Raw genomic sequence first — 144,179 nt, 5'->3', positions numbered from 1 at the left:
TGTCCCGTTGACTTTCTGTAGCTCTTCTTCCAGCTCCTGAAATCTTGCTTCTGAAGCCAGGGATCTTGCATTGTATGTAGTCATGGTCAGTTTTAAATGACAACCTAGTCTGTAACTCCGGGGATTCTTAGCACCCTCTGCCTGCATGTGATTCTGAACGTTGCCTTGCCCAGACATAGTTCGGCTTCCGGAGAACGAGAGTCTTGGCTTATTGTGCCCTAGCATGATTGTTTAAACAAGTTGAAGGTATTTGGCAAAAATCACCGTGCCAGAAAGACATGTTGGTGATAGCCCTCCGTGTTCACCTTCCTATCATTAGGGAAACCTGTAAGTTTCACCATGGACAGGAAGTTACCAGTCTGCACCACTAGGAGGTACGGGTAGGACATAAGTGGCTAGCGCGGCCGGTTCCATACGTCGTCGACTAATTCTCAGTGTGCGGGTCTCCTTCTGGTTTATTACTAGACACCATTTCGCATATATATATATATATATATATACAAGGTGCGTCATTTATAATGTCCAACCGTGATAACAGAAAAACTAAAAGAGGGAGGAAAATGAAACTTTGCATGAAGCAACTGTAGGAAGGGGGACACCTAGCCACGTATTGGTTAATATCACCGGATGAAAAGTGTTGCCAACTCAACACAAAGTTGTATTTTTTGAATAGCACTACGTTAAGTTATTACAAATTTTAAGTCTACATACAAATCGAAAACAAACAATACCACTTTTATTGTTCAGTGTTGCAAACTAATTGTGCTATAATATCACAAAAATCCAGAAACTTCCCAATTTCGGAGGTCTCTACAACAGTAATGACGCAAGTGAGACGGATGGTGCGTCGCACATCGAAAGCACCTTAGTGTTTAATACTATGGTCAGCATATGATGTATTTCTATCAAACAGAAGAAAAAAGCTACAAGGAATTCAAAACTTGACTTCTTGCAAAGGGTTTTATTTCGAAAAAGAGCTGAGATAAGTATCACATCTAATTACGTAGATTATTGTAAAAAGATGTAATGATCATAATGCCGTTTATAGCAATTTGATATTTTACACCGTTTAAGAGATGATAATGAATGTTAAAGTTGGCAATACTGCTAAAGGTCGTGATATTAGGAGAATATGTGGTAATCGAAACTACCAAAAACTGTTGGTAAAGTGTAGTGTTGCGAAGGCCTGGAAAAAACCCGGAACTTTTGGGTAAAAAAACAGTTTTTTACCGTTTTTTCCCGAGCTTGGAAAAAAGCGGAAAAAATTGGAGAAGTTGAAATTTTCGAATATTTTACTTCGTTATGCTTTTAAAATGAAAAATATTTTATATTTACTAGTTTACAGTCAAGATCATTGAGTATTTATGTTTCTTGTATTAGAATAGGGAAAATTTGTGTCAACAAATGTACGTGCACTTCTCTTTTAATGTTAACACCATAATAGAATGGAGTTATGGCTACAAAGATACTAAAATAAAATTAAGATAGATGCATTTAAATTATCTTAAATAATCTTATGAAGTTCCCGCTTTATGAGAGGGAAGAATTAAAATAACGGAGCCAGAATCATTAATACCGGTATGTTAAAATGAAATATATATTTTATGGAGATACGTATCTTACTTGTGCTGTGTAAAATTTGCGGAAACTTTGAACCCATTAAAAAAAAGAAACCTTTCAGAAATATCGTCAAAAACCGCAAATACAATTTAAAAATTATTTCTTCGCCTGATGTTAATCTTATTTGCTGTAACGTGTCTGCAGCATATATACAATGTATTTAGCTAGCAGGAAAATTACTTAAAGCAACAGGTTTTAAGTTTACTTTTTAGTTTTTTCATTTCTGGTAAATTCCCTCTTTATTATTTGTATATTTTAGAACAACTCGGAAGGAGAGAATATCTTTTACACATACATATACACCGCATAAGTGTAAATTTGAGCAGCGAGAAATATATTAAAAATTTAGCATGTGAAACTTCCGTTCGTTATTAATAAATACTAGCAAAACAAGCATTCTTCGCACGGGGAGAATACGTTTCATGTTGAACATAAAGGGCACCAAAACTGTCAATAATGTACTGGTACCCCAAAACCAATAATTTGACACTTGTATCAGTCATTTTCAATTACTTTTACGTTACCCTCCTCCTTTAGGAGTATTGATGTTGGCTGAATTTGGATTTAAACGGCGTCGGAAGTGTCACTGTTCATCTCAGCGACCCCGAAATCTATGGATTCGACACTAATATCGGCCATTTTCGGGGCACTCGGTCCAGTGCCCCGAAAATGGCCGATACGCCCTATGACATTTTCCTATCTCAGTTTTTGTTTCATCTTTTTATTCTCAACCGTTTCGGATTTATAAGCACTGGACGTTTTATCTGAAACTCCCTGTATATATAGTGTGGTAGGTAATTCCGCCGACAAACTTTGGGTGGCGATTCCTTATACGAATTGAAAGAAAAAAGTTCTAATAAACATGGACCGAAAAATGCTTCCTTTCAGAGTTATGATCCATTGAAAATTCGAAAAATCATTTTTCAAAACTCTCTAACTTAGAAACTATAGGGTCTATCCCAAGCGGTTTAAGGAATTACACAGGAACTAGTATGTTCTCTATCTAAATATCCATGTTTTACCATCGTCTGTTATCGGTGAAAGGAACTGTAAAAAGGAAGTTGAAGTATAGGAATACTCTTTTAAGTACTACTGGTGCGTTCGTTTCGCTGGTACCGGTGAATTCTGAACCATCGATATTTAGATAGAGCTTATACCAGTTCCTGTGTAATTCCTTAAACCGCTTGGGATAGGTTCTATAGTTTCTAAGTTAGAGAGTTTTGAAAAATGATTTTTAGAATTATCAATGTATCATAACTCTGAAAGGAGGCATTTTCCGGCCCATGTTTATTAGAACTTTTTTCTTTCATTTCGTATAAGGAATCGCCTCCCAAAGTTTGTCGGTGGAGTTACCTACCACCCTCTATAATCATAATTAACCGTTGTCAATACACTGCTGGATGAAGGTCTTTCCAACTCTTTTCCACAACAACCTATCTTCCATTTCCACTTCCACTTCCTCTTCTGAATGGCTTGTGGGAGGTGCATACACTTGAATCACTTGTAGTGTATATCTCTGGGAGAGTTTGACTACAAGCCTTGCTACTCGACTAGATATAGTATCTACCTCAAGAACCTTGTTTTTCAATTTTTCGTTGATAAGAAATCCCACTCTGCCGGTCTTGCCACATTCTGATCCTCTGTAGTAGAATAAGTGTCCGTTCTACAATTCGATTAATTCTTCTCCTTTTCTTCTTACTTCGCTCAATCCGACGATGTCCCGTTGACTTTCTGTAGCTCTTCTTCCAGCTCCTGAAATCTTGCTTCTGAAGCCAGGGATCTTGCATTGTATGTAGTCATGGTCAGTTTTAAATGACAACCTAGTCTGTAACTCCGGGGATTCTTAGCACCCTCTGCCTGCATGTGATTCTGAACGTTGCCTTGCCCAGACATAGTTCGGCTTCCGGAGAACGAGAGTCTTGGCTTATTGTGCCCTAGCATGATTGTTTAAACAAGTTGAAGGTATTTGGCAAAAATCACCGTGCCAGAAAGACATGTTGGTGATAGCCCTCCGTGTTCACCTTCCTATCATTAGGGAAACCTGTAAGTTTCACCATGGACAGGAAGTTACCAGTCTGCACCACTAGGAGGTACGGGTAGGACATAAGTGGCTAGCGCGGCCGGTTCCATACGTCGTCGACTAATTCTCAGTGTGCGGGTCTCCTTCTGGTTTATTACTAGACACCATTTCGCATATATATATATATATATATATAGGGTTATTTAGTGGAATGTGGGCAGTCCGATAATATGGGCAGAGCTAAGCTTTTCATAGTACCACTGGAAGAGGAACTAGGTAGAAACGAAGCCTGGTAGTTGGGAACACTGTGTGGAGTATTGGCACAACGAAGAGACAGCGTCGTGGCGTTCGGCTTCAAGTTCGTGGTATTTTGGAAGAAAAAAGGGAGGCAATCTGCATATTTTCTATTGTATATTTTATTGTTTGTAAAATATAAGGCATAACAAATAAGAGATTCACGCGAAATAAACGTTTGGGTAGAAAAATCTCCTTGGTGAGTGTAATCTGTGAACATTGCATCATAGTTATCCGAAATTGGAGGGAACTCGCACGATGTCTTCTTGCTGCAGTGTTGCAAGTTACTAAATAATATCACTATGGGGAAAATGAGCATATATGTTTTGTATAAAACGGGCAGATGCATTGAACTTAGAATAAGTACATTTTGGAGAAAATCGAATAAAAGGATTTGCATAGTTAAGAAGTTCATCATCATGAAAGAATACAGTCATATTTAAAAATACATATTTCCGAAAAATTATAAATAAATTTACTAATTTATTTTCTTCAATATTGTACTTAAGTAGCATTAGAACTTGACTTCTTTCTATTCGATTCGCTGAGTGGTCACAACACTGGAGAATTAATCCTTTCATACAATCCCTAGCATTAATTTTGTATTAGGTACTAAATGTGAAAATATATAATCTTGAATCGAGCACAGGATCCATAATATTAAAACTGACCATATGCGGTTTAAAAAAATATCGAGTACAATATTGCAGTTAATGCAGCAAACAAGCATGTTTGAGTTGTTGGCACTTGTTCAATAACTCAGCCGGATATGTTTCCCAAACATTGCAACTGTAAGGTACCGAGAAAAGCGAAAACATCAAGTGAGAACTAATTAACATAGCTCATTGCCGCTAGTGTTGATCTCGAGACAAGACGAAACGAGACTTGAACCTCTCTCGTCTTATCTCGTAAAATAGGTGTCTCGTCTCCTCTCCTCTCATCTTGCAAAAACAACTATAAAAGTTTTCGAGAGAAACATGATGAGACGAGACAGGTAGGAAAGGTATCGTCTCGAGTTTCAAAAGTCCTGTTTCTTCTCGTGGCCATTACTAATGGCCACAGCTCTTATAAGCACTGTTGGAAACAAATGGTCTGCAAATGAATACAAGACCAAGATATGTAGTTTGTGAAAAAGGAAGAAGACTACCTACTCTATCAGTCCTAAAGAAAAAAGAGAGGCAGTGACCATATTAGCGTGTTGTAATGCTGCGGGAAATTATCTTCCTCCCTTCGTCTTGTTCAAAGGTAAACGGCAAAGGCAGGAATTCGAAGACCATCTTCCTCCTGGAATTCACATCCTATGACTAATAGCGGATACATAACTTCTGAGGTATTCTTCTCTTTCATCAAACAGTTTGTAGCGGATTTTAGTGTTACTTTAGACAACCCTGCGCTTCTACTTCTGGATGGTCACGACACTCATTGTAGTAATCCTGCAATGCTGACATATTTTAAGGACAATGGGGTGTGCTTGGTGTGTTTTCCTCCTCACACAACTCATTGGCTGCAACCAGCAGACAGGTCTCTCTTCAAACCATTGAAGAAATACTTTTATGGGTTTGCGCAAATGTTTGTGCGTAATCACCAGGGTCGCGCTTTCACCAAACTTGAATTTTGTGACATATTTTCACAAGCATGGCAAAGGTCGGCACATGCAGCCAATGCCACCAATGGATTCCGTACAACAGGGATTTGACCGTTTAACCCACATGCAATTTCAGACAAGGCTTTTCTCGGAGAAGACGTGGAATGTGCTATCCAAGCAGAGTCTTCGGCAAGACGATCTACAAGCTCCAATGCAGAAAGTTCATAACAACCTGATGAAATTCCTGGTCCCTCCGGCATGCAACGATGTCACACGGGCTTACACAGTGAACAGCAATACCTTCCTAGAATAACGCTGCCTTTATCAAGACCATCTGCTACAACCAACGCAGCGAGTACGGCAGCAATTCATCGCAAGAAAGCTTCACAACAATCTGATGAAACTCCTGGTCCTTCCGGCATACAACGATGTAGCAAAGGCTTACAGTGGCAACAGCAACAACAGCCCAATCCCACAACACTTTTTCATCACGTTCGTCAGATTCGTCGGTAAGTTTGGTGGAGGACCAACAGCGAAGTCTACCAGACATTCTTCGTTCTATTTCCCCTGTTCCGAAGATAAAGCTCCCAGCCAGGAGAGTGAACTCTCGATGTCGATGCACCAGAGAATTGACTAGCGACGCGGAATGTTAGAAAGAAAAAAAACGCGAAGAGAAGGCAAGTTTTCAGCCATCTAAACAAAGGAAGAAAGTAACAACGAGCATTTGTGCCGCTGATTTTTATTCTAAAACACATGGAGAAAGGTGGGTTTAGTGTCAGAGGTGTGCTATGTGGTATCATGAGTTGTGCGTGGTACCGGGTCTCGAAGTGAGTTTATCTGCGTTAAATGTAAGATATAATACAGACGTTGCAGTGAAACAATGCTCATTAGAGAACAACTGTACGTGGTGTCTAATGTATCCAAATATGAGCGTAGTTTGAGATCGTGGCTTTAATCTCTTATTATTTCATGTTTTGTAATTCAGTTTTCTTACTTCTTCATATTTTTTGCATTTTCTTTTCGTGAATAATGGATTAAAACGAATTGGTTAAAACAATTATTATTATAACCAAACAATACGCCTGCCCATATTATCCAAACTACCTGCCCATATTACACATATACTTCGGTTAATATGGGCATTTGAAGTAAGGTTAGTATTTAATATTTCCTCGCAAGACCCTTATACATTGGTGAACATAAAATCCATGAAAGGGTGAGCAAGGTATCATTCTATGTTTCTGTAACATTTCTTGTCATATTATCTATTAATGAATATAAGTAATATTACATTTTGTTTTTTTCTGCCCATTTTACCCAAAATTACCCTATCAGAAGTTACTCTTCATCTCAGCGACCCCAAAATCTATGGATTCGACACTAATATTGGTCATTTTCCATCATTTATATATATACATCTCACCTTCCCCTAATTTGCGGGGATGAATTTGGATTTAAATAGCATCGAATGAGTCACTGTTCATCTCAGCTACCCCGAAAATTATGGACTTGGCACTAATGTCGGTCATTTTCAATATGTATTTCCCCTTCCATCCTCCAAGTTGCACCTTCAAAGTGAAATGATAAAAAACATCCTAGGCCCAAAACCCATCTATGTTGAAAATTTTTTCGAGATCGGTCTGGTGGTTCAAAAGTTGTTAAATTACAAATACAGTCACTTTCATTTTTATATAATTTGTCACACTAGAAAACAGGTATTTGTTTACATACAAAATATTATGCATAAAGTTTATAAAAAAGTCCATATTAGAATATTAAATTATAGTAATTATATGTTTTAGTGCATGAGTATTAGTGAAATTTGCATACTGCTGTCTCTTTTAAGAAGTATTTTGGTTAAAATTAACAAAATTTCACCAGATCAAAGAGCACATTAAGAACTCATTTTCATTTAAGAACTTGATACAAAGATTTTTGTTATTTTCCCAATTTTTTTAATTTTTCCGGAAAGAAACCGGAAAAACGGTTTTTTACCAACGGGTTCAAAATTTCCGGAAATTTTACAACACTAGTCAAGTGTCAAAGATACGAAGACAAGCAAAAATCGCTTTAAAAATTTCTCGCAATTACGTCATTTTAAGAAGTATTGCCAACTGTAACATGTATATATGGTAATGTCCAAGAGGTCGGGCGCCCCCAAAATATAACAGTGCAAAAAGGGGGCAATCAATTCAGCAAATAAAAAGAACATTCATTTTTAACAGTTATAAATTCATCAAAATTAACACATAATTACAAGCAAATTATCTCTCATTGCGTTAGAGCATGTACGATTTATTGAAATTTTACATCATATGTCTCTCCGGTCTTCACAAAATAACCAACTTTTTAAACATATAGGGGAGACCGGGGCTGGTTGGCGAACTTTTCATTCTTTATTTTTTAATGAGCAGATTGTGGACTGTATTGCAGTGTAATGGATGTGTACGGACAGACCAATGTTTCCTCTATAAAATTCAACTTTTGTCTTTCTTTTGTTGCTTAGAGTTTTCGAGATATAATTTTTTCTTTCTTTTAAAATGGAGTATGCCAACCGGCCCCTACTAAGGGGCTGGTTGGCTGATATTGTGGGGCTAGTTGGCATACTTTTTAAATATAGCAAAACACAAACAAAAATTGGATTTATTAGAGAGAAACGTTTATTTTTTTAAAATTCTATTATATACCTATATATTGCAATGAAGTAGGCTATTTGAAGTTTGAAATGACTTTTATTCACAACATTTAAAAGAATCAGCATTATGAAATATGAAAACTTCTTTCTTTCATTCCAGCTTGGTTGTCATGACCTTGAAAGCTAGAAGATTATCAAAGCACATCAGTTTTAATATGATTTGGTGTAGGTTAATTCTTCATGTTATTTCAAAATGTAAATGTAATTAAAATGACTGAACTATCAAGAAAGCTAGTTTATTTCCCGCTGTTCACAAAGTAGCTAAGAGAAACTAAGATATGTTTTAGCTTAGTTATTGAGAAATGCAGTTTATTTCCTAATTTCCACAAAGAAAGAAAAATCAATAGCTAGGCCTCTACTTTTGTAACAAAAGAGCACATACAAAATATTCTTGATCATGACAAGGGAACCTTCCGAAAACGATAGTTGCAGTGAAAGATGTGACCTATGCCAAATGAAAGAGCTGTGACAGAGATTAGCATTCCCAAAAAATTAGCTGCCCATAGCAATAGGTTCAAGAAATATAAGGGGTGGATGTTCGGGAAACAGCAAGATTAGACAAGGAAAGAAAAGTGCAAATTCCGCAAAAAAAAAAAAAAAAAAAAGGGGGGGGGCACGCGAAAATACAATGCTGACAAGTGATGTATAGAAAGAGACTTGCCATAATATGGAACAAATGGAGGCCACCAGTGGGGTTAACAGTGTTGCCAACTGCAATTAAAAGTACATGTTTTGCAAAGAGCACTATATGAAGTGAGTGCAATATTCAGTGTCAACCTGTCATGTAGAACATAAGATATGACGTGTATAATCAGTGGTACAATCTAACAAAAGAAAATACAACAAACAGAAGTACGAAAAATACGGAAAAGACGGAGTTGTCCTTAATGCGCCACATTTGATCACGAGCTGTGCATATTAGAATGAACAAAACAAAAAAGCACCAACTATGCAGGAAACCGACTTACCTAGAGTCGAAAAGAAAAACGAGTTCCATAGTTGGCAACACTGGCCATGAAAATTCAGACAATTCTAATATAGTTAGACCACTCGCTTCACAAAAAGAAACTTCCGGCAACAGGCATCACTCGGAATGCATCAATGCTGGAGTGATTGAGGCAATGTGAAGTCGGGGAACATGAAATGGTTGGGTTGAGCCACAACCGATAATAGAAGTAGTGAACATTGTGTCATGGTTGGGTCGTCCCACCAAACTTTGTGACCTGAAAGATTTGCGAAACAAACAAATATGTGACGGATCCAGTTGTGCAGGAATGTACCAATGTCAGGGGGTGATACAAGTGTGTGAGAAGCAAGTGCTCCCAGGATCCCCATCATTGCGCCCCAGGAGCCAACTTCAAACTTTCAAATGGCAACAGGGACCGAGTGGTACCTCTTTCTATAGATCATGGAATATGCAACAACACCTATAGGAAAAATTTGCTATATGAAGCATGGTTTTCAAAATCGCCGCCACAAATATATGTCGTGTCTTAACATGGGATCGAACATTGTGATCTCAAATTGATTTGAGGCGAAAAGAGATGTTGCAAATCCAATTGCAGAGGAATGTACTCATGTCGAGGGCCAAGAAAACTTTGTAAGAAGCAAGTCCCCCAGCGCCCCCATCATAAGGCTCGAGGGGTCAACCGCAACATTTCAAATGGGAACAGGGGGCGGATGATATTTCTTTGGATAGATGGAACACCGCCTATAAGAAACATTTGCTATATGGAGCACGGGTTTCAAAATGGCCGCCAAAAATGCACGTTGTTCTTATTACCGAGCAAATATTTTTGGCGGCCATTTTGAAATCCCATTAGTAAATATTTATGATATGCGTTGTTGCATATTTCAAGATTTATCGAAAGAAATATAACTCGACCGATGGTGCCATTTGAAATTTTGAAGTTGGACCCTGGGATCCTATGATGGAGGACTTGGGGCACTTGCGTCTCACAGAAGTTTGTCGCCTGCTGACATGAGTACATTCCTGCACAACTGGATGTGTCACATTTTTATTCGCTTTGAAACTATTTCAGTCGCAGAGTTAGGTGGGACACTCTGGATATATCATATAGGCGGTGATAGTACTGCAGACAGCAGCACAAGATGTTTCCTACGTCACTACACTTGTGTTGAAAAGAGGATGATGAACAAGTAAGAACGATAAGATCAGTGGGAGGGAGAAGGTGTAGAAAAAAAACAGACAAATGCTAACACAAAAAAGGAAAAGATTGCGCTGCAAACACTCGTAAGTCACTTGCTTTCCTGCAATTGACTAGTCAAGGTGGCTCATAACCTGCTGCTAAAGGTAAGCATTAACCTCTGTACGAATGATCATGCTAGATTAGTAATAAGGGTAGTACAACAAAAACATTTGTGGCGATGAAATACGAGAAAACTGAACTTTGTGTAACATATGCACATAATCAATACAAGGAGTTCAGTAATTTCAATGTCAACGTTTGGGGTTGAAACGAGGAAAGAAAAAAAGAAAAAAAAAAGTAGGTGAATGCATATTATTTAAAGTGGAGTTCTTTCCAAGTTATGGGTGAGGAAAATTGCCGAAAACTCAACTTTGAAGGATAAAAGCGCATAGATTATGCGTGTTTGTAAATTCCACATATCCTACACGGTTGCACAGATTTTGAGCAAACATGACATAAATATACCAGGTAAAAAACACTGTAGGGTTTAGCTCCTATAATTCACCCCGTTTCCCAGGGGTCGAAGTACACACAATGCTTTTTAAATTCCTGGGGGTTTCACGCCAGGAATGGTTTTTATGGAGTAAGTTAAGAATGCCTGAAGTAATTTCAGCCCAACTTTGTATACATATAGTTTACAGTATGGCACGAAATTATGTTAAAGTAGACACCCCTACCACCCCCATACGCGGCGCTAGGACAATGGGAGTATAAAAAGTGCCCAAAATGACCGATGTTAGGTTGAAACCCACTGTTTTTTGTTTCGCCAAATACATTAATGACATTACCAAAATCATTGTCGCCGTAGTAGTAGTAGTAGTAGTAGGCCTAGTATGTAGTACTAGTACTACTACTACTAGTAGTAGTAGTAATTAGTAGTGTGATAATAATAGTAGAAAATAACAGTAGTTCGAAAAAATCAACAAATCTCCCCGTACAATTCGGGGCATTTCAGCTAGTAGTGTACCATCCGGAGTGAATTTCAAAGTTAAGATGATCCCTCCTGGTTGTACGGGTCTGACACAACCACTTGATGTTTGTTTCTAGATTATACAAGAACTTTGTGCGTTACGTTACAGGGCTTGTGTTAAGAGATACTCACTTTAACACTTGGTCCTGCGAGAATTTTCTGAAACTTCAACCCTTAACCCATTACCAGTTTACGGTATGTTTATTCAACCCTTTCATTAAGTTTGCTTTCTACAGGTGTGGATATGTAATAGAAAGACCACCAAAGGTTTTGACACCTCTAGAGTACTGTTTCGAGACATTCACAGGCGATCATTGTACCATGTGTAACGGATTGGCAGCTCACTGTGCTCACTGTGAATGTATCATGTGTTTGGACCATTGTCTCATCGAACAATTGCACGTAAAATGTTGACGAGCATGCAGAAATGATGCGAAGGCTAATGCCTGTTGCCGGAAGTTTCTTTTTGTGAAGCGAGTGGCCTAACTATATTAGAATTGTCTGGATTTTCATGGCCAGTGTTGCCAACTTTGAAACTCGTTTTTCTTTTCGACTCTGGATACGTCGTTTTTCTGCATTGTTGGCGCTTTCTTGTTTTGTTCATTCTAATATGCACAGCTCGTGATCAAATGTGGCGCATTAAGGCCAACTCCGTCTTTTCCGTATTTTTCGTACTTTTATTCGTTCTATTTCTTTTGTTAGATTGTACCACTGATTATACACGTCATATCTTATGTTCTACATGACAGGTTGACACTGACTATTGCACTCACTTCATATAGTGCTCTTTGCAAAACATGTACTTTTCATTGCAGTTGGCAACACTGTTAACCCCACTGGTGGCCTTCATTTGTTCCATATTATGGCAAGTCTCTTTCCATACATCACTTGTCAGCATTGTATTTTGCTGTGCCCCCTTTTTTGAGGAATTTGCACTTTTCTTCCCTTGTCCAACCTTGCTGTTTCCCAAATTTTTACCCCTTATATTTCTTGAGCCTATTGCTATATGCAGCTAATTTTTTGGGAACGCTCATCTCTGTTACAGCTCTTTCAATTGGCATAGGTCACATCTTTCACTGCAACTATTATTTTCGGAAGGTTCCCTTGTGAGAATTAGGCCTATTCAGAAAATTCAGAGTCTGGCATACAGTCTTATCTCGATTTCTAAATTTTGACAGTAATCCAATAGGTGCATGCTATTCTATAACATTGAAGTAAAATATTGGTAGAACTGTAAACTACACAACAATAAAACAAACAATGTAACAATAAAAGTAAAATGAAATAAAATTCCACACAGGGTTGTTTGGCGCACTTGCCAACCAACCCCAAATGCTATACGCCAACTAACCCTAAGCCCATGTTGTGCAACGAAGTCGTAATTACTCAGCAATTGTTTGGCATTTACGTTTTATTGTTTGAATTTCCATAAAAACAAAGTTCAGATCTAACTAATGCTATATTACTTACCTCTGTACTCCAAGTAGTGACGATTCTGTGATATTGTAATGGAGAACTGAAAAAAATACTTCAGACTGACAAAAACATTCTTTATCTAATAGACGCCATAATCCGCAAGTTACAAATTCCATATGAAGGTGGCAACTGCATCCATAGGTCGCTCTTTTAGCAGCAGCAACAGCTCATTATGTTAACTAATGAAGGAGTTATATGCAGTTCGTCAACCAGCCCCGGTCTCCCCCACTAATTAAACATTAATGTTATTGTAAATGGTTACCTCGTTCCAATCCTCAAATATTTGGGCGCTGATTTGATTACTTTCTATTAATTACTCTTAGTTTCTTGCTTGATATTCATAAATACTTTCTTTCTGTATGCTTTTCACTAGATTATCCAGTTATTTGATGATAATACAAAAATAATTGGGTGTTTTCCATTTGTCAGATTTGTCAATTGGAATATTTGTCCATTTTCACGATTGGCGCATTTGGTCATTTTCGCGTTTGGCAGATTTGGTAATTGGCTGATTTGTCCATTCTCACGATTGGCGCATTTGGTCATTTTCGCGTTTGGCAGATTTGTCCATTGGCAGATTTGGTAATTGGCAGGTTTGGTAATTGGCGGATTTGTCCATTGGCAGATTTGTCCATTGGCAGATTTGTCCATCTCGTGATTGGCGAATTTAGTCATTTTTGTGTTTGGCAGATTTGGAAATTGGCGGATTTGGAAATTGGCAGATTTGGTAATTGACAGATTTGTCCATTGGCTGATATGTCCGTTTTCACAATTGGCACATTTGGTCATTTTCGCGTTTGGCGCATTTGGTAATTGGCAGATTTGTCATTTGGCGGATTTTTCCGGGTCCCTAGTCGGCAGCGTACGTACTTTTAATATATGATATACATGGAAAAGTGCTCCTTTTGATTCAATAGTTTGTGTGGAGGGACCGGTTGGACTGAAATGCCGTGTATAATAAATTCAACCTTAGTAACAATCAAAATATGCTATGAAAATAAACGTTCAAAGAAATAAAAAATAAAAAAAACATGGGAATCGAACCCTGGCCTGCTCACTAGTCCCACGTGCTTCCCCTAGACTACTGAATACCTTACTTTTTCAGATATCTACTTATGCTCACCTAGTACCGGTACGTAGGGTGCCACCATCTGTGGAATTATATACCTCTAAAGTCGGAAACACACTTAATTGTTTGCATACTTCCAGAAAACATAGAAACACCAAATTTCGCATACATGTTCATCATGTGATGTGAGTAACGGGAAAATTCCGATATCTTGAAAAAGGCAACATTTTCCATGTGAGTGAAGTGTCGAAATTTTTCGTCGTTTCGAAATGCTGGCTTTTCAGTAGTTGCGCAGATCATAGAAACGTCATATTTTGTCAGACAGTGAAGATAGGAACATAGTTTATGTTAGAAAAAAGAGCATTAAAATTCGTTTTGGTTTGGTGGCGCAAATCGACAAAATGCGAAATTTGTAATTGCTGTGTCTAGGAAGTTGAAATTCCGAGGTGATTTTTATTCTGATGCGTAGTTTGCGAATCCGCCCTTAAACTTGAAAAAAAATAGTCATCTTCGGTGTAAAAATTGCTAGGAATGTTATAAGGGGGCGTCTAATTCTAAACAGCTTGTAGATATGGTGGAATCACGAAATTTCGTTCAAGTGTGTAGGTTACGGCCTAAGTGAGGCGAAAAATCGAACATGTTGGAAAAGTCGTCATCTTCGATTCAATATGGCGGCTCAAAAATTTGTAACCATGAAAATTATAACATGTGCTCACGGTAGGTAAGCCAGGTTTCGCTATGGTATTAAGGACGTAATTCAGTTTAAGTGAAGAAACAAATCATTGGAGAAGTCGCCATCTTGAATGCAAAATTGCTATATTTTTGAATTGCCTTCATTTGGACTCTTATGTGGTATATTGAGGAGAATAAATCAAACAGAATTCAACGTAGTAAGTTAGCTCCGCGGTAAAGCGTCTGCTTTCTATGTTGTATGTCAGGGTTCGATTCCCAGACCAACCTTCTTTTATGTTGCGTTTTTTCTGATCACCGTTGCCTCGTTTTAGCAAAATAGTTTCTGTTGGTATTGCGTGAACAAAATATTTTCGTTATTACAGACATAGACGGAAAGGATATATTTATACGCTAACTGTTGAGATGGTCTCGAAACTAGGCAGTATGTTCATTTGAAGTTTCGAGACGATACTCAACTATTTAAAAAGAAACATATGTAGCTTTAGAGATGGGGCATCACTAGTGTTTCTTTCAGAAACAATTTTCCTGAGGATCACAGTTAGTATTCCCAGTGGCACTGCTGATAATATTCTGTTTATCATTCTATTATACACGTATTATTTGGTCTCCTGCGAGGGCACTCTAAGAGCCCCAAGGAGGCAGTGTACCCCTGAAAACATTTTGGAAAAAAAAATTGAGCATCATTTCCAAGATATAATATCCAGACGAGAAAAAAAATATATTTTGTCTCGCGAGAATAGTGTGTGCTTCAAACCGGAAATAATTGCAAACAATCTCCATTTTATATACTGGTCATTTAGATACATGCGTATGCCAAGTTTGATGTTTATACAACAACTGAGAGAGTATAAGATTATAAATTTTAAGGAAATACACACACACACGCACACACACAGTTATATATATATATATATATATATATATATATATATATATATATATATATATATATATATATATATATATATATACACGCACCTTTTGACAATTGTCCCGTCGGCAGCGTATATAGTTATAATATATGAGATATGTGAAAAGTTGCCCCTTTCTGCTCAGTAGTTTGTGTGCGTGCAGAACCGGTTGGAATGAAATGCGATGTATAATAGGGTGAAGCTTATTGGCAATCATCTATGTTATAAAAATAAACTTTCAAAGAAAGAAAAAGTGAGGAAAAATGTGTGGGAAATCCAACCCAGGTCTCCTGCCCAGTAGGCTCACGTCATTCCCCTACACTACCGAATTCCTTAGATTTTTGATTTCCTACTTCCTGCTCAGATAGTACTGGTACGCGGCAGGCTAGCATCTGTGGAATTATATACCTCTAAAGTCGGAAACACACTTAATTGTTTGCATACTTCCAGAAAACATAGAAACACCAAATTTCGCATACATGTTCATCATGTGATGTGAGTAACGGGAAAATTCCGATATCTTGAAAAAGGCAACATTTTCCATGTGAGTGAAGTGTCGAAATTTTTCGTCGTTTCGAAATGCTGGCTTTTCAGTAGTTGCGCAGATCATAGAAACGTCATATTTTGTCAGACAGTGAAGATAGGAACATAGTTTATGTTAGAAAAAAGAGCATTAAAATTCGTTTTGGTTTGGCGGCGCAAATCGACAAAATGTAAAATTTGTAATTGCTGTGTCTAGGAAGTTGAAATTCCGAGGTGATTTTTATTCTGATGCGTAGTTTGCGAATCCGCCCTTAAACTTGAAAAAAATGGTCATCTTCGGTATAAGAAAGTGCTAGGAATGTTATAAGGGGGCGTCTAATTCTAAACAGCTTGTAGATATGGTGGAATCACGAAATTTCGTTCAAGTGTGTAGATTACAGCCTAAGTGAGGGGGAAAATCGAACATGTTGGAAAAGTCGTCATCTTCGATTCAATATGGCGGCTCAAAAATTTGTAACAATGAAAATTGTAAGTTGTGCTCACGGTAGGTAAGCCAGGTTTCGCTATGTTATTAAGGACGTAATTCAGTTTAAGTGAAGAAACAAATCATTGGAGAAGTCGCTATCTTGAATGCAAAATTGTCATATTTTTTAATTGACTTCGTTTGGCCTCTTATGTGGTATGTTGAGGAGAATAGAACAAACAGAATCAAACGTAGTAAGTTAGCTCCGCGGTAAAGCGTCTGCTTTCTATGTTGTATGTCAGGGTTCGATTCCCAGACCAACCTTCTTTTATGTTGCGTTTTTTCTGATCACCGTTGCTTCGTTTTAGCAAAATAGTTTCTGTTGGTATTGCGTGAACAAAATATTTTCGTTATTACAGACATAGACGGAAAGGATATATTTATACGCTAACTGTTGAGATGGTCTCGAAACTAGGCAGTATGTTCTTGTGAAGTTTCGAGACGATACTCAACTATTTAAAAAGAAACATATGTAGCTTTAGAGATAGGGCATCACCAGTGTTTCTTTCAGAAACAATGTTCCTGAGGATCACAGTTAGTATTCCCAGTGGCACTGCTGATAATATTCTATTTATCATTCTATTATACACGTATTATTTTGTCTCCTGCGGGGGCACTCTAAGAGCCCCAAGGAGGCAGTGTACCCCCCAAAACATTTTGGAAAAAACATTGAGCAGCATTTCCAAGATATAGTATCCAGACGAGAAAAAAAAATATATTTTGTATCGCGAGAATAGTGTGTGCTTCAAACCGGAAATAATTGCAAACAATCTCCCTTTTATATACTAGTCGTTTAGATACATGCGTATACCAAGGTTGATGTTTATACAACAACTGAGAGAGTATAAGATTATAAATTTTAAGGAAATACACACACACACATTTATATATATATATATATATATATATATATATATATATATATATATATATATATATATATATATATATATATATATATATATACGCACCTTTTGACAATTATCCCGTCGGCAGCGTATATAGTTATAATATATGAGATATGTGGAAAGTTGCCCCTTTCTGCTCAGTAGTTTGTGTGCGTGCAGAACCGGTTGGAATGAAATGCGATGTATAATAGAGTGAAGCTTATTGGCAATCATCTATGCTATAAAAATAAACTTTCAAAGAAAGAAAAAGTGAGAAAAAATTTGTGGGGAATCGAACCCAAGTGTCCTGCCCAGTAGGCTCACGTCATTCCCCTATACTACCGAATTCCTTAGATTTTTGGTTTCCTACTTACTGCTCAGATAGTACTGGTACGTGGCAGGCCAGCATCTATGGAATTACACCTCTAAACTCGGAATAGTAATCATGTTGTATATGCGTTTTTTAGTATCATTAGGGAAATGATGTCTTTTATTTGTTTGTAATAAGATATGACAAAGACACCATTCTAATACACTGTTCTATTAAATGTAGAAAGTTGTGTTGTTTAAGATGCTATAACGAAATTTTTGAAAGGCCTCCAATAATATTCATATTCTAAATTACCTAGTAAATAATCGTCTTCATTGAAAATGTAAGAGTAAAGATACAGGAAGACTGTATGTAATTGTCCAGTATAAATAAACATTTCAACAAGTCTTGCTGCCCAATAATTACTTTTGTACCAAAGGACAACATTATAATACAGTGTACTACGTTACTGTGGAAAAACTGGTGTTCAATCAAATGTTATGGACTATTGTTTAAAAAGCCTTAACAAAATTCATATTTGTAAATTACCTACAAATTGTAGTCTTCATTGAAAATACAAGACGAGAGATGCAGGTAGACTGCAAGAAATTGTCCAGTAAATATGAAATATTTCAAAAAGTCTTGCTGCAGGTAATATGTACTAGTATGCTGAAGGATTCCATTATAAGGGACTTTTCTACATTACAGTGCAAAAGTAGTGTTCTCTCAAATGTTACGAACAAATGTTTAAAAAGCCTCCAACAATATTCATATTTGTAAATCACCTACTAATGTTAGTCTTCATTGAAAATACAAGAATAAATATACAGGGAGACTGCAAGAATGTGTGCAGTATATATGAAACTTTTCAAGAAGTCTTGCTGAGGTAATATGTGCAACTATGGCCAAGGTTTCGATTATAATTCACTGTACTACATTATAGTACAAAAGTAGTATTCACTCAAATGCTATGAAAAAAATTAAACACTCTCCAACAATATTCATATTTGTAAATTACCTAGTAAATTGTATTCTCCATTGTAAATACAAGAATAAATGTGCAGGAAGCCTCAAATATTCCCCCACTCTTATATCACAGATATGAATTACTTTTCCTGCAGGTAATATGTACAATTAAAAACAACGACACTATTGTAATACATTGTACTAAATTACACTGCAAAACATAATATTAAAAAAATAATGCTACGAATAAATATTTAAAAGGCTGCAAAAGTTCACATTTGTAAACAGTGAGTGTTATCGGAAAATGCAAGGTTTAATAGGTAGGCTATTGGAAGACAGTGTCCGCTGTTTACGTTTCAGAAAATAAATTCTGTAATTGTCTCTAACATGTATAGATGTGCGCAAAGTGTACAAAATAAGCTATGTATTATCTGTCAGGAAAGTAAATGTACACCTATTTTTCGAGTCTGGCATTCCTGCGCTCCATCCGTGGAGAGTATGAGAATTAAATCAATCTAATGTTTACTGAGGGGCAAAAAGAAAAGTTTAATCTGAATAAGACATTGCAGAAGTGCACAAGCTATGAATACGAATAGTGCATAGTGTAAATAAAGGACGACACCGAAAGAGAAAGCAAGAAACAGCTGTTAAACTTAGAAAAAAGAGTAAAAATTGTTGAAGTGGGAACATAAAACACAAACACAACAAATACGCCGACAACTGAAAGTTCACCATGTCATGATCTTGGTGTAGTAGTTAATGTGATGGCTTACAAATGCGAAGGTCGCCAGTTCGAATCTTGGGTGAGGACATTTTTAAAAAATTTTGTTAATAATACATGCAGCTCATGAGAGATGGTAAAAGAGATCGTATTTAGTTTTTCGTAGCAATTATTATTGGTAATGTTTAGTACTGATAATACTTTTTGTCTTTGCGTATTGCTTTTATTCTTTTCTTCATTTCAAACGAGAAGAATATCCGAACAAATGCCACCAAAATTCCTCATATTTTGAATGTAAACGCCATTTGCAATTAGTAAAGAATAAAAATTGAACGTTCCGATGTAGCTGCAAAAAGTAAAAAGAAAAACATGGAAGTGGGCCATACTCATGGTTATTAAAAATACAATTTCTACATGCCTTACACCTCCCGACCACGTTTCTACGTTAGCAAGTAAGAGGTTTCTGTTTAGGTTAGGCTGGTCAATACGTTTTGCAAAGGGGCCCGGTTTAGCTCTGACGCACCACAGGTGCGAGAAGGGAGAAGGGAGCAAAACACTTTTTCTCTCTCCCTATGTGTGTCTATTTATCTATCTATCTGTATATGTATAACGCTATTTGTCAATGCCATAACCACCCTAATTTTCAGCGGATTGAGACGAAACTTGGCACAAACAATAATTGTTGAAATATCTTGATGAGTTCGTTAACCAGAATAATCAGATGAAAATGTTCAAAAAGGCGGCCCTTCAAACTCTTAAAAAGTTCCAAGGGAACCAAATTTCGCCCATAAATAGGTATTCAGAAAGTTTCAATAACTTTTCCTCTTTTACTGAAATATTTGTGTGCAGAGACTTATTGAAATATTGGACCCGATTAATCGCATAAAGAAGGTTCACGCCCTTTCGCTGCGGTCAGGCTTTTTCTTTTTTCTTTTTTTTTGCAGGAGGGGTTATTTTGGTATCGAAACAAGATGATTGTTAGTGATGATATGAAATTACACATTGAAAGTGAAGTAACTTGTGAAACTGTTATTTGAAAGAATAATATAATAAATGTGCTTTTCTCTAACACAGAGAACTGTAAATCATGTATTTCGAGTTCGGGAGCGTGAATGGCGAGGAGTGTTATTTGATTTGCTTTTTAGTAACACATTGCATTGCAAATAAAGGTAGACAACATTAGTGGTAAGTAAAATAATAATAATAATAATAATAATAATAATAATAATAATAATAATAATAATAATAATAATAATAATAGGTGTTGTCTGAGGCAAGGCAATATCTTCCTCAATTCTTCTTCAAACGTAATGATTATAATGCCATATCTCCCTTACAAACAAAATATTAGCAATTTATATCGAGAGAACGGGAAACTGTTGAGTGATGGGAGCAACGTTGAACAGTATGCACTCATAGTACTCAGAAAAATAAGCGATTTCAATGCAGAATGAACGAAGAGTCATTGTCATGGGGAGTCATGGATCCACGGCAGAGCCCTCTTTAGGCAAAATGTCGATAACTTAGATCGAGAGAACAGGAGGTGATAGTAAGATGGGACCAACGTTGGACACAGTGGACCCATAAGGCGCATGGAAATAGTTAGGGTGCGGGCGCCAGCCAGCCTTACTTATTTCCACATAATAATATAAAATTATATTGTCGAAATACACACACGAGTTAGCTAGTAATATTTCATATTATTATTATTATTATTATTATTATTATTATTATTATTATTATTATTATCGACAGCGTCTTTTCATTACGTGTGCATGTTTGACATAAAGCCAAAGAGAAGATCCATCATTCGTAGAAAGAATAAGAATAGCCGGTTACTTTAACTGTGAACGACGGCGAAAAATACGAAAAGAGTCCATACCTGTAGAGAAAAGAAACAATACTTTCTCTCAAATGGATAGAAAATCAAGCCGAGATAGATTCGAACTCGCATGGACGGCGCGAACAACCAGTTCATTGTCAACATTTTTTTTAACTGACTCACCGAACGTGTTTTAGTAACTTACTTATTGCTAATTTTACTTGCTTCACTCGTTTAACTTGCTTTTTCTAATAACTTATAACGACAGGACACGAACATAGAAACATAAGGAACAGTTAAAAATCATAGATGCTCTCCCGCCGGGAATCGAACCCGGGACACAATACACCAAAGGCGCACGTGCTAGCCACTTTTTTTATTGAACTGTATCAACTAGTACATTGCAAACACTGTCGTTACATTAAATCAAACTAGTATACTATGGAATCTTACAAGATCACTTTGAGGAAATTAGCAAACAAAGATATTTCATTCAGATTGATCATAGGAAAAGTCTTATGAACATATTTTAAGTATAAATAATATTCCTCCACTGTACACTTCGGCGTAGAGGACATAGTATAATAGATAGTATGCCCAATAAGCCAATTAACGGCATTGAGTTTTGTTTTGGGATACCACACATAGTCCGGAAAGGCAAGTATACGGCGGTCAAAATAGTTAGCTGGTTTACGACAGATCACCGCAAGTAATCCACATAAAGAGGTCCAGATGGGAGTTGTATCAGTGCACTCAGACATACGATGCAAAAGAGTATCCAGTCGACCGCAGTGCATACAATTAGGAGATTCAGAACGATGAATAGTATGAAGTCGTTCATTGGTAGGGTGTAAGTCATGAATAAAACACAACCAAACACTACGAATGTCCGAAGATAAAATTTTGTTGTGCACATTTCGCCAGATCGCATGCCAGTCATAGGTGGGAAACTTATGACAAATTCGGGGTACAGAATGACACATAACACTGTTGATTAAAGTGCCATACAACATTTTAGTGGACATGGTGCAAGCCTCGGGTAACGGTGGGGCATATGCCCATGCGGAAATGAGTTCCCGTACATATGCAGGACAATGACGAAAAAAGAGGATGTATGGCGGATTATTTTCAGTTAATGAAACAGTCCAGCACGATATCCATTGCGATGTGTGTGAGTCAGAATCAAGAAATAACTTCAATCCATTACGCATATAAAGAGCTTTGCATTTTTGTCTCACATTAGTAACTTGTAAGCCGCCTGTAAAATATGAGCAATAGGTAACATTTCGTGGGAGTCGAAAATAAAATCCACTCCACAGAAACCAGCCTATGAGAGAGTCAATCTTCCTTGCATAACACTCAGGCAGAGGAAAGATCTGAGCTGCATACCACACTTTAGAAAGAATGTATTAACAAACCAGGTGCGTTGTATCAAATTCAAGCTCCGACCTTTATTGTCTACACTAAGTAGGCGTAAGTTCTGAAGAATCGAGTCCCAAATTATATGTCAGCACGTCAGTTCGAACTGTAAAGGTAATACCAAGTATTTTGACGTGGTCATTTATCAGATACTGGTGGTCAATAGAAAAGTGTGACGTGACCATGGAAGCATTATATAACAATAACGTCGATTTATTCACATTGATTTTTTCACCACTCACCTGCATGAAAGTCTGTAGACACTGTTCAATATGCGCAAACTGTTCATTCGTAGTGAAAAGGAGTGTCACATCATCAGCGAAAGCTTGAACATTGATATCTTGAAAATCATGATTCACTGATGAGGGAAGCGACATTAGATGGTAGAACAGAGGTTCAAGCGCCAAACTAAATAAATATACAGATAAAGCACATCCTTGTCTTACTCCACGACGTATGGAAAAGGGAGCCGTAAGATGACCATTTATTTGTACATGGGAAGTGGCGGAAGAGTACAGCGCACGAATCAAGTCAATAAATGAATCAGGAAACTTGTAGGCTCGTAGAACAGTGTAGAGATAGTCGTGGGATAACAAGTCAAAAGCATTTTGGAAGTCCACTGATAATAAACATGCAGGCATGCGCTTAAATTTAAAATATTCAGTGATGTCACGGATCTTGCTAAGAGCAGGAAACACATTCTTGGTGGGATGAATGGCTGCCTGAAAATTACTAATAATCTCGTGACAAACAAATTTCAAGCGTCGTGCTAAGACTTTAGAGAAAAGTTTCATGTCAGTATTGAGTAACGTTATAGGACGGTAGTTCTGTATGGTCACCGGACAGTTCGTTTCAGGTATGAGGACAATGACACCTTGATTATCAATGAAATTGTGATGCCTTAAGAGCTCATTAAAAAGGTGGCATAACTCCGCTCCAACAATATCCCAATAGGAGACATAGAATTCATAAATTAGTCCATCTGGACCGGGACTCTTGCGGTCTTTACATGTACTCAATGCTTCGCGGACTTCCGTCGGAGTAATGTCCGCCATTAATTGTTGGTGTACGTCGGGAGACAGTTGGGGCATTGTCTCCGGGAAATAGGTCTCTAGTGCCGTAGCATTGATGAAACCAGTTCGATATAAGGAAGAAAAATGTTCATACACATGAGTCTTAAGATCATTAAGATCCGTAACTTCGCCAGCACCATCCATCGTAATAGCTTCAATGTAGTTCTGTTGACGTCGCTTCTGCGATTGAATATAGTGGTAAAAGGAAATGCGTTCAGATTTACAAAATGAGGCAGATGTCGAAGCCGTCTGATATCGTTCAAGAGCTCGAAGTTGTATGCGTGTAATCTGCGCTTTAACCCTATGAATATGACTGAAATTTTGAGGGCTGCTGGGTTGAGACCAGAGATCGTTTAATTTAGCGTAGTAATATTCTAATGTCTGATGAGTCTCGCGCTGAATTTTTTTCCGTACCATTGGAAAAAACGTTTTATGTTGGGTTTAACGTAAGAAGTCCACCATTCAGAAATAGTTGAAAAGTAACGTCGTTGACGTACCCAAAATTGCCAACGTTGACGAAAATCATTCTTAATGGTAGCTGGATGGAGAAGTTGAGCATTTAATTTCCAGTAACTTCTACCATGCGTATGCGAGACACCTGTCGGAATTTTAAGAACACAATAAACCGCTGCATGGTCGCTAAATGAAACTGGACATATGTCCGTTTCAATGATATTTGAACAGTGAGAAGACGTTATGTACCACCTATCTAACCTGGACATCATATGAGTATTCTTAAAAGTAAATTTAGGCACCGTCCAATGATTCCACCACACATCTCGGAGCCGCAACTGTTGGATGGCGGGTAAAAGTGACACTAGGGTTGAAGATGCCAGTGGTATCGATTTTTCGTTCCAGTACATTAAATTCACCAGCCAGAATAATAGGATCACAATTATCTGGTAAAATCTGCACTATTTCCTCGTTATAAAAATGATCACGAGAACGCCTGTTAACTGTTCTAGAAATACCATAAACGTTCACAATATTAAATCCATCACAAAATAAACTGATACCACGGCCAGAGGGAAGTCGCTTAACGCGTTCGACGACAATACCCTTTTTGATTAAAATAGCAGTACCCCGATTGTTCGGTCCGATATTCACAATTGCATTGTACATTGGCAGAAATTCAAAACATTCAAAACGGACCTCTTGCAGAAGAATGATGTCGTAACCACTTTGCATAACAAAAGTTTTTAAACTATTTTGTTTCGCTGGATGGTGAATGCCAGCGATATTTATTGTACATAGACGGCGCACGTTAGGTCTAGTAGGAGACGGAGAACCTGCCATCAAGTTAATAAATGTATAAAATAATAAAGCAATTTGAAAAAATAACACCAAAAACTGGATAAGTTGTGCAAAAATACACCTCACTACAGAGGGGGGAGAGGAGAAATATTGCATCCATCTGAAACTCAATCGCCACCACTCGTCCTGAAGTTTGCAGAGAAAGAAAAATAAAAACATAAATAGAAACAATCCGGTAAACATCACGTGAGAACTGCGATGCAGGGAAAGCAGAAAATAAAATAGATGGCATAAGAACCCAAGGGCACGTGAACGGTGCTGACGAGAAGCTATATACAAGAACTTACGAAGCAGTAGGTTCTATTTCACCACTCTTTTCACGAGACTCGCCTGTAGCAGAGAAGTTGTTACAAACCATGTCAGAGTCAAGGTCACCACCACCGCCGCTATGTGTTTCCGGGTCACTCACACTATCTTGGATTGCTTGGCTAACACTGTCTGTTTTATTTGAGAGCACTTTTCGTTTTTTACGTAACGATCGTCGTAGTTGATTTCCATGAGCACTAGTAAAGGGCAAAGTAGATTCAGATGCATTTTCAAGAGTTGTGGCTGATTTCTTAGTAAGCTGACCATGAGATGTAGACAATGGGACATCATCCTGCGACGTTGCCAGATTGGGCGGGGCAGTTTGTAGCACTGAGTTGGTCGAGGGCCACTGAATCGGGTCAACACAATCTTGTAAGGCCGTAGTACTTGGCTCAGGTTCTGTTATGACATCATGACATAAAGTAGGAAATTCTGTAGGATCCTGCACCAAAGGAGGGGGAGCTCGAGACACATCACGAACACTCGTGGAAACACTGGGCCGTAAAGAAGGAGACAGTGAATTTAACGAGTAATGCGGGGTTTTCGGGAGATTACCAGTGGATAAAGCTATCATACGAAGGTCGTCCTGTTTGTGCTGAGGACGAGGTAACTGACGAGGTGGTACCTTGCATTGGGAAACAAGATGATCCGTACTAAAACAGCGGAAACAAGTATGCAGCTGTCCAGGATACACAATTGAAGCCTTATAACCCATGAAGTGGAGTTTAGAGGGTATATGTTTCCCCAATTCTATATAAACTGCGCGAACACCATTCAACACAGGATATTTTAAGTGAGTGCCCCACTTTTCATGTACTATTTGTTTAATCTCACCATAGTCACGCAAGGTATCACGTACTACATCATCACTAAGTTCACACGGTAATTCAAAAATACGGGGGGGGGGGCCGCGGTGGCTCAGTGGTAGAGCGTTCACCTCTGGTGCTAGGGGTCTCAGGTTCAAACCCTGCTCCCGCCAAGTGAACTTTGTGGTGGACAAACACCGTGTGCGTGGGTTTTCTCGGGGTTCTCCCGTTTGCTCCCACTTTCTTCATTCCACCATTTCATTCATTACTCATTATCACCGTCTCCTTTAGCCTAACCGGCATAAGCGTGGGACGTAAAACTAAAAATTTCATTTTTCAAAAATACGGACTTTAGTATAGTTAGTAGTAGCATCCAATATATTCACCACAGAGGCAACACCAGTCGAATGACGGAAGGGAACAGAGTCTGGCAAAGTACGTAAAGCTTGTTCAAAATGCAGAGCTGTATCCAGTTTTACATATACACAGAAGTCTTCGTTGTGTAATTGAATTGCAATCACTTTGTTCATCAAATCGGAAAAATTTTCACTTAACCATATGTGTATTTCAGCCGGTGACGGTCGTAATTGTCTGAAATTCTTGTCAAACTCAAATTTTAACGTATTTTGTCGAATGGTATTCATAACGTAGTACTACTTAACACAATTTCCAGTAATTAACACCACTATACAGTCCTAATCACAGGACAAAAAAACTAAACAAAAAAAACAAAGGAAACGCAGGATATGCTTTCACGGAGCGCTCGAAAACACCTTCATACACCATGAGAACTCACCGTGAACCTGGCCACTAGACCAGCGGGGAGGGCACTGCTCACTCCCTGTGTCGTTAGGGATTACGACCACTGTATTGCCAGCTATCACTTCTGTGGGTTGTATACTATGATCACGTTTCTTCTTTGCTGAAAGAGTTAAACCTACATTCTATGTAATACATGAGGTATTTAAATCTACATGCTCTTCATATAATGTACTAAAAGGGTCATGCTGGGAATAAGAAAAAGAACATTCCTTGGACAAAACGGAAACTATTGGCATCAGAAATATTTATCTAGGAGGCATCCGCAATAGTATATTTCAGAATAGTTACTGTTTAGTTCAGTAAACGAAGAAAGGGGTATAAAAAAGCAAATATGTCGCGTCAACGAGATCGACCAGAGTTGACAGAGGCGGAAGCAGATGTGTAGTAATACAACAACTTGGTTAAATTGATAGGTGGTTCTTTATTCTGTAGTAGATCGTATCACAACTTTACGGGAGAGCAGAGAAAGACTTACTGACGCTATAATATAGTAAGCTTTAGTAACACGATCATATAGACACAAATGGATGTAACTGTGAGTACTAAAACTTGGATTTAACGAAAGCCGTTTAGATATTCAGTGGTTTGCAGGGTTGTATAAGACACAATACAATTGTTCATACCTCAGCTTCCAGTAGCTAGATACATGCAATTTCTGGTTAGATACTGAAACTGCTGTCAGATTTTAATACATGACGTATTGCAGGATACAAAATGCTTTGCATTACTTGTTTGTTTGTAGACAACAACTAGTTTAGTGTTCTGAAAGGTTGTGTATAAACTAAGGATAGCCAATTCCGGAATTATTACTTTCCGGACTCCCGAAAGTAAAACCGGACAAATTCCGGAATTCGGAAAATTCCGATTTTGGAATAATTCCGGAATTCGGAAAAATCCGGAATTTAGAAATTTCTGATTTAGTTAACATTCCGGAATTTGAAAAATCCGGATTTTTTCGAAATCCGGAGTTTTTCGCAATTCCGGAATTTTCTAAATTCCGGATTCTTCCCGAGTTCCGGAATTCTTCTGAATTAGGGAGTTTAACTGAATTCCATAATTTTCCGAAATCCGGAAAGTGAAAGTTCCGCTTCCGAAAACTTGTGAACCAACGGTTTAGGAACAACTCAAGTTATTAATGTGAATTTTGCCGACATCATAAAAGAAATACGAAAGATATTTTGAATCGAAGAAATATAACATAGAAGTTTGCAATCGGAGACAAAGAAACCTAACGTAACCCGACTAAAAACGAATCGTTTACCGCGTAGCGATCGCGGTTCAGTGATCGAGGTGCTTGTGCGAATGCACGTTGTATTTTTGTTTTACTTTAGGAGTTTTGATGGCAATTGATCAGCGATAACATACGTTTTATTATATTCAGATATTTGAATACTTGGATGTTTCAATACTTGAACTATCAAATCTTCAGGAATAATAATAGTAATAATAATAAACTAATAATAAATATTATTATCTCGTAGAAGATTAAAAGCTAGGAGCTAATTATCGCTCAGGTCATACCATTACAAGCAAAAACGTGACATTTTGAAAGAATATTTCGGTTTGGTTTAATGTTGCTCACGAGAAGAGGAATTTCTCATCTTGTTTCTAAAATAAATGAAATAACATGAGAATTATCATTTTACATGCGAGACAGGTCAAGGCTAACTCAAAATTTTCGTCTCTCTTTGGAGATGAGAACCGAGACGAGACGAAAAGTATCGTAAACATTTCCCGTCTTGTCTCGATTCTCGAAATAGTGTATGTCCATTCTTTGACTAAGAATTGCTCTGTAGACTAAATCTCATAGGCTCTTTCGTTACATTCTATTTCAGAGCTCATTGAATTATGCTCTGTGTAGGTATTTTGTAGCAAAGCTTTCATATTTACCTCTGCATATCCTAAAAATTAGTTTATCATATGCCTTACTGTTGCGTGATATTCAGTTATATTTATTACAGTTATTTTCCTTAAAACATACATTAGAATACTTCCTACATGAAACTTCAATGGAACGTTCTAGTTAAAAATGTTGGTAATTGCAGAGGTGTGTCTTGAAGGTACGGAACCCTTTCCCCGAAATCTCTACTTTTAAGTAAGTTTTACCAAATTTCAGGGCAAGTTTAAAACTTTTATTATTATTATTATTATTATTATTATTATTATTATTATTATTATTATTATTATATCAACACCGCGTACAATCCTTAAAAGATATGCGGTTTGTATCTGAATAGTATAAGCTAAGTGACTGTCGATCTCGGTCGTCGAGAAGTCTTAAGGAGGCAAGGACATCGGTCACGTTCTGGGTTTGAGTTCCGAACGGGCAAGTATTCGGGCTCGAGCCAAAAATTGTTAAAAGTTATAGGCTTCAGCCAAACATGTTCAAAACAGCTGGGACCGGGTTTAGGCCTTTCAACGGCTCGAGCGGCTCGGCTTACAGTTCATTCACTATCGAACCGAACCGAGAAATGAGCCGAGCCAACAGCTCATCCAACCGAGCCGATTTGAGCCATCGGCTTAGTTGAGCTGAGTCGAAACGTACCGATGGACTGGTTTCAACTTAGCTGGCTCGAACCGGTTCACATGAGCCGAGTAGGTGACCCATCCCAACCGAGAAAGCTCGACCCATCGGCTCAATTGGGCCGAGCCGACGGCTCATCCCAACCGAGCTGACTCGAGCTCTTCGCTCAGTTGATACGAGACGAGCCGGTTGATATCACTACCCGAGTTGGTCTTCTGCTTGAGCTCAAGAATTCGGCCGTGCAGGTCTCAGCCTTGATTTTAAGAACTACAGTATATACTTATATTGGTGATTACGACATTTGAGGCTGTCTCGTAATTATAAAAAAAACTCTTGTCTTCTCGTTATCTAGACGATACGAGATACACTAAAATTGCCCCACGAGATGCATTAAAATTACGAGACGAGACGCACCCCTGTCGTGAGCAACACTAAAAGTATTCCACGTTACTGCTTACATTTCTCATGGCTTTCGCTTTCCAGTCTAATCAGGCCATTATTTCAAAACGAGTTAAAATGAGCTGAACGAGCGAGCGAGCCATTATCAAACTCAAATCAACTCGAAACTCGACCTCGAAAACAGCGACTTGGCTCGGAACTCAACTCAAAAAAATTACCTTTGACTCGACTCGAATTGAACTCGAGTCGAGTCGAATTTTGGCTCGACTCGTGCTCATCCCTATTCGTATTTGTATTTTATGTTTCCACTTCAACAATTTCTACCCTTTCTTCTCCGTTTACCTGCTGTTTCTGGATTCCTTTCTCGGTGTCGTCCTTTATTTAGACCATGCACTACTATTATTCCCAGCTTGTGACTCGCTTCAATGTCTTTTTCAGTTTAGGCTTTTCTCCTTACCATGACTAAACATGTGATTGATTTAATTCTCACTTTCCGCGCAGGACCGATGAAAATTTATTATTATTATTATTATTAGTATTACTATTATTATTATACTATTGAACTTGCATGGCGAAATTACTGTATAATACGATATTATTTTTGTAATATTACTCCATTGTATGTTATTTAGTTTATTAATGGGCACTAAATTGTCTCTAGATCAACGAATAAATTAACTACGGCATGCACTTTGGTGGAAATATCATTACAGAAACACTATTGGTTCGTTCCAAACATGATCATGTAATGATATTGGCTGAAGCCTATAACTTTTAACAATTTTTGGCTCGAGCCAGAATACTTGCCCGTTCGGAACTCAAACCCAGAACGTGACCGATGTCCTTGCCTCCTGAAGACTTCTTGACGCCGAGATCGACAGTCAATTAGCTTCTACTATTCAGATACAAACCGTATATCCTTTAAAGATTATACACGGTTTTGATATAATAATAATAATAATAATAATAATAATAATAATAATAATAATAATAATAATAATAATAATAATAATAATAATAATAAAAGTTTTAAACTTGACCTGAAATTTGGCAAAACTTATTTAAAAGTAGAGATTTCGGGGAAAGGGTTCCGTACCTTCAAGACACACCTCTGCAACTACCAACATTTTTAACTAGAACGTTCCATTGAAGTTTCATGTAGGAAGTATTCTAATGTATGTTTTAAGGAAAATAACTGTAATAAATATAACTGAATATCACGCAACAGTAAGGCATATGATAAACTAATTTTTAGGATATGCAGAGGTAAATATGAAAGCTTTGCTACAAAATACCTACACAGAGCATAATTCAATGAGCTCTGAAATAGAATGTAACGAAATAGCCTATGAGATTCAGTCTACAGAGCAATTCTTAGTCAAAGAATGGACATACACTATTTCGAGAATCGAGACAAGACGGGAAATGTTTACGATACTTTTCGTCTCGTCTCGATTCTCATCTCCAAAGAGAGACGAAAATTTTCAGTTAGCCTTGACCCGTCTCGAATTTAACATGCTAATTCTCATGTTATTTTATTTATTTTAGAAACGGGATGAGAAATTCCTCTTCTCGTGAGCAACATTAAACCAAACCGAAATATTGTTTCCAAATGTCACATTTCTGCTTGTAATGGTATGACCTGAGCGATAATTAGCTCCTAGCTTTTAATCTTCTACGAGATAATAATAACTATTATTATTATCAATCGCCATCAAAAATCCTAAAGTTAAAAAAAATACAACGTGCATTCACACAAGCACCTCGACCACTGAACCGCGATCGCTACGTGGTAAACGATTCCTTTTTAGTCTGGTTACGTTAGGTTTCTTTGTCTCCGCTTGCAAACTTGTATGTTATATTTCTTCGATTCAAAATGTCTTTCGTATTTCTTTTATGAAGTCGGCAAAGTTTACATTAATAACTTGAGTTGTTCTTGAACCGTTGGTTCACAAGTTTGTTTTTTTTCCACACGAAACTACAAATATAACAGATTGAATTCTCATACTCTCCATTTCTTTCAAAGCTGTCGCCATTACCCGGTCAAAGACTTATTTCCGCCACGATTCATATTAACCAAAATAAATTTGTTTTTCGGAAGCGGAACTCTCACTTTCCGGATTTCGGAAAATTATGGAATTCAGTTAAACTCCGGAATTCAGAAGAATTTTGGAACTCGGAAAGAGTCCGGAATTTAGAAAATTCCGGAATTGAGAAAAACTCCGGATTTCGAAAAAAATCCGGAGTTTTTCGAATTTTGGAATGTTAACGAAATCAGAAATTTCTAAATTCCGGATTTTTCCGAATTCCGGAATTATTCCAAAATCGGAATTTTCCGAATTCCGGAATTTGTCCGGATTTACTTTCGGGAGTGCGGAAAGTAATAATTCCGGAATTGGCTATCCTTGGTTTATACACAACCTTTCAGAACACTAAGCTAGTAGCTGTCTACAAACAAACAAGTAATGCAGAGCATTTTGTATCTTGCAATACGTCATATATTAAAATCCGACAGCAGTTTCCGTATCTAACCAGAAATTGCATGTATCTAGCTACTGGAAGCTGAGGTATGAACAATTGTATTGTGTCTTATACAACCCTGCAAACCACTGAATATCTAAACGGCTTTCGTTAAATCCAAGTTTTAGTACTCACAGTTACATCCATTTGTGTCTATATGATCGTGTTACTAAAGCTTACTATATTATAGCGTCAGTAAGTCTTTCTCTGCTCTTCCGTAAAGTTGTGATACGATCTACTACAGAATAAAGAACCAATTATCAATTTAACCAAGTTGTTGTATTACTACACATCTGCTTCCGCCTCTGTCAACACTGGTCGATCTCGTTGACGCGACATATTTGCTTTTTTATACCCCTTTCTTCGTTTACTGAACTAAACAGTAACTATTCTGAAATATACTATAGCGGATGCCTCCTAGATAAATATTTCTGATGCCAATAGTTTCCGTTTAGTCCAAGGAATGTTATTTTTCTTATTCCCAGCTTGACCCTTTTATTACATTATATGAAGAGCATGTAGGTCTAAATACCTCATGTATTACATAGAATGTAGGTTTAACTCTTCCAGCAAAGAAGAAACATGTGATCATAGTATACAACCTACGGAAGTGATAGCTGGCAATACAGTGATCGTAATCCCTAACGACACAGAGACTGAGCTATGCCCTCCCTGCTGATCTAGTGTCTAGCACGTGCGCCTTTGGTGTATGTGTCCCGGGTTCGATTCCCGGCGGGAGAGAATCTATGATTTTTAACTGTTCTCGGTGTTTCTGTGTTCGTGTCCCTGGCGTTATAAGTTATTAGAAAAAGTAAGTTAAACGAGTGAAGGAAGTAAAGTTAGCTATAAATAAGTTACTGAAACACGTTCGGTGAGTCAGTTAAAAAAAGTGGACAAAGCACTGGCTTTTCGTGCCGTCCATGCGAATTCGAATCTATCTCGGCTTGATTTTTTATCCATTTGAGAGAAAGTATTGTTCCTTTTCGCTACAGGTAGTTACTCTTTTCGTATTTTTCGCTGTCGCTCACAGTTAAAGTAACTGGCTATTCTTATTCTTTCTACAAATGATGGATCTTCTCTTTGGTTTCATGTCAAACATGCTCACGTAATGAAAAGACGCTGTCGATAATAATAATAATAATAATATGAAATATTAGTAGCTAACTCGTGTGTTTATTTCGACAATATAATTTTTTATTATTATGTGGAAATAAGTAAGGCTCGCTGGCGTCCGCCCCCCGAATTTTTCCGATGCGCCTTATGGGTCCACGGTGTCCAACGTAGGTCCCATCCCACCACCTCTTGTTCTCTGGATATAAGTTATCGACATTTTGTTTAAAGAGGGCTCTGCCGTGGCTCCATGACTCCCCATGACAATGACTCTTCTTTTGTTTTGCATTGAAATCGCTTATTTTTCTGAGTACTATGAGTGCATACTGTCCAACGTTGCGCCCATCACTATACAAATTCCCGTTCTCTCGATATAAATTGCTAATATTTTGTTTGTAAGGGAGATATGGCGTTACAATCATTACGTTTGAAGAAGAATTGAGGAAGATATTGCCTTGCCACAAACAACACTTATTATTATTATTATTATTATTATTATTATTATTATTATTATTATTATTATTATTGTTTTACTTACCACTAATGTTGCCTACCTTTATTTGCATTGCAAAGTGTTACTAAAAAGCAAATTAAATAACACCCATCACCATTCACGCTCCCGAACTCGAAATACATGATTTACAGTTCTCTGTGTTAGAGAAAAGCACATTTATTATATTATTCTTTCAAATACCACGTTTCACAAGTTACTTCACTTTCAATGTGTATTTCCATATCATCACTAATAATCATCTTGTTCCGATAGGAAATAACCCCTCCTGCAAAAAAAAAAAAAAAAGAAAAGAAAAAGCCTGACCGTAGCGAAAGGGCGTGAACCTTCTTTATGCGATTAATCGGGTCCAATATTTCAATAAGTCTCTGCACACAAATATTTCAGTAAAAGAGGAAAAGTTATTGAAACTTTCTGAATACCTATTTATGGGCGAAATTTGGTTCCCTTGGAACTTTTTAAGAGTTTGAAGGGCCGCCATTTTGAACATTTTCATCTGATTATCCTGGTTAACGAACTCATCAAGATATTTCAACAATTATTGTTTGTGCCAAGTTTCGTCTCAATCCGCTGAAAATTAGGGTGGTTATGGCATTGACAAATAGCGTTATATATATACACAGATAGATAGCTAAATAGACACACAGAGGGAGAGAGAAAAATTGTTTTGCTCCCTTCTCGCGTCAGAGCTAAACCGGGCCCCTTTGCAAAACGTATTGACCAGCCTAACCTAAACACAAGCCTCTTACTTGTTAACGTAGAAACGTGGTCGGGAGGTGTAAGGGATGTAGAAATTGTATTTTTAGTAACCATGAGTATGGTCCACTTCCATGTTTTTCTTTTTACTTTTTGCAGCTACTTCGGAATGTTCAATTTTTATTCTTCACTAATCGCAAATGGCGTTTACATTCAAAATAAGAGAAATTTTGGTGGCATTTGTTCTGATATTCTTCTCGTTTGAAATGAAGAAAAGAATAAAAGCAATATGCAAAGACAAAAATTATTATCAGTACATAACATTACCAATAATAATTGCTGCGAAAAACTAAATACGACCTCTTTTACCCTCTCATGAGCTGTATGTATTATCAACAAAAATTTTTAAAAATGCCCTTGACGGGGAATCGAACTGACGACCTTTGTATTTGTCAGCCAGCACCTTAACCACTACACCAAGATCATGACATGGTGAACGTTTAGTTGTCGGCGTATTTGTTGTATTTGTGTTTTATGTTCCCACTTGGACAATTTTTACTCTTTTTTCTAAGTTTAACAGCTGTTTCTCGCTTCTCTTTCGGTGTCGTCCTTTATTTACACTATGCACTTCAGAGGGTATTCATAGCTTGTGCCCCTCTGCAATGTCTTATTCAGATTAAACTTTTCATTTTGCCCCTCAGTAAACATTAGATTGATTTAATTCTCATACTCTCCACGGATGGAGCGCAGGAATGCCAGACTCGAAAAATAGGTGTACATTTAATTTCCTGACAGATAATACATCTAAACCTTGACAAACGCATCGAACTGAAGTGCCCAGAAGGCTCATGAGCCAAGGCACAACAACCCTAAGAAGAAGAAGAAGAAGAAGACTTTGACATAAGGACATCAACACGAGCTTGGGACCGGCTGGTGCAGAGTGCCTTTACCATACTTTTCTATTTGAATATAGGTTGTTAGATGTTGTTCTTTTTCCAAGTGTAATCAGCTGTGTTCAGGAATAGGTGGAGAAACGACATTTTAAGATTCAAATTTTTAATTATTCACTGGTCTAGTGGCTAGCTTTCGTGCCTCCCGTGCAGGAGGTTCCGGGTTTGATTCCCGGTAGAAAAGCATCGAACACATTGCAGTGGTTCAGATTGCACTCTGAAGTGTAGTTGCCGTCGTGTTAGCTTCGCTCCTCATAAAGGCCGTAAATGGTCGTGTAGTTTACTGTCTTAAGTTCAGTAGTTGGGAAAATGGTAGGTATAGAGTTCAGTTTCCTATTTTATATCTATATACAATAACGGTTGTTCACTTACTTTACCGAACATTCGTGTTTTCTTAATTTTCTTTTATAATTTGTTTAATTTTCGTGTTTTATTGCAAAGTCAGTAAATACGTGAGCTGTCATATTGTATTATTGCGCAAATGTCATACCGTCAGAAAGAGTTTCCTTTCATCCCTCTGAAAAATGACAAGAATACAGACGGCTATCAAAATATATGAAGGTAATGTACGTAGACAGTACTCGGGTAAAAGTGCAAATTGAGCAGAACAAGTGATTTCTGTTATCTTTTATTTTTTCCACAATCTTACAAATATAAAATCTCCTGTGTTACTGCACAAAACATCTGAGCGAGCGAAGGGTCTTAGAAGTCTCGCAGGGCTCGTTTAGATATGCTTCCCATAGATGTTCTGCTAATCTGCCAAAGGGCACTATTGCCCACTGCTCGAAATACCAGTATTTGTTGAAATATATTGGTTTTATTAGTTTTCTTCTTAAGTTTAAGTGCCGCAGATGGCGCCCCGAAATATAAAGTTTACTAACATGTGAGCAGAATCAGGTTAAATGTGAGCTGAATAAATTAGGAAGAAAAACTAAGATTATATGGGTTCGCGTATTGATGCGATAGTAAGTAAACAGGCAATAGGGTATAATATGGCAGGGTTTCAAATCCACTATCTTATTAACTAACGTAGGACGAGTATGCAGCAGTAATGGAGGCTTAGAGTAATTCAGAGGGGAAACTAAGGGGAGTTGCATCTGAACCAAATGTGGTGAAGTGGGCAAAGTTGTGGGTGCTGCCCTGTTGTACGAGACCATAAATTTGTAAAGTCTATGGAAGAAATATGTTACTTGATTTCACAATAAAATTCTGCAAGTAAAGAGATTATATCGGGGTCTTACCTCTTACATGCATAATAAGGCAGTAGTTCGAAATGGAAAGTGTGGTGTTTATCACCTAATCCTTCATTAAAAAGATATGAAGTGAGCTGCTGTGTGAAGGCAGTGTACAAAGTGAATTAAAGTGTCTCAAAGCTGTGTCGCACGCTTTTGTATCATATAATGTGTTCTTTTACTTATCCTTGTTAATTCGTATACACCGGAAGGTTGTAGAGCACAGGCCCCCCATTTAGGTTAGTAGCTAGGTTGGTTCCTTTCTCTACCAAAGTTTGGTACCGGTATTTAATTCACATAGTATTGCCTAGCGAGGGAAGGCAGGTTAGAACCCCGTAGGGCACGTTTCCCATCTTTATTACAGCTAAATGTACACACCGTCACAGACGCGCCTGCTCCCTATTGATTAGGATTTAGATTTCTGAACTTTCGGCATCTAAGGCCATTTAGCCCTTCACGTTTTGAGGGATGACGACCCTCGACGAGCTCACAATCCGGGGAAAGGGAAGGAAGAAATGATGGGGGAAGGAGGGAAGCGGCCTGGGACCTATAAGTTAGGTACCGCTCGGCATGTGCCTGATGTGAATTAGGAAAACCTCATGCACTCAGACGCAGCCGCTCTTGCCTGCCTGCTGAGCTCCTCTGCTCGGTTTGATACCATTCGCAGTTTTAGAGGACTCCTACCACGAGTTAGTTTTGAGTTTTTAAGTTCATTCGGGTTTTATGCACTGGAGTTTGTTTGCTGTGTGTGCATGTGTGTTGGTTATACTCAGCCCTCGTAAAGTCATGCTGCACCAATTAATGCAATTTCTCTGGGAACGTTCTACAATGCTGCTCCGCACGCATGGGTGAAGGTAGGTTAGTAGCCTGGTTGGTTACTTTCTTATATATAGCTTCTTATTATAACCCAGTGAAATGCATTTCCTGATAAGTTCCTATTTCTTGAATATGAGTATCTCTCTGCGTGGCAATCTAGTGTAGGAATGAAGTATTTTTGTATGTGTTTTTGAGTTTTTTATGCCTCAAGGACATTATTTGATAGTGGCTTCCGTCCCTAGTTTCCCTTCTAAAAGTTTGTTTATATAACACTAGTAGGGTATTGTTATAGTGCTGGTTGGAAAAAAAGATATAGGATTCATTGTTTCATTATTTGTGAATAGTGCGTTATTTGCAACACTTAACAGTCGGAAGGCACTAAGTTTGCGCAGAATCTGGGAAGAGTAAAGAAAGAATTACAATAAGAAGTATTTGTAATCGACATTTAACAGTGAACGATGGTATTCAAAGAATAGTAATTCTAGTTAAGGTATATTAAAATAAGAAATGATTTATATTAAAATAAAAATGAATAGTAATACAACGTTAAAATCAGGGTAATTCGGGTTCGCCATGTACCCCAAGAATTATTTAAACCCATCCTCTTCCCTTCCAAAATATTTGCGCAGGGTGATAAGGCAGTACCCCCTTGGCACAAATGAAGTTAAACCGGACTACACCAGAAGTAATTGTTCATAACTTACAATGTTTCCACGATTTCCTTATAAATGCAGCGTCCGAACCCATGTCATAAAATTCACAGTCTAAAGAATACATACCAACATGTGCTAATTTGCCATCCAACTGATTAACGGTAGGGCAGAGCTGATGGACCCGTTCCAGGGTACGTCTGAAGGGAGCAAGCGCGTCAGTGACTGCGGGTGTGCACGTATAAAAGGTAGTAAAAGCATAAGAGTTTTCGCAATAATATGAATTCCTACAGCACTTCTAATGGTCTCATACTAGTAATGCTACATTTGTGAACATAAAATTATTACCTTTCTTACCTGTACCTGTGTTATTATTTAATTCTGCCACCTGCAGAAATTTGTTCCTTATAAACCTGTTTTTCTATGCAAAGTAAAGAATTTTACCTGTAAATTTTGAAAGGGTGTTTTCTCTAAACTGACCAGCACCGTTGTCTTTTCACAGAGATGCAGATTTACAATCTGAAATAATACATGTAATATTTACGAAAGAAACATGTAATATTAATTTAACTCTTAACATACCATGCGTTAGTTGTCAACGTTGTTTGCCAAGTTCGGGTCTGTGTTTGAGCTATTTTTATTTATTTTTTCTTTTAATTTCTCAACATTTTAGTGTGGAACGTTGGTGAAATTAAGTTCTTTAGATGTCTAAAATTGTGTTTAAGTTAAATAAGTATTGTTGGCATCAAATAATTTGTTTATTTCAACAGTGTTCAATTGTTCATTCAATTTTGTACTTTTGTGTTTGTAAATCTGAATACATAATTTTAACCATAGAGTTTTTTACATTTTCAGAGCTGGTGATATGGGGTATAGTATACATTTTTCTATTTCACTACACGGCCCCCGTGCAAGAGGGTATTTGTGGACCCTCCACAAGCGAACGTATTTTTCAATATAATAGTTAAAGCAGCAAACACAATAATACACCTACTTTCTCCAAAGTAGATAGTATCCTCTAAAGTAATCTTAAATAGTGCAATAACATAAGATAAAAAAAGTTATATTTACATACTACAGCTTTTCACAATTTTCGATAATTCTACAGAGCTTTTGAAAAGCACAGTAAGCATATCCATCGTGCTAAGTGAAGTGTCTTTTCAGTATTTGTCAAAATTAGGTGTTAATCACATACATTTCTTAAGAGAAAACAAACGATATAAGAAACTATGTTATTCAGTGTACCATAGTTATACACAGCGAAATGAGTTTCACTTTCCATTATGACTTGCAATTTGACATAGAGATTCCCAAAACAGAACAAAAAATATAAATAAATAAAATAAGAAAATAAAACATCAAAGTTGCAAGAGTAACCTAAAATTTCACAATGATTATTTCCTCCACACGGAAAATAAATAACAGAGTATAAGTATTCAGTAATAAACGGGTTCGCAGGGGCCACTGGCTTGGGGTCCTCAAAAACAGAAAAGAATATTACCAAAATTGCTATTAATCTAGAATTTCACAATGATTCTTTCTCACAGATAAATGAATAACAGAATATAAGTACCTATTCAATACTGGGTAATAAAAGGGTTTCGTGGGTCCCTAGGCTTGGGGACCCAAAAACAGAAAAAAAAATTACCAAAATTACTCATGATCTAAAATTTTACAATGATTACTTCTTCTACATAAGAAATAACTAACAAAATATAAATATTCAGTACCGAGTAATAAACAGGTTTAGCGGGGTGCCCTGGGCTTCAGGACCCCAAACGAAAAAAAAAAAAAAACAATGTTACTCAAGTTACTAAGTGATCTAGAATTTCACCGCAATGATTATTTCTCACACATAAGAAATGGTCCTAATGTTTGGGGCCCCCAAAACAAGATAAATAAATAATAATAATTGTTACTAAAATTGCTGGCAATTTTAACATTGACAATGATTTCTTTTTCCCACATATAAGAAGTGAATAACAATATAAGTATTTAGTAATGAGTAATAAAAGGGATTCAGCTTCACCTTTAGGCTTGGGGCCCCTGGAAACAATATATATGTATATATTAAATTTCTGGTAGTTCTAAAATTCATAATGATTTTCGGGCTCGACGGGCTCCCCTAAGCTTGGGGACCCGGTGCGTTGCACCGCCCATTCTTACGGCAGTGTTTGATTATATACAATTGTAAACGGCAAGATTGACTTGGGTTCATTTGTATATTAATATTTAAATTAACTATTTTATATTGTATTTTTTAATAATTTTTATTATTTAATTATATATTATCAGTATGCATTATACATGCATATTCTTGGAAACGCTCGAAATTAATAGTATTTTATGTTTCATCGGTACCTTCCGAGAGAGTGATTTTCATACTTCATTTTTTTAAAAATAAAAAATGAAAAGAAAAATCTCAAAACGGTTTCTGGAGGGTGAAACATCTGAGTGAAATAGCAAAAGCTACAAACTGCTTTGCTTGCTTGAAGCGGACAGAATTCGTTAGTTGGCAGTCACTTCGTTTCGAAGGCTGTTTTATGGTCCCCACAGTGGACAGGTCAAGAGGCCACACAAGAAGAACTAGGAGTGAGACGAAGTCCTCTGAATTCCTGCAGAGGAAGTGGGTGGTACTTCTTTTATTTTTTCTTTTATATAACTCTGTGCAAAGAATTTGAAGGGTGACAGGGCAGTTCGGTTTTAGCTCCAAGACAGAAAGATGTGAGCGAATTGGTCTTTGGCTTTTTGTGTTCAGTTTTGGTCTTCAAGAATGGTGTTAGTGAAGTCACCAACTAATGTTGCTTTTCAGTGTACATTTAGTAAGCGATAGTGCTACGTTTGAATAAGTATCTAGTTTTAAGGTGAAAACTGAAGTGCATAATAAGTGCATACACACATTTTACAAATTATCCATAATTATGTAAATTGGCAGCAAATATAGTGAACAGTTTTTTTTTTTTTTTTTTTTTCGTTTGGGTAATTGTTAAGAACAGCTACTTCTCATCTCCGGTGCACGAGGATACTTCTTACTGTTGCACTAGCTACAAAATTGATTCTATTTGATGTACAAGTGGTAATGCAACACATAAACCCAGATCATGTTGCATTCACACTCCAATATGGAGTGAGAATGCACCGTGATCTAGGTTTGTTATGTGTTGTATTACCACTTGTACATCAAATAGAATCAATTTTATACCTAGTGCAACAGTAAGAAGTATCCACGTGCACGAAATATGCGATATGCGTTCAATTGCCTAAGTACAAGGGCACTACACAATCATATATATTAAGTACAAGGGCACTAGACAAACGTATATGTTAAGTACAAGGGCAACATTTAGAAATGCAACGAAAAGGAGAATAACGGCCAGGAAGCATTCATTTTCACATACCTCAAATGGCTGGAGGATATAATCTAGCCACTTCCAATAGGAAGTTGTGAAACCGCGTTGTGGGGGGATACTTTTTTTTGAAAAGAAAGGAGGCCAGATGTCCGACGAAATGGTGTCTTTTGTTTCCATATCGCGGAATGCTGTCCTTCGCGTCTCGCCACAACCGCTCGATATTTTGCGTATGAGCGCCAGTTTCAGGATCTACGAAATTCAAGCTATGATTCACGCTGAAGTGCTGAAATCCAACCTCAGTCAACCTATCGTATGACTTCCAGCAGTCGCTATGAATGGTTGTACCAGGTTTCACCCACTGTTGAAGAACGCTTAACAGCTCTTCAGCACTTCGGTTCTTGACGACACACATGAATACATTGCCAGAACCAACCTCATAACCTCCAAAAACCCATGTGCCATCGATCACACGACCGCAGTGATTTTTGCGTTTCCCGAACTTGGACTCATCTATCTGAACTGTTATCCCTGGACCCCCAAGTTTAGTAGAGGAATCCATAGCCCAGCAAACACAAACCTCACGACAAAAGCTAAACCAATCGACACATGTGGGTTTGGAAATATTGAGATTCATAGTAGCATTACTGATGTTTGGACGACTATTCAAACACCAGTAACCCATAAGGCGCGTCACCGTTAAAAAATCGAGTTTAGCCCTAGAAAAAAACGTTCCCTTGAAATGTGAAGAGGAAAAGGAGCACTTCGTCTTCCTCTTCGAATTTCCAATGAAACGTGTTTTCTGACAACGAAACACATTCCTTTCCTTACAAAAAACCGCATCCCTACAACATTTGGAACATAACTTACCTAAAGGAAGTACGCCATGCTGCTACAAAAGTTTTATACTCTCATCTGTCCTTTGTTTTACCGTCATTTCCACTATGGCATACTCTGAGAAGAAGCATTCAGAGCACGCCGGCATGCACATGAGGATACCACCCGCCATTTCCTTTGTCTTCTTGCTCTTCTTCTTACAGACTACAGCTGTCGCCACCTACATCAATGCGCACACGCACAGTTCCATTCATGACGTGGCATCGAACATTTGGAAAGCGCAAAACGCCTATGTAAATAAACAACGTTGACAACACAACGAGAGCGGAATACACACACGTCTTCTTTAATTTCAAATCACTCATTAACTAATTAAAATTGGGTATATTACCAACTTTTTAAGTAGGTAGATATTCAATGAATAATTCCTGAAAGTATGGCGTTTCTCGCCCTTCCCTAAATGGGAAGTACGGCTCCTTAACTATAACCTTCGTTTGAAAATTTCGTTCCGTGATATACATGAACTATTTATTACATGGTTAATTATAAGGAAATCTTCTGTAAACTTTACAAAATGGACTAACAAATGGAGTAGAAATTACTTAGTCCTTTCGATAAGTGATGTTCTCAGTGATTGTTGCGAACATCATGAAGCAGCCGTTTCAAGAACTCTCACTATAACATTCTACGATGGACATAGTTATTGTTTTAACAAATTGTTAGTACGTGCTTACTCACCTTGCAGCACTGCAATTAAAATCAAATGAAATGATGACAATGCAAGTTAAAGCCATCAAGTAACAGTACGGGGATATCACAGAGGAGTATCAGGTATCAAAAGGCATCTGTTTCATTCTCTCATGGGAAGAGAGGGGAAACTAGGATAGTAGAAACGACCAGGAACAATTTTTAGTGGAAAGACTTCCTTCATGTGACATTTTTTGTTGCTAGTAGGAACTCTACCACCAGGGCCGGCGGAAGGGGAAAATATCACCCTGGCAAAGAATCCATATGGCGCCCCCTACAACCCATTGGTATTACTGAGTTTAAATATGCTATGCTACCTTACAGATAGCTGCTTTTAGAGGATAACTCCTTGGACTCCATAACTATAAGAATCAATTATCAAACTGAGTAAGATCTTAACTTTTGTCAGTTAAATACACAGAGTAAGTTTTGGTTAACGATATACGAAACAATTATTTACACATGAGCATGCAAAATATTCTACGTCACTGATTAGAAATTTACAGAACGATTTATACAGGGGTGGATAACTTAACGTAACTGTAACGTAACGAAAATAGTTCTCTGTAACAAAATTATTGGTTATTTAATGTAGGTAGGTACAAGGTATAACACCAATTTTTGTTACGGCACCGTAACGTTATTCGAGCATGTAACGTTATTGTACCGTAACTAATTGAAGGAACAAATCTGTTTCGGGTATTCCTTTCACGCTTGGTGGAAGAAAATCAACAACTGGTACCAGCTGAATGAGATTCTTTCCTCTGCGGGTATCTAATGGAACTAAAATGTGTGGAACAGAAGCTATTTCGTTACAAATACTATTTGCCACATGAGTAACACAGTTGATCAGACAGGTTTGGTAAAGGTATTGTGTTCATCAGTTACAGATCTTATCAGATCTTTGGAGAGTTCATCGTACATGGTATCTATTGTATTGTTCTTCAGAGGGTCACATTGAATTTCGTTCTTCAGGTGGTGAAGCAGAATGAATATTTCACTTTCATATGTTGTTATTGCAAATATGAAGTAGAAACAGGGAGAAAAAAGAGATCGATTTCTGTGAATTTCATAGGAGGAAGTCAGTCACATACAAGGAAAAAGGCAGGTGGAAGGGGATAGCAGGGTCAGGGGGAAGCACAGAGTGAGACAAAAGTAGCAAAGGGGAGGGAAAATAGACAATCTCTTTCATTCTTCATCTTGCTTTGTTTTCATAGCGCTCTTCGCTGTCCACAACAAGAGTAGGATTAATTTATGTAAGAACTGTTCCATGAATGGTGGGCGCAAGCCTGTGAAAATCATATTTTATTATTATTAAAACAAAGCCCACAAAATAGCTAGGAAATTGTGTGATGCATGACCACGTCATTGGCTATCAATCTGCATTATTTTTGGAATATTTCACCGTTGTTTGCTGATTCTTAATCCAGGCACATCCCCAATTTGTTCACTATATTGAATCAAACTATATTATTATTATTATTATTATTATTATTATTATTATTATTATTATTATTATGTCTAGCGAGCATAGCCTAGTGGCTAGCGTTCTTCTTTCGCAAAAGGGAGATCCTGGGTTCAAAGCATGTGGCCTGCTACCCTGACCGGTTTTACCAGCTTTTTTCGTTGTTCCACAAAGTGAATGTTGGGATGTTATCTTTAAGCATAAATCCTGCCTGATTTTCTCCTTTCCTTTTTCCATTATTGATGTTAAAATATTCTGTTGTAAATTGGCCTTAGAAGCTGCATTTGAAATATTTTACATAAATAAATGAATGTTTAGAGCACGCGCCCAGATTTTTTTTTTTTTGTTTGTTTGGAGGGATCCGAAGATTTTTGCAGGTCTAATACGTATATGTAGTATTTAACCTGTGTTATTCAACACCCGAAAAGACGACAAGTAATTGTTAATTAGTGCCTCTTATTAAACATGATAGAGCTAAAGATATTAAAATTTTTAGGCTATGTCAATCATTTCGATGACAAAGAAGTACACTTATAGTAAGAAAGTTCACAAATGTTCGTCGACTTGCGAAGTTTTGTGGGGATAAATCTGAATCCTGTGGATCCCCACATAGGCCTTGGTTTCAATTCCCAGTGGGAGCTAAAGTACTTTTCCGGCGTTGATTCAGTATCTTGAGACAATGGAAAAGCTTACGGTAGACTAGCGGAGTCCGGTTATGTGTTATGTGCCTTCCTTTTACTTAAGGAATAATGCTGTTGTTTGAGGTTGCAATTCATCAAGTATAAAAAGGGGAAGGGAGTTAGTAAAATCAATCTCATGATGAAAGTTTACACATGTAGGCCACATGGAAGACAATATTTCAATATACACTATGTAAAATATTTATAAGTCAAAACTTGGTGTATATTTTCGGGTCGCGGACATAAGCTCACCGTCATTAAGCTCACCTATGTTAATGCAAAAGCGGACAAAAGCTCCCCGGACATAAGCTCACCACTAATAATATATTTGTATTATAAGATAATTTACGAAATAAAGAATACAATAATGATAAGTAAATACATTTATAGATTAACTAATTTAATTGCAAAGGAAAATAAACCTGAATAAAATAAATAAGCAACGGAAAAATGACAGACGGAAAATATGACAGAAATGAAACTAGACTTTGAATATTAATATGAAGTAGATTTTTAATATTAAAATATAAACTGAAAACAGATCTGGACAAACAAAAGAATACTACTTCCTCTTACTGAAGAAAGCAATCCAACTCCCTCCCCTGTGCTGATACTTTCGTGCAGGAAATTTTGGAGCACACAAATATCGGTAAACGAAACTTTGGTGAAAGGATATCTCCTTGTTATTTTTTTCCACACTGGCTGAAAGTATCTCAGATATATCCCATTTTGCTTTAGAAAAACGTATGCTGGGTATGAAGATTTATTAAAATATAGACTTTGACTAGTAGTAGGCCTAAGTCAGTAGAAAATAGCCCGGATATTTAAATGTGGGCTTTGACTACTAGTAGCCCTAGTTCCTCAATAGAAAGTAGGCTATATAATTAATGTCATGTAGGAGTTATCAGACATCAGAATAAAATATTAAGATGTTGCAGAGTTCAAATCTTAAGGCTGTCATCATACTTGCAGACCAATACTCATCAAATGAATCTCTTACTTATTTACTAACAAGCAAGGGGCGCGATATCGAGACTCGAATTACGCAATAAGAGTTACATATACTGAAAGAGCATCAGGTAGTTAGTAAGTTACCAAATTATTAGCTGCAGTCCGCCAGTAGGAAAAAAGTTATGGGACTGTAAAGTTCAGAGCCTGGCGTACGAAAACCACACAAAACTTAGCATTTGGCTTGTTCCTCTTTGTATTGACAAGAGATAATGAGCTCTAACGTATTTCCATCACAGAACATGATGTTTGACATATATATATATATGCCTTCAACCTCTTCCACCAAAAATCGTCCCGGGACCACGTCCATCAAAGGAGCGGGCTCTAGGTTTTAGACCAGCAGGAAGAGCATAGGCGTTACTAAAGAGGAACTACTCCCAACTAGCAACTGCTCGTTACTCCGAAGAAGAAGAGCTATTATTATTATTATTACAAAGTGATAAATAATAATAATGTACAGGTGTCATAAAGGTTAGTGGTAGCCCAAGCCATCAAACCAGTATACTCCACTGTTATATATTAGTTTTCCTAATTCATAATCCTTTGTTCAGACGCGCTACTCCGCTTGACTTAGTCAAGCTTAGACAGTACTGAATGGGCAGAGTGGTAAATAATCTGTGCTCTACTCGTAAATCATTTCTAAAACTAGTTTACGTATGATGTCCAGTTTGACTTATTTCATGTTTTAAAAGAAAATACAGGTTAGGGCTACTCAACAAAGTAAAAAAAAAAAAAAGTTCATAAAACAAAGTAGGTTTCTGTAGTGCAATATTTTCACAATTAATATTGAAACCCCAAAAGGTAATAGATTTCTTCCACTTCCGATTTTAGTAGAGGGATTAGAATACAGACGAAATGTATATTTTTTGGGACGCTTAACTGATTGCAGAAAACAGCTTCTTGTTATCTATTATAGATTTATTCTATAACTCTCAACGTTAAAACAGGAATTTTCTGATTTTCGACCACTTCCGGTTTGAATAGAGGCCCAAGACAGAAGATGGCAGCTATTTTTAGAACGCTGAATAGAATGCAGAAAACCGCTTCTTACTGTTACAATTCCTGTTCTATGGATATGACTATTGAAACCGGAAGTGGTTCATTCCTACGACTTCCGGTTTCAATTGAAGATCAATAGAGGACATGAAAGGTATTCTTGCAGTTGCGTAGCGAGAAACTCATCAAGGTGGCGTTCACACACAAGCATTTCATATTATATATATATATATATATATATATATCGGGTGTTGCAAAATAAGTGTTACAACTCTTGGGAGGTGAATCCTGCCACTGAGACAAGAAAAAAGTTCTCTTGAACTTTCGGCTATCGGACATAGTTTCAGATCTACAAGGTGCCGAAAGCGTGGGAAAATGACTTTCGGACGCCAATAGTTCGGAAACTATCCAACGTAAAAAGGGCGGGTAAAAAATTCACTGAAGAAGTCATACCTGCTGTATTGAATTTTGCATGTTTCACAATCCTACCATGCACGCGCAAGGGATTCCCCAAAGGAACGTAGGGAGTCCCGGACAATCTGCTAATTGAAAGTTGGTCTAAATGGATATGAATTGATGGGGTTTCTACCAGGTAACAATAATTCGTTTGTATTAAGTCGATATCTAGAACAAATACAAAATGGCGGACACTTTCATGCCCGTTGTGTGTGGTTGCATAATCGCCAGGTACGGATGCTGGCCAATGCTCTAGAACAGCGTTTCCCAACCGGTGTGCCGCGGCATACTGGTGTGCCGTGAATGGGCCACTGGTGTGCCGCGAGGAATCGAAACAAAATTATTAATTTTATAGCAATCAAATTGCAAAACCTATTGAAAATAGTATATTTGTATTTCACATTAATACGAACCTCTACTATGAATCTACCATTTTAAGTTTCATACCGTGTTACTGTTCTGTACATTTGTAATATTGAAAAAAGTATTTGTTATCACTGTTATGACCATTATTGTTGCAGACTATTTCGTAACTTGAAAATTTAAAATATTATTCAATCCTTTCGCAAATTACCTATATTTGTGTTTTAAAAGTAAGAGATTTGTTTGTTCGTTCGTTATTTAGTGATCTTCCTTCTTAGTAAAAGGTTGGATACAGTTTTTAAAAAGAAAGAGTATTTTTAAAAACCTGAGTCCAATATTTCATTGCAATTGTTTTCTATTTTTAAATTAGAACAAAAAATAAGCATAATGATTTACCAGCGGGAAAACAACAGTGATCGAGCTTTTTTCTCTGTGAGAAGATCAATAATCACAAAAAAATACCACTGTGTTTTATATTTACAAATAATAATATCTATAAGTGTGCCACGAGAATCCAAGTAACACCCGTAGTGTGCCACAAGTTGAAAAAGGTTGGGAAACGCTGCTCTAGAAAGACATCTGTAGTGTCGGTAGAGCACAACAGATGGAGCAGGGTGATTCACATGTGTGGAAACGCGTAACGAAAAATGACCAGAAATGCACTCATACTCAGTAAACGTGAGTTCAAAGCGTCGGAAATGTAAGGATTAGCGTCAAGAATATGAAAGTCAATTCACCAATAATATTCCCTCAAACCGACGCAATATGATGTGTACGGTTGCATACCAATAAGGATGCAACAACTGAGGCCAAGTTAAAATTGTGCAAGGGGACTTACTAAGAAACTGGGTAAACTAAATGAATGTCTCTAGTGGGATCACATGATCGATATTGAAATGCGGCCAATGTGTGTGCTGATATCGACATATAGCTATTGGACAAATGTCAACATGTCCCACTACTGCTGGGACACCGTCTCACATGCGAAAATTAGGAAAATAACGTTGTACATTCTGCTATTACATCTGGTGCACTTTTTGGTAGAACGTAACTAGAACAAGATTGTATCAATGTCCCACTTTGTTTGGGACATTGTCCCACAGTCGACACATATGAAAAGAAATCTCTTAATCCATGGTTCAAATTGTGATAGAGCGTTAAAATAACAAACGTGTATCATGTCTCACGTCTTCTCGGACATATGACGTACTCGATATCAAAATACCTCCAGAAATATGTATCTTACACACAGTACACATGCCAAGACAAAGACGAAAATGAACCAATTTGGCACATGTAACACTACAGCTGACACACCATACATATGGAAAATAAAACTACATGAGAAATAGGAAGAAACGTCTTAAAGCTCTGATTGTTTACAACTGTGCAGCAGGAGTAACAAAATGTAACACACAAGCATGTCGGGAGGCTGTACAAGAGCGCTTGCCAAACAAAGTGGGTACTCCTCAAAAAAAAAATGTATACAGAGAAAGTCAGGCTCCCTTGAGCCTCAGGGCTAGAGCGCTCGCTTTCGCTCGCGTGGTCGTAGTTTCCAATCCTACTGGGAGCCCACGGCCTCAGATTCAGAACCCGAGTAGTTATTTTCTTATTTTTCCCACGTGGGACGGTGTCCCAGCAGTAGTGGCACCTGTTCACATTTGTCCATTAGTTATATGTCGATATCAACACACACATTGGCCGCATTTCAATATCGATTATGTGATCCCACTAGAGACATTCATTTAGTTTACCCAGTTTCTTAGTGAGTCCCCTTGCACAATTTCAACTTTGCCTCAGTTGTTGCATCCTTATTGGTATGCAACCGTACACATCATATTGCGTCGGTTTGAGGGAATATTATTGGTGAATTGACTTTCATATTCTTGACGCTAATCCTTACATTTCCGACGCTTTGAACTCACGTTTACTGAGTATGAGTGCATTTCTGGTCATTTTTCGTTACGTGTTTCCACAATGTGAATCACCCTGCTCCATCTGTTGTGCTCTACCGACACTACAGATGTCTTTCTAGAGCATCTGAGTACAAATACGCTACACTTAATACTCAGAACTTCACTGTTGGCCAGCATCCGTACCTGGCGATTATGCAACCACACACAACGGGCATGAAAGTTTCCGCCATTTTGTATTTGTTCTAGATATCGACTTAATACAAACGAATTATTGTTACCTGGTAGAAACCCCATCAATTCATATCCATTTAGACCAACTTTCATTTAGCAGATTATCCGGGACTCCCTACGTTCCTTTGGGGAATCCCTTGCGCGTGCATGGTAGGATTGTGAAACATGCAAAATTCAATACAGCAGGTATGACTCCTTCAGTGAATTTTTTACCCGTCCTCTTTACATTGGATAGTTTCCGAGCTATTGGCGTCTGAAAGTCATTTTCCCACGCTTTCGGCACCTTGTAGATCTGAAACTATGTCCGATAGCCAAAAGTTCAAGAGAACATTTTTTCTTGTCTCAGTGGCAGGATTCACCTCCCAAGAGTTGTAACACTTATTTTGCAACACCCGATATATATATATACAGGCATGGGCGCCGATCCTGGGGGACCAAGATGACCCGGGACCCCCCAAAGCACATGTGGGCCCCCTTATTGTATTTAAGAAGATATAATATTTGGAATAATTTGAATGCAATTTGTTTTAAAATCCTCATATATGCCTTCTTCATCTAAATGAGGCCCCCCATTTTACAGAGAAATCGGCGCCCTTGTATACAGGTGCGGATCCGAGGGAAGGCTATAGGAGCTATAGTCCCCCCTTAACGATCAGATATACACTGGTTAAAATGGGCTTCAATTCTGCTTTACACTGGATAAAGCTGCAAGCTATGGTTTAGCCCCTCCCTTGTTCATATCCTGGAACCGCCACTGTATCTATCTATCTATCTATCTATATCTATACAGGGCCGGATAGATACCCTGGCCGGATAGATATCTATATATATATACAGGGCCGAATGTAGGGACTGCAAAGGTGCACTTCCCCCCTTTGTTGTAAATTTACACTATCTAAAATGAGAAGCGAGCAGTGAAAATAGCAACACATTCCGAAACTTTTTGCCATCATGTATCTGTTTGGGGTTAAAAGAAAGCAGAGCTTTGCAAAAGCATGATTTTCTGAAGGTTTGAAGGAAAAGAATTCACCAAGCAAAATAATATAACTTTTGTCAAGCAAGTAAGAAAACATAAGGCAAGAGGAGAGAAGGACATTTTTGTCCTGCATTTCACTTGCGTCCCTGTTTAAAATATTTCGGCCAGTAGTTACTGAAAAAGAAGATACAACGTACAAGACAAGTCGAGTCGAGACTGTCGGCGACCGAGCCCAGACATAATATATAATGATCTTTATTCCTTAAGCGATACTTGGAAACCAAATTTGATTTAAATCTGACCAATAGTTACCGAGAAATAAAGTACAACATACAAACAGAGCCGAACCGAGCCTGTCCTTTGCCGAGTCGGCCACCAAGTATAGAGATGTTTATTCTTTGCATAATGGGCTATCTGCACACCATATTTCTATTATATTTGACCAGTAGTTACGGAGAAATAAAATAGAACATACAAGGCAAGCCGAGCCGAGCCTATCGCCGACCAAGCTCGGCCATCACATGTAGTGATCTTTATTCCTTAGATGATTGGGTACTTGTACATCTAATTTGGTTTAAATTTAGCTGGTAGTTACCGAGGAATAAAGTACTACATACACACATACTTAATTACATCTGGAGTAAAACTACAAGCTCCCTTATGCTTACTAAGGAAACTAAAAAGAAAAGTTCTAACATTACAAATGGAACATACTTCATGTAAGCAGAATCCACTTTCAACATTACAACACTAATGGGGAGAGCTTGAGGCGGGTGAGCCCCCCTGACTACGCCACTGCACTTTTGAGACACTTGAGAGCTATCCGAATGGAGAAAACTGCTTTCATTTACCGCTCTTGCTCTATGTAGACCAATATTTATTGAAACGAGAAATTATAGTTGAATGAACCACTTCCGGTTTTATTAGAGAGTTAATAATAGAGATTAAATATGTTCTTACGAAACTGAAACCCGGATCTTAATACGTATTACGTTCTTCGATCTATGATGATCAATAATCAAACCGGAAATGGTTTATTTAAACCACTTTCGGTTTGAGAAGACTATTTTAATAACAAACTCACTTCCTAATTCTTGACTCTTTGTATTTTTACCAAATTTGGTGATGATCCATGAAATACTTTATTTATTTATTTATTTTTGTCACACACTAACACACGCGAATATGGTAAATATATAATGAAGTTTTGATAAACCAAACTCTAGTTATTCAAAAAAAAAAAAAGACTTACAACGAAAACTTGATTTTTGCCATCCCTGCACACAATTAATCCGTTCTAAGCACAGAATCATCGCACTGTGTGCGTTTTTGTGATGAATATTATAAAATGAAAAGAAATCTATCCTTCCAGAAAACAAAAGAAATAGGCAAATATATAAGAAACATTTAGACTTTTTTTGGTTGTACATTTGTGAGGAGAATCCATCCGTTTCAACCAACAAAAGATGTAGAAAAGCAATTGGAAAGACATTCCATACTGAGGTTTCAAAGATCATTATCTTTGTTCCACGAAGTATTTTGTTGACACGTGAATCATACAAACTTACGCCGAAAAAGCACATTCAGATAGTTGCGTCGTAAAGTTGTGGGAAATCAGTGGGAAGTGGGAGGTGGGAGTGGAAAGGGAGACTGCTCAAGGCATAAATGATTATGAAACTGAAGGGGTAGACACGGGTTTCACTTTTCAAATTGTCATAATACATCCCTCCTCAGCATTTGTTCTTCATGAATTTGACTATGAATGTCATCCATAGTAATTAATGAGGTTTGCAAGTGGTCTTTTGACTCTTTACCTGCAGTAACTCAATACGGAAGAATGCATTACAATTAATCCTAGTAATTAGGTGCAAAATTGTGACAGTCATCTGAATTGTATTACTCTTTGGCAACAAAATTACCAGTTCCTAAATGCAGTATTTTCTAAGATATTTATGAATTAAATTTTACATGTTATCTTATGAAGATTCTGAAGCCTCTGATGATGGGAAGACATCTCCTTAAGCTGTAGGTCATGTCTGACAGTGGCGTAGTCAGGGAGGATCACCCGGCTCAAGCCCCCCCCCCATTAATATTAGGGATGCGCTCGAGTCGAGACATGTCTCGAATCTCGACTCGACTCGACTCGAATTCGAGTCGAGACACACTTTGTAAAATTCGAGACGAGTCGAGACAAACGCATTTCTCGACTCGAATTTTCGGTGTCGAGACATCTGGTAAAAATCTCGACTCGACTCGAATGTCTCGAAAATTTTTCTATAATTTTTAATATTATTTTGAAGGAAGTGCTCGATCAGAAACACTCGGCACGAGAATTTCGGAAACTGCAGGACTTGTCAGGTGTTCGAGGAGTGCTATGGTGATTGTCTTCAGCAAGTGGCGAAACCAAGGGGAAAAGACGTCCAAATGTCGAAGGGTTGGGTGCCCCACCTCATTACAGATGTCGAACATCGTAGGCTGGGCAGACTGGTAAAACAGAACAGGCGGCGAACTGCGTCGGAACTAAGATCAGAGTTTAATGCTGGGCAAAGTACAACTGTGTCTGAACTAATGTTGTCAAATTTCCGGAAATTTTGAACCTGTTTTTTTAAACGTTTTTTTCGATTTTCCGGAAAAATTGAAAAAATAAATATGTTTGTATTAGGTTAATTTTACTAGTAATGATATCTTTTTTTTTTCATACACGCGAAAAATTTAAGTTCAGAATTTCAATATTGCGAATATTAAAAAATAGCACTCGAAAATAAAACTATTCCAATTATTATCTATATATTAAAATTAGGGATGGCCAAAATTTTCCGGAATCCGGATTCCGGAAATTTTGTTTTCCGGAATCGGAAAATTTACTTTCCGGAATTCGGAAAAATTCCGGAATTCGGAAAAATTCCGGATTTCGGAAAAATTCCGGATTTCGGAAAAAATCCGGAATTCGGAAAAAATCCGGAATTCGGAAAAATTCCGGAATTCGGAAAAAATCGGGAATTCGGAAAAATTCCGGAATTCAGAAAAATTCCGGATTTCGGAAAAAATCCGGAATTCGGAAAAATTCCGGAATCCAGAAAAATTCCGGAATTCGGAAAAATTCCGGATTTCGGAAAAATTCCGGAATTCGGAAAAATTCCGGATTTCGGAAAAAATCCGGAATTTAGAAAAAATCGGAATTTTTCCGAAATCCGGAATTTTTCCGATTTTACTTTCCGGATTCCGGAAAGTAAAAATTCTGGAATTGGCCATCCCTAGCTAGTAGCTGTTAAAAGAGAAACACAATAATGAATATATATACTGTATTAGTTTCTTGTAGTTGGATATGTCTTTATCACTTACGTAGACAATTGCTACTGCAGTTATTTACTGTTTTATAAAGAAGGTCTTATTTTCACACACAAAAAAGTCGCCGGTATGTCTCAAACATTATCGCGTTCCCACCTGCAGCTGCTCCAAAGCACTGCAAACTACTTTTTAACCAGGCGAAAGGCAGTGGAGGAAAAGAAATCTCAACAAATATTCTAATAACATTCGCTTATTGTCAACATACCTACAGTGAGCGCAGAAAGTGTTCGTACACCGTGCATACTTTATATTGAAAACAGCTAGCATGAGAACGGGAGGTGGAAAATATATATATAACCAGAATTAAGACTACACATTCATACATTTTATTTCTATATACAAGAGAAAGGCCAAACAAACACAATCACTGTTTTGTTCAGAAGAAAAGAGAGAATTCCTTTTTTGTAAACGCAAAATGTCACCGTACACTTATGCTTGAATTAGTGCTTATAAAGTATATTACCTTATTTGATATTTTGTGGGATTACCCTGTGCGTTAATGATTGTAGTCTTCGTGGCATTGATTTCACCTGTAGTAGTTCGTAGTTCTGTAGCTTCGGGACTGATTATGTCCCATTCTTCTTGAATAGCTTTTCTTAGGCCTTCTTTAGTAGAGACAGGGCCGGCGCGAGAGAGGGTCGAGCCGTGCCACCGCCCAGAGCGGCAAGTCTAATGGGCGGCAAAATTTGAAAAAGAAAAGAATACTATCAAAATATAATGCTTCGTAATAGGCTCACATGGAAAAATAAGATTGTGTTAACCTGAGAATGTAATTGAACTTTACTCACATTCAAGAAAATACTCTCTCAGGAAATTCAGAGCATTCCTCCTCGTTTTCAATTATCAAACTACTAGCCACAGGTATCTCGTTCAATATTTCCCTTGCAGCAGTGTAGATAGGATTTTGAGCTAGAGTGCATAAGATTATCACGGTGTCTTTTTATATTTTTTTCTATTCAATAATGTTCTAACGCTCCGCTCCAAGTATGCAAAAGGTACACTCCCACTTGAGACAGGCCGTTCTAGCCTGTAGCATCCAGGGGCGGATCCAGGACGGACTTCTGGGGGGGGCGGTGGGTTGTAATACTGCTACTTAGAGCTACTTTTAAGAGCGTCAAAAAATAAACTATATATTTTATTTATATATAAAATAAAAAAGTTTCCTCTTCTGGGGGGGGCGATCGCCCGATCGCCCCCCTGGATCCGCCCCTGGTAGCATCTAGAGACATTTAGGTTCTAATAGCGAGTTTTTGACCAGTTTACAAATTGTTCATTCCGAATATAGTAAATCGTACAGCGTATTATTTCTTGAGAAATGTCTCATTTTTTGTATAGCTAAAAAAAAGTTTATGACTTTTTTTTCTGCGTCAGTTCAACGTTAGGCCATACTAAAGGAACATATTAGTAGTCTCACTTTAAAATCATAATCCACCACAAGGTGGGAGAGCCGAATTGATGCTCTGACTCAGTTATCAAATATAGGAAGTTTATGATGCCTTACTTCAAATAAGTAATGACAATAGAACCGATAGGATGGTCGTCCACGATGCTCTGTGTATAGCAAACCAGCTGAGTTACTTTTCTTTCCTTTACTCACTCGTTGTCTGATATGACTTTAAAGCATTGATTCTCATGTGTTGGATGCAGTAGGATTTCTTGAAAATATATCTGGGTACTTTGAGAGGAGCAGAAATTATGCAAAGTTTAAATCTTACTTAGTTGATACGATGGACTTGGCATCAGCATTAGATACGGGTGATCCACTGATACGTAATACAGTGCAAGCTCGAAGTCGAAAGAAGAGACTGTTTCAGTACGAGGCAGAGGATGAAGCTACTGAAAACAGCCACAAACAAGATACAAGATCGATTTTTATTACAAAGTTCTAGAAGTGATTGTGTTAGCTTTTAAGAGAAAGATTTGAGCAACTTAAACATCACAGCGAGTATTTCAATTTTCTTTGCGATATAAATAATCGTAAAGATATAGCCTACCACCTGATTTTTTTGTCTGAAAAGTGTACTAAACTTACCATTTTAACACACGAAGAATTGAAAGATATTAACCCCAGTGATTTGAAAGACAAACTGAAAGTGTTATCCACTATAATTAAGCCTGTGAAAGTTCAAAAAAAAAAAAAAAAAAAAAAATATTAGGAACATGACTTTGCTCCCAATGTTAGTATTGCACGTAGAATTTTGTTAATCTTGCCTGTAACAGTGGCAAGTGGAGAAAGAAGTTTTTGGAAATTTAAGTTTATTAGAAACTATCTACACTCTTCTATGTCTGAAACACGCTTGAGTGGTCTAGCGACGATATCAATAGAACACAAATTGGCTAAAACATTGGACTACGTGATGTGATAAAGAAATTTGCTCATATCAAAGCAAGAAAAGTTTCTTTCAATTAAGGTATGTTAAATTTATGTATGTCTATTGTGTTTTAGTACATTATAAGGCTTAAGCTAATCACTTACATTTACCATAATATCTGATTTACTGTATTATCTTCTTGCTCCATACTCTGTTGAAAACGCCTTTTGATATAAAATAAGCCTAAAAATTAAAATTCTTAGTCATGATTAAAGTATATTTTTAAAATTTTATTTTCTGTATGCGCTGCTCTATATTACAGATATACAGCGAAATCGAGCATACTGAATATTGTGTCAGTATAGAGTCGTTTAAATATTACGTGAACATTCCAGAAAGGTAGTTCTTTTTTTTTTTTTTTTTTTTTTTGTTTACTTTTCCATTTTATACATGTTTTTAAATGACACTTGAACGTTATCTGTCAAAATAAGGTTTGCGGATTAAAGGGGCGGCATGTGAAAGCACCGCCCAAGGCGTCAAAATTGCTAGCGCCGGCCCTGAGTAGAGAAGCTGTGCCTTCTGATTGTTGTCTCCAGAACAGACCATAGATATTCTATGGGGTTCATATCTGGGGATTGGGGAGGTGTGCGAAGCTGTTTCAAGGTATTATAGAGTAGCCACAATCGAGTATTTTCCGCTGTATGTTTGGAGTCGTTGTCTTGCTGAACAATAAATTGTTTTCAAGAACCATCTTCTGCGCACTAGTATGGAAATTTTCCTTTAATATGTTAATATACACTTTGTGGATCATCACTCCATCGATAAGGTGGAGACGACCCACTCCTGAAGCACTCATACAAGCCCAGACGAGCACGGACCCTCCTCCGTGTCTTACTTTAGGGACGAGATTTTGAGGATTCATCTCTGTATTCACCTTGCGCCATACAATACGCCTCCCATTGGACTCGATAAAGTTAAATTTACTTTCGTCCGAAAATATGACCCTATTCCAGAAAGAAGCCTGATCCCTTATCTTTATACTCTTTTTCAAACTTTAGTCTCTTTATACGATTCGTCTTGTTCACCCAGAACATTTTCCTGGCTATCCGACCATGATACCTTGCAAATATTCCGCACTGTACTGGCTGATACTTTAACACCGCGTGTTTCCAGATCCGTTGCCAATTGCACAGCACTATTTTTTGGAACCTTTTTTCTTTCCCTAATAATGTAACGTTTATCTTGTTCACTCAACACTCTTGGTCTTCCAGTTTTTTTGTTTTTTTTTTTCGCACAGTGATTGAAACATTATACATCGCAATTATTGTTTGTACTGTTGAACGAGGCCTGTCTGCAAGGTTTGCTATCTTTGTCAAAGACTTACCCTTCTTATGCAATTTAATAATTACTTTTCTTGTCTCCTCATTTGTTTCTGTTCGGTTGCTTCCCACTTTGACAGCCCACCGTGCAGTTTTTTCACTTCTATTCACAACTAAACTCATTCTGTTACTCGTCATGCTATACAAAGGTGTATACTCAGGTGAATACTAGTGAACCCCAGTTGTGGTATCTTTGTTTCGTATTCGTACGTCAGGTGTACGATCACTTTTTTGCGTCTACTCTATACACTTTCTACGGAATTTATTTACTTTCTGACCATTAAACTTGTCTTTGTGGTTCTTTATTGATATATTCATAAAGCTTAGTTTTCATTATTCATATTGTGTGTGTTATTACACTTCTTAAATTTTCTGTTTCTTTTTCGCAAACATTCTCGTTTCAATAGCATAGGTGTACGAACACTTTCTGCGCTCACTGTATGTACAGTAAATACAAATTTATAATTTTTTACTTTACGAAGTGTGCAATGTAATTGTTCAATAATTAACATAAGCAGGCATTAATTAATTTATATTAATATAATAATTAATAAAACTAATAAGCGGGTGATTGATGACTCAGTGGTAGAGTTTTCATCTATGGCATTCTAACCCAGGACATGTGGGTTTTCGATGGCTAATTTTGTGTTCGAAAATTTTCCCGGTGGAAGGCCTACCTTTCTTATATTTGTTCCATCATCACTCATTAACGAATTTAGTTTATCAAAACTCTATAGCCATATATTCATTCTGTCCGTCAGTGAAGCAAACAGTCTCAAGAACTATCTGATGGATTACCAATCAATTTTGGCCATGATGTACAGAGTCAATAGTTAAGAATCGAGTTCCCTGATGAATGTAATATTCAAACCGGAAGCGGTACAAATCAACCATTTCCGGTTTTAACGTTAATCATTATATAGTAAATATGGTAATAGATAGCGAGAAGCGGTTTCCAGTAATCGACATATATATAACATTCATGTAGATAGAATGTTACCCAATTTGTGCATCTGCTGAAAATAATGAGCTTAGGTATTTAGAGAGCATTTTCCGCTTTAGAAAATGTGTGCTTGGTAAAGAATGTAGAGAATTAGCTGAGTCAGGCATGTAGCTAGAATATGGTAATAGGAAGGGGAGGGGGTCTGTCACGAAATACTGTGGTTATTTACCAGGGGCTCAATCATTCTAAACTATTTTATTGGCAACATATATTGGTTCGTTTAGCCAAGATTTCTAATGGGGGGATGATATGAAATACTGTGGTTACACACCAGAGGCTCGATCAATCTAAATATTTTACTGACAACATACCCATATTGATTGGTTAGGACAATAAAATGAGGATATATTAGTAAGTATTTTAATAAGAAGCTATGAAGAAATCTCGAGTAAAAGAATATAAAAAAGTATTGAAAAAGATATAGTTTTCCGAGGTCATTCGAACGGTGTCGAGAATTTTGCGTCTGGGAAATTTGCGCCCTACCTCAAGAACAGGGAAAATTGCGCCTGCAATGTACCTCCACCGGAAAGTTGAGCCCTGCGAAATAAAAGAACCTATTGGAGCTTACGCATTTGCTCGGAGGGGCTGACATTACAGCATAAACAATCCTCCCCCCACAACCATGCTATTTGTGATTTATTTTCATTGTGGCTATATAAGGGGAGAATAAACTTCAATATAAGCCAAAAGAACACAACGGATCAACGCAATCACTGCTTCTTCCAGAGATGATTTTGGGGGAACACTGGCCTCCCCAGAGCTCTCAGAGTGCCCCCTCGGAGGAGACCAAAATAATACGTCTATAATATAATAATAAATAGAATAGTACCAGCAGTGACCCCCCTCCGGAATACTAAGTGTGCCCCCCGGAAAATTTTTTTCTGAAAGAACGACTGAACGCAATTGTGTGTTTGAATTCCAGCAAGTAAACACACTGTACATAGTTTTCTTGATAATATTACTGAACTGATTTTACATTCACTTTACATTTTCTTTTCTATATTTTGTGTCCTGAAAAGCCAAACAACTCGCAAGGATTGTGAACAGAGATATCTGGGTAGAGCCAAACAGCCTTTTGTAGATTAAATTATACTCTTTGATTATATTAATAATTATATATCAGTCATTTATACTTTTTTGTAAATTTTGTAGTATAATGAAAAATTGTATTTGTATGGATTGCCCTTTAGTGAACTAAAATTGTACTTTTTTCATTTGTTCGGAATATTATAACGGATGGAGTAACTCACTGAGACGATGATAGGCAAGCCTAGTTCAAGTGTGAGTGGAAGTTACTTTACACAATACAAAAATAAGTTGAATTGTAGGGCGCTAACATCCCAGTGCAAATATGTAGCCGGCGCATTTTCCCCTCTTTTTGGGGTAGGGCGCAAACATCCCAGTGCAAATATATTGCGAGCGCATTTTTTCCTATTTTTGTGGTAGGGCGCAAATTTCCTGGGCGCAAAATTCTCTCATTCAAGGAAAATATAATGTCCGTGAAGTTGACAAGCCACTTATGTCAGACTCCATTTCGACTTTAAACGTCGCTAGTGCTACGTTAGTGTTCGATAGTGACGCAAATCGTTAGTACTTCACAGATAACGTGTGCTTTTTAAATAATGGATATAGGTCTTCTAACTGCATGCCAACACGCCCACTTCTAAGAATCATCTCAAAAATGAGGTTAACCGTTAGAGCAAGTAAGTGCTCATTAGTGCCATTAACATTAATGCCTCCATCGTACGGCCCTTTGAGTAATGATAATAGCACGCTCTTTGCTAGTCTCAATGCGTCCCTATATTCTCGCGAACATTCTGACGTGCTCAAGTTAGTTACTTTTTTTTTTTTTTTTTTTTTGCAACTATTGTTTATCTGTTATTGTTTATTGCTAGTCTGCAGAGTAGTCCTTACATTAATATGCCATTGTCCTTGATAATCATTGCGTATTTACAAGCAGTTTGTTATTACTGTTAGAAGATATCAAAAAACAACAGATAAAATCTACTACTTAACGGTTCACATTTTTCTTTTACAGTACATAAACGATTAATAATAATAATAATAATAATAATAATAATAATAATAATAATAATAATAATAATAATAATAATAAGACTATTCCAGCATAAAAGTTATCAATTGCATCCCACTGGCAACAAGCGACGCATATTTTAACTTCACAAAAATTAGTTTCTCACGATTTTCTGGAAAACTACGTATGATAACATCTTCATTATGTCAAGTTGTTTATCTCAGTGTGATATATGTCTTACCTCTGGACAATATCACAGTAAAACAAATATTAAATATTAGGAGTACATCATACTTTTGGACTACATCTCATTAACCATGGGAAGATTGAGTAGTGTATACTTTAGGATGTAAGTTTCAGCTTAACTTGCATCATACATTCTTAGGATTACAAAAAGGAAATTTGTTCGTTTGCGTTTGAACAAAATTCTTAGGATTACAAAAAGAAAAAATAATTTTTCCGAAATCCAGATTTTTTCCGAAATCCGGATTTTTTCCGAATTCCGGAATTTTTCCGAGTTCCGGAATTTTTCCGAATTCCGGATTTTTTCCGAAATCCGGAATTTTTCCGAAATCCGGATTTTTTCCGAATTCCGGAATTTTTCCGAAATCCGGAATTTTTCCGAATTCCGGAATTTTTCCGAATTCCGGATTTTTTCTAAATTCCGGAATTTTTCCGAATTCCGGAATTTTTCTAAATTCCGGAATTTTTCCGAAATCCGGAATTTTTCCGAAATCCGGAATTTTTCCGAATTCCGGAATTTTTCCGAAATCCGGAATTTTTCCGAAATCCGGAATTTTTCCGAATTCCGGATTTTTTCCGAAATCCGGAATTTTTCCGAATTCCGGAATTTTCCGATTTTACTTTCCGGATTCCGGAAAGTAAAAATTCCGGAATTGGCCATCCCTAATTAAAATACTAGATTTACGCATATATGTTTCTCCTCACAAAAAAGTTTATATGTTTGTCTCCAATCCTTTCAACAATGAGATCTCGAACCCACAAGTGCTAGAAAGTGCCGTTTTCATTTGTCGATTCCAAATTTTATGTAAATTGTCCAGTTCTAATTGAATATTTTTATATTAAAAAAACATGGCCATTAGTTCTTTATTAAATTTATAGGGGTACACAAGAAGTACTGTGGGGGCACGGTGACTCAGTGGTAGGGCGTTCACTTCCGGTGCATAGGGTCCCTGGTTCGATCCCAGATCGCGCCGTGTGGACTTTGTGGTGGGCAAACACCATGCTCGTGGGTTCTCTCGGGGTTCTCCCGTTTCCTTCCACTTTCACCATTCCATTCATTCCACCATTTCATTCATTTCTCATCATCACCGTCTCCTTTAGCCTAACCGCCATAACTGTGGGACGTAAAACTGAAGATTTCATTTCACTAGAAGTACTGAATTTCTGAAAAAGTAAAGCATCATACCCTACGAGTTATATATTCCAACATCACGTAGTTGTATATAGGGGTTGTATATCATTCAGACGTTTGTTTCATGGCCAAATGATAATGAAAACGAAGGATAACCATTTCTCCAGTCTAAGATTAATCTTCATTGTTTGGAGAGGTTTTTTTTTTCAATAAACACCGTTTATCACTGACATAATTAATTGTGTGTGTACTTTATTTACTTATTAAATAATGCATGCAAATGCATGCATACACGATATGGGCATTCAGTAAATGGATACTTGAATATTTGAATTCAATTATCTATACAAGCCGGCTACGAGTCTTTTGTCCAAACTACTCTTTGGGATGAGCTTCTTACCAGTTGTGTAGCCTACCGAAGGACCACACATATGTTATCGAAACTATTGTGCTATTGATTTTTTTTTATGCTTTGGCAGAAAGTTCTGTAGATATCGAAGCCCGCCAGTGAAGCCATATCTAGCATCTTGGTGCTAGATCTAGCATAATTCACTCCCATTTAGCATATAACATCTTGACTTTAGCATCTTGGCAAAATCTCATTCTTTCCTCTGGAGAACAGAAAAAGAACGAAAATTTAGATGGCTCACTGACCGTTGGGAATTATCCCTTAGTTAAAGCGATGGTTGGAGTAAAAAAACCAGTTAGTATTTCCGCTGTTGTATTGTTGAATTCACAGAAATGTTCAAAAATAAGCAAAACGTGACTCTGTACAAGATGTTTACTTACCCATAGTTATATTATTGTCAACTGAACCCTGAGTGTCTGGGATGTTTCAGTCCCTTCTCACTTTACAACTTTAGAGGGGAGGGGGTATGACCGCTAAAAGAAATGCTTCAGTGCTGCGTCGGAAGCTGCATGTTTTGTATATATTTCTTAAAATGTTATCCATTCTTAAAGTATAAATTCCCCCTTCCTCCCCTGATTCTCTTTCCAATACAGAGAACAGACTCTTTAAATGAAGAAAGAACCCTGAACCCTCCCGAAAATGCAAAAATGAATGATGCGTACAAATAACAAATCTGTGGATGAATCAAATAATGCAGATACATGAGAAGATGATGATGAAGATAACAGTGCTTGATGGAGCGGTCCACCACATGTAAATAGATTTGAAGTGTTCATATTTGTGTATGTGTACGTGTGTATGTACTTGTTTCTGAGTATTTATATGCGCGTGTGTCTTGTAATTGTTATATTAGTATCCACTGGATTAAGTGAAAGTATAAAATGGATTTGATGACTGCTAAATTGATGTCACCTTGGTAAGTCATTATTTTTTAATATTTAGTAACATTAAATTAGATTATAGTTTTCCGTCGTTTTCAGGAGCAAAGCTCTACAAGACGTGAACGTACAGTTTAACGTCGGATTTGAAACACATGAGCTCCTACCATGAATTAAACCTCGTTCGAGAAAGGCGCATACGCTAACCACATAGCAACGGGGAGCTCAACATTTAGTGATATGAATATTAAGTTGTAAAATTATATTCGTTTAATTTTCACTAATATAATCTTCACAATGTAAAGCATTCGCTAGGCACGTTATCTTGTTTAAAAACAAAAAGCCTATCTCTTATGTTTCCGTCTCGGTGTTGGACTGTGCGATGATAGAAATCCGAAAGAGATGTTTTTATTATATTTTGTACAGTAGATCTGCTCCTTCATAATCTCCGTGTTTGATAAGAATGAACCTCCCTGGCTCACGTATACGTAATATAACAAACCATGCACATTAAATGCAAGACTAATATAGCAAATATTGAAGATGCCCCCTAGAAAATTTTCTTCGACCGCCCATATCTGGAGGTACACAATTTCGCAACTCGGTGGATACGATGTGGATGTATTCAAAGTCTACTGATTTACCCATAAAATTTAAATTTTATAACAATATTCTCAGTGAATACTAACCTGAGGAGAACTATTTTTTTAATTCGATCGCTAAAGGAGTTTTTTTTTTTCACCAGGACTCGGTAATCGTCTGGCACGAAAACTGAAGTTTCTACAAGTGTTTCCCCAGCATTTTTTTTTTTTTGAGAAAGGGGTCCTCCAGGGACGTTATTTAGCGTGTAATTCCTGCGTTTGTTATATACATATATAGATATAGATAGATATAAATATAGATATACTGTGTATATATATATAAAGATAAGTAGGAGCGGGTCTTTAAAATTAGTTCGGAAAGATAATATGAAAATCTGGCATAATTTGAAAGAATCTATCGAGTCTAATATAAATAAAATAAATAGTTTGTTTGTGTTTGTCTGTATGTATGCAGCCTGGGGACCAGACGAGTGGACCGAGAGTTACCAAATTTCAGTCAGGGGCACCCTGGCCCAGGCCCCAGATCAAGACGAATCTTTTTTTTTTCAAAATTTGAACCAGGGGGTCTCAGGGTGCGCTTACAGGGACATGTAAAAGTGGTAGAAAATGGCCGATATTACTGTCGAATTCAGTTTTCGCGGTCGCTGAAATCAATGGTGAAACTCTGATCACATTAACTTACAAATTCACCCTATTCGGGCCGGTGGTCACCGGAGGGGGAGAGTCGGATACCGAGACATGTAAAAGTAATCCAAAATGACCGATATTAGTGTCAAATCCATAGTTTTCGCGGTCACTAATATCGATGGTGACACTTCCATTTGCGATGATTTGCAAATTAAGCTATAATTGTATGCGGGCCGGGAAAAAATCTTTAAGTTTTGCGTCCCACGGTTATGCCGGTTAAGCTAAAGGAGACGGTGATGATGAGAGATGAGTGAAAGGGTGGAATGAAGAAAGTGGGAGGAAACGGGAGAACCCCGAGAAAACCCACGCACACGGTGTTTGTACACCACAAAGTTCACTTGGCAGGGGCTGGGATCGAACCCGGGACCCCAAGCACCAGAGGTGAACGCTCTACCACTGAGCCACCGCGGCCCTCAATGAGGTTGGAAGCTGGTCAGTCATGGCGGGAGGTGGCACATGCCATAGGAGTGGCACAGAGTGTGATTTCCCGATTGTGGAATCGATTTCAAACAACTGGAAGTGTTCAAAGAAGACAAGGACAGGGCCGTCCACTAGCAACCAAAGCCAGAGACGATCGTTATCTCTTGTTAACAGCCCGTCGAAACCGGCGTCAGAATACAACTCTGCTGCCGCGAGCCTTCCGAACAACAACAGGACGCACAGTATCTACTCAAACGGTCCGCAATCGCCTTCGAGAAGGTGGTCTCTACGCACGTAAGCCTATGGTGTGTGTTCCATTAACTGCATGACACCGTGTTGATCGAAGAGCGTAGGCGGAAGAACATCGTGGGTGGGGACGCAATGAATGGGGCAATGTTTTGTTCTCTAACGTGTCTCGATTCAGTGTAGAGCCTGATAATCGACGTGTTTTCATCTGGAGAGAGTGTGGAACACGACACAATCCCATGTTTGTGCGAGAAAGATCCCAGTATCATGGTGGTGGACTGATAGTGTGGGCAGAAATCAACATTGGTGGACGTACTGAGCTCCACATCATCCGAAATCGCTCTTTGACGGCTCTCAGATATAGGGATGAGATCATGAAAAGTCTTCTTCTTCCTTATGCTGGAGCCATTGGTGATTCGTTCCTTTTCATGGATGACAATATTCGTCCTCACAGAGCTCGGTTAGTGGGTGAGATACTGGATGCTGAGGGTATCGCTCGGATGAAGTGGCCAGCATGCTCTCCGGATCTCATTCCAGTTGAGCATGTCTGGGATATGCTTGGCAGACGAATTGCCGCTAGGTCAGTAAATCCAACAACCATTCCAGAGCTGGAAGTAGCTCTTCTGGATGAGTGGCACAACATCCCCCAAGAACTCATCGATAATCTGATTGAATCCATGCCACGCAGGTGCGAGGCTCTGTTGGCTATTCGAAGTGATCATATGACATATTAAGAAACAATCAGTGTTGTTGCCTTGCCTGTTTGTGAGCAGTTCGAGAGGTGCACGCATAACCGTCTTGTGTCATGAGCCATGTGAACAAGGTTTTCCGTGCCCCAACACTAGTATATGCCCCATTTTTCTAGTGTATCTTAAAGCATTCTTTCTTGTATGATAATATGAGTCAAACACAAGTTTATTCATACACTATCTTAAGGTCTTGTGTGATATTTCAGCTGAACCCCTAATTTTTTTGAGCATTATATACAGTATATATATATATATAGTGGCGGATCCAGGATATGATCAAGGGAGGGGCTAAACCATAGTTTACAGTTTTATCCAGTGTAAAGCAGGATTGAAGCCCATTTTATGCAGTGTATACTTGAGTGTGAAGGGGGAGGCTATAGCCCCCTTGGATCCGCCTCTGTGTGTATATATATATATATACATGATCGAAAATAGCCTCGAATCCATACTCGATGAGATGAAAAGAAGGTGCCGTTTAAATTCACAAATTCAGCCCCATTAGTACTCTAAGGAGGATGGTGACATGTAAAGATAATTGAAAATTATCGATATGAATGTCAAATTCATAGTTTTGGGGCTCCTTAAGTTCATTGGTGACAGTTTTGGTGCCCTTTGTGTCCAAAAATAAAACGTATTCTCCCCGTGCGAAGAACGGATCTTCTGCTAGTCTGTAATAACTAACGGAAGTTTCATTTAATATATTTCTCGCTGCTCAAATTTACTCACTTGTGCGGTATATGTGTGTAAAGTAGATTTAAAACCTGTTGCTTTAAGTATTTTCCCGTTAGCGAAATACATTGTATATACACTAGGACGTCGATAATCCTAACGTCAAAAATGAGAACGCGGTCCCTAGAAGGTTTTTACATTTTGTCTTAACGCTAGCGATAAACAAACAATAGCGTGTCCATCGACGTTATGTGGAGTCAGTGTTTCTACAAAAGTTCATTTATATGTGATTGTTTGTCAAGTATTTTTATTTTTATTTTTTCTTAGGCCTATAAGTTTTAAGTGTGACTTACACGTGTAGAGTACAAGCAAGTTCTTCAGAAACATTAAATGTAAGCAGCCTTACGTACAGTATTGTAATTACTGTATGTACTGAATAACCACTGTATCGATAGAAGAACATACCGTACAGTATATGTAAGCCTAAAAGACATTTTCTTGGTCATTTTCGAAAATCCGAACAATTTGAAAATCCGAATACCTGTGGTCCCAATTAGTTCGGATTTTCCACTTCTCACTGTATATGTTGCAGACATGTTACAGCAAGTAAGATCACTAGCATCAGGCCAACAAATAGTTTTTAAACTACATTTTCCTGTTTTTGCCAATATTTCCGAACAAATGATTTTTTCTAAGGGTTTCAAAATTTCCGGAATTTTACATAGAACAATGAAGATATCTCTATGAAATATATGTTTGATTTAACATATTAACTAAAATGATTCTGTGATTAACAAAAATGATGATTCTGATCATACCCAAATATTCCGTTTTTTCCCCAGCTCGGGAAAAGAGTAAAAAAAAACTGTTTTTTACCCAAAATTTCCGTTTTTATCACAGGCCTTCACAACACTAGTCTGAACACACAGTGCACCGAACACTCCTAACGATGGCAAATGTTAACACCACGACATCGGCAACTATAACTGAAATGAACACGTGACCATCACCACTAGACCTTGGCACAATGGCAGAGCATTGCATTGTCTGATGAATCCCGATATCTTCTTCATCATGACGATGTGAGGGTGTGAATCCGTCGTGTTCAAAGGGAACAGCTCCTTGACATCTGTACTGCGGGACGGAGACAAACTGGCTGCGGCTTAATTATTATCTAGGGAACATTCAGGTGTGCATCCATGTGTCCAGTGGAGCTCGAGCAAAGCACCATGACGGCCGAGGTGTCGCACGCTGCTTGCAGACTACGTACACCCCCTTCATGACGGCCATGTTTTCCATCGGTAGTGGAATTTTTCGACAAAATAATGCACCATGTCACAAGGCCAGGAGTGTGATGGAGTGGTTCGAGGAACACAGGAGCGAGTTCCAAGTGATGTGCTGGCCCCCAAACTCTCCGGATCTGAACCCAATCGATCACATCTGGGATGTGATTGAACGTAACGTGAGGGTGCATCACCCCCTCCCCGGAATTTACGGAAATTAGATGACCTGTGTGTGCATATGTGGTGCCAACTCTCTCCAGCGACCCACCCAGGAACATTGCGACCATGCCAAGACGCGTTGCCGTTGTTATTCGTGCCAAAAGTTGGACATACTAACAATTAGGTAGGTATTCATAACGGTGTGGTTGATATGTGTGTGTATATTTTAACTCGTATATTTTGTCTCGACTCGAATTTCGAGACGTCTCGACTCGAATTCGAGTCGAGTCGAGACAGAGACTGTCGAGTCGAGACAGCACCATATTTTCGAGTCGAGACAGGGTTAAATCTCGACTCGACTCGACTCGAGCGCATCCCTAATTAATATTGCGATGTTGAAAGTGGATTCCGCTTACATATAGTATGTTCTATTTGTGATCCTGATGTTAGGACTTTTCTTTTTAGTTCCCGGCGTAAGCTGACCGGATGTTGTACTTTTACTCCAGATGTACTGTAATTATGTGTGTGTGCATGTAGTACTTTATTCCTCGGTAACTATCGGCTAAATTTAAACCAAACTTGATGCGAAAATACCCAATCATCTAAGGCAGCGTTTCCCAACCTTTTTCAACTTGCGGTACACTACGGGTGTAACTTGAATTCTCGCGGCACTGTCATAGATTTTATCATTTGTAAATATAAAACACTGTGGTATTTTTCTGTGATTACTCTCTCGCAGAGAAGAAAGCTCGATTACTGGTTTTCCCCCGTGGTAAATCATTATGCTTATTTTTCATTCTAATTTAAAAATACGAAACAATTGCAATGAAATATTGGACTCAGGTTTTTAAAAAATACGCTTTCTTTTTTGAAAACTGTATCCAACCTTTCACTAAGAAGGAAGATCACTAAATAACAAACGAACAAACAAATCTCTTTTACTTTTAAAACACAAATGTAGGTAATTTGTATGCATACATTGCTTTGTCGAAATGATTGAATGATATTTTAAAATTTCAAATTACGAAATAGTCTGCAACAATAAAGGAGCAATAATGGTCACAACAATGATAAATACTTTTTTCAACATTAAACATGTACAGAAAAGTAACACGGTACGAAACAAAATTGTAGATTCATAGTAGAGGTTCATAGTAATGTGTAATACAAATATGCATTTTTCCTTTGTCTTGCAATTTGATTGCTATAGAATTAATAATTTTGTGTCGATTTCCTCGCGGCACACCAGTGTACCGCGGTACACCGGTTGGGAAACGCTGATCTAAGGAATAAAGATCACTACATGTGATGGCCGAGCTCGGCCGCGATAGGCTCGGCTCGGCTTGCCTTGTATGTTCTATTTTATTTCTCCGTAACTACTGGCTGAATATAATCGAAATATGGTGCGCAGATAGCCCATTGTCCAAAGAATAAAGATCGCTATACTTTACAAAGCGACAGGGCAAAGGACAGGTTCGCCTTTACAACAACAAAAGAACTACGAATATATTTTGTTTGATGGAAGGTGAAGGGGCTGTAGTATAATTTGGCCCTGTACATTGTCAGTTATTCGCTTGAAACGCCATATTTCTTACCTTTTCATGCCGGCATATGTAATGACTTCTATATATTGATTTGCTATATATTACAGGCACGCCACGAAACCTCAAGTCTGAATCCAGCAACAAGATCATATAGTTTTTTTTCTTTTTTTCTTTTCTCTTTTCTTTTCTTTCTTTCTTTTTCTTTTTTCTTTTTTCTTTTTTTTGCAAGATATAATTTATTCAAATGTCTATCGCCAAACTGAAATATTCAGTCATCATTGGCGATCTGGCGATCGAAAATTCCAACCTGGCGACCAATTTGGTAGGTATACATGGTTTTGTTTTATATTACTTAGGCACCAGACAAGGGTTGGAAAAAATAGTTTTATTTTTTTTAAAAAAAGAACAAAACATGTGTTTAAAACATAAAAAAAAGATGTTCAAAACGTTTTAAACATGTTTTAAAACACAGACGAAAGAAAAACACGTCAAACATTTTGAACAGTTTAAAACACGATTTTTAACATGTTTCAAAATCATGTAATAACTTATTTCTTAGGACTTTTTGCTCTTTACTAGCAACCGACCTTTTCATTTATTTTATCCTGATTAATAACACTGTGCTGGGTACAGAATATTTCAGTATAGAGTAGTAATTCTCAACTTATTTCATATTCCAACCCCTTTTTATTACACCCTCTTGCCAGTGATTCTCATAAGTACTTTCTTGGTTGTAATTAGCTTTTTAGGTAGATTTTAAAATCTACCTACTGTGGAGATTTCACACAATCTATCAATATGCATGGTGAAACAAAAGTTCTCACCACCCTTGTGCGTTGAGAACGGGTTGAGGGAGAATGATGAAACTTTTAAGTGGTCTGACACATCAGATAGTGCTATCAAGCATCATGGCTGCCATCTTTGATTGGAATTCAAAATTTCAAATACAAATGGAGTCATGTTACGTGTTTTAAAGCTAGAACTTTGCCAGAAATACGCTTGTGCGGTTACTTTAGCCTTAAAACAAGTCATTTCGGAGTTACTGCTTCTGAAAATTTCCTAATTATGCTCTTAGGGTCTAAGATCGCGTTTCATGGAGGCGGGTGTGATTTTTAATTGCAAAAATTTGATTACTATTTCAGAACACTCATACTAATAAAATTATCTTAAAATAATAAATTTTCGAAAAGTAATGATAGTTTGAAGTACACTTCATGTTGTGCTAACTTTAGAATATTTTCTGCAAGCCTATGTAACTGGTTGTTTTTTAAGTCAATAATTCATTGAAGAAAAGTAATATATGAGGCGTTCAGAGCACTATGGATCCAAGTCCATTTTCAATAAGGTTCAGGTTTGCTCAGCAAATGAATTCTATTTCCAAACGTAATATTTTCGCAGTCAAGAGTCCGCAATAAGTATAACTAAAACCACGTTAAAGGTCGTGGGATAGTTTCATATGACAGCCGCTAGATAGGGGCGTCAATGGGGCAGGAGGGCATCCGCCCCCACCCCACCCTGAATTTCAGACTTTGGGGGCAGTAAGGCAGTTTTAAAAACCTTTCGATAAGCAAGATCCAACAAAATAAGTTTGAGGTCCTTACACCGAATAAATAAGGAGGAAATACAGATGATCGAAACTGGAAAGTTGTTCCAAATGATGTCGTTTTTTTCTTCCCGTAAAACTAATGTTAAGCGATTCCAAGTTGTACGGAGACTGACAAGGTATTCGCGAAGTGTCCCTTCGGGATTCGTGTAACATTGATTCAAATGCAAAGTTCTCCGTGGCCCAATGTGTATTGTACTAATTTAAGCGGCTCATACCGGTAATTTCCATATTTATGGGTCTTCATATATCCGGAATTCAATCATACACTACTTTAACACTCGGACACAAAGTTGCTTTTAGTTTCTTTAGATTTCACTGGACATGAATATGGGCATATGCAGAACAAATTGAATCATTTACTCCTTCTCTGACATATGTTACCCACCTTGGGCGCCATCTTGGATTTGACTTTCAGTTTTTCAAATGGCAATAGGTTCAAATGATACATCAAATTAGAATAAACTTTTCTCGGAATTTCATTGGTGTACTGAGTTTTATCGTAGCTTGTATATACCATTAAATGTCAAGCACTTCATATTGAGCCAAATAGAAAGTTGTGCAGAGCCCCGTGTGTATATGCAATCTTTTATGTGTTATCGTTGATGAAATATTCTCTGAACTTATATACATGCAGACACACAGATGTCAATACGGAAATGGTAGGTCTTCACCCAAATCTGGCCGTATCTGGATCTACATTAGGCATTTTGACAGTAATACAATACTTCCTTATTATAGTATAACATGGAAGTAATAACAATCACTCATGAAAATGTAATAAGATTATGACACCTATGTTGTAAGGAGTTTACCAGTTAGAAATTGTTTTGATTTGTCAACATCAAAAACGTAAGCGTAACTGATATTAACCTGCAATGTCTATTCGCAAAGTGGCTGGAGGGAATGAACGTGTAATACCTTCCAAATGGTGCAAGCTACGGTAAAATACATTACACCAGTGAATGTAAACGTAAATGTCCGATGTAACACTTGCACCTATTTCCATTTGAAAAACCAAAAGTAAAATCTAATATGGCGGATCTAAGATGGCGGCCGGGATGGGTAACATGTGTCAGAAGCAGTACTTGATCCAATTTGTTTTTCATATGCCCATATTCATGTCCAGTGAGTAACATCTAAAGAAACTAAAATGAATTTTGTGTCCGAGCGTTATGGTAGTGTATGATAGAATTCCGGATATATGAAGGCCCATAAATATGCCAATTACCGGCATGGGCAGCTAAATTTAGTACAATACACATTAGACAGCAGAGAACTTTGTATTTAAATCAATTTTACACGAATCTCGAGGGGACACTTCACGAATGTACCTGGTGAAAACCAACATGTAGGCTACTATATCAACGAATGCCTGCGATATATTAATCTCAGAACCGCAAGAACCCTATGTTTGTTTTCTGAATACAACATGAAAAATTTGTTTCCATGATAATTCTTTTATTTACTTTTTAATATCAGTTCTACAAGTAACTTTAGTACAACCTTCGACTATGACACTTTCTCGCAAGTTAACATATAAGCATTTAAACAATACAATGAACATTAAAAATCAAAGGGAGAAAAAGAGACAAAATAAACTGTAGATTACCATATTGCCACGAGAAGTCAAAACATTCACGAGAAGAAAATAGTCTTCTGAATGGGTAGCACTTTTTGACAATTTTCTTTCTCTGGCAGATTTTTTTTTACTAAAATAAGATAAAATAGAAATATGTTTAAAGGTGCACGTGCACCTCCTTCCTTGTAAATATACACTACCTAAAGTGAGAAGCTAGGAGTGAAAATAGCAACACTTTCCGAAATTTTCCTCTGTCATGTTTCGATTTGGGCTTAAATCAAAGGGAAGTTTTGCAAAATCGATAGTTTAAGTCAATTTTCTAAAAGTTCAACAAAAGGATTCACCGAGAACAGATACTTAGGATATCCAGGGCATTTCCTCATTCACACCACAGGTGCCTAAAGGCATTTAAAAAATCCAATTCAATTCAAATGTAGGCCTACTGGTAGTTATTGGTGCACCCCTCAGAAGATCCTTTCTACCAAATCTTGTGTGTTGGTCCCCCTTGATGAGTTTCTCGCTACGCCACTGATGTCTGATATGTATTTGATTTATAAACTAAATTGATTGCAAGCAAATGAAATGTCCTTCCTGCTTCCCTGGGGGCCAGTATATGTGTAACTTTGGTGTATGTAGCTCCGGGCTCGATCCTTGTTGGGAAGTGAGCTCGAGCTTCAACCACATTGGTCAGTGCAAGACTGTTGTAAAATAAACATATATGGTGACTACCGGCAGTGAACTCCTTCATGCCTAAGCGCTTAGCGTACGCGCCTTTCACCTGGAAGACCCGGGTTCGATTCCCGGCGTGAGCACATGTGGTTTCGATTCCATGTTAATCAGTAGGTCCCGTCTCATAAAGCCTCGCTGCCGAAAAGGACGTTAAACTCCAAATCAACTCAACTATCGGCAGTGTCATCACAAGAAGTAAAAATCTTATCAATAAGCTTACATTAAAAACTTCACTCTTTGATCATTTCTCTTTTTCCTCTTTTTAAATACAGAGCAATCAAAGTAATGCTATTCTCAAAGGACATGTGCCTGAGGGCCTAAGGTGTTTACTGAATCTTAAGTATGAGGAAAAAGAAAACAGACTTAAAAACGTGGAATTTATTTACTAGTATAATGAAGATTCTTTTAAAGCCAACCTTTGACTCCCTGTCGCCAAGGATGTTTAAACGTTACTCAAGCGTAACTCCAAGACCATCAGAATTGAAGAAGATGAAATACAGGTACGAAAGGTAACCGATAAAGAAAAGAGAAACATAGAAATGGTACTCAACATAACAAAAATATGTCTACTTACACAAAAATGTTCTGCAGAATTTCAATACGTTTCATATCGCTAAAATCAAGGAACAAAACCCTTTGGATTCGAGAGAGAACTGGTATTTAGTGGAACCAGTTTTATCTTAACAATCTCAAGCAGGTACGACATACGTGGGTATTTCGAGTAACGCTAATCCCTTGCTGACCGTAACTACAATACCAAAATGCAGAATGTTCCATTGAGTAACGTTACTCAGCGTAACATAATTCAGAGCGTACCATTTTAAAAGTTACACTGACCAATAACGTTATTAACTAGGTGCAGAAATGGGTTACAAAATAGTAACCGTAACAGATAACAAATTGTAAATATTGCACATTTCGTTAAGTTATCCACCCTTGGATTTATATAAAATTAAGATTGATGATGCGATAAAGCATTTATTTACACATATATACATAAACAACCTTGTTAACGGCGAAAGAGAACACATATATGAACAAAAAAACATACAAATATATTTTGTAACAGCATTGTACAAAGATTTCGTAATACAAATAATACAACCAATAATATAATTTTATATCTTTATACAGTTTTAATGCAAATTGTCCTTTGATTTATTTACAATGCTAAGTATAGTTAACTTTTCATGCCTTTTTCTCTGCAAAGTCTTTAATTAAAGTATCAGTGTCAAGCTCACACAGAACATCACATTCAATAGACATCATAGAAAGGCCTACAAGACGCTCTTGCGTCTTCGTTGATCGTAGGTAGTTCTTTATAAGTTTCAACTTGGAGAAACTTCTTTCTGCTGAAGCTACACTTATAGGAATAGTTAGTAAGATTCTTAGAGCAATAGTTGCATTTGGAAATAACCCAATAAGGGAGTTCTTGCAAATATATGTAAGTACTTGCAACGGTTTGTTCTCACTTTCAGAACCGAGAAATGAAGGTAAAAGTAAGAGCTCTTGATATAACTGAAATCCGTCAATATCACAGTTATCTTTGTCTGTTAAAGATAGTTGTAAGTCCTTGCAACACTTTAGCAAATACTCTTTGTCCGTTATTGGATGGATGTCATACAAAAACCCAAATATTTCGCTGTGCTGCTTCAGTTGTTGAAATCTTTCGTTCAGGGAACAGATAATTGTGTCTAATGTGCAAAAATAGAAGTTACATTTAAACGCACTGTATGGATCATTAGTCGGTTCGTCTTCAGATTCATACAAAAATTGTCGTTTGACTTTTCTAGGTCGGAGTTTTGGTTCATTCCCAAATTGTGGTTGAATGTCGAGCTCTTCAGCAATTACTTTGGCATCAACTAAAATATTCTGGAAACCTTCATCACTTCGCATGTTCTCAAGGCGACACTTGGTTTTCTTAAGCAGATCAACTGCTTGCTGAATGTCCACTGATTCTTGTTGGAAAACATGGCTAACCACATTAACACAAGAAAGAACTTCATACCAAAACACCACAACACAAACGAACTTAAAATTCAGGAGCTTCCTAGCCAGGGGAGGAGCTTATTTTTGCCCATAACGTCTATCTTTGAGTCCTTTGATGCTTCGAAAAGAGTATCGTAAATTTCTCCTAACTGGTAGCGAAACGATTTGACAGCATCAATACAACTCTCCCATCTAGTATCACTAAGAGGTTTCAAAGTGAAATTGGATATATGTTTTTGCAGAACAGACCAACGATATGTGGAACTAGAAAAATAACTGTATACTTCTTGCAATAAAGCAAAAAAAATTTACAGCCTCACTACAGCACATTGCAGAATCATTCACAACCAACTTCAATGAATGGAAGCTACAGGGGACAAAAAATGCTCGACTATTTAGATCTAATATTCTTTTTTGAACGCCTGAGTGCTTTCCTTTCATATTGGCACCGTTATCATACCCTTGGCCACGCATGTTTGAGAGAGGAATTTTCAGTTTTTCTAATTCTTCCAAAATAGTGGTAGTTAGTCCTTCTCCTGAAGAATCATTTATGCACAAAAATCCCCCAAAAAATCTTCTTTAATGGATGGTTCCTTACCCAGTTTTACCTTCACGAAACGAAAAATTAATGTCATTTGCTCTGTATGACACGTCTGGTGTACAATCTAATATTACGGAATAATATGTCGCTTTCATTAGATCAGTCAAAATTTTATCCTTTATTTTTGACTCAAGGAGTTCAATTATTTCATTTTGAATGTCCTTGCTCAAATAATGTACATGTGTCTCTTTACATGTTATTCGTCGCAAATGCTCAGCCATAGTAACAAACTATGCAATACACTCAACTAGTTTGAGAAAATTGCCGTTGTTTCTTGAGTAAATAATGTCATTTTGACCACGAAATGCCAAGTTCTGAGAAGCAAGAAACTGAATTATACACAGCAGTCGTTTGAGAACCTCTTTCCAACGCTCAGTTTCATTGCGAATAATTGCTTGGTTTTAAGCGTCAACTGTTTTACCTGACTATAATCGGTTTACAAGTTCAAACCACGATTGGAAAGCCTTCATGTGAGTCAAAGATCTATCATGGTCTGATAACAGTCCGGACATATGCTTCCAATCCGAAAAACCTTCACGAGAAGAGAGTGACATTGTAGTACCACCGAAAAGACGGCAACAGAAACAAAATATTGCATCCTTAGTCACTGAATAAATAAGCCAACTACGAGCAACTTCTTCTCCATTGTGCAGACGTTTTTTTTTTAGTTACTTGTATTAAATCGTCGACCCTCGCTGTTTACTAGGAACTCTCGTTTGGAGACTTGAACTGGACCTCGTCTAACAAGTATCTGACGCATTCTGTCCGTAATATGTTCTGGCCAATTTCCTGGATCATCAAGATCGATTGATTGTGATTCCAACACCTGAAAAAAAAAAAAAAAAAAGTCAGTAGAAAATAATGTTAAATTTATTTTAAACATTGTCTTGTAACAAAGAATAAGTGACTAAAGCTTGAATTGAATTTTTAAAATTGTGTTCATAGTAGGCTTGCACCGAAGATGGGTGGGGTGGAGGTGGGGGGATATTCAAGCAGCTAGATCATCCGGGGATAAACACAAAACTTAGAATGGCGCATGACCAATAAGCCTCCGATAGATGTGAGATATAAATAAATAAAGAGGGGAAGAGGAAAAGTTTAATAATAATTGAAGTAAATAAATAAATAAATACAGGTTTCGTGCGAATATAAGACGTCCATGTCATGTTCTTTTGTATACATAGGGGAATCTGCCCAGGATTTCTGAAGCCCTACCCAGGATTCTCGGTTTCAGCATTGAAGTGCTGTAATGTAGTTAAGTGCCTTGAACCTGATTGGCTCCACAAATGCCTCTTACGAAGTTGAATCAGTAATGAACGACCAGATCAACCGGAATACAAACATGTTCGTGGTTGACTTAACCTAAGAAATATGCAACTTTGAAAACAACATTTATTTGAACATTATTCTTAGCAAGTTTGTATTTCTTACTATCTGTATTTTCTTTAAAATATGCACATTATTATACACTAGTTAAAACTAAACTCTGTTTTTTAAGCTCCGAAACACCACTGACTGTGTCCTTTTTTTCTTTCTCTTTAAATGTGGTGGGTTGGTATGTGATAAGTTAGTTGACTTGCATCGTATTGTTTTGGGGCTTTTTGGATTAGAGTTTGGTACTTTATATTATTTGAAAAGCTTTCCGATTTCCTTGCGATGCTCAATATAAAAAGCCTTGGGGGATAGAATCCGCTAACTCTTGCATCAAATGTGAGTCTGCTAGTCATTCAACCACTAAGGCAATAAATATTACATATTATTATTTTTTTAAAAAAAATGTTATCCCATATGTCTTCCGTCAAAGCAACTTGAACGGAATACAGTGATATTATTCACCTAGACACAAGAAATTAATTCCAAAAATTGAGTAAGTGTGACCCTAAAGTGTTACTATTCGGTTCAAAATCTCTTGTCGTCGCGAATTCTGTCGAGGAATTTGAAGCTTAAAATATATAAAACGATAATCATGCCTGTTGTTCTGTATGGTTGCGAAACATGGTCGCTTACTCTGAGGGAAGAACATAGACTGAAAGTATTTGAGAACAGGATCCTGAGAAGAATATTCGGACCCAAGAGGAACGAGAATGGGGAATGGCGGAAGCTTCATAACGAGGAACTACATAGTTTATACGGTTTACCCAACATTGTTAGGGTCGTCAAGTCTAGGAGGCTTAGGTGGGCAGGTCATGTAGCTAGAATGGAAGAAAGTAGAAACGCTTTCAAAGTCTTGACTGGTAGACCCATAGGAAAACGACCATTAGGAAGACCTAGGCGCAGATGGGAGGATAATATTAAGATGGATCTCACAGGGATAGGAATACAAAGTAGAAACTGGATCCAATTAGCTAAGGATAGAAGTCAGTGGAGAGTTTTTGTGAACGCGGCACTGAACCTCCGGGTTCCATAGGCCATAGAGTGAGTGAGTGAGTTAGTTAGTTAGTTAGTGACCCTAAAGACGTTTCTGATTGATTGTTTATATATTTGGCATGTTATAATTTAATTGGTGTCTCCGCAGAACGACTGGTTAAGCTCATCGCCTTTATAACTAAGGGAGCTCGGGTTCGATTCTCGGTGAGGACACAAGTGGTTCGGATCCCGCCCTTAGAACGTCATCATCCTATGGAAAGCAATGCAAAGCCACCATGGTTTCACCTTGCTGAGAGACCTTCGGGGTCAAACACATGCCTCCGGGAAGAACACCAATCATCATCATAAATTAATTACTAATAGCAGGCAAATTATGAGCTTTCTTATATTACAGTACAAAAGCATATACAGTTTGAACCTCAGTATTTTCATTTTTCCAACAGATTAAAAAAAAAAATTACAGTAAAATGTATGTGGCCAAACTATAGTCTATTAAAAGATTTTTTTTAAAAAATGTCAGTTAGTGAAAAGTCTCTAATCAGTTCTACTGCTTGCTTATTTGTTACAAAAATAATAATTCGATTTATATCCCGAGTTAAGGTCGAAATGACCCATTCATCTACAACACCCGTCAAATTAAACCAAAGAAAATCAATAATATTGTATATGCTTCATGGAAAGTAAGTGAAACATAGTTAATTTAATCCCACTAGCTAACTATATATATATATATATATATATATATATATATATATATATATATATATATATATATAATATAGAAGCTAGGCCGTCATGAACATATTGGTACAAGAGTACAAGATATTTAGAAACAACTGTCGGTCTGTCGAATTTATAATTTATGCCTGTCGAATTGCAATGTACTGTAATAATAAAAGTAATTATGTTTCACTGCATTTCCTCTTATATTTTACACAATGCTGTAATTGCGTGATATTCAACCAACATGCAATTGTATGTTTATTCAAATAGCAAAATGTTTAACTTACGTCTATTACAATTTCCTGTGGAAATGCTGATCCATCTTCGTTTCGTATATCAATTGTTCCAGATTTCAATTGTTCTTCTTCCTCCTACGAAATGCTCGTAATCGATCGATCCACCTGTGGAAAGGAAAAGAACTAATACGTTACAAATAAAGTTTCTTTTCTTAAAAGAAAAAGAATATATTTAATTTGTATTCTCAAGGTGAAGAAAATGCATAAATGATAAAATAACTGCGCATAAATATTGAATCTACATATTCCGTGTTCATTGTGAAAATGTACAGTTAGGAAAACAAAAAATGGGGCGATTCTTACAGAATCTAGGTAAAAATGGCCTCATTTTTTCTTTTGCTAACTGTACATAAAAATTAAATTCTCTCCGTATTCATTAACAACTTTGTGTTGTGAAAATCATCAAGAATCAGCGCATTCATAAAATAGATGCGAATGCATTCAAATTAGCTGCCGAAGCCCGAACACTTTTTTTTTTTTTTAAGTCGCGTTAATCGTATTGGATAGAAACATAATTTATATAGTCTTACACTGGTACATGTTACTTATTTACGATATGTTTATGAAATAATGGGTCTATTGCAAAATTTGTGATAGCGAAACTCCACGGGGATCTGTTAACGGTAACAATCATACATTTTAACTCTTCAGAATTCTAGTTAGTAGACGATACTACTACTACTACTACTAATAATAATAATAATAGTTGGCACGGCAGACCAATAGATCCTGGGCCTGCTCCAACGCCATCTGATAGCGAGTGGTAAAAATTCATCCACCTGGGTAACGGAAAGCGGGTCAGCCGGTCGTGTCGCTACCCGCCAACAGGCGTATTAGGAGCTTTGCAAGCCAAGTGACCGTCATATCTTTATTTATGTGACTCCCCAGTTTTCCTGCCGTTGAAAAGAGCATTGATTGAACCCAGGAGCACGTAGACATGAGTCCAACGCTTTAACCTCTAGACAATGGAGGCCCTCTACTTAATTAATAGATGAATGCTTGAAATACAGCTAAAGTTGGTTAATACACATCTAACGAGTAAAAAGTCTTATCGCTTTGGTACATGTATCAAGCATCAGTGTTGGTATAGAATGTAATTATTGCTACTTATATCAATGGGGAAAGAACTTTCTTTGAGCCTGAAGTTCGCCGCCTATCTGAGAGGCCGCCACCCTACCCACCCCAGCCTGCTAAGACGCTACGTGTGTAAACACCTCTTCTCTATTAAACGTAATAAAACGAAAATACGTTATGTAATGTAGGCCTACTTACCTGTATTGTGTTGTTATCTTCTGGAATATTTGTTGATTTCTTGCTGGTTTCCTCATTCTCTGGTTCTACGTTTTCATTTCCATTATTGTCTGTTTCAGGAGTACGAAAGAATTTCTTTAATGCTGCTGCCTGTTTCTCATTTTCAGCCGCTAATTGTGCTCTTCTTTTTCTGTATACATTTCCAGAAGGCTTCTTTTTTTCCGACATGTTGATAAAGAACACATTAACGCAACGATTCTTCTACTAAGAGTCGAAATTCAGGAGACAAAAGAACAACCCGCACACCATGAAGCCTGCACTACATGTACATGGCTTCTGATTTATAATTTTCTTTCACGAGACATTTGACAGTACAAACAGGACTAATTTCTTTTTGGTTGCCGATAACTCAATATTGTTTGTGTGTATTGTTAGAGCGGCCGACATAGCTTTTTCGCAAGGAGTGCAATTGTCGGCACCGCGGTGGTTGTAAGTGTCAGAGCGTGTTATTGTTGCTCAAAACTCCCAACTCTCAACAATAGCCTTTAGCTTTGTCAGCGGAAATTTTTTTAATAGACAAATAAGGTGAAGGGATGAAGGGATTTCCTTTATAGGAGATTCAAGAAGAAACCGGGGTTGTTATAAAGAGTGAGGCCTATGGCATGAGGTAGTAACCAATGTTGCTACACAATTTATGAAATAGTTAATTTTTAGTTCACCGTTTACAATAATATAAATTTAGCAAGGATTTTGGCACCCCCCCAAACTCCCCTAAAGTTTGGCGCCCCGGGCGGTCGCCCGGCCCTTCCGCCGGTACTGTCTACCACATAGTCGTAGTGTATAATAAACTGTGAACATATTTTTTGTTTTGTTTCGTGGCCTACATATATAGGCAATAAAGTTTTTTTGAAATGGAAGTTGATAATTAACTAAAGTTTTCTGAAAGGCAGATGGTGAGTAGACAAATTTTGCTATGTTATAGGCTTAGATGTCTTGTTTTCAGATGCCTGATTTGAGATTTCACAGTGTTGTGTGTTGGGACTCCTCAAGGGGTAGGGGAGAATAAATAAATACCCACAAGTACAGAAGTGAAGAGGAGGAGGAAGGTGAAATTTAGCAAGAAAGAATATTTCGATAATATTCATGTGTATAGTGTCCAAGGGCGTAGCCGATACAGATTGAGGGAGCAGAAGTGTTTATTTTATTAATTTGTTTTTTTTTTTCTCCCTCTCACTTTCTTGTTATGCGAATAATTAATTTGTTTGCCTCCTCCGCCTTCATATAGCACCCAGCCTTACGGCAGTTAACACAATATTACTCCTACAGTACGATATTCATATAAAACGATATAATGTATTTTGAACCTACATAGAATATTGTAAAACAGTATAATTCAGTACTCAGTATAAGTAAAACCGTTATGTAATTTCACAAAAACAAATGGTACAGATTCATTTGTTGCCATCGCTGCAATCTTGAGCACACGTCACAATTCTGCTGCTCTTCTGGCAGGCAAAACGTTTGCATTCACAGTAGACTGTGTTTGTTTTTCTATCTCTGCATCTGAGAAGTATGCGCATCGTCCCCTCTTCTGGAATTGCTGTTGCCCTGATGTTGTTGATGTGCCCTGCACCGCAGTTTTGCACGCAGCCAAAACTCCCGCAGCTTTAATAGCTCTGACAGTTCGAGAACGGAGACTATTGGGTTACTTGCCCGCCACAGGATATTGGGTTTGGTCAGTTCTTGCCAAACTCCAAGAGGAATCGATACCTGCGTCTTGTCGTGCGGAGGTTACGGTCTCTTTTTGGATATCCAAATTATGAATGTATTCAAGGCTACAATATTAAGCATGTTCATGAAAAGTCTCAGAGGCCATCTTGAGGTACGTCTGTCACAAGAATATTCTCTTAACCAACTTTCCTGCATTGTCTACCTCACCTTTAGTACGGTTTCATTCGAGTATCATGTTTGGGTTTTTATGACTCATTGGAAACTGAATTATTTGAGTGGAAAGTGCACGGACGATTTTTTGTTTGAGATGTAGCTGACCACTGTTACCCCGTCTGAGAATATGAATTGTAATTAATAACCTTTTGCAGTTTCCATCGTTGCAGGAATATCAGAATTTTCTGTTCTCAAATTTCCTGCATATTTTGCTGGGTTTGATTGTATGTACTTCTTCATCGGACATCTGTCTCGAAATGCAACTAGTAGCTCATCCACTTTAATATCTTCAAACGATTCAAAGAGCGTACAGTTTTCTACAAACCAATTCCAAACGTCACGTATGGCTGCAAGTTTATTTTCCTTTCATTGATCCATGCCCGTATTTAGGTAAGTGCTATTCTGTGTTCGAGCACAGGGCGGCAAGATTTTGGATTTTTTCAAAGATTCACAATAAAGTAATATTTATAAATAGCAACCCGCAGAGTGTCGCAAAAGCGCGAGAAATACGTTAATGTGTTTAATTTGTTCTAATTAGCGTAGTTACTAATAGCTAGCTTACATGATTACATTGGAGAACAATTTTTAAAAAGTTTTCTGTTGCATGAGATTTTTCAGCTGTTTTTATGTTTTTCGCCCACTGAATCGAAATCTAAAATCCGTTTCCCTGTGTATGCTGTGGTTTCCATGCAATTTGAAACTTCCGTATTTTGTAGAGGTCATCATTTATTTGTATTTTGCATTTGTTTTCAATTAAACCTACTCTAACAGCAGAACACATATTCACAATATTGATGTTTTTTTCTATTCTATTGTGGATTTCATTTTACATAATGGCTTCTTCAAGTAGACAGAATTATGTAAATAAGACTGACTTATTTTGTTACGTAAGTGGCTACTACACACTTCCCCCAAAGGTGCAATATAACACAGTTTGTTAGGCGTGTCCATAGAACGTATTTTCAAGTTTCTCGTGCCGACCAAGACAAAAAAAATGGGCTCCTCATATTGTGTGTCATAATTGTGAGGAAATGTTACGTGATTGGGCAAAAGGAAAGCGAAATGGTATGCCTTTCGACATTCCCATGGTTTGACGAGAACCGATGGACCATCTAAGTGATTGTTATTTTTGCCTGGTCAATACAAAGGGTATTGGCAAGAAAAGCCGACATTCTATTTTGTATCCGAGTATTCCCTCAGCAATTTGACCGATCCCTCACTCGGATGAACTCCCAGTTACAGTTTTTTAATGGTTTTGGCTCTCCCGTAGATGAAGAAAGTGAAAGGGAGGGGTATCGTACGGCTTGTGATAAGGTGTGTGAAGAAACGGCTATGGAATCCGAAGATTCACCTCACTAAATCCTCTACACCTTAGCAGTTCATCCAGCCTAAATTGAATGACTTAGTAGGTGATTTGGCTCTCTAGAAGAAAACTACTGAACTATTAGCTTCCAGACCTTGAGAAAAGAATCTGTTACATCATTCGGCACAGGTGTCATATTTCCGAAAGCGGGAAAAGGATTTTGTAGACTACTTTTCAGAAAACAACAGCTTTGTTTACTGCCATGGTATCCCAGGTCTTCTAACTGAATTAGGCGTTTCCTCTTATAATCCAACAGAATGGAGGGTATTTATCGGCAGTACGAAGCGCAGTCTCAAGTGTGTACTCTTCCACAACGATAATGCTTACGGATCGGTTCCAATTGGTCATTCGGCGCATTTGCGAGAATAACATAATAATATTAAATTTGTGATTGAATTACTCAAGTATGAGGAACATAACTGAACAATTTGTGTTGATCTCAAAATGGTCAACTTTCTGCTTAGACCACAGAATGGTTTTACGAAGTATCCGTGCTATCTATGTATGTGAGACAGTCGAGCTCGAGAACTGCACTGGGAACAAAAAGAATGGCCTATCCATGACACTCAAAGTAGGAATGCCAAACATTGTGAATGAATCAATTGTCAGCCGAGATAGGATCATTTTTCTCCCACTCATCATGCTTGGCTTGATGAAACAGTTCGTGAAGGCACTAAATACTGATGGTGACTGCTTTCTGTATCTAATTTCTACATTTCCTGCTTTGTCTTACGAGAAGATCAAAACGGGCGTGTTCGATGGACCACAAATTCGTGTTATTTTGCGTGATGAAGAATTTACCAAGAAGATGAACTACAAGGAGGAGTCAGCTTGGCTGTCTTTCATACAGGTTATAAAGAAACTTTCTAGGCAAGAAAAAGTCGGATAACCATGAAGTGCTGGTTAAGAGATTGTCATCGGCCTTTCGAGATCTTGGGAGTAATATGAATGTGAAGATCCATTTTCTATACAGCCGCCTTGATCAATTCCCTAAGAACCTTGGAGATTGTAGCGATGAACAGGGAGAGCGTTTCCAACAAGACCTGAAGACGTTGGAAGAGCGTTATCTAGGGCGATAGGACAAAAATATGTTGGCAGATTACTGCTGCAGTATCAAACGAGAGTGCCCCGTGATTTCCATAAGCGCAAGTTTTTGCCTCAACAGAAAGTGTTTGAACTTTCCATGATTTCATATGAGTTTTTTGTATTATTGTGGCTTGTATCTAGACAAATATCTTATTGTCAGGGAAGAGGTCTTAAACGTAATTCAGTATTAGATGTAACAGTGTGTGTAATTACCACAGACAAATACTTTCGTAATGATTAATATCATTTTTCTAATACAAGTGGTCCTTATGTAGATGAATGTGTCATTCTCACGTAAATGCCTTAAATTTACATTTGTACACTAGCATATTAGTTTGTAAGTAATACCACTGAAATTTTAATAGTTCCAACTTTAGATGTATATTCTTTAATTTTGCAAGGCTTAATATACCTTTTGGTAATAGATGTGGATTGTATTCAGACATATACGTTGATTTCTGATTAAATACTTATATTCATATTCATAGTGGGTGCTATGTAATGCCCGGAAACAAATGAGTTTATTTTGCATATTTACCATATATATTTTGCATATTGTAAGGTATTTACACTCTTTTCTGAATATATAGATTAAATTTCTTATCAATGTGTTTGTTCTAGCCCTTTCTAGAGGCTATATTAACAGATTCCTTAAAGTGCATTGCTCCAAAATTCTACAAGCTTCAATTTAAAAAAGTATAAATATCATACATTTACATTATAGTAAAAATCACAAAACATTAAATTGCAAAGAAACTAGAACTTACACGCAAAAATTAAGTTCATATTTGAAATCAACACATTCAAATTAGGTAAACGAGGTGTTGGTATCAATGCAACAAAAATTTTGTTCCCCCAGTGTTATTTTTAAAAAGTCATCCTCCCATCTCAAGGGGTGAATATGTTCTTGAACATCATGGAAACTGATACCGTTAAACTCCGCGACCTTGAAAACTGAGACTTCAACACTATCTGTCGTTTTCAATTACTTTTAAAATATTGCCCTCTCCCTGGGGAGTGTTGTATGACCTTGAAGGTCAATTGAACTTAAACTGTTACTATTCATCTCAGCCAACCCAAAAAGTATGAATTCAACTCTAATATTGCTCGTTTTCGATTATTTTTAAAATGTCCCAATGTTATTCTTATGTGGACTTTGCACCTCCCACAGCTCACGTGTGTCCTAGGAACCTGGAACAGGTCATTTTGATAATTTCTCTGAGAGCTGGAAACACACTGAGAAAAATCCGTTCTTCGGACAGCGGTATATTGTACAAATATACGGAATCCTGTTGCTTACTACAGAAATCAGTACGGAGCATACGTTATCGTATGCTACAAAAGCACTGCTCTTAGGTGTTACATCATGCCGTTTCAGAACAGTCTTCCTTATATTATATACCTATATGCATATTACCTTCGTCAGCTATATGTTATATACGTCCATTTGTATGTGAGATCCTGACCGCCTATATTGTTTCACACGGAAAGTACGTATAGATGGAACACTTATACAGAAAGTATTACAAAACATGCGTTTTCAGTTACACGTTTGCTGTACGTTAAGTCCAAAGACTACAGGATTTACAAATGTAACATACGATTTTATGTGCGCCACATACGGTTTTTTTCTCAGTGCATACTATTAAAATTTCGTGTTTGTATCTATAGTGCTCGAGTTGAAGAGCACTACAGACAGACAGAGTAAGAATTAATAGAATGCATTTTCTCCGGACAGCAAATTAAAACCTACATGAATAAATATACATGCCAGTATGGAACGAATGTGTCCCCAATGGATGAATGGCTAAGCTGATTGCCTTGTAATCAAGGAGTCCCGGGTTCAATTACCGATGGGGACACAAGTGGTTCGGATTCCAAGTTAAGCTGGCCAAGCCAAGTTTAGTACGTCATCATCACCCTATGGAAGGCAATGGCAAAGTAACATGGGTTCATCTTGCCCAGGGACCTTCCAGTCAAACACATACTTTCGATTAGAACACTACATTATAATCATCATTGAGAGAATTAGGTCACTTAAAATTACGTTTAACTTTTGTAACATGTCGTACCTAAACAACCACTCAACAAGAGCTGGTATGTTGCAAAATCACGGCTTGTTTCCTTGTTTGAAACATACGTTTGTGCGGGGGGCGGCAAATTATTAGAGCACAGGGGCGCACAATATATAAATACGGACTGCATTGAGCACGCATTGTTTTATCGTCAAACCTGATAAGCTATGCTCAAATCGGTTCCATGCCATGGCAACAGTAAATATTTTCGTCGGTTGTTCGTTTCAGAAATCCTTTCCTTCCGGCAGCGAAGAACTCCAACACACCAAAAATGCTCTCATTGCTACAGAATCTACATCTGTTCAATCTACATTAATTTTCATTCTGTACAGAGCAATTTTTGCATTTTAATCCTGAAGAACACGTGACGCTTCAACATTGGTGAATGAGCATATAATATCTACAATTTGAACATGTTGAAAATTTCGGACATATGGTTGCAACATTAGTTGCCCGCGTTGGCCTTGGAAGATCTTTTAACAATGTTATATTGACGACGCCAACTCACCAGGGGCACTGACCTTTTTCATTTTCGTCGTGTCTTTGCAATGAATTCATCGGGATCAAAATATCTAATATAGTATACCAAGAGGGTCCTGCCCGGCCCGAACTATGTTTTTATTAATTAATAAATTTTTTTTGAACGAACGCATTAGGCGTATATGTGTACGTAATATTTATCTTATACAGGTACAGGACACACGCAAAAATCAAGAATAAATTGATTGTCATAATTGCGCAGAATCATCAAAAAGTACTCTCTCGTGTCCTTAGAGTGCCCAGCTTGGTACAGATGGGAGAATCTTCTGTAAATAACAAAATATGTGGAGATCTTATCTCCGAGAGTGGAAGGGTTTAAGCAGAAAATGTCAATAAGGAAGTTCATTATATGAAAGTAATGTGTTTATCATGATGCACAACCATACACGTATCCTGTACGTTTCGGAGTGAAGTACAGTATATGAAGGCTGTGTGTTCACTCATGATGCGCAACTATAGGGATGTTTCAGACGTAAGGGATCTCCAAATAAGTAAATAAGTAAAGTATAAGTAGAGAGGGTAAGGAGAAACGCCTTTGGCTCACGGCCACGCTACCGTGCAACCTCTGACCCGTGATTCGAGATAACAGATTTCCTTGTTGCGTGGTTCCAGATTGTAAAGCTGCACCGAGAGAAGTTTTGGGGTTACCTCAACCTATTCTGAGCCTTAAGATGGTGGACCTACTGTGCAGCACAATGGCTGAATTTTCGGGAATTTTTTAAATGAAAATTTAGTGTTATCAGGCGAACCATTAAAATTTGAAGAAAGAATTGAATTTTTCCTGGCGATGTGATTTAGTAAGTCTTCTCGGGCTATCAGCTAGGTGAAGGTATTGACATCCGACGTTTCAAATGCAGACATCACATTCATCTTCTGGAATTGTAATGAAGAGACGGCATATGTGTGCATGCATATATGGTAACTATCTAGAGTAGAGCTGTGAATGGAGGCTTGTGTTTGGCTGAGGGAAATGCTGGCTTCTGATTGGGGGTCTGACAATGGGTTTCAACTTAGTCCTTTCTGGTCGGCCCTTTTTGAAAAAAAAAAAAAAAAAAAAAAATCAACAAAGCAATTTCTCGTACCCTTAACAACAGCCCCCATTCACAGCTCTGCCCCTAAATGGTCACCATATATGAATCTGTCTCTGTTAAAAGAGCTTATATAAGATTTTGTACGATGTGTGTTAAAATAAAGTGTATTCCTTGGAGCGTGTTGAAAATATAAGTCATTGAATTATATTATTATAATATTGTACTATGATATAATGTGTTAATGTGCTCTGTTGGTCGGTCTTACACCTGTACTGGAATCGGGACAAACGCACAGGGATTTGGGGAATAAAACAAAGAAAACTTGCTTGGGTTAAAAGTACAAATCCCACCATTAAAATTATATTTTCTTATGCAATGCTGCTTCCTTGCATTCCCAATTGTCTCATCGCACAACGTAAATAAAATCCACCTAAACTTATAATTGCCTGCTTTGGCGTTAGATCAGGTGAAGATCAGTTTCAACTTTGTAGCCACAGTTTTAGATCCCGTAGAAGATACCATGAGAAAGTTTCACCTTTTATTCTGTCACAATATTAAGGTCTGCAGGATTTTTATTTAGCATGTAGGTGGCCGAGGTATCTTCCAATATTAACCTCAGTATTTCCCGATATGGATTCAAAGTACTTTACAAGTCGGAGCAGGGCAAACAGTGGCGACAAGTGTTAATTCAGAACTTATCCTGACAGAGATTAAATTTTAAAAATAATAATTTTGGGGAGAAAAATGTTTGCTTTCAAATTATTATTGTTACTAATTACTATTTTTAGTATTTCTGTCTTTCATTAATATACCACCAATGTAAGAGTGTCTAAAATTTGATATATTTCAGAAAAAGCCTGGTTTCACATTTTGTCACCATGTTTTCTTTTAAAAGGGCGTATGTATCTAAAGTTTAATATATATTTTTTAGATTAAACCATAATTCACAGTTGCATCCTATATAACAATCGGTCACCATGTACATTTACACATATTTTTCTTTTCTTCATCAACCGAACCGACTCGTGAAAAAGCTTTTTTTATTTTTATTTATTTATTCTTTTATTTTATTATTATTATTATTTTATTTATTTATTTATTTTTATTTTTTTGCCATTTCCCGGAAATCGTCTTTACTGCCTTTACTGCACATACGTCTTTTTAACAAATCGATTCATATATATGTACTCATCTCCGGTTTCTTCATTACAATTCCTGAAGATGAATGCGATGTCTGCATTCGAAACGTGGGATGTCAATACCTTCATCTAGCTGATAGCCCAGGAAGACTTAGTAGAAATATTAGAGTTTATTATTTTCTTTACGCATTCAGAACTTATTTACCATAATATTTGATATTTTGACAAAAATCATATCATTCAGAGGGCAAGATCGCATTTTAGGAAGCAGAAATAAAAGTTTTATTTTCGTGCGTACATTCGAAGCATCAACGAAAAATTACTACTATTGATTAAAAAAAATACTCCGGTCAGTTTTGAAAGTTCAAGATATCGCTATCTACTTGACTACTGCGATTTTATGTCGTGTTCTTTTTACATGACTGCAGTAGGAACTGAGTTAAAGGCCGAAGGCCTGACAAGTTAATAGCATCACACTATATACATCTGCACTATAATTCGGTGCAGATTTTCTCCATTTCCGGGATGTAGTGGATAGTTTTTCACGCAGTGCTGTACTAGTTGCGTTAGTAAAACGAAAATCTGGGCAGGCACGCTGGTCCAAAACTGACCATGGACGTTAACTTGAAGATTAAGCAGACTCAGAGATATTGTAGTTCATCCTGATATTCCTCAGGAATCCTGAATAGCTCTCGCTGTATGTATTAGCACATTTAGAAACTACAGTGGTATAAATTTTTATACCAAAGGACTCATGTTTTCATGTAATATGGTACCTAAACACTGGCAGAGTCTCCTTGAAGATTAACGACCAAACCAGTGGAATACTTGGGGGCATGGTGGCTCAATGGTACAGCGCATACCTCTGGCACGTAGTATTCGGGATCCCTGGTTCGATCCCCGACTAAGTAAGTCTGGGGCGGACAGCATGGTATTCGTGGGTTTTCTCGAGATACTGCCCTTTCCTCTCACATTCTCATTTCACCAATTCTTCCTTCCTTCATTCACTTCTCTTAATCATCCGTCTCCCTTAACCTAAAGACCATAATCGTAGGACGTTAAAGTGAAATATTTCATTTCAACCAATGGAATACCATAAAACTGTGGCCACAGTAATGCAGAGCCGTCGCCAAATTTTGTGGTAGGGTGGGGACACTCCCGAGGTATACGGCCTGTGGCTGTTAGCTGTAACTAGAGCTAAACCTGATCTTGCAAACTAGATGTCTGATTAATCGGACTATGCTCTTTGGTTCAAGTACTGAGGATGCATTTTGATTATTATTTATATTTACTTGTATAAAAAAAAATAAAAAACTTCAGTTCGACCAAAGTGATAACTATGTTCAGAAGTTAGTCGTTTTTCTGTGCAACATTTTAAACTTAATATAATTTCTATTTTTAATCAAGATTGGTTGATTAAACAAACAAACAAACAAACAAACAAACAAACAAAAACGACTCGAACGCTAATTAGGTTCAAATATCAATTTTAAAAGTTTCAAACTTCTACCCACTTCGTTTTATGAATACAAGATAGGAAATTAGAATATTTTAGAAATTGTACCCTAATTCTCTTTAGAAGCAGAATTTTAGGAAACACGTAAGCACCTTGCCACATCTTTAAATAAGGAGTGATCTCTCTTCAGATAAGAGACTCTTGAGATATTTGATTTTTGACGTATGTAAACTCTACCTCCTTAGAAGACACATGATAAAAACCCTTTGTCAAGCCAAGTACTACGTTGAAAGTTCATTTCAGACGATTCAGTCGTTTTCTCGTAATGATTACACAGAACTTAGTGTTATTTTTATATGTTGAAAAATTATACGAGATAAATTCAGAAAGTAATGGCTCCAAGCCCATTACTTGACCAATAGTACTGCAAACATTCTGAACAGTTTAAGCTATAGAGTGTCGCTTGTTTCATCTTCCTATCTTTTCTCGTTCCATAGTAATGGAGCAATCCATGGCCTCCAGTGGTGAAGTCCGGTTGAAACAACGGGCTGTCGCTGAATTTATGACTGCGGAAGGTTGTGCGCCCAGAAACATTCATCGCCGCGACGAGTCGCGGATACACCAGTACGACCTGGAAACGAAACGTCAGTCGATGGAGGACCGCCGCACGCCCTCTCCTCCGGCCAAAGAAAATCAAAGTTGTCCCATCTGCTGACGAAGTGTAGTTGAATTCTGCCTCTCCTGCCGATAGTCCGGATCTTGCGCCCTGCGACTTTTGGCTCTACACCAAACTTTAAAGATCACCTTAAGAGCCAACGCTACAGTTGTGACGTGGAGATGGAAGCAACAGTTCGGCCGGAAATGGTGTCGTCAGCAGCCATCAAAATCCTTCTCTGACGGCATGAGAAACCTTATTTCGCGTTGGCGCAAGTGTGTTGCCCGTAATGGAAACTATGTTGAAAAATGATGCCACCATTTGTAGCTGACACTGATAACCTATATCGGTGCTATCTGTCAGACACAAATAAAGATATCACCTTGGAGGCATTACTTTCTGAATCACCTTTTAGAAATTGTTCCCTTACAAATGGAAGGTTCGAAAACGCTGGGGACTTGTCCACTTATCCTCAATAACGAGTTTATATAAATCAAGTTTCATCTCCCTAACTTAAGGGTCTCGTGAGGCACTGTATTCTTGCCAATTGTTTTAAACCAGTAACTCCCCCTTACGATACACATTGTAATAAAAGTGTCATGCTAGAAAGCAGGTTCCAAAATATGTTCATTAATCTATTAGACACTTTCAACCATCCTCGCGTTATGATGAAAGCTATACCGTCAATTCGAATGTTGACAAAAAGGAAGAAAATTTCCCATCCCTTCCCTTAAGGAGTAATCCCGAATAGTGCTCGGAATTTTCGGGTAAACTGGTACCCACCCGCTCGTTACCAGATACATTCGTTTCTAACCGATCAAATGCGAGCTAATGCACGGGCGGACCAAGAGCCGGGCGACTGCCATGGGCGCCAGTCAAGGGTGCACCAAAACGAGCCTCAAAAATTAAATTTTGTAACGTGTTTTCTACTGACGTATTTAGTTTATATTCTTGTACATCATCTTTCTCCATTCTACCATGGATGAAGAGAGTTTCATAGAGCTTGGTGGGCAGTATCGACAATTGGAGAAATGACATGTAGAAGGAAGAGTGGAGGGGGAGTTGGTATTGTTTATAGCAGGCTATGTTCTTTGCGAACCAGGCAACGAACGTTATTGGATTTTATATATGTTACTCTTTTAAAGTGGTAGTGGAGGGGGAACAGTATACACAGCATTTATTTATCATTTTTAGAAACATCGCCGCGCCAAACTCTCGGCCTTTTCGAAAGTAGTGTCTGGGAGATGTTTCGGTATGTACAGTTCTTGCCAAATCATTCATTTCGACAGTGTTTGTGAAATCGAATATACCGCTCTTCAACAACATAGGAGGGGGTTAGGAGCGGGACTACAAAAAAAAAAAAAAAAAAAAAAAAAAAAAAAAAAAAAAAAACGAGAAACTGCTATGTAAAACAAGTATATTAGAAATTCGTAATAAAATCACTGTAATAAATTGTAAAATATAGGCTAGGACTAGTAGGACGTGGGCGCCAAAAAGTCACTTTGTACGGGTGAAAATTTTGCCTTGGTTCGCCCCTAAGTTCAGGTCTAGGCCCTTCAACCTGTTATAACTATTAGACGTAATAGACTCATTATGAATCCCCACATACAAAATAGAACAATTTGTGTTATAATCACTTGAAACTTTTTTTTTTAGATTAGTGATAAAATATGTTGTTTTTATACAAATGTCTAAAATACTGTCGACTTGTTTGTGCTTAAGAAGATACGAAAAAAAAAAACCTTTGAAAATCATATTATTCTTAAAATATCAGTGACTTTTTAACTGATAGTGTTACAAAGTAGAAGTGTACCTTCGTAGCTAAGCTGCAGAATTGCGTGCCATAGTGGGTTTGATTTCAGATGGAGCATCAAGTCTCGAATAAAGTTCCTACGAAACAAGAGTTTAGGTTTTATTTTTATATTCTGTATATTATGGCTAAAGTAAAATGACTAATTTCCCGGAAATATTTACATTTTTTAATGGAATAATACATAAAACATTTCTTGTGAATCTTTATTGGTGGTAACTTTTCAAGATGGGTGTAAGGTTTGCGTAGCTGAAGTTACAGCTATATTCCCCTGGTCGCCACGACTGTCTTCTGTAATCAAACATCAGACTAAAACAGCACTAGGCAGATAAATACAAATTTTATTTTATTGAATTGTTTTGGAAATAATACGTTAATATATGATACTCGTAAAAACGAAAAAGAAAAAAATTGCGTATTTTAGGCTGACATCTTTTTACGGGAAGATAGTAGTAGTGCTATCACATTGTTAGTATTATGTGCGTCAGTGAGAAGTCAAACAGTGCTACATACCACATACTACTTAAAATGCATATTTTTCATATAAGGCACATAAATAAGCAAATAAATAACCTATTTGAGGGAAATAACAACTATCAACTGCATCAAATCAGTAACGAATGACATACATTTAAGCGCCAAATAGTACCTTTTCTCGAAAACTACACATGTTAATTTAATCTCTAGCGTCCGTTTCTTTTCAGTTCTATTGATTGATATATGACTTATGTTCGGACAATTTGAAGTTTGAAATCTTTGAGTTTTACGTCCCATGGTTATGCCGGTTAGGCTAAAGGAGATCGTGATGATGAGAATTAATGAAATGGTGGAATGAAGAAAGTGGGAGGAAACGGGAGAACCCGAGGAAACCCACGCGCACGGTATTTGTTTACCACAAAGTTCAGTTGGCGCGAATTTTAAACTTTGAGTCTATGATAGTGTTGGGCTGTTTCATTAACCGTACTGTATTACTGTCGCCTTGCAACTGTCATAGAGCTGTCTCGTGGATAGGCAGTTAGCGTACGCGCCTTTGGCGTGGAAGATTCGTGTTCAATTCCCAACTCGGGAGGTCATGTGGTTCGAATCCCACGTTAAGCTGTATTTCCAGGTCTCATATAGCCTCTCTGCTTAAAAGGATCGCTAAACTGAAAATCAAATCAAAAGCAAGCTAATGTCGTAATGAAAAGCTGGATTAATGTATACTTCAATATCGATCTCATGTTGATAAGTAGCGTCTTTATCCTTCTGTATATATATATATATATATATATATATATATATATATTGCTTTACAGAATTATTTTTGCTCTGCTTTCTCGAGAACTGCGCATGAGGATATACACTCATTCATATCATGTCGTTGAACCTAATGAGATCTATCGATTGATGATGTATTTATATATGTTATCTGGACATTTTTTCCCTTTTAAATGCTAATAATAATGTCGAATTTAAGGAAGAAATTTTAACTTTGAACTTGGTAAGGAAGGAATCAGCAGAAATCGTTAAAATAAGTATCTTGTTACGTTAAAGTTCTGTGGTCAGGCACAGTGAATTAAAATATTCAGTTTGTACAATATGATTTCGTGCTTGTCATCTTCAGGTCTCTTAATTGGAAAATGTCGTGTATTTAATCAATTAACGAGAATATTAGAAGAAATTATTTCTTTTATACTTCCAAATTGTATGTAAAGTTTTGTAGAACGAATATGTCGGTCGTCTGTTGTCAAGTATCACGGAGGAAAGTAAAAGATAACGAGAAACTAATGTGCACCCTTGATATGCAATTTCTAGTTTCAATATTCACGGCCGGAGCTCATGTGGTTCGGATTCCACGTTAATCAGTAGATCCAGTCTCATATAGCGTCGCTGCTGAAAGGGCTGCTCAATCAACTTAACTCCAGTTTTAATATTTATCCCTGTAGAACTAAAACGGTAAGAGATAACAAAGGATTTTTCCTTAGTTATCTTTTCAGCTCTCCGCACTTATTCATCTGTCGAAACAGAGGTAATAAAAATTAACTACACTTTGGGTTCTCAATGTTGATCTCCATAGAATGAAAACTGTAAGAAAGATGATTATTGTGTGCATTCATTGTCTCAAGAATAGGTTCCGTCTGCGCGTATCCTTCGAGAGATCTACAACTTTCAGGTTACTAGGGACCCCTCATACAAAAAGACAAAACGAGAAACTTACTTCTGCTTCTGTTGAAACTGGAAGAGGTAATTGAGCTACTTCTGATTTCAATACTTGGCGTCCATACACCAATAACGGTGAGAAATAGTAACAGATGTTTTCGTTATGGATTCAGCATTGCAAAAATGGGTTGTACTCCTCTATCATTCAAATGAAACTGCAAATGATACATTGTTTTATTTCTAGTTTCAATATTACATCAGTGTATTGTAGTTCTACATCGCGAAATGAAACTCACTCCTACATGCATGTAAGCTTCTTAATAAATTTACAGATATGAGTGTTCCATATGTCACAAGCCTTAAAATTTGCTGTTGTCCATACTGCTTTTACTATTTGCGTACAGAATTACAGAATTGTTCATTGTTGCTACTTTACTTGAAGTTTAAATTGTATGTAGTGATCTTTGTCAGTAGTACCCTGCCAACTATAAACTGTATATAGAGGGTGTTTCAAAACAACACCGACAACCTTTGAGAGGTGATTCCTAAAAACCAAAATAAGATGAAACGTATAGGCCAACCTGGGTGCACAAATGCTTCCTTTCGAAGTTATAGCCTGCCGAAAACATGAAAAAATGAAATTTAAAGGTCCATAGCTCCAAAACTATGGGACCTATCGTAGTCGGGTCAAGACTTTACTTAAGAACTAATATGTGCTTTATCCAAAAATACATGTTTCAGAATCCTAAGGTACCCAGGCAACAATTTTTGTACAGGCAGTTTGGTTACGGGCATATAATCTGAAGTACTCTCTAACTACCTCTGTAAAAATTGTTGCGAAAGTACTGTCGGATTCTGGAGCATGTATTTTTGGATAGAACACATATTAGTTCCTTAGTAAAGTCTTTGATCCGACTACGGTAGGCCCCATAATTTTGAAGCTATGGACCTTTTAAAGTTCAGTTTTTCACGTTTTCGGCAGCCTGTAACTCCGAAAGGAAGCGTTTTTTCACCCAGGTTTTGACTTTTTGTCTTACCTTCGTGTCAGGAATCACCTCCCAAATGTTGTCGGTGTTGTTTTGAAACACCCTATATATAGTGGCGGATCCAGGATGTGATCAAGGGAGGTGATAAACCATAGTTTGCAGCTTTATCCAGTGTATACCTGAGCGTCAAGGGGCTATAATCCCCCTTGGATCCGCCGCCTATGTATATATATATATATATATATATATATATATATATATATATATATATATATAGCGAGAGAGAGAGAGACGGATATCCCCCTTCCCTAACTCGCGGGACTGAATTTGGATTTAACAGCATCGGAAGTGTCACTTTTCAACTCAGCAACCCCGAAAACTATGTATTCGACACTAATATCGGTCATTTCCGATCATTTTTCAAATACCTCCCCCTCCCCTAACTTGCATCGTCAAAGTGAAATGATAGAAACCATCACAGGGCCCAACCTCATTTATTTTGAAAATTCATGCGGTTCAAGGGTTACTAAGTCACAAACAGTCACTTTCATTTTTATATATATTGATTTTTTTTTGTATCTACCCCTCCCCATCTACACTGCACCGTCAAAGTGAAATGATAAATACCATCCTAGACTCGTACTTCATCAATGTTGAAAATTTGATCGAGATCGGACGTGTGGTTCAAGAGATACAAAGTCACAAACATAACGACATTAAGTTATATATATATATATATATATATAACATAAGAACAAATTGAAGTTGTTACTTACCTAAAATATTGTATCCCCTTATCCATGATGGCCTGCGGTACGGAACATTACATGACATCGCAGTTTGCACTGCAGCAGATTCGCAGCTGTACCTGCATTGTCAAGTTCTTGCTTGCATGCTATACAAATGTCATTTACCGTGCGAACTCAACATGATGAAATGCACCACTTCAGAAGTCCAGAAGCGTAGTAATCCATCCGAATAGAATATGGATTCTTATCGGAAGTATCCTCAGACGGAATAGCGCGGATATCAGTAGAAGGTTCTGTGCCTCGGTAGAAAGCCAACGAAGTTAGTTAGTGACTTGAAGCTTTATCCTGGTGTACTTCCGCACGATGGACATCCTCTCCATACAATGCTGGTATTTTGTTTGTGTAAACTGGGATAGGACATAGACTGGTATAGCCGTGCTCTTTCACAAAGCCGTTACTCTGACATTGTTGTGCGGAAATATTAAAGATTCATGATGTATCCTTTTTAAAAGCAATTTTTCCGGTGGCATTTTGCTCGCTACAGCATCTTCACTTGGGGCTACGTAATAGCTGGCTAAGACACTGATCCATGTATACATACAGTTTTGTTGCTCTGTGAAACCCGACTTGACAGGTGTCACTGTATACAGAAACAAGTTGTTCGGGTGAAAATGGGCATTATATATAAATAAAACACCATGTATCTTTGTAATTTCTTGTACCGAGTTTAGTGGAAATCTAGTTCTAATTGTCGTAATGTAGTGTTTTATGTATTTATTTTTTTCAATGTATACAAAGATTCGTTCGCATTTGCTGCTCACTTGCATGATATGCTAGGTGTATTTTTCTTTCTTTATTCTTTCAGTTTCCTACATAATTTTGACATTCCTAAGGATCAGTGTAACTGAGACTTTTCATAATTTTTGAGAACTGAATTTAGATTTAACGCGAATTGATTTGGAATCATGTGATGCTATTGAGTACGAAGGTGGAATTTACAAGGGCTGGATGAAAAGAAAAGCAACATTGTTATAATTCGTACTTAGCTTTATTCACAGAAGAACACTCGTACTTAGCTTTATTCACAGAAGAACACCTGTTACGTTCCTTCAGTGTAATCGCCTCCCATCTCGATCACCTTCTGCCACAGGAGTGGGAGGCGTCGGAGACCGTCAGCTCGTCATTATTTGTCTATGCCCCGCAGGGACCTCCATACGGCATGAATGATGGCTTATCTTGTGTCATAGTGCTTTCCGCAGAGTAGTTCCTACATTTTGGCGGAAGCTTATCACGAAGTTCTTGGAAGCATTGCCAATGTGCCATTCAGTCTTGATCCATGCATATTGTTCTTGTTTCCGAAATATATTGTTATGGCGCTTCCACTTTCCCCCTCTACTTTACAGGACTCCTGCTTTTGTCTGAATAACACGCAGTTGTTACTACTCCCTACGCTTCATCGCCACATATTCTGTTGTCAGAGCTATGGAACTCTTGTAGTGCTGAGACACAGCCCTCTGTTGTAGAAACAGTGTTGGTACTAATTTTGATTCAATCTTTTTTTTTTCTCCTTATCTGTTAGAAAACCATTTCTGTATAGTGCCAGAATTACTCCTTAGACATGTATCATGTTTCCGATAATTTCACGGCTGTATTTTTGTTTTCATCCCTTAAGAAGAGTACCGCACACCATGAACAAATGGAACAGCGAAAAATGAAGGAGAGCATATTTGATCTGTAGTAGAGCCTTTAACTACAGGGGAATGATCTTTGGTTCAACTCCAGTCGTGTAGGTTTATGTATTTAATGTTAAAAAGGTTTTATATATACTTTGTTAGAAACGTATTTAAGAAAACGGTGTACATCATCCGATTCTAACAAAAGTCGCGTCACGGAATGTGTATCTGTAGAGGGCAGTATGCTGGTAGCTTAAAGATCGTCGAGCAACATGGAGTGTAGTTACATGTGTGGATCACAGCCCGTATCAGCAATGAGGCGATGCCATCGAACTTCTGTCTTGCAGTTAAGTAACTGCAAGGGTATCTATTTAAATGAAGATAAATTTAATTGTTCCAAAGTTCCAAGCTCTCAGCAACTATCGGAACATTAGCGTAAGTTCCAGATAACAAGCACACACCTTCCTCATATGCTCGATCAACCTATCATGTTGTTTACTCGTTTTGAATATGAGAAACAAAAAGTTAATTCCGTCATATAATAACTTGTAGATGCTCTAGAATGCATATTTAGCATAGAAAAGAATCTTACCTTGTATCCCTGTTAAAACTTAATACTTCTATATTTCGGCCCGCACTGGGGGCATGGTCGCGAACGCACCTATTGCAAACTGGAAGAAATTACTGAAACCTGTAGTATTACCTCGTGTGATAACAAAAAATTATAGTAAGTAAAATGAATTCTTCCATTTAATTCATGGGAAGATTCGTCTTGTTTAAAATGTTTTCATTTCTCACTAACGTGTTTTACGATGTGCACTATTTCTTTGAAGTAATCAAGTTCTGTCTTTTTACTTGTATTGGAAAATAAATTTGGAAAGACATGAATATTATTTTAATAAACCAAACAGATTTTGTACAGAAGTAAAGAGTCAGAACTAGATTACTCCACAAGGGATTAGTGCACACCGTGAAACAAGTTAGTGAGAAGTGGAAATGTCTTAAACAAGACGAAGAAAACGTTCTACACTTTAAAACTGGACAAAGTTCGAACTCGTTAAATGTTAAATATTTGTGATCGACACTTAGACTGTTTCGTTAGCATAGTCCAGTGTATGTCCCAGTAATACTAAATAATGTCCCAGTAATTTCTTCCAGTTTGCGATAAGAGTGTTCATGACCGTGGACGAAATATAAAAGTTTGAAGTTTTTAACAGCAATACAAAAGCACCGGATGAAATTTGATTTTCCTTTTAATTTAGATATCTTACATATTTTTCAAATTCCTGACCTCGGTCAGCTTACAGGGTGGTCCAAAACTCACTTTATCTCCTATGTAATTTACGATACAGTGTGATAACAGACGAAATAGTAGTTTAATTCACAGTGCTTATGGGACACCATCATTTTCGTAACAAAATTTATGAACCTGCAATCACGTTCTAAAATTTTACGCAGTTTTGCGCGAGTGATCGTAGAGAAAGCATGTTGAACAGCTTCTTTCATTTTGTTAGTTGTGTGGTAACGCGTACTGGCAACCTGCTGTTTGATGTAACCGCATAGTGCATTATCACACAATAAAATAATCGGGATTTCGGGAAGGGAAGGGCAGGGCAGACCAAGGGTGGTGATAACTGGAAAACCACGTCCAATCCATCTGGTAGGGAACACTTCGTTTACATATTCTTGCACTGCAACTGAACAATACTGAAACGAAACCCAATGGATAAGCCCTTCGGCTTGCAGTTGAGGAACAAACCAGTCCCGCAACATAGTGTGATATGTTTCACTGCTATAGTACATGGGTGTAACTGGACTTTCGGATTACCTCGTATAAATCATAATCTCAAAATTTACTTGTATACAGCTTTCTGTATCATCTTGATTTCTTAATAGTTTGAACAGTGTATTAAATTATATTTTTTAATAACAGTGAACATGTTATTCTTCATAAGCACTGTTGACCCATTAATGTGATTTCAATTCGAGCAGATATGTTGTGTGCGTGTGTGTGTGTGTTCATTTTGCCGGGTTCACCTTCTTTCTTCCTTCATTTCACCAGTTTATTCATCATTGCTCATTTTTGTTTATCATAGTCTCCTTTATTCTACATAGCGTAGCCGCGAGACGTTAAACTAAACATTGCTGTTTCCAGAAGATCCGATAGTACTTATTTGTTTAACGTGTTTTTCGTACACATTCATTAATGTGGCATTAATAATCCATTGTTTATTTTTCAGGTGAGCTTGTGTTTTGATTCTAACCAGGCATCTCTCATACACCCACGATCTGCGTTTTCTGTACCTGATAGAGACATTCTGGTTTATAATGGCCCTTTGACTCGTCCACTTTGCACAGTGAAGTTCTTCTCACTTTCCACAAGTATTGTAGGGTTCCTTTCTCAACCTACGCTTATTCGTAAGGCAATAGCATTTGGAAGACTTGGATTTACGATAGCTGTTGGTAGTGTCTTCTGTGTTTTTACGTACGTGACACCTTTCCTGCTCCATTATCTTACGAAGAAATATGTGACGACACTGTATTACAACCCTCGACGAAATGAGTACAAAGCACAAGTCATGACATTCTTCATGATCAAACGTGAGGTAAGCATTCTCTTATTTTTTGTATTGGAAAACTCCGAAAAGAAGTGTTCAATACGAGTTTGGTTTATAGTGATTGTAAAATAATGCCTACGTACTTAGTCCTTTAAAAGTAAATAAATTTCCTTTATAAGGTTGCATTTCTTTAAGTATTAGTAACCTTTTTGAAAAGAAGTTATGCTGGACAGCATCGTGTTCATGGGTTTTCTCTTAGTTTTTCCGTTTTTCCCCATCAGGATCAGCTATATTTTTATTTGCAAGCGGATAGATGGTAAAATGATGTCAATGAACTTCAAATGTTTAATTTTAAGGTAGCTGCAACTTCTCAGAATACGGATTAAATGGATTTTCTGTAACAAGAAATATTAATCATCATCTAGTAATATTAACATCAAATTCGCTTATAGCTTTACTAAATCGAGTACCTTTAAAAAAAATTAAATGAAAGAAAATACTGCTTTCTAAGCAGTATGATCTCTGTAACATGATACCTGCCACGCTTTTACAGGTTTAAACCTGTAAATCCAAGTGGCAGTTCGAATCGCATTTTAATCGTAGATACTGTAATTCCTCGTTGTTGCACAAAAACGCATATCACGAGTAAATCAAATTTAAAACTATATATTAAATCATAGTTTGAATATTGTCATGATTTGGCTTATATTGAACATTTCAGACAGACGAAGTATTTGCTATGATTGATATAATTGTGTTGATGTGAAAGGAAACCAAACGTGGCCATTTTTCAAACTTTAAAAACATTATCAAATATTCTTTTCCACATACAGTGGCTCACAAAACTATTCGGAAACATGGAAAAGAAATTAAATTACTTCAATATATAAAGGAAATAAATTTAATTGCTGCTATTAAGTATGTCAGATACAGAAGTACTCCCATGCGCAAAAAATATTGCGCGTATACTGTAACTCACGATTTTTCGTAATTATTTCTTTTTCCATATGTTTATGGGTAAAATTCAGTTATTAGTAAGTGGAGATAATAGAAAGTAATCCATCTAAGGAGATATTTCCAAAAAAATATAATAAAATAATAAAAATATAATCAAAAAACAAAATTATGTTTGGTTTTGTGTATACTGGCAATAATGTTTTCGAGGGATTTTTTGCAGTAGCACAGCACGATTGCAGAGGGAATAACACGATTGAAGGGGGGAGAGTTGAATCAAGGAACTGGAAAGTGGAGTAAAATATTGCATTTATTGGCTTAAATCTAGGGTGTAAATTGTCTGCCAAATATAAATTAGCTTCTGTAACCAAGATGTTGTACGGAAATATAGAAACAAAGAGAAAAACTGTTGTCTTAAGTTTGGAAGTGACATGCTCTATAGCCATGAGCATTTATTTGTTAAGAAAAAGACAGGCAACTAAAGATAGTCTGTGTGGTCAAGTGGGTAGAGTGGCGCACTAGTAATTCTTATACTGTTTTGACCCCAGATCGAATCTCATTCGATCCCGTTCATTTTTTTTTTTTTTTTTTTTTACAAAATATTATAGAAGTGTATAATTTTTATGTTAATAAGAACTGAAACAATATAATAAGGAAATAACTTTTTGTTTCCTCTGATGACGTATTTATTTAGGATTAGTGTACTATTAGTAATAACGATTGCTTTCAGTTTATACTGTTGTATAGCTTCTTTTATCATCCTCTTTTTTTTTTTAAAAAAAAAAAACAAATTTGTCTCCAATAAAGTACGAAAAATATATATAGACAGAAACAGACATCTTAGTATCAAACGTGATTTATCGTGATGAAATAAACAAGTTTCCCGTTATTAAAAAAGAAAACTATAGAAAATTATTGAATTTGGTCTTTAGGTTCTTAGCATGCTATATATATTCTTTATAAGACTATACTTTATAAGGCAAGATGTGCGATCATACCCACAAATTTAGCTAGTGAGTCAAAGATGTTTTCGGCACAAATATTTTACAGGTTTAGGTGCATGAAACACCAATACGCCATGGTCTCGACCTGCGTTTATTCCACATTATTATCCGACATATCATAGCAGGTGAGAAGCAGCGTCAATCGGCAAGAAGAACTGCAAGTTGTAGTCTTAGTCTGTTTTTGATGCTCCCGACTCGATCGCCTAGCACGCCCGTCTATACCTTGACTCATACGTCTATCATTCAGTGCAGGCACGTTTTCTTTTCGGAGAGGGCCCAACACGAATCCTCGTAAGCACGTAATTCTAATGTTTCAAAAATACCAATAATAATATTAATAATAACAATGCAACAGTTTTGTATTTCTCTTAAACGTTTCTTACTTTTCATTTATGGACCGGTTAAACTGCATTCTAACACAAACGAAATCAAAAAATATTTTCTAGAGACATGTAAGGAAAACTGTCTGCTACGTATATCACATAACAAAAATAGCAAATGGCAATGAGTGTATCGTTCTAATACAGTTATGTTATAAACAGGACGGAAACGAAACTGTAATCCTATTAAAAGTGTTCTTTAATTCCATCTGGTATCAATGGCATTACGGTATATTCTTACAAGTAACACTTTAATTCTTCATGTAAATTTAGGCACTTCTGACATACTGTTATTAGCACTTTCGACATTTCATGATCAAAGGCTTGGAGGAGTCCGTACCCCACCTAACCTTTTTTTCCAGGAAAATACGAAACCCTTATTCCCTCATTTTTCGTCTACAATATCTATGCACAATTTCATTCTCTTCGGTTCATTTCTTCTTGCCTTTCAGGTGTCAACTTTCAAAATTAGGTGTTGGGGCTTTTGCCCCCTAGAACCGTTTTTCCGCAGAAAATAAGCAAAAAAACATATTCGTTTATTTTTTGCGTATTGTTCATACACAAAGTGTCGTTGAAATTCTTCATGTCCTTTACACTCATCTGACATGTTCTTAGTAGCACTTTTGATATTTCACGATCAAAGGTTTGGAGGGATCTGTGCCCCACCTAACCGTTTTTTCCAGGAAAATACAAAACACGTATTCCCTAATTTTACGTCTGCAATATCTGTGCACAATTTCGTTCACTTTGGTCCACTTGTTTTTGCCTTTCGGGCGTCAACTTTCAAAATTTTGGGTGAGAGCTTTTGCCCCCTGAAACCGTTTTTCTGCAAGAAGTAAAAAAAAAGCACTTATTTGTTTATTTTATGTGTAGTATCTACCTGCCAAATTTTATCAAAATCGGAGTGTTACACTTGGGAAGTGTTACTTGTCAGAATTATAACAACAACGCATTGCCCACAGTTTGGCCACTGACTCAAAGTAATCTGATATAAAAGAACCTCAAAAGGGAAAAAGTAGGTTTATTAAAAAGTGCTTGAGGTTTGGAAAGAAACAGCTTCCAGGACCTCACGCTGGATACGTCCCTGAGTCAATGCATTATATTTGTTTCTTGCAAAACATGATTATTAAATGCGTAGTATGTAAAATTATATCATAGTTTGAGTTTTAATAGGTCTTTCCGTTACACATCCATATTATCCGGCGTTCTGCCTGCCTGTTTTATGTCGGATAAGCGAAACTCTACTGTATTTCCAAAGATAGCATATACATAGGGGCTAGAGGTTTGCACGGGCCGGAATTTTTAGAACGGACTCGGCCCGTCCCCTTTAATTTATAATCTATAGGCATTAGCGGATTAAGGGCGGAGCCAATGGAGCCCAGGCTTCGGGGTCCCAAGCTCAGGGGGCCCTTTAAAATCCCTCTGTTTAATACTAAAATATAGTAATCAATTTATTATATTGTAGGCTTCAGACCGATGCTAATATTTTTTCCGCTCGTTACGCTAGATTTAAGTATCTCCATCAGCAGCATTTAACTTTTAATAATCAATGCAATTATTTAATTGTTAATAATGAATTTAACAAAACTAATTATTGTAAACTTGGAGCACATTCAAATATTACAGCATAGTTCTCGTAGTTCCATAAGCCTATGAGGCTGTGGAAGGCAGCAAAGAAAATTTATGCACTGGTACTATTCTCAACATAGGTCTCCCTTAAAATAGTCGGCTCTAAGTCCCCAAAAGCCTTAATCCGTCCCTGTCTATAAGCAATACTTCACGAAAAGCTGGTATTTTTTAACAAATGTGTTCGTCATCAAGTTTTCATAAAGTAGTCCTTTTCTCCTTTAAGTTATTTCAGAGGCCACGGTGTTTCAGTCGTAAAGCGTTCACCTTTGGTTCGATCTATGCTCGCGCCAAGTGAACCTTGTGCTGCACAAATACTGTGTGTGTGGGTTTTCTCGAGGTTCTCCCGTTTTATCCCACTTTCTTCATTCGACCATTTCATTCATTTCTTATCACTGTCTCCTTTAGCCTATCCAGCATAAATGTGGGACATAAAACTTAGATTTCATTTCAAATCATTTCAATCAAAAAACAGTTGCAGGAAGTATGTAATTTCGAATTAAACAAACTACTATATACAATTCTGAGTATGTTATTCTTTTATGAAATTTCTTATATATTATTCTTTAATTTATTCTGTAATTTCTTTATATTATTCTTTATTCTCGCGACCCTTATTTCCAAATCGAAGGGTAAGAAGACTAAATTCACTCTCTTATTATTATAGATCCATTTCAATTGAAGCAGTTGGAATATTTGTAAAAAATTAAAAAGCCATACCCTCTATTCCAGTGTACCACAATCGGTATAACGCGTCACACTGGTGAGTCCAGCAAAGTGAACAGTGTGACGGAAACTTTTTTCCTATTATTTGCAAGAATATTTGTCGAGTTTCTGATACTTATTATTATTATTATTATTATTATTATTATTATTATTATTATTATTATTATTATTATTATTATTATTATTATTATACATTTCTTAATACGTTGATTGCCATGTGTATGGAATTCCATACACACGGCTCTCCTATGCAGCAGAGCGTGATAATTTTCCATACGCAAACAATGTAGACATTCCAAGTTTGTTGTGTTCGTTCTATAGGTTTGTATGTAATTATATACATATGGCGTAGAAATCAAAATTTAATGTCCATGCCACGTATATGGAAAACCATACACAAAGAAATTTATGAACAAAGAGTTTGAGTTTAATGTCTCGTTCAGCAACGAAGCTATATGAGACGTCGGCCTACTGATTAACGTGGACTCCGAGCCACGTGAGCTCTCGCCGGGAATCGAAGCCAGGTCTTCCACGCCAAAGGCGCGTACGCTAACCGCTTAGCCACGAACGAGCTCATGAACAGAGACATTTATGGGCTAAAACAAAGATGTGTGATGTGATTTTGAGTTTATCGTCCCTTTCAGCAGCAAGGCTATATGAGACGTGGACCTACTGATTGACGTGGAATCCGAACCACATGAGCTCCCGCCGGACGAAAACAAAAAAATGAAATGAAATGAAATCTTTGAGTTTTACGTCCCACGCTTATGCCGGTTAGGCTAAAGGAGACGGTGATGGTGAGTAATGAATGAAATGGTGGAATGAAGAAAGTGGGAGGAAACGGGAGAACCCCGAGAAAACCCACGCACACGGTGTTTGTCCACCACAAAGTTCACTTGGCGCGGGCTGGGATCGAACCCGGGACCCCAAGCACCAGAGGTGAACGCTCTACCACTGAGCCACCGCGGCCCCCCGGACGAAAACAAAGAATTACTGGCGGATTGCTGTCCGTGATGCACAGGTGATAACGTTCAATAGTTTTAAATTTAAACAAATATAGTTTTAATTAAGCACCAATTTAACTTACAGTGTACAGTGTGGAAGGCTCAGGTGTTTGCTAGGATCGTTACAATATCAAAGCCCGTCAAATACACCACTGCAAATCTGTCAGCAAGTCCCTGTCAACATTAAACAGATATTGTGTTCTAATGTTCATTTCAATGCAAATCTATGTAGTATATCTTTTCATAAATATCTAATTAATCTTCAATTCTTCTTTTCATATGAAACTACCTGGCCTACTTATCGATTCGGCCCTTTCCTTCAGGCAATACTCCCTCCCTCCTTCCCTCTCTCTCTCTCTCTCTCTCTCTATATATATATATATATATATATATATATATATATATATATATACTACACATAAAAAATTATATTAATGCGTATATATTATCCAATATCTTTATATATACGTACTTCTCAGTTTAATATCTAGGGGTATTTTTAACTGAAGTTTCTTGTTCCCGATTTCAGGGACTTTTTTATTTTAAAGACAAAACACCATTATTTTTATGATCCTTTTATTTACAAGATAGATAAACGTATTAGAAGTTTTAGTAATCGCACACGCAGAGTTATTACCCCAGAGTCTTCACTGCAAACTCTGAAGTGTTTCTATCTGTATAGGCCCTCACTCCGAGCCAGTACATACCTAATGTAAATTCTCTAATCATCTAAAATTCTTAAATGTAGTAGATCCTGTGGCATAAGCTTTTTGCTGTCCTCACTGATGCAACAGCTCATCTTAGCCTTAAATTTAAAAGCAATTCTCCCATTTGAAGAAAAGCTTGTCCTAGCTACACAGAATTCTCGTATACAAGAAAAACTGGGTTAGGGATGCCTACATAAAACTCTTTATGAGGATATAGGTGAGGAGAAGGTAAGAAACAGTCTCTCATTATGAGACAAGAAAATGGCCCTTAAAGTAGGCCGTGCCCTATCCATCGGTCTCTCACTAATGAGACCAGAAAACTTGACCCTTTTACAAGGGCCAATCCCTATCACAGGTTAAGTCAGGAAAACTGTACAACATGTAAAACTGAGAAATAAATTCTCAACCATAAAATGGATCGAACCCAAAACCGTTTGAGTTCGGGAATATCCTTCATAAGACCTAACCAAAGGTTTAACAAGTCATCACAATAAAATCTCACCTAAATATTTAAACATAACTACTAGCAGAGGAACAAACTTAAGAAAATCGAAAATTCCTATATCTTAAGAAAAAGTTAACATTTTAAATTATTAAACTATGTATCCTAAATTATTAAACTATGTATCCTATGTCCCTGTTTGGCCTTACGCAAGACCACCTAACCAGCAAGCCTTTCACTGCATAGCCCTGACAAAAAGAAAAAAAGTCCTCGTAGTTGACTTAAAAACGAAAGTGGTTGATCCACGTTAACCCAGGACCGAAGGCCTTATGTAGCCATGTGTTCCAATGGTTTCTGAAAGAACAGCCCTGACCAAGAGAACAGGGATCGCTTATATACGAATCGGGAGACACGTTGCAGAATCTGAATACGAAAAGTTCCCTAGCCAAAAGAAAGAAAAGATCGTTAACTTTGAAAAAAGGAAGGACGCTAACTACCTCCCCTCCTATATTGTTTCCGTTTCTCTGTAACACATGTGGACTAAAACTATAGCTTCTAATGGACCAGTGTTTCTATCTATCTTTAAAACTAAAAAGATTCATTTTTATCTATATGAGCTGAAATGCTTAAAAATAAATATACAGTTTGCATACAATATTCAGATTAATATGCATATATATATGAAATAAATGATTAGTTTCATATCTAAACTTAATATATATTAAACACCCAGGCCTGGAAATAAACCTAATATTTATACGTTTACATATATATATATATATATATATATATATATATATATATATATATCATATAAAAGTACAAATTAAAAAAATCATTATTAATATAAATAAGTAAGTTGCATAAAAATGTCCACTTACAGTAGGCCTACGGACTTCCAATATTCGCCCTCAAACGAAGGTTCAGACTATCCATGATTTGCAGTGTTAAACTCTCTCTCACCCTCTGTATTCTCCTAAAATGTCTCCCAGCGACTACAACATTTTTTTGGTATCTCAATCACTTCTTATGTTAGTAGGATAGCTTTATCTAGTGGCCACTGATTAACCTGGCATTGTATTTTTCACTTTTTTACCTTTGGAATTGACAATCATCGTTTGGACATTTCAGTCACACCTACCTAATATTAACAACGTTTCTACGATAATTTCGTAACATTGTATTATTTCTTTGTTGATTAGCTTGGTTAGGCTTATTTAAACACTTTTTTCTTTGCACCGACGTGTCACATCTCTTGGATGAAAATACACTAGCTCTCACTGGAAATCAAATCCAGAACCAATGCACTTGAACCATTTGACCACAAAAAGACACATTTAAAAAGAACTTTCGGATTTTGTTCGGAAAATTGTGATTAAATATAACATTTAAAAATATATTTAAGAAAGGGTACGTAGCAAACGCACTGTACTTTCTCGCTCGAATTTTTTACACTGACTTATGTTAGGCTGCAACTATTATTGAAACATTTATTTGGGAAATTGCGAATAAAATAATGTTTTGGAAAACTGTGCTAGAAGAAACTTCAGGCCCAAAAGTAAAGTATCCATTGGTCATATTTCCGTTATAAATAACTTGATCCATATATTAGAATTATTGATATAATTGTATGTGAACTATAAGCAAAAGCGTCTGAGTAATTTCTGAGAAAATCATTTAAAAAGTCATCCCCAAGAATAAATTATCCCTTGTGGATCTTTTCAGGACAAACGAGCTATGCCATATTGTTAGGGTTTTCATAAAACATTTATGAAATACGAACACAATCGCCTGAGTCGTTCTTGAGAAAATCGCAGGGTAAAACTTACTGTCAAAAGTAATAAAACACTTCTAGATTTTCTGGATGAGGAAATTATACCATATAGCTAGGTTATTTATGTAACATGTATTTATAAAATATGAACAACAAACGTCTCCTGAGTTGTTTTTAGGAAGGTCGTCGGGAAAAGCTTACCCCCAAAGGTAAACTCTTCTATCTGTAATTTTGACAGTATATCCAGTAATTTTTAAGCAAATAGTCGGGAAAAATTTCACTGTCAAAGTAAACTCTCTCTTTTGGATTTTTCTTTTCGGAACAAGCGAGTTATACGATATTGTAAGATTACTACAGAAAATATATTTACTGAAATTAGAACAAATTTGTCAGTTATTACTGAGAAAATTGTCAAAAAAAATCAACCCTTGAGAAAACCACTTCTTCTGTATGTTATCGGAATAAACTATTTATGCTGTATGTTAGTTTATTAATGAAACATTTCTTTACGAAATATGAACGAAATTGCCTGAGGCGTTAATGGAAAAACCATAGGTGGAAAGCTCACCCTAAGAGTAAACTACTCCTTCGAACGAGTTATCATATTGTTAGGTTATTAATGATACGTTTATTTATGAAATGTGGTTGAGAAAATTGTGCAAAAAGAACGCATACCATACAGTAAATTACACCATATATATTTTTTCAGAAAAAATATTCATATACGGTGGAGATTTGTTAATAAAATATATATTTATAAAACGTAAATAAAATCGTCACAGCTTTTTTTATCTTGAGAAAATTGAATTATTTTAAATTTTAATCCTTCAGTAAATTACCCTTAATTTTAGGTGTCGAAGGACATAAAATTCAAAAGATAGTAATTTTAGGTGTCGAAGGACATAAAATTCGAAAGATAGTATGTTATTAAAACGTTATGTCTAGAATTCGGTCCAGATACGTTGAACGGTATGGCCTCTATTTGAGTGCTTGTAAAAGCGTAACGAACCGAGAGACGAATAGATGACATCGAAAAATCATTTTTTCGATATGTAGGAGCCATGTAACTTGAATTAATTGAAATCTGGTATTCGGTTTTTATAACTATCACCACACTTTCTTCTTTCGTCGCTCGAATGTGAAAATGAATAGGTCTACACCGACACGTAATGTAATAATTTGTAATCCCAAAAATCTAATTTGTTATATTTAATGTGTTGTCACGATAGAAAAAGAAAGCTTATGCATGTTACATCATTTTATTATTAGTTTTTCAGGCTACTGTATAATTCGGTATGATTATAGTTAATATCCGTGGCATCTTTTGGAAGCATTTGTGTTCCTCACAAATAGAGCTGTAAAATTTACTTTTGTTTAAAGAAAGCATCCTTTATTACTTACACAGACTTGCATTTGTTGTACTTGTGGATATGAAACAAAAGGGGAGAGAGAGAGAGTCAATACTCTAAAAAGAAACACACACACAGAAACACTAGAACAGTAATTTAACATCAGCTTTTTTCCTTCATGACAACGAGCTATCGCTGTGATTGTGTTCGTCACGCTGTGTAAGGCTGCAGTTCGCGTATGTTTTGTTTTTTACTGTTCCTGACTCACAGACACACTCGCAGTGAGTTGAAGTTACTTCTGTTGTGTAAAAACGTAGAGGCAATGATTGAGCATACCATACCATAACTGAAAACAATAGCTATTAGTAATAGTAAGCTAATTCTGAATAAATACGTCATCAGAAAAACAAAAAGTTATTTCATTATTATATTGTTTCGGTTCTTATTAACGTAAAAATTATACACTTTCCACATTGTTTTGTAAAGAAAATAATTGAACGAGATCGGATGGGATTCGATCTGGTGTCAAAATAGTATAAGAATTACTAGTCTGTCACTCTACTCACTTGACCACACAGACTATCTTTAGTTGCCTGTCTTTTTCTTAACAAATAAATGCTCATGGCTATAGAGCATGTCACTTCCAAACTTAAGACAACAGTTTTTCTCTTTGTTTCTATATTTCCGTACAACATCTTGGTTACAGAAGCTAATTTATATTTGGCAGACAATTTACACCCTAGATTTAAGCCAATAAATGCAATATTTTACTCCACTTTCCAGTTCCTTGATTCAACTCTCCCCCCTTCAATCGTGTTATTCCCTCTGCAATCGTGCTGTGCTACTGCAAAAAATCCCTCGAAAACATTATTGCCAGTATACACAAAACCAAACATAATTTTGTTTTTTGATTATATTTTTATTATTTTATTATATCTTTTGGAAATATCTCCTTAGATGGATTGCTTTCTATTATCTCCACTTACTAATAACTGAATTTTACCCATAAACATACGGAAAAAGAAATAATTACGAAAAATCGTGAGTTACAGTATACGCGCAATATTTTTTGCGCATGGGAGTACTTCTGTATCTGACATACTTAATAGCAGCAATTAAAATTATTTCCTTTATATATTGAAGTAATTTAATTTCTTTTCCATGTTTCCGAATAGTTTTGTGAGCCACTGTATGTGGAAAAGAATATTTGATAATGTTTTTAAAGTTTGAAAAATGGCCACGTTTGGTTTCCTTTCACATCAACACAATTATATCAATCATAGCAAATACTTCGTCTGTCTGAAATGTTCAATATAAGCCAAATCATGACAATATTCAAACTATGATTTAATATATAGTTTTAAATTTGATTTACTCGTGATATGCGTTTTTGTGCAACAACGAGGAATTACAGTATCTACGATTAAAATGCGATTCGAACTGCCACTTGGATTTACAGGTTTAAACCTGTAAAAGTGTGGCAGGTATCATGTTACAGAGATCATACTGCTGAGGGTATATGTCAGAGATTACATAATCAAAAAAATGTCATTGTAACTAAACAAAGAAAAGATTTTATTAACTCTGAAGGTACGAGAAATGAAAATGTCACAGAACAAAACTATTCGGACACTTTGCTCAGGAAATAATAATATTAATATTAAAACAATGAAACCAAAAAAGTTAGTACCTTGTGGCCTTGCCTTTCTTATCAAGAACTTCCTGTAGCCTAATAGGCATGCTTTGAACCAGTTTTCTGGTGTATTCAGGAGAGATTTTCCTACACTTTTCTCGTAATCTGTCTCTCAGATATTACTTAGACTTTATGAGCGTCTTTCGTACCTCATCTCCAACTTATCCCACAGATTTTCTATGACGTTCATATCAGGTGATTGGGGAGGTGGATGGAGCGCTTTCAGACAGTTGTATAAAAGCTAAAGCTACACATGATATGTGTGCTTTTGGTCGTTATCTTGGAAGAACATAAAAGTATTGATTAAGCCAAGCTTTTCTGCACTTTTCTTCAAATTGTCTTTCAAGATGCGAAGATAGACATCTTTATTCATTGTCTCATCAATAAACACTAACTCACCTACAACATTGGCGGACATACAGCTCCACATCATTATGTGTCCACCACAGTGCTTCACAGTAGCTTGTATATTCTTTTCCAGAAGCTCCTCAATTTGGTTTTCGTCACACCATAATTCTCCCATTTGATCCACATATATTGAATTTCGATTCATCTGCAAAAAATTACCCAATTCCACCATTCTTCGTCTTTTTCTATATGTTGTTTGGCAAATGCTTCTCCTTTCCTTTGGTTTGCCCTACTTATATACGGCTTTCTTCTCGCGACGCGGCCTTGAAAATTTGCCCTTCTCAATATTCTACGAATAGTTTCTACACTCGCTTGCTTCCCTAACTCTGTTTGAAGTTGTGCAGTTATATTCGGAGCACTTAGACGAGGATTCTTCTTCACTTTTCTCACTGTGAATTGTTCTTCTCTGGGGGGAAAACCTTCTTGGGCGTCCTCCCGCGGGACACAGTTCGAGCCTATTCCCTTTACTGAACCGTTTGACTATATCGTACACCGTACCTCTTCATTTGTAGCATTTCCGCAATTTGATGGCAACTCTTGCACTTTGCGTGGTAGAAGACAATCAGCTGGCGCTGATCGAACGTGCTGTTCTTGCCTCTCCGTCCCATTGAGCACGCTGGAATTGCTTTCTTCAATACACATACACAAAGATTAATTTTAACAAAAGAAACACTGACCAAAGCTTAAAACACACTTTATTTTAAATTATAATAACGGTTTCGGATATCGAACATATCCTCCTTCAGACAATATCGAAAATAAATGAAAATACAGACATATATATAGTCATTGTTATGACAAAGTTTAAATTCTTTAACAGTCATATATATATTCCTTGTTATCAAAACATTTAGTCTTTTAACAGACATATATATATAGTTGTACTTTTTTTTCTCCTATTTGCTGAGGCCTTCAGCCAATCTTGTAAGTCATCTTGTTCACTTTCCAACTATCACGTTCCGCCATTTTTGTTTTTTATAAGGGCCTTTCTTATTTTCTTCTTGTCTATGCTATCCAAACTTCCTTGCCATAATTCATTAATAAGTAAGCCTCCTGTCCAGTTCATCAGTTAATCTCTTCCTACCTTCTTTATCCAATCAGCTTCTTTCCACTTCCTTATTATCATTCTTTTCTCCATCCATCTCCATCTTTTCTCCGTCTTATCCCAATTAATTCCGTGATTCGTCTCCTTAACATGTTTATATATGGCATTGGTATCTTTCTTCCTCCTAACATCATCTTCATGTTGTTTTAATCTTTCTTTTACTCTCTTTCCTGTCTCTCCTATATATGACATAACGCAGTCCTTACACCATGCCCTGTAGATGATTCCTTCTTCCTCTTCGTTAATCTTTTTAGGACTGGACAGGAGGCTGTTTGGAAGCCAGATAAACTATATAATTTTCCCTGTGAAGAAGCACAAGGCCGTAAGCGTTTTTTCCAGAGAAGATGGCTGGAAGACTTTAGTTGGTTGGCCTACTACTCCCACAAGGAAAGAGGTCTGTTCTGTCCAATTTGTGTTCTGTTTACGGAAAAGGAGGAGGCAGGTCACCAGAGTCTAAGTGCATTCGTGACGAAACCTTTTTACAATTTAAAGAAAGCATTAGAGTCCTTCAAACAGCATGAAAGTAACAAATACCATAGATATGCAGCAGCGAATAGCGTGACAGTATGTAATTTGATTGAGAGGAAAATAGTCAGCATCGATCAACAAATTGACAGCCAGAAAAAAATAGAAGTACAAGAAAATAGGAAAAAGCTCGTACCTATTGTGGAAACTATTCGTTTGTGTGGTCAACAGAACCTACCCCTGCGAGGAACACAGGACTGGGGTCGGATTGAGTTGTCAACTCCAAAACATAATGATGGCAACTTCAGGAGTCTTCTGCGATACCGCGTCAAATCTGGAGACACAGTGCTTGAAGAACATTTAAAAAGTAGTCCGAAAAACGGCATGTACACTAGTGCTAAAGTGCAAAATGCTTTAATAGATTCGTTTAGACATTTAATACAGTCTAAAATCGTGGACAAAGTAAAACAAAGCAAATATTTTAGTATTCTCGCTGATGAAACAACGGATGTTTCTCAAACAGAAAAATTCTCTGTGTGTGCGCGATATGTGGATCTCGATGAGTGTGTTCTTAAAGAAGACTTCCTGTGTTTTGTGCCTGTATATGATGTGACCGGAAAGGGCTTATCAACAGTGATAGAAGACAATGTAAATAGTCTCGGGTTGGACATGCACAATTTAAGAGGACAAGGCTACGACGGCGCCGGAGCCATGAGTGGGGAGTTTAGAGGAGTTCAGGCACTAATCAAGAAACGTTATCCTAAGGCCTTCTACACACATTGTATGTCCCATTGCCTTAATCTGTGCCTTTCTGATGCTTCGAAGGTGCAAAATATTCGTAATGCAATGGGGGTTATATCTGAATGCTGCACATTTATTCGTGCAAGTGCAAAACGAACAAGAATTCTGGAAGATAAAATTAGAGCTTCTGCCGAACTGTGACAAAAGTAGGCTACAAAAAGTGTGTGAAACTCGATGGTGCGAGAGGCATGAAGCTGTGCTACTATTTAAAGAAATGTTAAAGCCTATTATTGCTGCTCTTGAAGAAATGAAAAGTAGCCCAGGGGTAGGCGAAGCATCATTGAAGGCTTCATTACTTTTGCATAGCATCTATAGCACACCATTTTTAGTGTCTTTGCTTGTGTTGTGTAAGATACTGAGTGTAACATTCACACTCTCAAAACGGCTGCAGAAGAATGACATTAATCTAGTGAATGCTTTCGCTGAGATCAATCTTATCAAAAAATCTTTGCAAGCTATAAGAGAAAAGTCCACATCAGAATTTCAAAATATATTTGAAAATCTTACAGACCTTGCATCCGACCTAGAACTTGAAATATCTACGAGCGAACAAATTTCAAAAAAACCGGCCGAACATTTCCACTTCGAACCCAGAGACTTACTACCGCGCTTCAATTTTTATTCCGTTCGTTGACGATCTAATTTCTTCACTGGAACAGCGATTCCTACATCATGGGGAAACCATTTCGTCACTGCAGTTTTTCATCCCTCAGTTCTGTGATGTTCCATTTGAAAAAGTCAGAGACTGTATTGACATTTACAAAGATGATCTTGATAATCCATTTGAAGATTTAATGAAGGCGGAGTGGGATTTATGGAGATTGAAGTGGAGAGAGTGTGCAGACCGCCCAGCAACAGCCATTGCAGGACTAGCAGCTTGTTCTCCATCACAGTTTCCAAACATTTTTACAATGCTTCACATTCTAGCTGTCTTACCAGTGAGCACAGCAACAGTGGAGAGGAGCTTCTCTACTTTGAGACTCCTGAAAACGTATTTAAGAAATACAACAAGCGAGGACAGACTCACTGGATTAGCGCTCCTGTATACACACCGCCACGTAAACGTAACAAGCGATGAAGTAATCACCTTCTTTGCTCAGTCACATTCTCGGCGTCTTCAGCTGATTTTATAGGTGAGTAGGACCTTCGTTTATTTTATTACATTTCTGCATGTTTTTATATGTTATTTCAGTCTTGTGTTTGTGTGTATAAAGCTGAACCTAGATTTGGGATCCGAACATTTCTCGTTTAATTTACTCATGTCCATACCCCCACCTCATAATGCCACTAACGGCATAGTATTTATGGGTACACACAAACTAATGTTCCAATGACACGCTTAGTTTCATCTATTTAGCTTATTGCATAAAGTGTAGGTATGTTTTTTAAAGTATTCTGAGTGTGGTGCTGTCTCCCCCCCTCAAAAAAATCCTGGGTACGGCCCTGAGTAGGGAGGGCTACCATTAGACTAGAAGGGAGGATTTTCAAATTCCTCGAGTGAAAACTTATCTGAATTCTCTTATTGAAACTCAAGAAAAAATTGTAATCCGATAAACATATATATAAAACACAAAGGCATTCATAGCATGTGCGTTAGCTTTTCCTTCATTTAAACTCACACTTACAAGATGTCGCGCAATTCTCTAAACCAGTCCTTTTCAACCTTCCTCTTATGATGACACTATTAGTACACACAAGTTCACACAGCAGGCACTCACCCATAGAAATCTTTTAGATTTATGCCAATTCGAGAGATTGGAGGAGGTCCAGTCGAGGTTGACGCCCCGTGAGTGCGACCCTGACGCGGATACAACAGAAGTATATTATTTAAAAAGATGCAAAGTTCTGAGAAGATTCAGACCCGTTGGCACCGCCGGTAGGTGCTCCTCTGTACGACCACACTTTCACTAGTTTCTCTCTCATATTAAACACTTCGTTGTAGGACAGACACCCCCTTCATCAATATATGTGAAACCCAGTTTTCCTCGTTATACAGTCTGAATTTAGTATTCTTACAACATTAAGACAGAATCAGCTACTGGTGTTATTGAATGTTAATCAAACAAAATTCTAGAAATCACACATCTAATTACCGTCCAATATCTCTTATTCCAGTTTTTTCTAAAATTATGGAAACTATTGTTAAAGATCAGCTATATAAATATATGACTGAGCAAAACAATTCTAGAAGCTCAATTTGGATTCAGATCTGGGAAATCCACAATTGATGCAGTAGAATCACTAACGAAAAAAATATATGAAGTTTTTGAAAATAAGGGTTTTGCTCTAGCTACATTCTGCTATTTAAGTAAAGCATTTGATTGTGTAGATCATAAAATTCTATGTGATAAGTTAGCGTATTACGGATTCCATAGTAGCAGTTTAAACTTTGTAAAATCCTATTTAAATGAACGTAAACAGATAGTCAGTGTTAACAACATGCATTCAAACATCTTAGAAGTGAAATATGGGGTACCGCAGGGTTCTGTTCTGGGTCCGGTACTATTTTTAATAATGATAAATGATTTGCCTCTAAATACTAATACGAAATCAATTCTATACCCGGATGACACTACCCTACTTAACATAAATACAAGCTTTGAAGAAGTGTATATAGAAGCTCAAGCTGCATTAAGACAGGCAGCGACCTGGTTTAAAAGAAATATTTTTGTGCTAAATCAAGATAAAAAAAGTAACCTTTAGTCTCAATCACTGCAATGATAGAGGAAACTATGATGTATCTGAGGTTAAATTTCTTGGTATACGTATAGACAGCCAACTAACCTGGGAACAACATGTCAAATATGTATGTACAAAGCTTTCCCGAGTGCTCTTTCTGTTAAGAAAACTGAAAGATACAGTTCCCTATGAGTATCTGAGGAATTCATATTTTGCATTTCTTCACAGCATAATTGGATATGGGATTTTGCTTTGGGGTAACAGTAGCCAAGCACATGATGCTCTAGTTTTGCAAAAGAAAGCCATCAGGATTACTGTTGGAACACATGATAAAGAACACTGTAAACCACTATTTATCAGGCTTAAGATAATGACAGTAGTTAATGTATATATTTATCAAGTGCTACTTTACACCAAGCAAAACCTCGAAAATGACATTCAGGGATGAAGTACATACATATAATACTTGATTGTGTAAGAAAATTGATATACCCTTCACTAGATTATCGAAGATCAAAAATAGTTATTTAGTTATAGGACCAAAGCTGTTTAATAAACTAACATCCTCCATACAACAGCTGCCATTTAAGGTCTATAAGAAAAAGTTATAGGATTGGTTAGTAAAGAATCCATTTTACTCGATTCAAGAGTTTAGTGAATGTCAAGACATTGTGTCCTAATTTACAGTGGCACTTTATTTCAAATACTATTAGGTTGTTCATTATAAAATTAACCAATAACTGATTGTCTGTATGCAATGATTATTTTTTTATATATCTGTATCTATATGTATATCTCATTCGGACGTTGTCTATTGCTTGTAAAGCTCAATGACAATAAAATATTCTATTCTATTTAATGCGCTGAACGAAAATTAATAATGATATTTAGTGTTTTATCACAAGTTCGGTTAAAATTCTGAATTTCTGACAAAAAATTTTCGCGACACCCAAGTTGGAGATCTCTGCTCTAACTATCAACTCTAAATTTATTTATTTATTCATTGACATCGTCATTCGTGCTTTTTACAGGTTGTTCCTGTTTTATAGTGCAATCGAACAAACAGTGACTAATTTTTACACAATGTGCTTAATGCAGGGTAGAAGCTTACTGAATTCTCGATTGTACAGTATTGTTCTTGCATTATTAATTTCCATACGTATACTGCTGTCCACAATACCTTTTAATTACTACAGGAATGGTGAGCCATTCCTACATTCAATAAGAACTATATAACTTTCGGCGTTCTTTATTAAACGTTCACGGATCAGGTTATTTATAACTAGAGACCGGATGTTAGGCAAAATGCCTATTCTTTAATATTAAAGATATGATCAAAAATAACGTTTTAAAGTTTATGTAGGGGGCTATAGTTTCAATTTAAGCCAATTTTATTTCGCCTATTTTGACCTTTAGTGCCTAAATAATTGCTTTAGTGCCTAATATTGCTTATTCTACGCATTTTCTTCAAAATAAGCCATCATTGGGAAAATATGTAATTTATATAACATAAATAATATACACATATATACGTATATTAGGTGTTTGTAAACGCAAGTGGTACGTCACTATATATATATATATATATATATATATATATATATATATATATATATATATATATATATATATATATATATATATATATATATATACAGGGTGAACTTCAAAGATGTGCACATTCTTCGGGAGGTGATTGATGATATCAAAAGAAGACAAAAAAAGTCCTCTTGTATTTTGTCGAATTTCGTGTCGTGTACGAGTGACAGTGGTGCCAACTTGGAATCGAAAATCGAATCTTGACAATTGAAACTTAACAGATAGATGTGCACATATGTTGGGAGGTCGTTCGTGACATGAAAAGAAGACAAAAAGTTCTGTTGCATGTTGTCGAATTCCGCTTCGTGTTAGGGGTGCCAACTTGGAATCGAAAATCGAATCCTGACAATTGGAACGGAACCGAAAGCTGTGCACATACTTCGAAAGGTGATTCGTGACATGAAAAGAAGACAAAAAGTCCTCTTGAATGTCATGAATCACCTCCCGAAGTATGTGCACATCGAGTGCATAACAAGCTTTGTTTTTATATATATACAATATAAGAAGATACTAACAAACGAGTATGTTTCTATATTCTTTGAACATCATCTATGACTTGAATCTATTTTTTAATGGTATTGAGTATTTATCTTCATTATTTCGAGATACATTTTAGTGCCTATTTTACTGCCTATTTTTTTTAATTTTAGTGCCTGTTTGCCTGCCTATTTTCCAGGTTTTTAGTGCCTAAACATTCGGTCCCTATTTATAACATTTAAACTGCAAATTTGAGAAACCGTTTGATACACTCTAGCGGTGAGGCTCTCCACTCCCCTGTCCAACGCGCTCGCCCAGTATCTACGGTAAATAATAACAGAGCTCCCAACCAAAATCAGCACTGCTATCCTCGTCACGTAATAACTAAAACTCCCAGCTTCTACCCTATTCCTAATTTATTTTGAATTAGGAATTTGTTGAAAATATATAGTGCGGTAGGGATCGTAATCCGGTTTAGACGAAATTTCGGCTGAGTCAGTTTTAGCTGAAGGGGATATATTGTGGAACAAGATACACAAACTGATTCTCCTTATCTGGAATAAGAAGAATTGCTACAAGCGTGGAAAGAACCAATCATTGTTCCATGTCACAGGAAAGGCGACAAAACTCAATAATTATTGAGGCCTCTCTCTTCTGCCAACATCCTATAAAATCCTCTCAAACATTCTGTTAGCAAGATTGACTCCATATGCAGATGAAATTGTTGAAGATTATCAGTGCGGATTTAGGCGAAGTCGATCAACTGTCGACCAGATTTTTATCATTGGATAAATACTAAAAAAGAATGGGAATGCATTTGCCCGGAACATCAATTATTTATTGATTTTAGAAAGGACTAAAACTCGGTTAGTTGGGAAACATTGTATCCTCGTCGCCATAAGTGCCTTTACATCGCAGTGACGGGTATGTGACCGCGCTGTACTCCAAGAAAGGGATGGTTGTATAAGAATTTTTGATTAATTTTGAAGAGTTTTTATTTTGACTAGGGAATTAACATAGGTATAGGGAGTAAAGACACAGATTTGAAGCATCAGTGCACGAAAAGATTCGTATTCTCAGTTTTTCTATTTATTGTTTTATATGTTAAGTTAAACACCACAATATGTATCACTGATATCGCAGATCGTATTATTTTGTAAAATCGTGTCTGTAACCTATTGTCAAAACATTCATCTCAAGACATGATGTAGAGAAAAGAGAAAGAGATAAGACATCTGTAATATATGTATAATTACTCAATTATTAATTATAAGTAAATTAGACTCAATAAGTAATTGTAGAAATTAGTTAAAGGACACGTAAGAGAGCAAAAAGGAGGTCTAGAAGTCTGAACTTTTTAGAAACGTCCTAGATAGGTGAAAATATAGTTAAAAATTGCAAAAGGTATCATGTAATTTATCTTTCTTTTCTTATATCCTAGTATACTTTTTTCTTTCACATCCAAACATCTCTATTCAGAATTACGAGATGTTTGCGAAGAGAGGTGAAGAGAGAAACATTTCCATCTCAAGAATTATATCAGATAAAAAATCTTTTGACTTAGGCTAGATTCGAACTCGTAACCCTTGAATCCATAAGTCTGCGCTCTACCGATTGAGCTAACAATTGCTGTTGCAAAAGCCTGATTTCTACAACTACCGGTTGCTGAATGGTGTGTATTAACGAAATTGGCCGAGATAATTGCTTCATATAGCTATTGCAATAATAATAATAATAGTAATAATAAAAATAATAATAATAATAATAGTAATAATAATAATAAAGATGATGAACAGAATTTAAAAAGTCGCATTGTTAAAAGTTTGGTGTGCGAAGTTAGTCCTAATATGAGATTTTATTAATTATATATACAGTGGCGTATTTACGATTTTGTTTCGGGAGGGGCTTTGCTAACTTTCGGGAGGGGCTTTGCCTGAAAATGTGAAAATTCTACAAGATATTTCATATACTTTACTATAGTAAGTAAGATTTCGGGGTGCTACTCAAACTGCGCAACTCATAAGGGTTGTACGCGTATGTTACAGTAGCCTTGCGTCCTCCAACCGTGAAGAAAGATTCGGTTTGAACCTATGCGTGTTCTAAGAGGAAGGAGGAGATTCAAAGAAAGAGAAGTGGTTTAGAAATTATGCAAAAATAGAATATCTCACGAAGTGAGGTGATATAGAGTTCAGCGTGTATTTCAGCTGTGACTCTATACAAGATATGCATCTACGACGTAACATGGAACCCGAACCACACGACTCCTGCCGGGAATCGAAACCCATATCACCTCTAGCTCTATCATGGGAGACACAGGGACATGTAAAAATAATCGAAAATAAACAATATTAATGTTAAATCCATAGCTTTCGAGGTCCTAAAAATTCCTAATTGAAAGATATGAGTGTCTATTCAATAGTTTTCGGGGTCGCTGAAGTGAATAATGACACTCCCGATACCATAAAAGCCCAAGTTTTTATTCTTCGTTAGCGGTATGTTAATTCATTTGCTCCTGCTGGAAATGGATTTGTACTATTTCATTCCGATTCAAATATGTATTCTACTGGGAAAACTAATCTCATATATATCTTTGAAATATAAACCTATTCTTCCCGTGCAACGCCGGGTATTTCTATTAGTAAATAAATAGTTTAAGAAACAATGAGTATATTTAATGGAAACAGACATATGTATTTTTGAATGTTGTATATGAATTGCTAATTCATACTTTATCTAGTAGAAAATGGTGCCTCCATTATATATTCTGAAGCAATAGGGAGAACTATTGGAGGTGTATTTTATTTATCTACTGTCGAATTTAGTGTGGAATAATTTCAAATAATTTATTTCGAAACTATCGAGACGAGACTGAGACCGCTATTTGTCGGTTGAAAGGAGACTAATACTGTAAATAGTCTAGTATTGTCTCGTTTTGATACCAGTCCTACTTCGGGGTTTGTTCTCTAGTAACTGGTTGCGTAGTGCACCTACAGTATATAAGACGTCGTATATTTAAATGTTTGAGAACTTACCCCACCTCCACTTGACGGATCGTTCTAACTAAAACTACCAGACCGTTTATGTAATTTTGCGTTTAAGTACAGGTCCTATCTTTATGTCAATTATTTTCTTGCAACTGAGAATGAAAATGTAACAGTTATAATGTTGATCGCGCATAATCCTGTATAGATAAAAGGCACTTTATAAAGTGTCGGACTCCGTGGTGTAAATACAGTAGTTACTGGCTTGGTAAGTTCATCACTGAACGCGTTTCCGTGCAATGACGTCACCTTTGACACATGCTCGGGACAGGACCACAGGAGGAGTAACGCTGTTGTTTGCTTACTCGGTGCTGTTTATTCTCTTTGGAACCTGATGTGAAATTACTGCTTTCTCCTTACTTTCAGCTGTTTTTGCTATTTCTAATTTAGATGTCTATTATATTAGTGGAATTTTATTCCATCATGGAAATATATTTTATTTCTTTTTAAATGTAAATAAAAAGAAACGTCTATTTGGACAAGTTTCCCCACAACTCTAGAGGTATTGTCTTGGGTGCGCTTTTCTTTTCTTTTCCTTTAGGGCCGCGGTGGCTCAGTGGCAGAGCTTTCACTTCTAGTGCTTGGGGCCTCGGGTTCGATCCCAGTCCCCGCCAATTGAACTTTGTGGCGGACGAACACCGTGTGCGTCGGTTTCCTCGGGGTTCTCCTATTTCCTCCCACTCTCTTCATTTCATTCATTACTCATCATCACCATCTCCTTTAGCCTAACCGGCACAACCGTGGGACGTAAAACTTAAAGATTTCATTTCATTTCTTCAACACAAATGCAATTAAAACCTGACTCTGAGAGCGCAACAATGTTATCTTGTTCGAAGGGTCAGTGATTTTGTGTCGAAGGTAATGTCACGCGAAGAGACAGGCTGCGCGTGGGCTTATCTTGTCTTACGTTTGGCAACATTGCTCTTGGTCAAGTGGCCTATTGCTTATGCCTTTAGGTATATGCCCTAAAGCCATACAGCGAGCTGTGTGCGTTCTGTTACTCCCTCCCTGCCCCTCGCGGTGTTTGCGAAAATATTTGCTTTTCATGCATTGGGATAAGGGGTAAGACATACCTTGGACAATGGAAGAGAGTAACATATAAAATGATCGAAAACGACAACCGATGTTAATGTAGAGTTCATAGTTTCGAGGTCGCTGAGATGATTAGGCGTAAAGCTATCAGCTATTTTCTGTTAGTGGTTTCTTCATATACGTCTACCAAGTTAACGAACCTTGACTTCTCCGCGTACAGTAGTTGGTTAGTGTGTCCTCGATGGCTATTTTTACTTTTTCCATGATCATCCCATACCATACAGTATTTTTTTATGTTTTGAAAAAGCTTGATTTCATCAATTCGTTAAACAACAATGTTTCTTTTTTTCTAACCATGTTTCTTAGTATTATCCTCTTCATTCTAACTAATTCAATAATTCAGAATTTTGACTAAAAAATGTTACAATGATCAAGATTTGTATAAGAAGAGGAGCCTTCATTTCTAATCATTGTCATGAACGGAAGGGAAAACTTATAAAAAATTGAAATAACTTAGTAGACGTAGAAAATCGATAGAAATAATGAACATCAACTATTAGTTGACTGTTAGAAGTATAGTAGATATAGTTCTCAACCCAAGTAGAAGATGCACTCTTTGCTTCATGAAAATAATAAACATTTTTGAAAAATAATTACAGAAAAGTAATTTGAAGACATTTACTGAGCGAACGAAGGTTACTGGTTAGTGTTGACGCTTCGTAGAGAGTCTCCCGGTTCAAATTTCGATACGAGGCATCCTGACTAGTGATTTTGCAGTACCACTGGGCGAATACCAGGATACCTTTAATACATAAGCTTTGGCAAATTTTCTTGAAATCTTTGTTCTTATGTTGTTAATGTTTCAGTATGAAATGGCATTTTGCTGCATGGAAAATATTTTTAGTAAACAAAATATAGTAGATGAATGGTTAGTGTAAGGAAGTAGCCTACTTGTGTGGCTTAGGTTCAAATCCCGACTGTTCTTATTGATTTTTCTTTTAGCTACGCTCATATGCTGCACTCCAGAAGTTCAATTTTGAATTAAATGTAGTCGCAGCTAGTTTAAACTGAAATTATTTTCAAAACTATTTGCTATTACAAGTTTTTGTTATACTTACGATGTTTCAACTTTGATATTAGATCTTAGAACCCTAATGTAACTCATTTCCCTACGTCATATCATGATGAATGTTTTCACAACAACGATAGTCGGGCGGTAATACAGAATTTCATTGTTACTGCAGGGCCGGATCTTGAAGCCTGCGAACTACGCGTTCGCAGGAGGCGCCAGGTGAACAGGGAGACAAATTAGAAAAATGAATTTTGTTTTAAATGTAAATATTTATTTTAAAAAATGTTATGATGAAAAATTTTCCTCATATAGCTTCAAATAAATATTGTACAGACTGAGATACAGATAAAATACATCAAAAGGACAATAAAGTCGAATCTTTGCGTGGTTGGCTGTAAAACACCCTTTACAAATGAAATGGACTCGTACATCAATTGATGCCAATACCACACGCACAAGTGATGCTAGTTTGAGGAAAATTTCCACGGCACAGGATAGACCTTTTTAAAGAGGGAAAAGGGATATTTTACGAATATGAGATAAAATGAAGGTAAATTTAGCTTTCCAATAGATGTTGTATTAAGCACTATGACCGTAGAGCTAAAGACAGTGGTATTCTTTCCACAATCCCACCATATGCACAAAATACAAATATAACAGACTCTTCATTCCTTCCTCAACAATCCTTCCGACATCTTGCTAGAGAATATCATTGCCAAATATGTCTTTAAAATCCGAATGGATCAACAAACGAAAGGAATTCAACCGCAAGTATTGTTTATGGATTGGGTGGCATTATCACAGTAGAAAGATATGTCTCCAAGGGTGCTCCTCCATCTTGTCTTAAACAGTGTCTTCGCATAGTACTTTGGTTCAATGACCTCTGTTAAGGGTTGAGAAAGATCACCGTAAATGAAATTCACATTATCAAAGTTGAAGCAAGCATGGGCGCCCAAAAGGGGACGAGGGGGCCGGGCCCCACCTGGCTTACGACAAGTATAATATATATGTATAATTTCTTAAGATTTTCTTAATACAAATAAAAATACCAAACGTAATATACCAACCAGGAAGATGACCCCTCTAAAAAATTCTTCGAGCCCCCATGCAAGGAAGTAGGTTTTTCTTGTCCATTCGCCCAGGGAGTGGAGCGAATACTAAGAAAAGACGAGCGGTACAAATGGATTTTTAAAAAATCATTTCTGAGTGAAATTTTAACTTAAGTTCCTAATGGCTCAAATTGCTGTCCACTGCTTAATGCTCACTTTGTTTAATATCTATTAGTTCATTTGTCGTTCGTCAAGATTTTCATTTCTATCCTAAGTCATTTCGTTTTTGTTTTATTTTTTAAATTTATAATGATCTGTGCTTTCACTTTTTAATAGTACTTTGTTTTTCATGTAATAATAATGAGCAACGATATAAAACCAAGTGAGCATTTTATCGGAAAATAAAGCTACAAAACATGAAAGAAGATAAGAGGCAACCGAAGGCTCTAAAAGGTTTCTTTCGCGTTCTGGACAAAATCATACAAATGTTGAGGTGGGGAGTTGTCAATACCAGTCACTGTTAACGAAGCATTTGCAGGTCGACATTCTTTTGAAACTGTAAGGTTATTTTACCTGATTGCAGTAATTTAATTGTTGAATTAAAATGGGACGATACGGTCATTTCTGTTACGGGTCTGAATTAAATTTCACGTATTTCAAAATATGTTTGAATACAATTAGTTTTCACGCGGCATATAAGTATATAACTTGAAAGGATATAATCGAAAGCGATGAAAGGTCATTTGGATGACAAGTAGTTTTTTTTTTTCAGTACTCTCACTTTCAATCACAGCAGCATATACAGATGCTTGTTTTATTGTAACAGTATAACAATAATTATTAATCCATTCTCTGTTATTAAATTTAGATGGAGCGATATTTTAAATTAGTAATAATTCTAATGCAAAGTAGAGTTTTGATTATTAGTTACTTGTGTTCAGGGATGCACCGACATAGGTGCTAGGGATGCGCACGAGACGAATCGAGACAGGATTTTCCAGACAAAATTCGAGTCGAGTCACGGTTCTTCCAATAGAGAAATATACATTTTTCGAGTCGAGACATCACTTTTACAACACATTTTCGAGACGAGACAGCTACACATCTTGTCTCGTGGGCATCCCTAATAGGTGCAGTGTTCCTTTCAGAAAAAATCTTCCGGGGGGTACACTTAGTATTCAGAGGGCCACTGCTGCTATTCTTTTATTTATTATTATATTACAGACGTATTATTTTGATCTCCTCCCGGGGGAAGTGGCCCCCTAAAAATATGTGTGGACGAAACACTGCACAGGTAGTCTCAGAGTCTGGATCCTTCAATTAGCACAATTTCAGGGGCAGATACACAAAATTATTTGCATTTGTAGGCTATTCCGAAAAATCTTCGAACCCGAAAGAAAAATCTTAGGTGCATCTTTGCTTGTGTTTACATTGTGTTACTGCCTGATTTCGTACGTTTATGTTGGAAAGAAACGTGAAAGAATTGAATTGTTCTATAGGCCTAAAGGGCCCTGAAAAGAATTTTTGCGAAGGAACCTGATTTTAAAGTGCTGCCACTGGATCGAGGACAAATTAAATATCAATTAAGACACACACTTTTGTCATTTGTTGTGTATTGAACTAGTTTAACTAAAATTAATAAAGAATTATTTGAAATCAAGTATATCTCTAGAACGATTAAATGGACTAGCTTTGATGGCCATTGAAAATTACATTCTGAATGAAATTGATATTGATGCAATAATAAGAGATTTTGCCAAATTGAAAGCCAGAAAAGTGTCTTTATAACATGAACTTTACAGTAACAAAGAAAACGAGAAATTAAGCTAACTACCATATTTGTATCACTGGAAAACACTATTTAAATATGCTTTTAATGAAGTGTAAGAGCATATCTCTTTGTCAAAATCAAACCTATGATAATGTTAAACTTAAAGCTCATTAGTTTTATTCTATTTCGACTTTTCTGTTTCAACTGTACTTGTCATAATACATCTTAGGTATACATTTTAGTTGTTTCCTGCGCTTATTTAATAAAAAAAAAATATATAAATTATTAAAACTGGAACTTTGGTCATGATTCATCCACAGTTAAATAGGTTTAATTTCGCCATTTTCCTTTAATACTCACAGGAAGACTGAATTATTATATATTGAAGAAATTTGTAACTGTAACAATTATCTGAAGAATTTTTGTCCATTACAGCATTCTATTCTTTTATTATCATTTAGGCGGGGGCGACTAAATATTTTTTATTTACACTTACAAAATGTCTACAACCGATCCTGTTACTGTTTTATATATATATATATATATATATATATATATATATATATATATATAGAGAGAGAGAGAGAGAGAGAGAGAGAAAGAAAGAAAGTTTTGATTCAGAAAAAAGTACAGTTGAACGTACGATGCAACATGGGCTCCTGGAGGGATTTCAAACGAATTTAGTTTACGTATACATTACCATCTGAACAATTTAACCCTAAAAATGCTTTCGATCACTGAAATAAATTCCTGCCTACGCTCCTGTAAAGCAGTAAGAATTTTAGGGATTGATCATGGGGTAATGCCTCCCTGGAGCAACGACAGTTCCCCAGAAATCATACCTCTGATAGGTCCGGATGTGACACCAGTATTTGTGTATTACCACTCCTCACTCTAAGTGTATTGAAACTTAAGTCAAAGGAACTGTTCTGAAATCTTCACCGGTTCTCTCCTCTGAAATCGCATGCGAATGGGGCCAACCTTGGTCATATACCACATCTGGAATATTACCGTTTATGTCAGAGATCCCGAAAAATATATATTCGACACAAATAAAGGATGTTTTCGATTTTATTTTATTTTATTTATTTATTTATTTGCCTGTCACCCTCCCACTCTGACCTCCATGCCAACCAAGGCTTAACTTGAACTTAAGCAACATCGACAGCGTCACTATTCATCTGCGATCACGAAAACTAATACCATAACGATTTCGATATTAATATTGTTCATATTGAGTACTTTTACATGCCACTTGCCCCCGTATTACGGATGACTTCAGTGTCTCGCCTCCACAACTATGGAGCAATTTCAACAAACTTACGTATAGCTATAAACCACCATTTGTAAAATAAATGTGCGGGTGACCTTTTTCGGGGAGGAATTCATTAGCTACTTTTCCAATATCAATGTGGTGGCTTTTTTCTCTTTCCATGCTAAAGATTGCCGAAGAGCTCAACTGCATTTGCACCACTGTCATATGAATATAGATTTTAATGGCATTTACTTTACTAAGTGCTTGCTTAGGTGTTACAGGAAAAGTGAGATTCTGTTATAAATGAGTAGGGGTCTAAACAAACACGGAAAACTATTAGAAATGACACTACTCGAAACGAGTTTTCGCAACATAATGGAACAGTATTTTATTCGAATGTGAAGGAAATCATTGCATAAATTGGCCCTTCCCCTCCTTAGAAGTCTAAGCTACAATACGTATCTAATAATTTTGAATTAGAAATATATGCATCGAGTTTCATATCCTTAACTTTAAGGTCTCCTGAGTTAAGTAAATGAATAACCTTCCTGCTAACGAAAGAGTAAAGCTTTGGGTTTTAATGCTATCGGGAGTGTAATTATTAATTTCAGCAACCCCGAAAACTATTGAATAGACACTCATATCTTTCAATTAAGTATTATAAAATTTTCACCCCTCCCATTAAACCTCCACGCCGATAATGCTAAACTTTGATGTGAACGATATAGAAGGTTTCATAATTCATGTTCTCAATAGCTATGGATTTAACATTAATATCGTTTATTTTCGATTATTTTTGCATGTCCCTGTGTCTCCAGGGGCGCCCATTAAGGGAGTAAGAGGGGGCAATTGCGCCCTCTAGAGGAAATTATACTTTGCAAGATCGAAAACCCAAAAATTGTTCGAATATTTACCCCAAAATTTGGAACTATATTTGAAATGTCGCTTATACTTGCCCCCATTGAAAACCACAATATGGGCGCCCTTGTGTGTCTCTCCATGATAGAGCTAGAGATGATACGGGTTTCGATTCCCGGCAGGAGTCGTGTGATTCGGGTTCCACGTTAAGTCGTAGATGCACATCTTGTATAGAGTCACAGCTGAAATACACGCTGAACTCTATATCACCTCACTTCGTGAGATATTCTATTTTTGCATAATTTCTAAACCACTTCTCTTTCTTTGAATCTCCTCCTTCCTCTTAGGACACGCATAGGTTCAAACCGAATCTTTCTTCACGGTTGGAGAACGCAAGGCTACTGTACCATACGCGTACAACCCTTATGAGTTGCGCAGTTTGAGTAGCACGCACGAATAAACCACGCTTACATTTATTATATATAATTAATAAAATCTCATATTAGGACTAACTTCGCACACCAAACTTTTAACAATGCGACTTTTTAAATTCTGTTCATCATCTTTATAATAATAATAATAATAATAATAATAATAATTATTATTATTATTATTATTATTATTATTATTATTATTATTATTATTATTGCAATAGCTATGTGAAGCAATTATCTCGGCCAATTTCGTTAATACACACTATTCAGCAACCGGTAGTTGTAGAAATCAGGCTTTTGCAACAGCAATTGTTAGCTCAATCGGTAGAGCACAGACTTATGGATACAAGGGTTACGAGTTCGAATCTACCCTAAGTCAAAAGATTTTTTATCTGATATAATTCTTGAGATGGAAATGTTTCTCTCTTCACCTCTCTTCGCAAACATCTCGTAATTCTGAATAGAGATGTTTGGATGTGAAAGAAAAAGGATACTAGGATATAAGAAAAGAAAGATAAATTACATGATACCTTTTGCAATTTTTAACTATATTTTCACCTATCTAGGACGTTTCTAAAAAGTTCAGACTTCTAGACCTCCTTTTTGCTCTCTTACGTGTCCTTTAACTAATTTCTACAATTACTTATTGAGTCTAATTTACTTATAATTACTTATTGAGTAATTATACATATATTACAGATGTCTTATCTCTTTCTCTTTTCTCTGTTTTGACAATAGGTTACAGACACAATTTTACAAAATAATTCGATCTGCGATATCAGTGATACATATTGTGGTGTTTAACTTATCATATAAAACAATAAATAGAAAAACTGAGAATACGAATCTTTTCGTGCACTGATGCTTCAAATCTGTGTCTTTACTCCCTATACCTATGTTAATTCCCTAGTCAAAATAAAAACTCTTCAAAATTAATCAAAAATTCTTATACAACCATCCCTTCCTTGGAGTACTGCGCGGTCACATACCCGTCATTGCGATGTAAAGGCACTTATGGCGACGAGGATACAACATTCTTACACAGTTTAGAATATTGAAAAAGCTAGTTAGATTAATTATAAGATATGTTTAAATGAATGGCTCAGGTGGGCAGGTCATGTAGCCAAAATGGAAGAAATTCGGAACACTTTCAAAGTTTTAACTGAAAATCCAATTGGAAAACGACTATTAAGACCTAGGCGCAAATGGTAGGACAATATTAGGAGGATGGATCTCGCCGAAACAGGAATATAAAGTAAAAACTGTATCCGGTTGGCTAAGGACAGAAGTCAATGGAGAGCTTTTGTGAATGCGGCATAGAACCTTCAGGTTCCATAGAGTTAGTTAGGGGCCGGAAATTCTGGTCGCCTTTCGTAGGATTCCTGTTTCTGCCTTTTTCTTTCGTTGTAACAGAAAGTGCAGTGTTGTACTCAGCTGAAAGACTGCGCTTGTTTATATTGATTTTTTCTCGTAAATGGAATTTTTGTTTTCTTAGTTCCTTTAACATTCCAGTATTATTTTGAAGTCAAAAATAAAATATGACACTTCATGTGTTCGGGTAAATTTCATTTTTCCATTTGTAACATTTTATGTTCATTACGACTAACTTAATTGTACATCCTACTTGGCCAATGTATGCTTTACGTTATTTTTGTAGGATACGCTTCTAACTCTTGAGATCATGTCCATCTTTAAGTTTGCGTAATATGTTCTAGACCTTTGCGCGCGATCTATGTATTGTATTTATAAGATGTTGAGAAAGAAGTGCCCTAAGTATTAACTGTATTTTAGTTTAGAATAGAGTAATTGTATACACATACAATAGTGAATCCACTTTTCTTTTACTTTTAGATTGTCTTTACTCCTAACGATGTTATTGTACCTGAAACTCCCGGCATGATGACTTCATTTGTGGCCAAAGGTGTACCGTTGTTTGTGGATCCCCACCAGTTCGAAGATCCAAGACACTATGCCAGAATCATGGGTTACCATATACCAATGGTTTTCTAACTTGAAGTGTCTCAGGATAGCAGGAGCAGAGAGAAATGTGGAACTGGTGTTGAGAAGCAGTGGCCTTTTGAATTTGCACAGAGATTGTTGTAATCTTTTTTACGTTCATGTTTTTTAATATTTCTATCGTGTGAACTATGAAATGAGACAAATGTACCTTCCCAAAACTTCTCTCAGATGTGATAATGTATGTGATACAGAGTAATCTTAATGTAGGTATGACAGCTTTAAAGAGAAAAGTAATTGCAGTGTTATTTTGCTTATGAGATCATCAGGTCACTCATTTTCATTAACTTGTACTTTCAAATTCTCGAGCCTCTTCGTCGCTATATGTTTAGAGAACGCGTCTTCTGCGTGGAGACCCCAGTTCGATTCCCGGCGGGAGCTCGTTTTCGGCTTCCACGTCTTATATAGCATCGCTGCTGAAAGGAGTACTAAACTTTAATTTAATAAATCAATCAATTTTTAATTCTAGTCTTTAATTGGAAAGCAATTTTATAATTACCAAAGTTAGAGTTCTTGTTTGTGAGGTTTTAGAACGGCAGTAATAATATATGTTAATTATTTAACCGTTATATTCTAGTCCTTTATTTATTTATTTATTTATTTTTAATATGAGAATGTAAAATTTCCAAATTAGATCTGTTCAAGTATGAAAATAATATTAAAATATCTATGAATTTGCAAAGACATCAGGTTTTCCTAAGACTTGAAAGAAATAGATAAATGTAAATGAGGATTGATTCGCAATAGTAAGTTGGGTGAATGAATTTTTTCTCTTGAATTAAGTGTTCCATGAGGAACTCAGATTTATTTGAACTGTAATACCAGTTGTGTCTGTATTGCTCAATTTTTATATTCTAATATAAAACCTACGAAGTATTTTTGTAGTTGAAAAAGTGAATAAATAATAAATATTTTTTTAATGAGAGGTCTTACATTTTTGTAGTAACATTTGATACTACTATAGATCACAACCGTAAACTAGTTAACGAACTATATTTAAGTTATTTGCTTACGTATGTTATAGGATACACATTGAATATTGAGTAAATGAAAGCTTCTTACCTTCCAGTATCCAACCCAATGAATTCTTATATTATTTCGACACTTCGTGATGTTTTCTTCAGTGATCCGTAACGCAGTTACGAAATAGACTGATTAATAGAATCATCTAAATCATAGGACTATCCTAGATGAAACAGTAGGAGGTAAATAATTGGAAACAAATATACACAAAAATGGCAGAAAAGAACTAATGGTAATTTTCTGTAATTAAGCCACTTTTTCGTTAAAAAAATGTCTGCACTTAATCCTCACTACATGTGGAAAGTGAGAAAGGTCACTTTAATGTACACTCATGTCCAAAATCATTGTCGCATGTCTATAATATGTTGTTGTAGGAATATAATTTGATAACGAATTGCCTGATATTTCATACAATGTTACTATGTGCATACTCGGCAAAGACGTGTTATGTGGCAAATTTCATGTCAAAAGAACAGTAAATAAGAACAATAAAACGAAAATAAAACTTTCTTGTCCATTTAGCAACATTTTGTTTTCCTCATTCTAATTTTGGTATTTATAATTCTTTTCCTATGAAATTTACCGCAAGTACACATTTCCCGATTATACACATAGTATCAGTATTAAAAATATTCTGCAAAATCATTGTCAAATTATATTCTTACAAGAAGGTATTTATAGATATGCGACAATCATTTTGGACATGAGTGTACATGAAAATTCAAATTACAATCTAATGACCAATTTCTGCACTTAAGCACCACTAATCCAGATGAATTGTAAAGTCTCTTCTTAATTTTCTAAAAAGTACTAATTATTAGGTAATAGTAGATTTCGTCCTTCGTGAGCTCCCTCGTGGTTCAGCGGTTAGCTTACGTCTTATGCGTGAGAGACACGGGTTGTTTCGTTCCCGGCGGAAGCTCATGTTGTTCGGATTCGACGTTAAACTGTTTCATATAGGCTCGCTTGTGAAAGGGACGCTAAACTCAAATCAAATCCCGTCCTGAATGGGAAGGAACAGAGATGACGATTAAATAATAGCTGGAATGAAATCACTGGGAAGAAACGATAGAACAGACACGAAGTTAGACCATATATGTGACTTGTGATCTAACAAATGATGTTTCAGATCAGAAGTTAGAAATCCTAATATCTATGTAGAAATATAAAAGAAGGATCAAGAACAAGAAAAAATACCGAAAAGATAACATCGATTGTGATACACTAAACTAGTGAAGATATAACAAAGACAGTTTTTGGTACCTAGGAGCATGCATGAAAATGAAAAATAACAGCAACAATAAGAACACCGAAATTATCATTTAGGAAGAACAATATATTAATTCATAGGTCTGTAGTCAAACACTTAAGACATCATGAAATAGTATTGCAAACTTCAGAAATCTATATAATGGATATAATGTTTATTTCCTCCCACACGGGGAATAATATTTCTGATTGCTGGATGTTAATTACAAGATTACTGCACTGAGAATTATGTATAAATAAAGCAGATTACAAAAATAATATGCAACTCTATATATTGTAACTAGTTATAACATAGGACAATAAGAAACTAGCAAAAACTTGAGCATATACTGTACTGTAATTGACGAGCTTTTGCAACTATTACATTTTTCCTAATATCCTCGGACGGAAGAAGTAAAAAAAAAAAAAAAAAAGACTTAAGTTCAAAAATAGCGGAGGCTAAACACGCATTCAATGGGGAAAGAGGACTGCTAACAACAAGAAATGTGTTGTTGGACGTTCGGAAACGATTTATTAAGACTCTAGTATGAAGCCTACTGGTTTACGTATCAGAGACGTGAACACTGAGAAAAGCTGAAATATCCAAGCTGGAAGCATTTGAAATGTGATGTTGGCGCAGAATCCTGCGCGTATCATGAACCGAAAGGAAAAGGAATGAAAAGGTACCAAAGAAAGCTAAGGAAGGACGACAGATCATTAAGATGATAGAAAAAAAAGGAGAAACAGCATGTTTCACCATCTTAATCGGCACTCTGAATGGATCACCGTCTTAATAGAGGGAAAGGCAGAAGGAAAACCAGAAAGAGGAAGACCAAGAATAGAATATCTAGATGCAGTTACAAAGAAGAGATCTTATCAAAGTATAAAACAGCTCTCCCAAGGGAGAGAAAACTTCTAAAATTTCAAATTTGCCCACCAACCTATGGTTGAGGTGAGAAAGAAAGAGAATAAACCTTTCCTGTTTGTTTGAGTGATTATAATGACTGCAAGGAGTTGTGAAGCTTAGGTACTACCACTAATTACAGAAATGTTTTGTGTCATATGTGATAGATCGGAAGATTTCTCAATGATTCGTTTAGCTGTCTTCCGAATACACACTCGAGAACGTGAGAAGTGCACCAACAGAGTTGCCAAATTTTGGAGACATGGTGAACGAGCTACCAAAACGCACGAATTGTAACAATTATTCCAATAAAATGATAACAGTAATAGCAAAAATATAAAACGATAATAATAAAACGAAACTTAGCGGCAATCCGACAACACTATACTCTCAGATGATGTTTTTCATATAGCATGAGAGACGAGAGTGGCAAAATTTCATCGGCGAGAATTTACGACCAAAACATTTTCTCGCATTCTATTGGGTGGTGAAATTGGCAGATCAAGGTCAAGATTGACGACTGCTTGCGATCAATATAGTAAATGGAAAGAGAAAGCATTTGGAATACCAAATGCATGCATGAAAATGTTCCCAAAGGGTATTACTAACAAAGGAAACTATACAACTCCTGGACGAGTATCGCATTGAAACGTGCACAAGTGGAAGGACACGTTAAAAGATGGAAATATGCTTACTCCTACGATTCGCAACGTCGTCGAACAGGAAATATAATGATCGTTCACCTCAACCCCTGAAAAGTTCCGTACTCTGAACATACATGCCTTGGATGAGATATGAATCTGATACACTGGAATTTGTTTTCTTATGAAGACAAATGTTGCAAACTCAAGACGATAACAGTCGGTGGTGATTGTAATCTCTAGTACGTCACTGATGCGAATCAATGTCAGAACACGATACGCGATCATAAGTTCCAAACGAACACGTTCACTCGTTGGACAAGAGGAACACGCTCAAACCACAACGCAAAATAGTTTTCTATTATGATTAATATTATTAATATTAGTAGTATGGTGAGTAAAACTAATGAGAAGAAGAAGAAAACAAATGTATTCTTAGGCCCGTTCAGTAACGAGGGAATTCGGCCTGTCTTGATTGTCCTCTAACACTGCTATGAAGGTTTGAAAATCCACAAACAACCTTACTTCAGCCGTGATTCGAAGACCGGATCTTTGAGTCGCTGGCTTGACGCTTCAACCCACACGAACACGAGATCGGCAAGAAGGAATTGTATATGATTATTATTAGCAATAGTATTAATATTATGAGTAGTAGTAGTCCTGTAATTCGTTGCGAAGTACAATAACAAAGGCCATACTATCCGTTCGGGGTGAACAAGTTCCAAGCTTCTTGACGCTACGAGGTTAATCGGTGGTAGGGCGTGTACCTAGTAGATAACGCTATGGCTTGTAATTATCATGCTGTGATACAAATATTAGTGACGGAAATTAGGCAGAAATATACAAATATGCGACGGCTCCTACATACTAGCGTATAGCAAGGGAGTTGTTAAATCTGTTGGAGCAACATGTCGAAGGAGACACTATCATGTGGGGAGGACAGACATTGTGGCGTGATAGCGAGAGTGATAGTGACAAGGAAAGTGATTCAACATCGGGGACAGTAGCAGAAGAAAGTGAAATGTTGGGTTCGCTGGTACGTACAATCCAATGCTAGTTCATGTGAGCCATCACCCCCAAGAGGGAAACAGAAAAACATTTACGAATACTTTTCGGAGAAAACTAGGCAGTGTGTTAATGACAATATGAATGTTGCAAAAATATCCATAGCAGCAACTGCCCGAAAGTTCAAGATAACACCGGACAAAGTAAAGCAAATTGTAACGGCTTTGGACAAAGGGAGGTGGGACAAAGAAACACAAAGTTACACGAATTCGCCAGTATTATATGTACTCCAAATTTCAGGAGGTGCGTAACATGGGACTGACAATTCACTACTGGCATTTAAAGTCATGAGCCAAACAAGCTGCTATAGCGATGGGCATCCCCAATTTTAAAGGAAGTATATATTTTCTCCACAACTTCAAACGCATTTCAAAATATGATCGCGAAAGATCACACGGTTCGTTGGCAGGCGAAATGTCACTATAGACACTACCGTGAGAACCAAAGCATTGGAGTTTGTGCAAGAGGTTACGGACTATGTGCACGTCAATTCCATTGCTGTCCACATGGTGTTCAATACGGACCAAAGTCGATTCGGGTACGAACTCACGTCTAATAGGACACTAGCAGTGACTGGGGAAAAGTCAACCGACGTTGTCGTACAGTCCGGTGCATCTACTACTCTTCTACCATTCAGATGCTCTTGTCGATGTCAGTATTCCTTGCGAAGAAACTGTACATCTGCTTTCAAGAATCGGATAGTAAGTTCGGCAAATGAGTTTTCGAAACAGTAGAAAGCAGCACACCGCCCAATATTGAATTTCACTGTAGTGCCAGTGGTAAAATGTCAACAGTTCTGGTATTGATCTGGGTGCGTAAGGTATTAAAACCGGAAATACAAGGACCTTCCCTTTTGTTACTGGGTTCCTGGTCTGGTCAAACCAACAAGAGTTTGTCTCTAAAGCCTTCGGCAACACAAACATTACTTTGAAGACAATGATCATACCACCTAGTGCCACGAAGTACTGCCAGCCTCGATATATATATATATATAATATTGCCAATATAAACTGCGCAACGCCTCAAAAAGTATATACTCTTTGATGAAGACCTCGCCTTCAACCTCCATGACAGACTTTCCATTTTGAGTCTCAATTCTTCATCCATAATCAATTAGGTGCATCACAATACTACAGTCTATGCTACGCTATGCGTGGAAAGCGTGTACATACGTAGCCCTTCCGTTCCGAAATGTGTTGGACATAAGTTTTGCTGTATGTGACATCTGCAACGCTTCTTCCTGTGGGCCCGGTGTCAATATTACCTGCTTGTCGTGCGCTCAAGATCTTTGCTTGCAGCATTGCCTTCTCCCACCATATTATCATGCCGTGGCATGATGTCTGTGTACGGTATGTGAACATTCTTGTGCGTTGCAGGCGCGTGCGTGGTTGTATAGCCTCTGTGCAGCGAGATGTGAGCAAGCGCGCGATACCTCAGGTGGCGCATGGCATTTTGTACGCGTGCTTCTCCAGACCTGCAAGTTTCGTCGCGATTGTGTCAGTGCAGGACGTTGCCAGCAAAACAAGTGTTACTGAAAATGCATCATTTCCGCAAACACACAAAAGCACCTAGCCAGCATTCTATCTTTGAAACCATGGCGTTTTCGCTCTTTCACCTTGACACACTTTCGCAGCGAGTGCAGTGAGACATCATGCCAGGTATTGAGACCAAGCAGCGAAACAACAACTACGCTCTTCAGCAAGTACTCCTCGTTCGCGAGTTTCTCCCAAACCACCGCCCTATCGTTTCCGCACCCGCCCTACTCGCCATGTTTAGCTTACGTAAACTTCTTCCTTTTCCCGAAGATGAAGCTAAAGCTGAAAGGTCGCCGCTTTCACTTCGGTGCCGAGATACAACGCGAATCGCCAACGGTTTTGACTTTGCTGACAGCAGGATTTCGAGGCCGCATTCAGCAGTGGCACGAACTCTGGAACCGTTTCATTGTTGTCTTGCTGCACAAGGCATTTCGACGGCGAGTATCTTCAAAGTCACGTAATTAGCAGATTTTCTATCCACAGAGCTATTCCGGGAACTTCGTTTTCAGTTCTCTCGCACACGATTTCGTACTATTACATGTGCATTGTGTACTGACCATTAGTAATAAACTTATAATAGTACATATCGCGCATGCTATTATATATTCTATATTCTTGTTAGCGGGCTTGATGAACGTAAGTGAGTGAGGATCTTCCATTTTACTCACCTGGCGCAACCTCCCCTCGTTCATCTCCGAAACCGGACGTGAGATCGGAAAACGGATTGCATATTTGGAAGCCTTATGCAACGAAGACGACAACGAATATAATTCGATCCCGATTGGCCACTTCCGTTGGATTTCGAGAGGTCCGGAAGTGACCAAATCGAAAAAAAAAAAAATTAATTCATCGTCGTCTCCGTCTGATCAGGGTTCCACATATTGAATCCGTTTTTCGATCTCACTTCCGGTTCCAGAGCTCAACAAGGGGGTTCATGTTGACCATTTCCGGTTGGAAGTGACCACTTGCACGTTGGGTCATATATTTTTAATCCTTAGAGCCTGGAGACTCAGAATATGTGAATCTGGCTGCCTTCGACCACTTCCGGTCCGAGATTCGAACCGGAAGTGAGATCAACCTGCATATATTCCTGCTCATAATGGCCTAGCAACTCCGAATATATGATTTGGCCAGCTCTTCGACGTATTTCTGCCGCTCAGAAATAACTTCCGCTTACACCCGACGAAGTTATAGATAGAGCTCCGGGACCGCTTACATTTGGCTGGAAACCCCAATGTCACCCGCTGGCTTTATTATTATTATTATTATTATTAGTATTTTATTATTATTAGTAGTAGTAGTAGTATTTTATTATTATTATTATTATTAGTAGTAGTAGTATGTCTTCTTCGTCTTTTTGCCGACCTGGTGAGCATTTGGTTTCAGGCGTCAAGCCAGGGATTCCAACGTCCCGGCTTCGAATCCTGCTGGGTATGGTTGTTAGTGGATTTTAAACCTTTCATAGTAGTGCTAGAGGGCAATCAAGACGGGCCGAAGTCCTTCGTCACTGAACGGGCCCAACAATAACTTTGTGTTATTATTACGCATGTTACTAATATTAATACTACTAATCATACTACTACTTTTAATACTAATACTAATACTAATAATCATAGAAGCCATTTTTGCGTTGTGGTTTGAGCGTATCCCTTTACTCCACCGGGTAAACGTGGAACTTACGATCGCGTATCGTGTTCCATTTGACATCGATTCGCACCAGTGACGTAGCAGAGATCACAATCACCACCGACTGTTATCATCTTGAGTTTGCAACATTCGTCTTCATGAGAAAACAAATTCCAGTGTATCAGATTCATATCCCATCCAAGGCATGTATGACCAGAGTACATAACTTTCAAGGGCTAAGGTGAACAATCATTATACCTCCTGTTCGACGACGTTGCGAATCGTAGAAGTAACCTTGTTCCATCTTTCAACATGTCCTTCCGCTTGTGCACGTTCCAATGCGATCCACATAAAGGAGTTTGATAGCTCCCTTTGTAAGTAATAAAAAACTTAATGTAGATTGAGTATAGTCTGGTAACCATTATTTCAATTGATTGTTATGGTAACAGAGGTAAAGTAACTGGAAAGTCAGAGTTGCTTTCATTAAAGGAACTGGATTAAGTAATTGGACAAGAATGTTGCATTCCTTTGTGTAAAATTAGTGCTCACATTCGTTTACCAAACAAATATTGACTTTTGGAAAAATGTCTTCGAACGCACGTGCTCCGATTAGAACATTGAAATCTACGTACAACACAAAATAATCTGTGAGTAACAGTGATTTCTAAGGCCGCGCCACTATTGCTTCCGAATGCGATTGCGAATGCAAATGCGAATTTCCCAGCACGTGTAAATAAATATGAGTGCCTCGACTAGTTCCGACCTGCGAATTGCGAAAACCGACGAAAAGATGCGAATTATCCCAACATGCTGGGATTGTTCGTCCGAATTCGTGCGAATGGAGAGTCGTCTGCAGAGCGCTACGTGAGAGAAGAATGTTTTGCGTGAAAGCAGACGACGTTGAGAGGTGCGGAGATAAAAATAAAAATGGAAATAGATGTTGATGCTTTAATAAATTGTGTTTTTGATAAAGTTCCATTGTGGATCCAAGCTCATCCAAATTACCACAAACCATAAGTCGTGAACAAATTTTGGGCAGTTGTAAGTAAAGAAATTGGAGTGGAAGGTATGTATAATTTTCTTTGTTTTCTCTTCAAAATATGAAGATTTAATTAATGCACGAACCGACTTTTTATTCAATTTATATTTCCTCTTTGTTCCTCAAATAATGATTTTACGAATACATGTGATTATTGACTAATATGCTTGAAATAGCCAAAATCGGTTTTTTACTCATGGAGAAAATTTTCTTAAATTGGTTGATTTTGCAATCTAATTTTATTTAGTTAATTTATTTTAAAGTGAAAATAGCGGTTACCACAGAAGCACAATAATAACAGGAGCGACATTCACTCTATTTAGCACACAAAGGAAATTAATAAATATTATTATTATTATTATTATTATTCCTTATCTCAGTAGTGTTCTGCTATTGTTAGAAAAGACAGATTTAATGCAGTTATCAGCGTTTTGGGTGTGACGTTTGTGTAGTGCAGGACATAAAAATACAACTACAAGTACGCAAAAATACTGGTATTTCGAATG

General features: G+C 37.0%; 3 protein-coding genes across 4 annotated transcripts in view; 1 reads left to right on the top strand and 2 right to left on the bottom strand.

The window, feature by feature from the left end:
• LOC145674083 (uncharacterized) overlaps window positions 1–5,382 on the bottom strand; it is a 5,723-nt gene extending 341 nt beyond the window's left edge. The window contains exons 1-2 of the mRNA XM_081743903.1: window positions 5,312–5,382; window positions 3,054–3,260 (exon numbers count right to left, since the gene is read on the bottom strand). Of these exons, the coding sequence (XP_081600029.1) occupies window positions 3,054–3,260; window positions 5,312–5,382 (278 nt within the window). The remainder of the gene's footprint in view (window positions 1–3,053; window positions 3,261–5,311) is intronic.
• A 30,153-nt stretch (window positions 5,383–35,535) lies between these two features.
• LOC145673802 (transmembrane protein 70 homolog, mitochondrial-like) lies at window positions 35,536–135,517 on the top strand. Of its 2 annotated transcripts, none has more exons than XM_081743565.1 (3): window positions 35,536–36,017; window positions 102,554–102,919; window positions 116,298–116,430. In XM_081743565.1, the coding sequence occupies exons 1-3, from the start codon at window positions 36,015–36,017 to the stop codon at window positions 116,328–116,330; spliced, it is 402 nt and encodes a 133-aa protein (XP_081599691.1). In that variant the 5' UTR covers window positions 35,536–36,014; the 3' UTR covers window positions 116,331–116,430. The 2 variants fall into 2 exon arrangements, with proteins under 2 accessions (XP_081599691.1, XP_081599690.1); XM_081743564.1 differs by lacking the exon at window positions 116,298–116,430 and adding an exon at window positions 134,428–135,517 and having other exon boundaries at window positions 35,543–36,017.
• On the bottom strand, window positions 77,219–81,895 carry LOC145674609 (uncharacterized). The gene is made up of 3 exons (XM_081744827.1): window positions 81,689–81,895; window positions 80,408–80,491; window positions 77,219–77,856 (listed from the first exon to the last, which is right to left on the bottom strand). The coding sequence occupies exons 1-3, from the start codon at window positions 81,893–81,895 to the stop codon at window positions 77,695–77,697; spliced, it is 453 nt and encodes a 150-aa protein (XP_081600953.1). The 3' UTR covers window positions 77,219–77,694.
• Window positions 135,518–144,179: the final 8,662 nt, after the last annotated feature.

Source organism: Thermobia domestica, chromosome 17, assembly GCF_964235325.1.
Source record: "Thermobia domestica chromosome 17, izTheDome1.hap1.1, whole genome shotgun sequence".
Taxonomy (NCBI): Eukaryota; Metazoa; Arthropoda; class Insecta; order Zygentoma; family Lepismatidae; genus Thermobia; species Thermobia domestica.
The sequence above is the reverse complement of the archived record's forward strand: the minus strand, read 5'-3'. Positions and strand labels throughout refer to the sequence as shown.

Bases quoted from the DNA above. Each gene is read 5' to 3' on its own strand.
- LOC145673802 (XM_081743564.1), top strand. The intron at 102,920-134,427 runs GTAAGCATTCTC...TTTTACTTTTAG, and splicing joins TCTTCATGATCAAACGTGAG to ATTGTCTTTACTCCTAACGA.
- LOC145674609 (XM_081744827.1), bottom strand. From the start codon at position 81,895: ATGTCGGAAAAAAAGAAGCCTTCTGGAAATGTATACAGAAAAAGAAGA. The intron at 80,492-81,688 runs GTAAGTAGGCCT...AGCATTTCGTAG, and splicing joins AAGATAACAACACAATACAG to GAGGAAGAAGAACAATTGAA. The intron at 77,857-80,407 runs GTAAGTTAAACA...TTTTTTTTTCAG, and splicing joins CACAGGAAATTGTAATAGAC to GTGTTGGAATCACAATCAAT.